The 144,179-nt window shown below is 40.7% G+C and overlaps 7 protein-coding genes across 25 annotated transcripts in view; 4 read left to right on the top strand and 3 right to left on the bottom strand.

The window, feature by feature from the left end:
* The window catches only part of cdk16 (cyclin dependent kinase 16), a 31,775-nt gene extending 20,290 nt beyond the window's left edge, over positions 1-11,485 (bottom strand). For all 3 annotated transcript variants that reach the window (XM_023835854.2, XM_023835853.2, XM_023835856.2), the window contains exon 1: positions 11,233-11,485. The gene's annotated coding sequence lies outside the window, so the exon portion shown is untranslated. The remainder of the gene's footprint in view (positions 1-11,232) is intronic.
* A 9,212-nt stretch (positions 11,486-20,697) lies between these two features.
* On the top strand, positions 20,698-30,817 carry comta (catechol-O-methyltransferase a). 2 transcript variants are annotated; one of them, XM_023835882.2, is made up of 6 exons: positions 20,698-21,103; positions 27,475-27,646; positions 28,069-28,186; positions 29,624-29,817; positions 29,913-30,044; positions 30,154-30,817. In XM_023835882.2, exons 2-6 carry the CDS (start codon positions 27,476-27,478, stop codon positions 30,331-30,333), a joined length of 795 nt encoding a protein of 264 aa, XP_023691650.1. In that variant the 5' UTR covers positions 20,698-21,103; position 27,475; the 3' UTR covers positions 30,334-30,817. The 2 variants fall into 2 exon arrangements, with proteins under 2 accessions (XP_023691650.1, XP_023691651.1); XM_023835883.2 differs by lacking the exon at positions 20,698-21,103 and adding an exon at positions 23,138-23,835.
* Positions 30,818-31,636: 819 nt separating this feature from the next.
* abt1 (activator of basal transcription 1) lies at positions 31,637-34,449 on the bottom strand. 3 transcript variants are annotated; one of them, XM_023835881.2, is made up of 5 exons: positions 34,333-34,449; positions 33,991-34,028; positions 33,540-33,850; positions 33,228-33,403; positions 31,637-32,762 (listed from the first exon to the last, which is right to left on the bottom strand). In XM_023835881.2, exons 3-5 carry the CDS (start codon positions 33,847-33,849, stop codon positions 32,382-32,384), a joined length of 867 nt encoding a protein of 288 aa, XP_023691649.2. In that variant the 5' UTR covers position 33,850; positions 33,991-34,028; positions 34,333-34,449; the 3' UTR covers positions 31,637-32,381. The 3 variants fall into 3 exon arrangements, with proteins under 3 accessions (XP_023691649.2, XP_023691647.2, XP_023691648.2); XM_023835879.2 differs by having other exon boundaries at positions 33,991-34,449; XM_023835880.2 differs by lacking the exon at positions 33,991-34,028.
* A 10,439-nt stretch (positions 34,450-44,888) lies between these two features.
* grm6a (glutamate receptor, metabotropic 6a) lies at positions 44,889-106,766 on the top strand. Of its 11 annotated transcripts, none has more exons than XM_072713048.1 (12): positions 44,889-45,315; positions 63,385-63,846; positions 79,562-79,778; positions 80,566-80,701; positions 83,036-83,190; positions 86,536-86,676; positions 87,977-88,177; positions 90,803-90,942; positions 91,030-91,653; positions 92,418-92,729; positions 100,233-100,477; positions 103,649-106,766. In XM_072713048.1, exons 2-11 carry the CDS (start codon positions 63,394-63,396, stop codon positions 100,470-100,472), a joined length of 2,619 nt encoding a protein of 872 aa, XP_072569149.1. In that variant the 5' UTR covers positions 44,889-45,315; positions 63,385-63,393; the 3' UTR covers positions 100,473-100,477; positions 103,649-106,766. The 11 variants fall into 11 exon arrangements, with proteins under 11 accessions (XP_072569149.1, XP_023691660.2, XP_023691659.2 ...); XM_023835892.2 differs by having other exon boundaries at positions 63,222-63,846; XM_023835891.2 differs by having other exon boundaries at positions 63,222-63,846; positions 100,814-106,766.
* A 5,871-nt stretch (positions 106,767-112,637) lies between these two features.
* On the top strand, positions 112,638-126,310 carry usp11 (ubiquitin specific peptidase 11). Of its 2 annotated transcripts, none has more exons than XM_072713043.1 (21): positions 112,638-112,852; positions 114,930-115,039; positions 116,172-116,302; positions 116,511-116,628; positions 116,815-116,960; positions 117,060-117,121; positions 118,324-118,423; positions 118,663-118,836; positions 118,919-119,077; positions 119,382-119,606; positions 119,717-119,800; positions 120,015-120,109; positions 120,198-120,404; positions 120,557-120,672; positions 120,952-121,395; positions 122,552-122,622; positions 122,712-122,828; positions 122,995-123,140; positions 123,675-123,790; positions 124,052-124,140; positions 124,610-126,310. In XM_072713043.1, the coding sequence occupies exons 1-21, from the start codon at positions 112,743-112,745 to the stop codon at positions 124,781-124,783; spliced, it is 2,994 nt and encodes a 997-aa protein (XP_072569144.1). In that variant the 5' UTR covers positions 112,638-112,742; the 3' UTR covers positions 124,784-126,310. The 2 variants fall into 2 exon arrangements, with proteins under 2 accessions (XP_072569144.1, XP_072569145.1); XM_072713044.1 differs by lacking the exon at positions 112,638-112,852 and adding an exon at positions 113,979-114,051.
* Positions 126,311-127,750: 1,440 nt separating this feature from the next.
* LOC111856131 (ER membrane protein complex subunit 3) lies at positions 127,751-132,372 on the bottom strand. Of its 2 annotated transcripts, XM_023835832.2 has the most exons (10): positions 131,985-132,372; positions 131,530-131,695; positions 131,391-131,448; positions 130,648-130,776; positions 130,468-130,561; positions 130,242-130,346; positions 129,865-129,946; positions 129,642-129,721; positions 129,351-129,433; positions 127,751-129,183 (listed from the first exon to the last, which is right to left on the bottom strand). In XM_023835832.2, the coding sequence occupies exons 2-10, from the start codon at positions 131,682-131,684 to the stop codon at positions 129,055-129,057; spliced, it is 915 nt and encodes a 304-aa protein (XP_023691600.2). In that variant the 5' UTR covers positions 131,685-131,695; positions 131,985-132,372; the 3' UTR covers positions 127,751-129,054. The 2 variants fall into 2 exon arrangements, with proteins under 2 accessions (XP_023691600.2, XP_023691601.2); XM_023835833.2 differs by lacking the exon at positions 130,648-130,776 and having other exon boundaries at positions 131,985-132,365.
* A 153-nt stretch (positions 132,373-132,525) lies between these two features.
* uxt (ubiquitously-expressed, prefoldin-like chaperone) lies at positions 132,526-135,397 on the top strand. 2 transcript variants are annotated; one of them, XM_023835835.2, is made up of 7 exons: positions 132,526-132,812; positions 133,146-133,258; positions 133,503-133,584; positions 133,776-133,843; positions 133,927-134,034; positions 134,720-134,783; positions 134,914-135,397. In XM_023835835.2, the coding sequence occupies exons 2-7, from the start codon at positions 133,176-133,178 to the stop codon at positions 134,974-134,976; spliced, it is 468 nt and encodes a 155-aa protein (XP_023691603.1). In that variant the 5' UTR covers positions 132,526-132,812; positions 133,146-133,175; the 3' UTR covers positions 134,977-135,397. The 2 variants fall into 2 exon arrangements, with proteins under 2 accessions (XP_023691603.1, XP_023691602.1); XM_023835834.2 differs by having other exon boundaries at positions 132,529-132,816.
* The last annotated feature ends 8,782 nt before the right edge of the window (positions 135,398-144,179 follow it).

Raw genomic sequence — 144,179 nt, 5'->3', positions numbered from 1 at the left:
AGTGCATCACGCTGCCAGCACAGCCAGAGCCACTGGACAAGACAGAGAACGAGTCTGTCTGTAAGGGAATGACACGACTTCACACTTATAAAAATAAACAAGGGAAAAAATCTAAATAAAAGTTTTTATGCTTTGTTCATTTCAATTAACATATGAGAAAACAGTTGGAAGAAGAAATACTAACACATCTATAATTAAATAAAATAGTTTTTTAAAAGTATGAAATAGCATTTCCATTTGAAAAAGCACTATTTGTAAAGAAATCCTGATCTTGATCATTATTACTCCACGGAGAAAACAAGGTCCTATTTTAATTCCAAGCTTTTCACAAGTCCAAGCCAGTAGGGACAATGGTGTCCTTAGACCTAACCAACCGACCCGGCACAGACCTCATTAGCTGCCTGTATAGTTTTACGGAGCAAATGGGATTTTTCTGGCCTAAATCTACAAAGCATCCATCTGAGAGGCATGGCTGCTCCATCTCACACTCCACTCCTACAGCAGGATGCCATCATAGGGATACAGTATCACTCTCTATTGATGTTTACAGAGATAACCCTTTATTTTAAACATATTTAATCCAGCCACCTTTCTACCACCCCTTGGGGGGCCTGGAGTCTATCCCAGGCCACACACAGCCCAAGATTGGGGTAGAACCTGGATGGGATACCAGTCACTACAGGCAATTTAGAGTCACCAGTTAGCCTTTTCAGCTTTGGACAGAGAGAAAACTGCAGTACACCTAGAAAACCAGTGGGTCCCAAGGGGAACACGCAAACTCCAGTCAGAGAGCAGAGGCAGGGATTCAGATACCCTACCCTGGAAATGTGTAACAGTACTACGCAGAGCGCCACCATGCCTCCCACCCATATATTACATCATATGTTACAACTTCACCTGATGGCCATTATTTAAACTGACCATGATTATTTTTTTGCATAAATCGTTACAATCGTCTTCTGGATGAGAGAGAACCATCATGTTTCTATCACTATATCTATATTCTGACACAAACTTCTCGCGTGGGCGGGTTTTTATTTAGGGACGCGTCCCCATTGGCTAATAAGTTTTTGACTGACAGGTCAGTGCCATGGACATTTTTAATTAACAGCAGGACTGGACATTCACTTCCCACTAACTAATTTTTACTGGATCCGACATCAAGATTAACAAAGTGTAAATGTTGATGTTGTTTGTGCTGCACTATACATTTTATTGTGCTAAATTAGAAGTGAATTTAAGCTTTGCTATATAATTAAAGAAAATTAGTTAGTGGGTAGTGAATGTCCAGTCCCGCTGTTAATTAAAAATGTCCGCCCACGAGAGAAGTTTGTGTCAAAATAGTAAGCGAAAAGCCAGGGAGCGCAAGCGAGAAAGCTGGCAGCGTAAACAAAGGAAAACATTATCAAAAGACCAATCGTGTTTGCAAGTTATAAATTTTACTTTTGAGATTTTGCTTCAGTTTTTTTCTTCTCGAAGCCTTGTTTTTGCTTGATGTCAAAAAAGTTTTGCTTGATAATATTGGCTCCATAGCAAATGCATATGTATTTTATGTACATTCATGCTGTTATGACAAAAAATTACTGCACGTAAATGCACATAAAATAAATATGTATTTGCATATACGGCGAATGCGTACTTGCGTACCAGTTATGCCCATCCTTGTATAAAAATATGCTGAAACAAAAACAAAATACATCAAACTACATATTTCATTTTAGAGTAAACCAAAGCTATATGTATACCAAAATACCATGTCATTGGACGACAGCAACTGATGGAAATATAAATTATCATTTCAGATATAGGACATTTAGGTAATTATGTTGATCCAAAAGCTGGAAATAGACGACCGGAGTGAACACTTAAAATGACAAGCAAAGAAAATGGATGGGTTTTTCACGTCAATGGAATTATTAACACCAGGCGTCGTATCATTTTTCAAAAAGCCGAATTTCTTGCTTAGCCGGATAACTTGTCAAATGTTAGGTACCCTAGTTTAAATGGATTTTTATCTTTGTTTACTTATATTCACTCCAGACTACCCTAGTTCCAATATTTTACCTGGTTTAGTTTGCTGTAAATGTAGACAATATAGGATGTGTCTTAAAATGGCTGGATGAGCAGATCGGGTATTGTTAACGTGCGAGGTAAAATCGTGCAGGTGGTATGGATCGGGAAGGGACAACATGTTCTGTTTAACTTGAGACATTTAACTTATTTGTTAATGTCATATCAGGCCTCTATAATTTTCGTTTACAAAGCTTAGAAGGCAAATGCAATTTTTATTTATATGTTCCATGAGTATTCAATATTCAGTTCTTCATGAGGTGTATATTTAATATTAAACTATGATTAGGGTCTAGGCTGATAGTGTTGAATGAACAGAAAAAGACAATTAAATCATCAATCGCAGTTATTTGTATGACAATCGTCAACTAAAATTTCATGATTGTAACAGCCCCAAGTACATTATTCAAAATGCAAAACTGAGCACTGCAACTTGGGCATTTCTAGAGAGAATGCACCAGATTTCTTTTAAATATTATCATACATTTTATGAATTATATTTTATCCAGACCTTCTTTGCCACACAAATAACTGCTATGCCTCTGGCAGATTTATATTCTATGACCTTCATTCAACATGACCTGTCAATTCTGCCATATGTTACCTTTTTTTCCTTTTCCAGGAAAAACCCACTGAGACAACAAAATCTCCTGGGAGGCTATTGGGATACAAACAGAATGTCTCAGGCACACAAGAAAAAAATTAAACAACACACCAGAACCAGACAAGTTGGATGGAAAGATGGAAACTTTTACAATAAACTTCTTGAAAATACGGTATTGCACACGTAAAAAAGAACAACAGCAGCTCATTTCAGACCAACATGGGGTTTCCACCCTAACCACACAGCAAAAGACTAAAATGTTTTTTTTTTTTTTTTTTTAATTTGAGAAGACAAATTTTTCATACATTTGAAAGGCGGCGAGGTACATGAAATACATAAAGACAGAATGAATCTCTTGAAGACCTTGATCCAGGGCTGCAGCACAAAAATAAACAGCAGTATAATCACCTTTGAGAATCAGAATCAGCTTTATTTCGCCAAATGTGCTGGGGCACACAAGGAATTTGGTTCTGGCTGCTAGAGACTCCCTAGTACACAGACAATAAATGACACTGTGTCATTTATTCTGAGACTCTGGTATTAAATGTCTTTATGTAACTGTAAAGATGACCGGTCCCAGTAGAGAACCTTGATGGACACCATTTTCCATGTTTTCAAATAGTGGGATTTTAAACCAGTAATTATCACTCTGCTTCTTACTACAGTAAAATCCATTTATAACGGACTTCAAGGGACCTGGCAAAACAGTCTGTTATATCCAAAGTCAGTTATGTCCAGAGTTACTATATGCCCAGAACACAACTACAGGACACCATTTACTCATGCCACACCCCAGCAGACACACTTGTGGTATAGATTATTATATTGTACATGTAGTAATCCAAGTTTACCTGAGCAGATCCGTGAATATTAATAATCCCGACTAAGTATCTGCACTGGATATCACCGGCACGCCACGTGCCTTGTAGGCGGAGCCTGCGTGCCCGTTATAGCCAAACAAAACTACAGCTAAAAGCAGTCCTGGGGACCAAATTGTTTGTCCGTTATAAGTGAAATTCGGTTTTATGCAAGTCTGCTATATCCGATGCTTTTTCTGCATGTTCAGAAAGCCGCACAGCCGGGACCAGCACACCTCGTCCGTTATAAACGATATTCCGTTATGAGCGAGTCCACTATGACGGGATTTTACTGTATTTATTTTGGAAATATACTGTCATCCTAGGGCACATTTCAAAATCCTTGAATAAGAGCTTAAAAAACATAAATGTGACACTCCCAGACTCTGCCTTCTAAGACGATTAATACTATCAGTTCATGACAATGATACACAATCAACATAACAAAAAAATCGGGTCAGAACTCAGATGGCTTGAATTCTTTTTATTATATTATAGATCCATCATGGGTGTAACACGAACATTTCGACACTAGGCCGTCATTGGTGTGCGTTTCCAAGAGTGCAAGCAGTAGGGCTGTAACATTACACATATTTATATTGTACTGTTAAATTTAAGTCTGGGCAATATGACAATATCAGTAATCGATAGATGGGGTTTAATGTTACACGCATTCATCATGCACCATTAAGAACATAATTGTTGGTTCAGCAAGCATAATAAAATGAATGAATACATCTATTCACACAGGCGGAACATAATATTACAAATATATGTTCAACACGGAAAACACTATGCTAATTGTGGTTATGAGTTTGTTATTGCTAATGCAAGCTACAGTCAGTCATAATTGCCAGTTTGGGAACATTTTGGTTTCCCAATAAATTTCTGTTGGAGCTGTTATACCAAACTCAGATATGTCACTGAAAACACATCCAACTCATGAGACGACATCATCCAAGTATGTGCACGTCTGAAGTAAAGCAGATACAGCCCCTGCAAGTTAGTCTCCCCATGACATTTAAGACACTTTTGTCAGGTTTTTGCCAGGACTGTGCTAAAAAGTAACTATGGCTACGGGGATGTTTATCACCACAGGTAAGTGACCATAACCGGTAGTAGGGAACAAAGGATTTAGAAGGAATTTAGTTCATTATGATGGATTTTTTTTTTACATATTATTATGATGTGCAAATATGTGTCCCTTAGGTTGTTATTCAGACACACAAACAGACACTACCTTTAGTTTACAACTGTTCGTAATTGTGTGTGAAGTTAATAATAAATTGTTTCAAAACAAGTTTTGATTTCCCTGCTGACCCAAAATTGCACCAAACCATGAACCCAAAAGTTCGTAACGAACCATGAATTTTGCATATCATTAGACCCCTAACAAGTAAACCGACCATATTATCATGACTAGTAGTATCTTAGTGGTTTTTGTCGTAGCCACAACTGCACAGGGCCTATATGGGGGCAACATTAGTCTATAAAACCTCACAGAACACAAAATGTACCAAGGTTAATGGATCAACTAACATCAAAACTATAGCATCCAACCTCAAAACATCAAACATAATACAACATACAATTATAAACTAATATTTCCATATTAACGCTCAGAGATGGATCAATTACCGTAATCATCCAGAGTATTCCTAACAAGGATTATAATCATGCAAAGGAATAGCTAGGAATCCAAATTATAAAAATACAGACAGGTAAAGACCATTGGCATTCACAGGTACTAAAAAGTTTAATTTGGAAACCCACATTGCCTCTCTATTAATTCCTCATTGATGGTTCCACACAAAAAATTGTGAGAGACAACCATTTTTTAAATGAATGCAATCCCAATGTTTCCAAGTTAAAATGAATTATGCCATTATTTCATACCTGGTGCGAAGGTCTTGAGCATTTTCAATAGTGAAAATTTGCCAATTATCATTCAGTTTTCAGACAGACCCTACCACAAATATTTAAGAAGGGAATCAAATGTACAGGTTCTCAGGTTTCAAAAATTGTATCCATCGTGATGCACGTTAGTAAAAAATGCAAGTCAGCAGCCAAGCAGCAATATTAACTGTAATCTATACTCCACTAGATGTAGTTCTGAAGGTTCTGACAGCTTTGAACAATCTTACAAATATTCATAAGCTTCTAATGTAATTTAAGCATAACCTTTATTTATAGTGATACAAAGCTTTCAGAATACTGATGACAGCAAATTTTAATCTCATTTTTATTGGATCGAATATACAGAAGCCATCCAAGGCTGGGAGACTGTAGTAGTTATGTAACACAGTTCATCTGTACAACCATACTGTCTGCTATGAAAAAAGCCAAGTCTGATCATCCCCAAGCCACTTACTGCAAAAGGCCGAAACAGATCATTTTCAAAATGCGATCGCTAGCACACAGTGAATGTTTTTTTTTCCTGAAAAATGAGAGACCCACATGACTCTAGCACACTACTGCAGCAAGCCAGGGTGCCGGTTTTTCTCAAAATGGTCAAATTTTCAACAAAACACTCACTATGCCAGCTGAAAGCATAATAACAACGCAAGGGCACAAACCTGTGGTGAAATACCCATAAAAGCCCATGTTCTTCCTTCCAGAATCTCAAAACTGCCTGACAGGCATTGAACTGCAGTGAAAGGCAACAGCTATCATGCCCATACTGCATAACGAAAAGCCCTTTCCCAACTGGTCTTAAAATCTAGCCCAGGTAACCCAGTGTGCACAGCAGACTGTTAACACCATGACTATACAATTAAAATCATGTTTTACAAACAGCATCAGGCGAGGACCTCCATAATCTTATAGTTTTCTGGTTTTATGAAGATTAGATTTTGTTAATGTACAATTATGTAATTGCGACAAGATAAGCAAAAAATGCTTTAAAAAAGTTTCAGCTTTGCTCTTTAAAATAAATCAGCATCATTTCGCAAAGTGAAACCTTTGGAAATATCGGTGCTTTTTTCTCCTCATGAAAACATTGATCTGTTTTTTTTTTTTTTTTTTATCTAAGATGGTATCATGTCACATGCTATTTTCAGTACTTGCCACAGAACATGCAATATTTTTCAGTGCTCACCACAAACAGTGGCTACAGTAGTTTCCATGTGTACTGCAGCAGTTCCAGTGCTCACTGCATAATGCTGGCTGCAGAAGCTTCAGTGTTTACTGCAGCAGTTCCAGTGCTCACTGTGTAAAGATGGCGGTGGTTGAAAACCACAAGATGCCAGAACTACAGGCTTTGGAAGGACATTTTCTACAGTTCTACAAATTTGGGCCATGCCGTGCTCTGCAGCTAAGACCTCAAGAAATGGGTCTTTGGTTTGTTCTGCAGCTTTAAACAGAAACATCTTGCTTACAGTAAATGGGTTGGTGTGTCAGCTCAGCTGCTCAGTATTTTAAGCCTGAAGCTAGACAGCAGTAGGTAAATTAAGCCTGTCAGTATTATGTACTGGTCAGCAGTCAATTCAATTGCTTTATTTAAGTTAACTATGCTACAAATCGGTTCACATTTTTCCTAACAAAAAGCAAATCAAATTAGTGCTGTTGTTCTGCGTCTCCTACCAGATTTGTATATATATTTATGTCTTGACACTTTGAATGCAGTTACCAATATTACAATTGGCCTACATTCTTTTTGTCTTTGTAGAAACTGCGCACACTAATTAAAATGAATTCCATTAGTTAAGGAGTGCATCTAAATTCTTTCCCACCTTTGCATGCGGGTTCTCTGCAGACATCCTCCCCGCAACCCAAAGAAATGCTATTCAGGTTAACCCATGGCAGTAAATTGTGTCGGTCTCCTTAGAAAGGGCTGCCATCTTCTGAGACACTTCCCACAGAGGCTCCCAAGACTGTAATCCAAACTGGATGAGTGGTTAATGAAAATGGAAGGACTAAAATGCAAAATATTGGGTATTGGCTGTCGAAATATACAAAGCCTTCTCTGAAAAAGACTTAGGGGTGGCATGGTGGTGCGGTGGTTAGCGCTGTTGCCTCACACCTCTGGGACTAGGGTTTGAGTCTCCACCCGGGTTCCATGTGTGTGGAGTTTGCATGTTCTTCCCATGTTGTCGTGGGGTTTCCTCCGGATACTCCGTTTTCCCCCCACAGTCCAAAGACATGCTGAGGCTAATTGGAGTTACTGAATTGCCCATAGGTGTGCATGTGTGAGTGAATGGTGTGTGAGTGTGCCCTGCGATGGGCTGGCCCCCTGCCCTGGGTTGTTCCCCGCCTCGTGCCCGTAGCTTCCGGGATAAGCTCCGGAACCCCCGCGACCCAGAAGGATAAGCGGTTTGGAAAATGGTTGGATGAAAAAGACTTTGTCTGGATGGCAGTGCATGTTGTTCCAAAACCTCATCATTTGGCATTAATGGTGCCTTCCTAGACGTGCAAGCTACCCAAGCCATGGGCACCAACGCACCCCCATACCACCACAGATGCTGACTTTTGAACTGTCTGCCGATAACAAGCTAGACAGTCCCTCGCCTCTTTAGCCTGGGGGATGCAGCGTCTATAATTTCCAAAAAGAATTCAAAATATTGATTTGTCAGACAATAAGGCAGTTTTCCCACTTTGCCTCAGTCCATCTTAAATGAGCTTGGGCCCAGAGAAGTCGGCGCTGTTTCTGGATCATGTTTTGATATGGTTTCTTCTTCACATGGTACAGTTTCATCCTGCATTGGTGGATGCAACAATGAACTGTGTCCACAAACAATGGTTTTCTGAAGTGTTCCTGGCCCATTGTCTGTTTTAAATGCAGTGCCAATTAACTTTAGTTGTGAGATATTCAACCAGATGTTTTAGCATTACCCAACCTTCCAGTCTACTGTTGCCCCCTTCCCCAACATTTTTGAAAGGTGTTGCTGGCATCAAATTCAAGTTGAGCATATATTTGTCATGAAACAATTAAATTTCTGTTTCAACATTTGATATGTTGTTGTTCTATTTTCAGTTAAATATGGCTTTATATGATTTGCAAATCATTGCATTCCATTTTACATATTACAGTGCCCCAACATTTTTGGTTGCAGATTGCTATTCATTTCTAAATATTTCAGTAAGTACACTGCAGAGATGGCAATCAACCACCATGCAAATTCTAAAATGCTATTTTAAAACAAATCACGAATGACCAGCATTACCTGTATTTTGTTGCCAATAAGAAAAACATAAAATAGGAACATGTCATGGTTTGCTCTCCATATGGTAGAATCCTACAAGAGGCAACTGGCAATAAGTGTGTTGAATGACTGGTGCAGAAGGAATGCAATGTGGTAGAGGAAGATCTTGTTTACATTCCTTAATTACAGGAGACCCAACCAAAACAGAGTTCATTAGCGTGCTGCATGAAAGGTGCCCTTTGGGGAAGCTGAAGCAGACTGGAACTGATACAGCCGGGAACCTTCATTCACAATGTGACAAAAATGCCAGTGTTAGAATGCTGAAGACGTGAAGAAACAAGATGCTCATTAGATGTGAGACTAAAGTCAGCACCAGCACAGGTTTGGGATAGATTGTGCTCTTCGTGTAGCAGTTCCAGTTTACTGAGACTAAGCCATACAGCTGCGTCCATTTCAGCATGTGCACAGTGGTCCACTGGGCACAGCAAGCACACTACAGAGGGGAATACATGGGCACATGCTCAGATCAGAGGGTTCTGCATCAACCTCGACATCCTAAGGGCTGTTTCAGTGCCATGAGTGAACCAAGCCTATGATTGGCTTGATGAGGTCTGTTGCCACCATACCATGACTGCAACTGTCATAGCAGGAGACATAAATAACCGAAGTGCCAGATTCAGCAAATTCAGTCATGAATAGAGGAGCCTAACACCCCGCATGAGGCATGTGCCACACATCCCTTTGTGTACGATTGTTCGTCATCGCAAGCTGCCCTGATTATGTCACAGTAACTAGCCGGCAAGCCACAGGAGTCGCTCAGGTCCAGCACCTCAGTTGGATGGTGGGGGCGGAGTAGCAGCTGGCCTTGGGATTCATGCTCTCTGCTCATACCCTTCCCATAGTCTGCTGCTCCCACTCGTGCTCTAAATCCTCTGGTCAAATGCTAGAGAGCTGCAGAATAACTTAAGCCTGGTATTCATATCCTGTCTGTCTGCCCAGGTCAATGTTTATGAACACATCTGATGAGGAAATTACCACATTTAGTCTCACAGTGTACTGAAATACACATAATTCGTTTTAAATACATTAACATTTAGACATAAATGAATCACACGTGTAAACATTTCTGCTAGCACATGAAATCTTCAGGTTTAATTTTCTAACACAGAGACTAATTAGAATGAATCTACATTAGCCTATTTGAGCATTCCAGCCTTATCGCCTCCTGTGCTGCGCCTTCAATACAACCATGAGCACCTATAACGGTACTGGATAAAAACTAAAATCTTAAAGATTTCATATCAATGTCTCAAATTAACCAAAAGCTCTGAAAGGCGGGGACAACGCTTGCACACATAAAATGAGTAACCTACATTCCACTTACTAATTAAAAGTGCACAACCGCTAAACTTCTTAATACTAATTTACGTTATAGTCCTAAATTATACAGCATACGCATGTCTATTAGAGAATACAATATTTTAAAAAAAAAGTGTACATGCACGAAACATAAAGATGTGTTGTACAAAAACAATTATGTATATACAACGGGTGTGCGTAAAACCGCCAATTTTACCCTGTGTGTAATTTGACTACAATTATTGTAATATGAAACACCAGCTTGGCCTTCAGGAGTCATTGCATGTAAATAGCTGTATCTGAATTGGCCTCAGTTGCCATACGAAATTGAATAAAACTATACACTAACGGCAGAAAACCAACGGTGTAAATATAACCAATTATATACTGACGAGCCATCCAGCACAGTAAGTTGTGGTCCAGATGTAGACAAACATGCCACACTTATAATCACACCGCCAGTGGAGGAATGAGAGACGGACCAAGTCGGCAGCAGTGTCCTCTTTCCACACTCTCCGGTAGTGCCCGTTATAAGTGTGACGTAAGATTAGCTAATTCCAACAGAACATCGGCCCGCGTTCTACCGTTAAACTCAGCGACGTCACAAACGCAGCAGTCATGACGACCATTTCCAAGGTTCACGCCAATACAGTGGAAGCGCCACGTTTACCGAACCGGCTCCTACATTTATAATAATTCCGACACTCACTTTCAGCGTGAACTACGGTGGCTGGCGAGCCTAATGTACAGTAGGTAGCAGGATAACCCTAAAAGTCAATTAAATTCAAACTGCAATTTTCCCTTGTGCAGTATATCTCACCGTCCACGGACAGCTTTTTATTTTGCGGCACTCATATTTGCAGAACTTTAGCCAGTCGGCTTCGTGTTCAAACGCGCGCTGGAATGCGATGCAGCTAATTTTTCACAATATTAATAGCCAGGATGTAGTCGACTAACTGACGTTCTTCAACAAAACCCAGACCCGACTTTTTGTCCCACTCAACGTTTGAAGAGAATGTAATGTGAGATGCAGCGATTATTTACAATTCAGCGATAGATATTTTTCGTCCCTATTATACCTTATAGGTCCAAAATGAGAAATATGTTGTAATACAGTAATACACTGATAAATCATAATCCAGTAGTTAAATTCTAGTGTTAGTCAACTACTGCCACAAGAAAAGATTGCTCGATCGCTTACCCAAAGACGTGAGATCCCCTATGCCCTTGTAATCTTAACAATAATACGCGAAAGATAATATGTTCTCCCAGTAGTCCTCAGCCATGATTCTTCTGGCTTTTACGCTGCTCAGATTCCACTACAGCTGACAGCATGTCTCAGTTGTGTTATCCTGAATTGTTATAACGTTTGAGCAGCGATTTTTCTTTCCCAAATCTGAAGGAGAGGGGGGTGCTTGAGCAGCTGCGAATAGATTCAGGAGTCACTCACTCGGTCAGATCGGAGAGGTGGAGATCATTTAATTATGCAATTGCTTCTGAAACACTGAACCAGGTCACCTCGTATTAATACTGACAAGAAAATCTTTAGAACTGTTTTGTCTAAAAAAGAAGACACGTGTTTTAAAAATCGAACCAACTTTCTATTTTTATTATTTAATTTTAAGATTCCCTGTCCCCCTCATGGGCTACCAGACTCATGCAGTAGTCTGATCCAAATTCCGTTGAAGTAACTGAGGTTGTACCATTACATTGGAGGGACAGGGGAGACTGAGAGGTCAGGCAGATACGTGAAGCTGATCTTCGCAGAGCAATTTTAAAGTGCGTTAATTTTATAGATCTTCAAAGATATTGTTTTGATATATTAAAAAATCAAAATATTATACGGGCAGTTTAAAGAAAATAAATATTATTTACTGAAGACACGTAAATTATGTTTTTGGATTGTGTGGGATTTGTTTTTAGTCTGCCTTTTGTTCTGTGTATAGTTTGAATTCTCTCCATTCGTTACTGTAGAACAGGGTTTTTCTACTTTTCCGAGGAAATTATGGATTATCTATATACCGCATTTGTGCAATGAGGGTGCTACCTTTTCCGTGTCCATTATTTGCCTTTTCAAAAGCCCGTGCTAAATTAGTGGCTGGTATGCCAACATTGCCGTTAATCTTGCCTGCCAATAAACAGTAAAATGTACTCGATATTTTCATAACCCACTTTTACAGTAAATCAGCTAAAAATGCTAAATTAACTCAGGTATCAAAAGCCAAAACATAATAAAAGCAGAAATAATAAGGGAATGACACTATGTAATTTGGCTGAACATTCTTAATACATACATTTGATGAGATATGTTTGTGTGAAATAAATTGTATTTCTGGGTAAAATTAATTTTATGGACCATGAGTCTGCAAATAAATAAATATTCTATTCTATTCTAATTGATAGCAAAATTCAGAGAAAAAATAACACACTTATGAAATGCTATGTTCTTTTGATGCACATCTTAAAATATAAAAAAATAACTAAAGCCATGCTACCATTTTAGAAATCCAGACCAGGGGAGTAATTAGAGATAAATGGATAGGGGGGACTGTGTCTTTACTGGGTGTGGGGGGGGGGGGGGCTGATGGTAATCTATTTATGAATTAAGGCAATAAATACACCTTTATTTGGGGGAGGCTAAAACATTTCAGGGGAGCAAAAGACCATATAAGTTATTGTTTTTTTTCAGCATAGGAATATTGCAGCAAACCCACCAGTTCCATGGGCTCTGTTATTGAAACCTTGGTTTGTATGATATGTAGCAATACTGAACGAAACAAACACAAGTACTGCAAATTATGCAGTTTATCCACCAAAACGCTTTACATTTACAACACAATTACTGTCTTTCTTTAACAAAATACTTGATATGGCCGATGGCACAATGGCGACTGCAAATTATATAAACAATGTAGTTTGAAAAACATATTATTGTTACAATTAATACCAGAATTTCCATTCGTTACAAATTGTGTGGCTTTGTGAGCTAAGCCTTTGTGCCTGAAACCAGAAGGTTGCTGATTTGAGCCCCAGCCTCAACAGAACAGTCACACATCAATGGACCCTAAAGCAAGGCCCTTAACCCCCCAGCTCCCTGGACACCACAGGGTGACTGCCCATTAGCTAAGACCCCCAAGGCCACTCTCACTGTGTGTCTGTGTGTTTCATGGAGAGCAAGAAGGGGCAAAGAGAATTTCCTGGGGATTAATTAAGTGTCAATATAAATGTATAGTCCATGTGTGTTGATCAGCTGGCAGAACAGACCAGAACCTGATTATCAACATCAGATCTAAACAGTGGACAAGTGTCAATAAAACAATAACTAATTAAAATTTGGTTTTGTCACAGAAGAAAATGAAATCAGATTTATGTATATTTTTATCCTGACTTGTCAATGAAATTTCTTCATAGGATCAGGTTGGCAGGGGTGGAATGGTTTCGTGTTTTTTAAATAACTCTTTAGGACTTTATATTATTTTATCTGAACAATCGTACTTAAAATCATTCTCTAATCTCAACTGTCATGTACTTCTGCATCCATCCATACATCCATCCATTTCCCAACCACTAATTCTGGGTTGAATCACAGGAACTTTGAACTGGTGCTATTCCTTGGAGCAGACCACCAAACTAAGGGACACACCTTGTGTGAGATGTCAATCCATTGCAGGGGACATATACACACACAGTGATACCCTGTGGGCAATTTCAAGACACCAAGTCACCTAACTGCATGTGTTTGTGCCACAGGAGACAACCAAAATAACCAGGACAAACTCATGTGGCACAAGGAGGACTTGCAAAGTGCACGCAGAGCGTTGGTGCGATTTCAAATGAAGGTGCGAGGCAATAGGGTTACCCTCATGCCCTTGTAATGTTTGAATATTGTGTTTTTAAATCATTTTTTTCCTTTTATTTTCTTGCTTATTCTACTGGTATGATATTACATTCTAAGTGTGACCTAAATATACCATTTGCCATTATTTTTATTATAATTTGCCTGTCAGTAAAAGCAGTCTAGTATCAATGTTGTGCTGCTTCTTTTATAAGAGTGAGCATGCACTATTGATACCAGAGGGATCCAGAGTCAAGACTAACCTGGGGCGTTCCAGAAGGTGGAGTAGCCTGCAGACCTGCCTGTATGGTTCAAGGGCACCTTGGCTGTGGTGGAGTAATTCATGCTTGGCTGCATCATGGGTTAGCTGAACAGAATGTAGGTTAGACTCGGCAACCATAAAATATGTAGGGTTTCCAGCCTTTTACACAATCAGCCAGATGTGGTGGTGAAAAACTAAGTACAACCCTAGAAAAAAAAATTGCAACATATTTGCACAGAAAAATATTAGATCTTAATTTCAACAATAGTGATAGAGATGATACAATTGAAAAAAATCAGACTTCAAATTTATATTTAGTGACGGTTTACACAATGAAAATAAAGAATAATTCAAATTTCATGTAAGAAAAAAGCACACCCCTACATTTATCACTACATTAAAATAAAAAGAAAATAGCTAAAATAAAATTCACCAAATCAAGTGCAAATGATTAGGTGTCAGGGTAAGCACCTGGTTTGTCCCAGTCTTTCCTGTCTTCCCCCGTTGTCCAAGTCTTCAGTGTTTCCTTTACTCCTTGTCAGCCACATGGCTCAACCTGTCAAGCATGTGGCTACCTGTGAACCCCTCTGTCTTGTGTTTGAATCCTGTCTTCTCTGTTTTTGTATTTTGTTCCTAGTGTTTCATTTGTATCAGTTTATTCCTGTGATTTGTATTCAGTTTTGGTTTCTTGCTTTGTGTCTTAGTTGTGTTTTACTGGTCTTTGTTATTCCCAGTGCTAGATTCTGTTTTCCTTGTGTCTTTGTCAGTTTTTAGTTACCCTGTTTAGTTCCTTGAGTTAATTATTAGTGTCACTTGTTGCCTGTTAAACTAGTCCTTGTTAATTGTTTTCACCTGTCCTGCATTATCCTTGTTAGCCTGTTGTATTTAAGTTCCGGATCCTGTTCTGTTCCTTCAGGAGTCATTAATGTTGTTGAAAGTTTTGTTATTTGTAACCTGCCCGCCCCTTGTTGCACTGACCCTTTGTAAATTAGTCTTTGTTTATCCCTTTTAGTTTTGACTCCTTCTGATCCATTTATTTTATAGTGCCACTAGTGTTTTCTGTTCTGTTAATAAACCCCTGTTTTGTCCTGAGAGCCGCAAGTGGGTAGTCCTCCATCTTGCCTGCACCATGCCTGGTCCCTGTGCCGGAACACCCTGAATCATTGACATTAGGTCATTATTCTACAGTATATTTAAGAATCATTCCTTACATAAACAACTGGTATTGCTTAATCATAACCATTGAGGTACATGGTACCATCACACCAAGATCAAAAGAGCTGCTTGAGACCCCCAGATGGAAGGTTTTTGATGCGCACGAGTCTGGGAAGGGATTTAAATCCATTTCCATGCAATATGAAATAATCCATTCCACTGTTCCTAAAATAATCTACAAATGGAGTAGGTTTCAGACAACTGGCAATCTCTCCAGGCCAGACTGTCCCAGTCCCACCAAATTCAGCCCAAGAGTAGAGTACAAAATGCATCAGGATGACTCAAAGAACCCCAGGATGTCATCAAGGGATCTACAGGCAGCACTTGCCACAGTCTATGTGAAAGAGGCTGCACAAATTTAACCCGCATGGGAGGTCTGCAAGGAAGGAGCCTCTGCTCTCAAAAAAAGCATCAAGGCAAGGTAGAAGGACTCTCTGAAAAATGTCCTCTGGACAGATGAGTCCAGATTGTGTTTGGGCACAATTCCAAATGTCATGTTTGGAGGAAAAACAGCCTTTGAAAAAAAATAATTTCATACCCACTGTGAACTTCATACCCACTGTGGGAGTGTTTCTGTTTGGGGCTGCTTTGCTGCTTCAGGGCCTGGGTGGCTCACCATCACAGAGTCTGTGAAACTGTCTGTCAAAAAACTAGCAGAATGATATTGACCCAAACATACAAGCAAATCTACAAAGGAGTAACTCAAAACAAAGTAATGGAAGGTTATGGAATGGTTAAGTCAAATTAATCCAATTGAAATGTTGGGGGGTTTTACATGTAAGAAACCCCATCCAGCATCGTGCAGTAAAGGGGAATCTGCATGAAGGGATGGAAAAAATTCCTCCAGGTTAAGGTAAAGTGTAAAAAGTGATTATTGGTTCTTAGGGACATTTTACTGCAAGAAAAATCTCATTAAGTAGGCTGGCTTTTATAGCAAAATACCCAGCCCCAATACTCTCTGAAGCCTGTGAAGTATTTCCTACAGGCTTTGAATAACAAATCCAGTGGTACTAAGGTCACAGCAAAAATATGCCTGTTTTATTGTGCAATGAATCGGTAGCCAAGAGGCTTAAATAGTACAAACATGAAGCTTGAACTTGATTTCAGAGTGTTATACTCAAAGGCAACCTTCTGTTCACCTGACACAGGTAGTCAAGTTAGTCTCATTAATAAAAGGTTATTTAAAGAAAATCTATTTTGTAAAGCTCTCAGTGTTTCACTGTTAGAAAAATTACCAATTTGTTCCTTTGAGGGTACAAATTCTTGTCACTGGGGCTGTACCCTCAAGAGTCTGGCAATTGTATCGTATTTGTAGGTAAATGTACCTCTTAAGGTACAGAAATGGTTTCTAAGGAACATTTTTGCTCCATTGAGGGTACATTGATGTTGTTTATACCTAATCTCTGGTGAATTGGCCTCAAAATGTTTTATACACCATGTGTAGAACTTCAATCCTGTCAGGTACAGGAATTTCAGCAGGTACAAACCATTACCCAAACTGCTGGAGGCATAAAGATTGTATCTGATAAGGTTGCCCCACTGCTTTTCGACATAGAGTAAACCGCTGCCTGGTATTGTCGTTATGTCAAGGCAGTTCCCTGCAGTGCAATGTGCTTTTTTCACCCAACACCAGGCTATTTATCTTGTCACCAACAGAGCACATCAGCACCGATAAGTCCTAACCAATAAGGACTGAGTACGCCTCCACAGGGTTTAAACAAATTACAGTAGGTGAATAGCCATCACAAATTATGGATAACTTGCACATAGATGGCATGCCAGAATAACAAGCTGGTTCAGGTATTTTATTCAGGTACGTATGTTTATATATTTGTATCTTGTGATGAAGAGCTAAGGTACACCAGCAACCTTATGTGGTTTATAATGCTCCGTTACACAGTGTTTGTTCAAGGGTCCTTCTACGTTAAGGGTCCATCTAATGACCTATTCAACTATTGTCTCGATGCCTCTCAGTGCCTAAAGCTAATAGTGTGTTTTATTCATTATGGTCCACTGAGAGTTAAGGGCTTTAGAAATAGCAAAGCAGAAACCTCTACACCTCAGGTTGGATGGCAGATTCATAAATTATATATAATATAATATATGTCAAGGTGTAGATTATATCATGTTATAGCAGAACCAGGACAGACATGATATGAGAAAGTAATAGAATGTACAACTAGAATTTTTTTCCCACAGTGGGAAAAAAAATGATAGGGACCATTGTAGAATGAGACTAGAGCTGCATGCTCTCAGATTGACGGTGTATGAAAAGAAAATAATGTTGGGTGATTAACTGGTATCTTTTTGCTACCTGAAGCCTTGGATGACTGAAAAATATCAGTGTTTTTAGCTGGCTGGTTTTGATTTTGAGATTAAATAATATCCTACACTGAATGTTATATCATCTGGTGTCCTTCAGAATGGGACTGAGAGAGTCTGTGAAAAACTGGATCAGATGCGATAAAAATACAATAAAATCACTACTTCAGCAGGTGGTCGAGCTCCAGCACTTTCTGGCACTCACCTTTCTGAGAAAACAGACATTGGTATGTCTAAATGGCCCTTGTATATCAGAGCACACTTTATACTCACTGTAATGTTGTATTATGGTAACAAGCACAAGGATGCTGGAAAGTAGATTGAAGCATTTATGTTCCTGTTCTTATACTAGCTGTAAAGGACAACCCTGGGTTAGGGCAGATCCTGATACAGTCTTTGTGATGGGCAAGGGGGTTACATATTCACCATTAAATGAATCTCTGCAGGTAGAACTTGCTTCCTGATTGTAGTGGTGCTGATGCTGCTGCTGATACTGCTGTTTGCACATCTGCCTTGGTGCTTATGTAGGTTGCAAGAGCAAATATTGCTGTACACACAATGCTCTTCTATTAAATCTGCCTGTGACACTGTCCAGTGAGCAACCTGAGACTTTGTCTAATTTTGACACAATGCTATATACCAAATGTGTCTATGTAAAAGAGTGAGTAAACATTATTCCATGTCTTTATTTTCTATCTCTACACTTCAATCAATTAGTAAAGCGCATATTTATAAACATGCCACTGAGTGCTTTTACGTGATTTCTGAAAATTTTCAAAAAAAGAAAGTAAATAAAATAAAATAAAATAAGAAAGCTAAAATTTATTCCTACAGCTGCTCCTTCATAAAATGCAAACTACAGGATGTACAGATAACAAATGAAGCTGTATAAAAATCACATCATGATAGAAGACAGCAAGTGTGGGAAAGTGGTGATTGTGCAATATAAGGATCAGTGAATAAACCACAGGCCAATATGGACAACTGTGTCAGTACATCGCATGATACCAACAACTGGTTCCATTGTCTAAGTGCTGCTGCAGGCCAGCTGTCTTTAAACAGTTGATGACCTGTTAGCTCAGATTGCCCTGGGTGGGAGTCTGTTGAGAATGGAGAAGAAAACAGGCATTCATAATTAGCTACATTACTTATGGAGAATTAACCACATACAATACGGAATAAGCCCAGGTGAACATTCTCAAGGCACCATAATAAAAAGATGACAGAGAGAGCACAACCTTGAGGGCGACAACAGAGAGGCAACACCAGATAATACGGTTGATCATTTTTTATGTTACGGTAATAATATTGATTAATCAGCTTTCAATCTGTTCTAAGGATAAAATCCACCTTCCATTCAACACCTTAAAGTGTCAGAGAGATTAAAGAGGTTTTTCCTCTAGACTTAAATATAGAGCATGAGTAAGATTGTTTCAAGACTGGGCAGGCAAAATGGGTAAATAAGTAGGGGTTAAGTGTGTACAGAGGGATATCATTTTAAGACTCCAGGCGGCAGCAAGTTCCTCTTATTTACATGGGAGAGAAGTATTGTGTGATGACTATGGTAATCTTGCCCCTCCCTAAAACTATAACTTTAGAACAAGATTACATGGGGCGTAAAAGGGCTCAAAGAATGTAATCAGGGAAGAGTTCTTGGTATATAGGGGAGTGTGGACACCAGTCTGTTTGCGCCATTGAACTTGGGGTAGTGAGCCACACAGATCCAGGAGGGGGTATTTAGGCTTTTTAAATTTTGCTAAGCAGAAAGCGGGAGGTGAGGGCTGGGGACATGTCACCAGGGATCCTAGGTAAAATCCCCATTGTTTCCCCACAGAACAGTCACAGGATGTTACTTGGGGAAATAAATACAAAAGGTTAATGGCCCAATTCTATTTATTATTATTTATTATATGTATAACAATTTGTCAATTGCATGTCAGCAATAGTTGTTGTTAACTAATTAATCGTAAAATCTTGTGACGCTACGCTGATGGAGATCCTGTCCCAAACAATAGGGAGTGATCTTATCAGACCATAGGACAACACTGCAAACAACTATGGATGCATGCCTTCTCCATACACTAGCAGTTACGGAATATGACTAGATGAATGAACTCTTTAAAAATTATGCTAAATACCTGTTTGGACCCTACTGTTGAAAGCTGTTCAGTTACTGTCCTGTAGCAGAAAGTACAACCAGAGGCCACTAGTGGCCGCTGTTCTCAATGTTGAGGAGACTGCTGTGGATAAATATGTGAGATGTTTCAACAAGCTTCATTTGTAACCACACCATGTGTGCCTAGACAGCCCACCATTGTTCTGGGTACTTTGTTTCACATTATAGGACCAAAATGACTCATTCCTCACAAACAGCTAATGACAGAATGAGTAGGACTTGGCATGAGTCTGCGCTGAATATATCACCATACTGTATCAGTCACTGAAATATCTGTCGCTGATTCTGAATGGCTGCCTGCTGACAGCTAAACACTCAGCGGAATCTGTAGTTCAGATGAAATATACAAGACAAACAGTATTTGCGTGTTGAAGTGTAACACATTTATTCATCACCAGGACAAGAAACATGAAAAACCTGTTTATTTACAGCACAATAAGCTTGTCCTGTAACGACAGAAGTAAACAGATACCTATGAGGTTTAAATCCACCATATAAGGTTTGTTGTGTATATGTTGGTGTGTGAATACCCCATAATAGCCATATTGTGAGCTACTGGAGTCTCTGTGAGTGAAGCATGCATCGTTTCCCTTCAGTTGGAAACACATAGGAGTGAATTCTCACCACTACACTTGCACCTATGGTGCGATCTAGTATGATAATCAACATTAACATTTTTATATTGTATACATAAAATGCATGAATTATGTATAATAAAATAATATATGACGTAATATACACATTCACTGTGTGTACTGAAACAATTAATGGGAATGTGGAAAATTCATGTGTGAGCCTGCTGCCTTCGTGAACTGTACAAACCAGTTTGTGAATGCAGGACTGGAGCTGGGGGAGGGGTAACCAGGGAGAGAGGAAAAAGGATTATTGTACAATTGGCTAAAGGAGGATTGAAAACAACCGCGATTACTGGAGCTGTCGCCCTCTCTCCTGCATTTCTCCATACACGTGCGTGCATGTGCATCAGCTGTGGTGCCACTTCCCACTGCAGTTTCAATTCTGCTGGCGATGAAAACAAATAAGGGGTGAGAGAGGAAGGTGCAGTGGCGAGATCATAACATGGAGCAAGAGACAGCTGCAGTTCCTGTGAGAGTGTGTGAATGTGCGTGAGATTAAGTGAGAAAGAAAGGAAGCATTTGGGTGAGAGGAGACGAGGAGAGAGGAGGGAGACAGAGTGAGAGTGAGCAGGAAGAAGAAGAGGAGCGTTGCCACACTGCTTGGACAGGACACACCTGCTGCAAAATGTAAGACATCTGCACCCTGCCTTTAATGTCTCTTTCTCTCATTGTGAAAAGTCTCTTTGGCACAGTGATCTGAAGGTTTTGTTTCTGTGTGTGAGACATTTCTTTCTTGTGCAGATGTGAATGTTATGAGAGGAAAGTGTGGTTGTGCACTGGCTTGGTTATTTTCCGTCACAAATCAAGCTTTTCCACCTCCTTAGATTTTATGTGGATAGTGCCTATAAAATAAAAAAGGTAAATTCCCAAAAAATCTCATTGCACCTCATCAAAGATTTTGGTACCACTTTATAATAAGGCTCCCTTTTGCCACTTGTAAATGGTAGTAACTCATTAATAACAAAGAAAACTGTGTTATAAATTGTTTAAAATTGTCTATTGATAATTTTCAAAGTGTTACAACCTAATTAATAACCATTTTTTCAACCATTCATAAACTCTTTATATGGGTAGCCTTATTGTAAAGTGGCAGCGACATTTTTTATTAAAAAGCCTTTTAAACAAATGTACTGTTTAAATCATAAATTTGAACCAATAAACATAGTAATCATACTCATGGAAATCAGTAACAGAATGAATCTGATTTCTCTACAGTAGTAGGTAATACACTGGGGGTGTTTAAGGCTCTTCCATCTGTCACTCTTTTATTGTCTCCATATTATCAGATTTGCACCACACTCTGCATATGATAGAATCTTTATTGAAAGCCTGAAAACACTGCCCAGGCACCACCAATGCTCAGAATCTGTGCTGTGAATCTCTGTCTCTTTGATTAGAGGGTGTCCTGGTCCCCATAAAGCAGGGATGGGCAACTTTAGATTTCGGTCTGGCCATAAAATTTATAAACAGCTATGATAGGGCCAGTCAGCAATATTAAAGCTGTAATGCAACATTTTTACATTGTATTTATTTTGTAATGTAATATCTTTACAACTGAGCCCCACAGCTGTCTGGCATTAGGCTGAAGAACATCCTAAGTCAGTATAAAATAAAATAACACAGATACATAGCCAAACATAGGCCTGTATTAGTAAAAGTAAATCTGATATAAACAGAGAAAACTTAAAATGCACACAAGGGACAAAGAGTAAACGCAACGTGAACTATGCACAGTAAACAAGCCGTCTAAGTAGTTTTGGGCGGTATCTAATTTTGCTGCGATATTACCGTAATATGGCCTAATAAAGGGCCCTGGAGTGTCCAAACTTTAAGACAAAATTTGATGAATAAATACCCATGTGACGACTATTCAAATATACTATACTATATGGGTTAAAAATTAGGAAAAACTATTTTAATTTTTTGCGTGATTTTCAAGTTGAGCTCACCTTTAAAATTAAAGTGCCTTCAGTAACAAAAAAAAACATTTTTTTTAATAGCCAGTGAATCATCAGTAAATCAGTAGTAGATCAATTTTCTAAGGTACCGCACTTAAAATAAAATAATCCTTTCAGCTCTTTGAAAGGAACATATCAACTTATGAATAAAATTTTTAAAAAAATCCAGAAACATTCTCAATTAAAACTGTAAGTGAATGTGGATATTGACCTTGAAACTTGAACATGCCTTTGAAAACGTACACCTATAACATTTTAAGACATCTTTAGTGGCTCAAAACATTCAGAAACTTGCACTTAGAAATAAACATTCAATCAGTAGCACCAGTTGAGAGAAAGTTCACTAATGAGTGGGGTGAACCTGAGCTCTAGAAGGCAGTACACGCGTCATGTTTAGCGATTAACATTGCTACTTCATAAGCAGGGACCTGTATCACCAAGCAGTGGCCTGTACTATGAAGCAGGGTTACTGGCTTATCAGGCTTAGGCTACTTGTCGGATTTAAGGTACCACAGTGTAAATGGACTTCATATTCATTCACTTATATTTTGCCCAGACTACCTTAAATCCGACAAGTTGCCCTGATAACTGTGATAAACTAGTAACCCCGAATCGTAGTATAGGCCACTGGTGACAGGAATTCTTGCTTAGCCGGATAACTTGTCACATTTAAGGTAGTCTGGGCTAAATGTAAGTGAACGAAGATAAAGTCCGTTTAAACTGGAGCACCTTAAATCCGACAAGTTATCCAACCTAGCATGAAATCCTACTTCGTTGTACAGGTCCCAGGCCTAGTAGTGTTCCCTTTTGACTCGATCCTTGGCTCGGATTAAAAGCCGGTGCTGGGAGGATAGAACAGTTTATTTACTCGTTGGCCTCCGGAGAATCTCCTGTATGACTCTGCATGCATAGTTTCGTAATGTCTTTTCACATTACATTCTTTCATAACTTCAACAGTCTTTTGACAGATGAGACAAACAACTATTTCGTCTTTCGGTGGAAAAAAATTATTCTCACTGTTCTTGAAAGCGGTGGCTTTTTTTCTGAGATGTTAATGATACTCACTGACGTCTAGTGGAAAAGTAACATTCGGAAACTGCGTGTGATCGTTTACTGTCCGTTGCTTTCATTAATGAACACATTAGTTCCGCCTTGCTAAACTTTTTTTTATTGGCCGGGCAAAATATGATACAGTTAAAGAGACAATTGCCGGTCGTTTAAAATCCCTGCTCGGGCCGTATTTTGGACATCCACAAACAGTAGAAAACGGAAAGAAGCACTGTAAACAGACACGGATATTCCTTAACGATAATCGGAAAGCAGTCGGATTTGAAAAGAACGTACGGGATACTCGTTTCATTCGAATATTCGGCTCATCTTTCTTGTTCTGCAATTCTTCAGGTACCTGCTTCCTGATCCTCCTAGTGTTAAGGCAGCATGGTGTGCTAGAATTGTTTTCAAAGTGTTTTATTTTGCTAATTTTGAAACATACTTTTAATATTTGCAGAACGAGCTGGCTGCTATACAATGCGTTATAAGGGTGGAGAGGCCTACTGCCTCCAGTTGCCTAACCTTGTCCTATAGAACGAATGGTCGTAGTATGTTAACTTCTGCCCTGTGACATGTTTGTAATCCAACCTTGGTCCGAAATAAGACAATGGGATTTTATTTTCATGTGGCTACCCAGCGGTCTGGAAGTTTTCAGCGTGCTTACTTGTGCGATAGGACTTACTTGTTAATGTTGAAACTCTGAGGTGGAATTAAAGCCTTGAGGGCTGAGGGGGAAATGTGGAGCCCCTTAAGACGAAGGAATGTAAACTTGGAGTACTGTGTCTCTAGACTAGTCCAGGGTACCTGTGACTGAATTCCTGTCTAGAATCTCAATTCTAGGTTACAAGAACATCCAAGCTAATGGGAGATGGTTCAGGAGCAGCAGAAGCACTGCCGTTTGCAATGCAAAACACACATTCAGCAAATATTAAACCTAATGCAAGAGTGGCATAACTAATTTTTGATGCAGTCGCCTTGTGTGGACGAGCATGGCAATGTTAAACATTACAAACATATAAGTAGGCTATTTGTGTACAGTACTGTGTTGAGTAACTTATGTTATCTGTTGCTTCTTGTGTGACAGGACTACCGACTCTCAAGCTTTCTGACTCGCACTCACGCGAGAAATCTTGCAGCGAATCTATATTATTCTATTATAAACCGGTTTATAGCTACAATTGGCTACAACGAAGGCATTAGGGTAGTTTGCAAACCCTACAGATTTTTACAAGTTAATAAAACTGTTACACACATGTAAATGCGTGCACATGTGTATATGTGTGCAGTCATCTCGAATGGAAAATCTAACTTCAACCGAAGCTGGCCTTGCTGTCATAGCCAATGTTACATTCTATGGGTTTCTTACGTTACACTTTTTTCCTGATCTGCAGTTAGTGTAGAATAGACACGGGAACTTTTTAATGTGTTGTTAAGTATTGAAAATAGCAGTGAAACGCGGAGACACTGACGCCTCGCTTCACGGAAGTATCGATGCTCTAAAGCACTAGTAGCTCCGGCGGTGCGAAGCGTGTGGAGTTGAAGGGATCCCTCAACTTTCCTTTTCGGTCTTTCATTATCAGTTGCATAACAATCCGAAATTGGTCGCATTTCCTAATTGAGGACTAAGGACCATTTAACTAATTTAATGAACATTTCCTTGTTTTTCCTGGTGTTTTCCTCCCCTTTTGTATTCATGGAGAGGATATCGGGTCTGCTTTTTCGGCATTTTTTGGCATACTCGTGGAGAGAATATCGGGTCTGCTTATGTGGACATTTTAGTGTATTAATGGAGAGTGAATAGAGTGGCGGAGCATGTGTAAGTGAGGGGGTGGAGATTACTACGCGATGCCCGTTTTGTGAATTAATACAAGCAAAAGGGGAAAAGGAGCTCTTTTATCTGAGGATTTTAAATACGCATCTCATTAATGTAGCACAAAAGGTGCAATGAAAAGAAAGAGAGGATGCCTTTCATGAATAGTCATGTGGCATGCTTCATGTCAAATGGAACAGAAGGCTTTTAGATAGCATCTAGTCAGAATTTTCGAAATAAGAGTAACTGAGCATTGCATTATATAAACTTTGCAGAAGCTAGTTGGCTGCAATGAGGTGAACAGTAACCAGAAATGGCTAGTAATGGTCTGCATTCATTAGTGGAATTAGGAAGAATTAGCATTTTTCAAAGTAGGCCTACTTTCTGCTAAGGATACTTTTCAAGGAAATAATTTATTTTTCACTAATTTTATTGCACTCTCTCACTATTTTTGCCTGTCAGCCACACTTCTTTCTTTAACCAGTCAAATATATAGGGTTTCCACTCTTCCAGGATTTTCCCAGACCACCCTGGGTTTTGGTTGTCTGTCCTGGAAACAATGAATTTCATTTTGGAAGATGATGGACTATTTCTTTATCAAACAGACCTTTGGAATATGGTCACCATGTGCAGTATTTTTGGTCAATGACTGGGTGTCCAGGATTTTATGGGACTGAGGTGGCAACCTTACAAATATGTCATATAAGTTGTCATGGATAGAGAGTAAAGAGGTTCAGAAGTTCATACCAGGTAATAATGAATTAGATCTTTATTGTCACTATTACAGAAACGGTGAAAGACTGTTTAGCAGCATAAGTTAAAGTAATAAGAGAAATAAGAACAACACACAAAAAGAAACAGCCATCCTATTACAGTATGAGTGTCTGAGCACAATGTGTACAATATGTCAGTCCGAGGTAGTGTGTGTTTAATAACCTATCCTAAGCATAGAATTGCATATAAGACAGTCATGTGGGGGTGGGAGGATGGGCACATTTGACTGCCTGTGGGTAAAAGCTTTTGTTCAGTCTCTTTGTTCTTGCTCTGATTGACCTGTAGCGTCTGCCAGAGGGGAGGGGGGAGAAAAGGTAGTGTTCAGGGTGTTAGGAGTCTTTGATGATTAGATTTGGAGGAGTCCCGTCTCATGTAAAACTAAGAGTCAATAGACAAACAGTGGAATGCAAGATAATTAAGCCATCTGGCATGCAAATAAATAATTAATGTTGGGGGAAACAGAGGAGCATTCTCATTAACCTGTTGCTTGGGTTGTTAGAGGATATGCTTGATATTTTGGAACACTTACAGTGACATTCCTGGAGAATAGCACCTGCAGACTTAAATGAATTGTACCAGTACATATAATTTTCCAATTGCTTATGAAATGTAAGGCATTTGTGTGGCTGGTGTATCTCGGGTCATTCTTTAATGTGTACAATTTTTACTGCAAGTTGTTGCTGTAGTTGATCGTTGGCTGTTTTGCAGTAATGTTGCTTTTTTAATATAAAATGAACTACTATTTCACAGTTATACTGCAATTCCCAAGTTTCAAGTGGATTTTTGTAGTGTTACTTTTTTAATATAAATATTATTTTAAAGTACTATATCCATCTCTTCCTATAATCTTTTTTGCTCACTTATTGTATTTCCTAGATGGGTAATACATATAGTTTCGGCACCAGTGCACTGCAGCAGACACTTTCTTATTAGTTCAGTAACTCAAATTATTTGATGGATCTTTTTCAACTTTTTTTTTCCCAGACAAAAACATCATATGGCCACCCTTAGGTATCCTCTTCTTGAAGGTGAACATAAATGATTTTGCCAGACACATGTGAATTATTGTCAATATGCTGGCTCCAAGGTCAGATCTAAGAGTCAGTGAATTATGTACTGTTACTGATAATGAAACATTGTAATCCAGATTCTTTAATAGTAAGTTTTGATTGTGGAAAATGTGCATTGTGTATTAGAAACACCTATGTTTTTCTTTTCTGCCCTCATGACAGCTGTCAGAAAGCTACACCCATATGTTGAATTTGAAATGGGTTACCAGCGCATTGATGCTTTCAACAGCATGTTATGTAACTGAAGTCATGTGATGTAATCAAGCCCCTCAGCGCCTCTGCTCAGGCTGCCGTTGCTAAGCACCCTGAAATAACCTGCTTCCCTCTTCTGGTCAGCATGTGGCTGTACTTCCTGTCTCTGTGTGGAGGGGGTGCAGCTATCCTGTATGTGCTGTGTGGCTGGCTTATACCAGCAGCAGTGGAAGGCAGCCCCCGGCTAACTCTGCTGTGGCACGACTTCATTCTGGAACAGATCCTCAATGCCCTAACCTGGTCCACACGACCTCAGGTGACCCCCCCAATCCATCTTCATAATGTTTTGCTCTCCATAACCCTTGGCGCTACTCTAGACATGCCCACCTTTCCTGTTTTCATTGTACAATAACTCATTTCAGTAAAGTTTTTGCTGGGCCATGAAATTTCTACATGCTGCAGTATGTGGAGTAATCTTACAATCATCTACTATTTTGCAACAAAAAATGCCAGTGAAGCTGGAGCTAAAAGCAGAACATGTATTTTTAAAAAAGTATTGTGTATAAAACATCTCTTAAAATTGTAATACATACTTTTTAAAATGTTTCATCGTTAATATTTTTTGTCACAGCTTTCATATTTTCCCAGAATTCAATATCAATTTTTCATTTTATCATCTCAGTGACCTGAAAGCAGTTGTAGTGCAATCTCACTCTCAAAACTTGATTTCTTTTCTAGCGCCTCCTGAAGGCCGTTCAGAAAAAAGCTACTCGAGGGGACCCCCAGAGTGTCATCTCTGCGATTGACAACTTTTGCCGGCATAAAGAGTGGGCCATGAATGTGGGCGATGAGAAAGGTAATCGTAGCCCCTGTGTTTTTTCTCCTTTGCACACAGGATGGCCTCTCCCTCTTTTCTCTGTGTAAATCCTCTTTTTTTCCCCATTTGCTTGGCTTCTTAAATGCCGCTCCTCCCAGTCTGCTCTAAAGCAGCCTAGTCACATCGTGTTACTCTTTTCTGGATGTGAAGCGAAGGAATCCTCCTGCCCACGAGACCAATGCGGCCTTCGCATGAGAGCACAAACCCAACCGGTTGACCAATCAGAACACTCCTGCCGATTTTACCACTGCATCTTATGTTCGGCCCTCTGTTTTATGAATTTTTAAAACCTGCTTCTCATACAAGGTTTCTTAAGTCTCATGTATAATCTATTGAGAACACATATTATAGAAATTAAAAATTGCATATTACATATAAAAATTATGGCAATTCTGGACCACTACACATATGTCATCTTGATGCTACAATCATTAATATAATAGCCTGAAGAATTGTCAAAAGACATGTCAATTTTTCTGAAGAGTATTAGAAATTTAATACCAATGTATTTACCAAGTATAACTGTATCTAATCATGTTGTTTGCAAGGGATCAGCAATTTTGAATTTGGTCATAATATAGCCTTCATCATACAACATCACACTCTGTATATTAATCGTGCTCTGTGAAATCTGACACAACAAACGAGTGCCTGTGTGTGTGATGAGTCTAGCAACAGAATTACTGATAGTGTGCTTCTGATTTCATCAGGTCTGAGAGAAACATGATCAGAGACTCAGCAGATATGATAAAATGGCTGATTACTGTAAGATTAAGATTTTCCAACATTAAATATATAAAACACATGTTCACTGTCAGATATATTTCATTTATACATTTATTAACAATGGATTTCAAACTTGGTGAGGTAAACAAAGTATAATATTTTACACTCGTTAAAATGTTCTAAGTTGGGGGTAAAAAAAAAATTAAATTCACCTCCAGCTTCACCGGGGGATACCAAGGCGCTCCCAGGCCATCTGAGTGATGTAACCTGTCCAGCGTCTCCTAGATCTGCCCCGAGATTTCCTCCCACATGTCTGAGCTCTTATCCAGTTACCCCGCGGAGGAAGCTCCTGCTTGGCACTTGTATCCGTGATATCTTTCTTTTTGTCACAATCCAAAGCTCGTGAACACAGATGACAATAGGAACGTAGCTCGACCAGTAAATCAAACCTTTGCCTTCCGGTTGAGCTCTATCTTTACCCTGACAGAATGGTACAGCGTCCACTTTACTTCCGATGCTGCACCAATCCGTCTGTGGATCTCCTGCTCCCTTCTTCACTCACTTGTGGTCAAAACCCTGAGATACTTAAACTCCTCCAGAGGAAATCTGCTCTAGTTGAGGAAAAAACACTAGCAATAAGGAGACAGTTCTTCTATAAGCTCATGTGAAGTCATTACCGTGTGTGTGCAGGTGCCATCCTGGACTGTGTGGTCAGTGAGGTGAATCCCAGCACTGCTCTGGAACTCGGAACTTACTGTGGATACTCCACCGTCCGCATCGCTCGTCTGCTGCCCCCTGAAACCCGTCTCATCACCCTAGAGTTCAACCCTGATTATGCAGTTGTGGCCCGTCAGGTCATCGCATGGGCAGGCCTTCAGGATAAGGTTAGGGGGGTGGGGAAGGAACGTGGCTCAGTCACCAAGCTGTTATGTTGCAGAGGTGAAGCCTTAATACTGACGTGTTGTTTCTGGTGTTGCAGGTGGAGCTTGTGGTGGGGGCCTCAGGAGATCTGATCCCCCAGATGAAGCAACAATTTGGGGTCAAAGAGTTTGACTTTGTTTTCCTGGATCACTGGAAGGATAGATATCTTCTTGACATCAAACTATTAGAGGTACACAAAACTACCCATGTGTAAGAAAAATCTCTAACAGCAAAAAGCAAAATATGAAGAGCGCCGTAGAATTTGCTAATCCAGGGTGTGCATACTGGTCGTTCTCCAGGAATGTGGACTGCTTAGGAGAGGCACTGTGCTGCTGGCAGACAATGTCATCTGTCCTGGGACCCCAGAGTACCTGGAGTATGTGCGTACCAACCCTCGTTATGAGAGCCGTTACTTCAAATCCCACTTGGAATACACCAAGGTAGAAGACGGCTTGGAGAAGTCCATTTTCTTGGGTTAGGAAGCAAGATACTTGACCTTGTCCTGTACTGGTGTTTGAAAGACCTTGTTAGATCTGGTGGTTCACACCATATTAGTCTTGCCTAAAGTGCAAGAACAATAAAATGATGAATAAAAACTGCACAATAATGTGAAACTGCATTAGTTTTTACTAAATGTTCATAAAAAGTGTTAGTGAAAACAGAAATGTGTTCTTGTTCATTTTTGTGATGTTTTTTGAGGCAAAAGACAAGGTTAATGCACGTTAATTTATAGTACTTGCGATGCTTTTTTCTAAAACGATTGTTAAAACCTGGCTACAATTAAATTAGTACGATATACCATACAATGCAACATGATATTTTAGGGATTTCCACTGAACCTTCAAGACTGGGGGGTTCGAAGCTCACCGTATATAAGCTATGTTTGTGGTACTTGCATGTCCCCCTATGTTTGTGAGTTGACTCCTGCAGTTCAAAAACATTAAAGTGAATTAGTTGCCCTAAGTTGCCCATACTGTAACACTGTGTGTGTTTTGCGACAGACTGGAATTCCAGTCAGGGTTGTCCCCTTCTTTGTTCCCCATGTTGCCTGGGAACTGCTCCAAGCTCCCCCCCCCCCCCCATGACCCACTACAAACAATTGTCTTGATCCCCACTTGTTCGGGCTACACTACATACCACTGAGGCCTTATTTACAGTTGGACAGTTGGTTTTAAAATGAATCTTGAGTGAACAGATCACGAGCAGTCAACCAAGAAACACTGCTGTTTACACTTGTCTATCATTGGTCTCCAAGGTGTCCAGTTGACCACTTGTGTTCAGATTTCATTACTGCTCCGCTCATAATTATTGTGAAGTTCTTGTTGGGAATGTATCAGGACACATTAGGATTCACAAGGCACATTTTAAAACAAATGCAAGCAGGGCTGTAGATTACTCACATGCTCCACAATGGATATGCACCTCATTGCTCCTCTATAGACTGCATCACATCATCCATAATTGAACATGCATTTTTGTATTTTTGGTTCAATAACACATTTTCCTTTCAAGTTAGTTCATATTTCAATTTGCCATCTGCTCAAAACAATAGTAATAACAATGGTCAGTTGTGTTTTGGGAACAAAGACAAAACCAGACATACTAAACAACTGCTGTGGCTATCAACATGGTGTCATCTTTATGTGCCGGATGAGCTCGCAATACAGGCAAAATTGTACTGTTGATTGACTCCAGATATCATTGCCCACTACTTAAATTTCTATGTCCTTTCAAAGGGTAGCATTGTATTATTAATCTGAAGGGGGACAGACCTTTAAGTAACTGGCTTATTACTGTCCACTTCCTTTTTCAATGCTTGAAGCGCAAAAATTTTATTTTTATTCCCTCAAATATATGCATCACATTTGTGCCCTATGATCTGTACCTTAGGGACCTGACAGATGCAACATTTTCTTATTTCATAGTTTATTAAAGGGTTTGGTTTAAACAAAAAACTGGCATACTAGCATAAGGATTAGCATAAAGGCCTGGGACCTTATGTCCAATAGTATGCTCCATATCAGTGCTTCTCAACCCAGTCCTCGGGGACCCCTAGACAGTTCACATTTTTGCTTCCTCCCAGACAGTCCACATTTTTGCTTCCTCCCAGCTTCCTGCCAGACAGTCCACAGGAGTAAAAACGTGGACCATCTGAGATTCCTTGATGACCAGGCTGAGAAACATCGCTGTATATACACTCAGGCATTATTATTAATCAAAATACAATGAGAGCACACTCCTTAACAGCATCCAGCCCGATGGTCAAACACATTGAGGTCCCATTTGCTGCATCCATCTTATTCTGATACCTTAATGATAGCAGTGGCCACCTTCATACGTAATTTAACCAGTCATCGTAACTCTTACAATATGCTGAAGATGAAACAGCGATATCATCTGAGTAACCTGGGGTTCACTGAACCTTTGAAAAGGTTCTTCCATCTCTGCATGACAGGAAGCATTCTGATCTGTCCTCCATCCCATAGTCTCAGTGTGACTGCCATGAGCGTCTTCAGTCTCAGCTATATCAGCTGTCAGCTGACTGGCTGTTGAAGATCCTGGCCAGCAGGGAGACGTTGGACTGGGCCTTCTCCTGGATGGTGCGGGCCTTCTCCTGTGCTTTCTGAAGGCTCTTCTTCGACATGGCGTATTTACGCAGGCGGCTCTGCTGGATCTCCTCCTCAGTGCGCCGTTGGGTGAAGTCCCAGGTCTTCTCGACCACCTCCTCCCCGCTCTTCTCCCTCTTCTTCCGCAGCCTCTCTAAGTTCTGACTCTTCTCCACATTGGCCAGGTAGAAGTTGGTCTCGCGCTTGGCCTGTGAGATTTCAGTGCGCAAGCGCTGCTGCCTCACGGTCTGCTCATAGGCCAGACGCTCGCTCAGGTGGCACCAGTAGAACTGGTGAAGGTACTGAGAGGATAAAGTGTAAACAACACACAAGTTAGAAACAAGATCAAAATAAACAAATCAAAAGGACCATTTTGCATCCTTAAAGGTGATTTTAAATTGCCATTTTATTGGTTCTTGCTAACTAACAAAAATTATTTTGGATTATCATTTTTGTAGGCTGTGCCCTTGGCTATATGGGATACAACCCTGCCCAAGACAGGCGGTTAGAATATGGATGTTTCTAGGCTCCTTTTGGGCTTTTGTATTACAACAGTAATTCCTATTTGCCCAACCTTACCATGTTTAATAGCCAATTATATTTAGTGTCAGTTGTTGAGAGAAAATCTAGCCCTCAAATGGAACTAATTTCTAAATCAATTAACTATTTTAGTTGCAGTACACTGGAATTTAAGGAAAGGCTGCATTTGTAATACTTCCTAAACACTGCAGACACATTTGAATGAGCAGGAAAAAGCAGTGATACACCTTGATGCACCACAGGTCTGACGCGAAGTGGCTCTTCTTTCGGACAGCCATGGGGGTGTTGTGCAAACTGGCCGCTACTTTCTTGGCAACACGCTTGTCTTTAAACTCCACCCAGCCCTCAGTAAAGTCATGGCCCTTAGAACCAGCTTTCTTCTTCTTCCGACGTACTGAATGGTCTAACGAATATGAGAAAAGGTCTCTGTCATAAAAATGTCCTCAAGAGGCATTTTTATAATGCTACTTCACAAACATCTATTTCACATAGATTCAAGGAACCACATTGAAAAAACTTTAAAGAAGTAATGTTCTCACCTTCTGGCTGGAGAAAGATCCGTCCAACCTCTCCGTACACCCCTAACATGTTCCGCAAATGACTTGGTTTTAGTCTGGGTGGGATGTGGCCCAAATATAAAATGCCTGGTACGATCTTCTTCTTGCTCGTAGGCTTCTTTTTCTTACTGCCATCTCCATCAACAACACATATTTCTTCAGTCTCTTTATCATCAGAGTCATCTACACCCTCCTCAGGTGTGGTCTTCGCCATCTCTTCACCTTGATCGATTACCATGCCTTCCGCCATCTCGAATTCCACACTCAGTTGACTTTCCTCTTCACTTGACATGCTATCATAGTCCAAAAAGTGCAGAACTCTTGTTTAAACACAGCCATACATACGCCGGAGCGAAACGTTTAACATACCCGTACATATAATTCACAGTAAAAGAAGTATTAAAAGATATTCAACTCAACTTCTAGTACTTACGTTCTGCAAGGGTCTATAATCCACAGAAATCCGAATATCTCCAAGTCGCAATGATGATAATAATTATTATTGCCGTCTTCATGTAAAATACTACTACATACTACAGTTTCACACGTAACTAATTACTAGCCAGTCACTGACAAATATATCAGGAAGCTAGTTAATTACAGCCGGTCTACTTTGAACACATCTGAACGAAGCAGGACAGACTTCTAGCCAGATAAACAAGTTCCTCTAATTCAAAAACATGAAAGCAACAAGCTAAAGAGCTAACTTTGACATAACTTAAACAAAATCCTAAGTTACGTAAAGATGCGGCTTTATTGAGCTGTATACTTATACCTTAATTCTGTACGTAGCTCACGAGGTAATAGGCGCAGCCATCTTGAAATAAATCTACACGTGTAGGGAAAAATGGAGCTGGAATGGCAGGCGCCCCCTAGCGTCGCCGTCAGCGAACAACTCCAAAAACAGTCCATCCAGATAATAGTGTCGCCGGCTTTATTTTCGGGAGCATATGCGACACCAAATGGAGGCTGTTTGTGCACACAGGCGTCAAAAATGTTTTACATGCCAAGTAGCCTACCTAATTTCATACTAAAATATTAAATGCATTTTATACAGCACAGCGTAGGCATATTCTCACATAAAACATCCTAATTGTTGTTTTTATTTAGACAGCCACGGTAGATAGTGTGGAAAGTAAGAAAGTGATAACTGGGATTGTTTCCAGACATGATTATATTTAGGCTGAATATTTCCTTTCCGAATCCCTCCTGTATAACGCGAATGATCGACATCATAACCATGCATAAAATCTGATGAATAAAGTATTTCAGACGGATGCCTACAGTAGCCTTAATCAGTTATTTCTAGCTCGGATAATTTATGCGTCCGTCTTAAACATTAAAACGAATGCGACATATTGCAGTAGATTTCTAAAGCGTTCATATCTGTTCGTGTACTTTCCATAGGAATCAGTGTAAATATAGTGTAGATTACAATAATGTATTATGTAAAAATATAATATAATACACATCAAAATGAATTTAAATCGTCTCCGAACACCGGTGTGTTTTTCATTGCACTCGGTTGTGCAGTTTCTGCAGTTCAACAACTCCTTGCGAATCTATACTAGAAAATGAATGTCAGGGAAATTAGATATATGCTAGGATGCTGAGGTTTGCACAGCTTAAAGCATAAAGGATCATTTTAAGAAATAATCGGAAATAGTTAATATCGATTAATATCAAACCCACATAGCCACTGCTTACTACTACAATATGCTTTCTTCAGTATAATTTTATTATCAAAACAGAATTCAATTCATTTTTTGTTTTTACACAGCGACACGGTTGCCCCATAGCCGTAAACAAGAGGATGCGGTAATACATTGTTCTTTTTTCATTATACATACATTATACCCTGTTTTTACGGCTACGGTCCATTAGATGGCGACATTAAGTTGCGTCTGCTTTGCTTATTCGTTTGCTTGCTTGAAATGCAGCACCATGGAAGCGTCTCATTTCAATAATCCGATTAAAAAGTTACTGCATTTGACAGCAATGGAACAAACTGGATATCCGTAACAGAAGAGTAATACAATTATGAGCTACGCGAATAAACTTCCAGAATGAGTATGCAGAAAAAAATACTTTTTAGTAGCCCACAGAAAAATACTAACCTAGTATATACATTGCAGAGGTGGAGATTTCAGGTATAGAGAGTACAAATCCACACCAAGATTTTGTTTCAACCAACCAGTTGAGTATCAAGAGTCACAGTCACAGAGTAGTCAGCTGGTTCGTTGAAACAAAATCTTGGTGTGGGTTTGTACTCTTTGAACCTGAAATCTCCATCCCTGATACATTGTCAGATAAAAAGGGTACAACCCTGATACTGTTTTGTACCCAAGGTACAAACAACAAAGTACCCCCAGCCTTACAAAAACGTTCTTCAGAGTCAGTTTACTTACAGTTAGGGCACAACTGGCAGACCTTGAGGGTACAACCCCAGTGACAATTAAGTAATTGTACCCTCAAAGGTTTTTTTTCTGACAGTGTTCTAAGGCAATGAAATAGAATGTTTGGTATTTTAACTGACTAACATGACCATAATATCCCTAATGAATAGTAAGATTTATTTTTTCCATAAATTAAAATATATTCATCTTGCATCAGTATTATCTTTATTAATATAGTTTTGCACATATCTGAAGAGGCCTGCACAACACATTGTTACTTAAGAATTTATGCAGGGAAAAATATCTGTTTCATTAACCAAGTCATTTGCTAGCACCTCATTGGTGAAAATGAAGACCACCTGTAACTGAATCGTATATCCATCCATCCATCCAACCACCCATCCGGCTCCTTACACAGGTTAGGGTTGCAGGACTGCATATTTATCAGAATTTGAATGTAAATGATACATTGTTATATCTGTATTATATCATCCGATCCTGGCCTTACTTGGGCGTACGATGGTGGAGTCTATTACTCTAGGGATGGGCTTGAGGACACAGAACCTCCTTTATGGTATGAATCTCAAGCAGAAACCACTCTACAGGCCCACCTGAGATGTATCTCCTGTGACAAGAAACTGGCAAAAAAAATCTAGTCTAAAATGTGGTGCCGAGCCACAGTACTGAACAACCAGAAAGTAAGACCTTCTCAAGCCTCTTTGTCTGGTGGCATGGGTGTTTTAACATGCATGGCAGTGTGTGCATGCGTGTCACATGCGTGCTGCTGCATTATTGAGTATTATGGATGGAAGTGCTCCACAGCCCTGTCAGTGGTCCATCTCTCCATTTAAATATATAAACCTAAGCCAGGGACCAGCATGTTTCATACTGGCCACAGTTACATAAAAGGATTCTGCATACCCATCCAGTGCAGCACTGTGAATTATATATATATATTTGTGTATATTTTTTATGTAGGTCAGGCATTGAGCTTTACTCTGCCAAAAATATATATATGTAAAAGGTTCAAAGATCATACAGAACCTTTTTATACCACAAGCATTAATGAAGAAAAACAAACCATAATACATGAACTAAAGAAGCAAAATTAATTTCTTTTTAGTTAATCAACGCTGGTAGGCTTTTCACAAGGAGACGTCGTAAGTGTAAATGAAATCAGCATGACAGACCGAGGTCTCTCCTTTTCCATGTGAGTCAGCTGAACTTCAGGATCACTGTGCCTCTGCCGGCTTCAGCTGTCCTGTGGATCCCCTTGAGAAGACGCAATTGCCAGTCCCCTTGGGACACTGCATGAATCCAACAGAGAAACAACCCTTTGGTTTGAAGAACCTCACTACGTGGGTGGCCATGAATAGCTCTGCTACTTTTGTCACTGCAAATACACGCTTGCCAATTCCATGGGTATAACACAGGCTTTTTAACTTGATCTGGGACTTCAATGTTTTTAAAAGAGCATTTGGGATATTTAATATGCCTCTTTAGTGTTTTGATATTACGACACCCTATGTGTATAAAGACATGACACACAGATATGTTTAAGTGCTTGATGTCCTGTGGATTTTCTTCTTTTAGTTTCCAAAAAAAAAACGACTAAATCATAAATATTTGTTAGTATTGGTCTAGAATAACCACGTTAGACGGAGATTTGCTGTGGTTCAGATCTGACATGCCTGGCAGAGTACATTTCTTGTGTGTCTGTTTGATTTGCCATGTGAATGACAGCTTAAGACATGCCTTTGACAGCGACTGTCCGTCACATCTGTACACATGGACAGCAGCTTTGGAGCCACAGAGGCACCAATGCATTGTGACAAGCGTGGAGAGAAGCAGGAAACGGGAAAGGAAGGACAAGGGGTGAATGCAGTCGGACAGTGTCACAGGACCCACGTGTGTCGCTCCAGTGTCCTTGGCCCCTATATTACCACTGAGCTTGTAAAACAACGGCCATGATAGTTTGTATCACCCCATAGTCCCAGCTATTATATTATTATATTATAATAATCATGGGCTTCATGCTCATATTTGTGTCTTCTTAAAGAAGCAGAGCTTCTCGTCAGATTCTCTGTTACTCATCTCATGGGTACTAATGAAAGGCACGTCCTGGCTCAGTGTGATTTTGCAGTTCACGTCGTTTCTCGGCCTGTGCCACAGATGAGCAGCTGGTGTTTTTTTCTTGCATTGTTGAGGATAAAGCTGATACAGTCCACTACAGATTTGGATGTGGGAAATGGGCACCTGACATGTGCAAAAACACTGCATATATTAGGAAATGTGTACAATATATACACTTATTAGATTTGGACATTGCGCTGTATAAAAAAGAATGTTAATTAAAAGGAAATCTAATTCACTTTTTCTTTACCTTTTTCACCTAGAGAACTTAAGAGTGGTAGATCGGAGAGGTTTTTTTTTTGAAGTTAGAGTTTAAATACGTGTAACGCACATTTACAGCACATTTCTGTTTTAACATCTGGCATCTAGAAAACAATAACTTTAGATGAATGAGAACCTATTTGTGACAGCAGTAAGACTCCTGATGCGTTTGTCTGCTTCACTGCTTCTCCACACTGATATGATGTGTATGTGTGTGTGCGTATGTGTGTGTGTGTATGCGTGGATCGTGTATATATTATATTGTGGGGACCAAATGTCTCCACAATGTGATAAAAATCTGTTATTTTGACATTGTGGGGGCCACCTTTTCGATCCCCACAAGGTGAAACTAAATTTTATAAAAATCTGTGACTCCAATCAAAAAACGTTATGGTTAAGGTTAGGATTAAGGTTAGGTTAGGGGTTAAGGTTGTCATTGTTGGGATTAGGGTTTATCCATAGAAATTAATGGATGGTCCCCACAAAGATACTGATGCATAACCTTTGAGTATGTGTGTTTGTGTTTATGTGTGTGTTTAAGCAATCATATCTCATCTTTCACTCTATCCTAACCGTTAGCGTCAGTCAGTCAAAGCTTCCGTTGTGAGGCCTGCCATACCCTGAAGTGGAATGCCCTGCGCACCCGACCGCTCAGGCTCACAGCTACAGGGGGCTGAGGGCTTCCGCTGTGACCACTAACACACCGCAGCGTGACTCTGCTAAGGCAGACGGAGCCAGCTACTTGCGGCTTGGTGACAGCTCCTGTTAGAATCACAGGCGCCCTCAGCCCACCTCCGCTGAGGCTTTTCATGAGCATCGTAGTGTCTCTACGGAGACGACACGAGAAGAGACCTTAATATCGGCCACTTTGTCGGGAGGGGCTGTGGGAGCAGGTCCTCCCTGATGTGCGTGGAGCTCAGCTGGGCGCCCCCAGGCATTTATTTACCACTTTTAAGCATCTATTATAAATCAGGGAGATGTGCATTAGCAGCAGGGGGTGGGCGCTTTACCTGAGATTAATGTACCGTGGCTGGCGCAATGTGCTCCTCATCACGGCGTGTGAGTTCCGCCGAAGCTCCAGAATGCCCATGGCAAACGGGGCAGAGTGCGTAAGTAATCAAGGCAAACACTGACACGCGGAGAGCTAAGCGCCAGGAGGATAATATCAATAGCCTCTGACACAGAGCTGAACCATGAGCAACATACTCAAATCAGCTTGTTCCCTTGCTGCACCCAGGAGAAGAGCTGTTATAAATATTGCAGGGGGTATGATTCTTTTTACTCTCCTGACCTGCTTCTGTTCTCTCACTGTAGTATTTTCCTCTGCTTTACTCACAGAGGTAAATGCTGACTTTGACATTGTAGACCTTCATGATCTTTTAGTTTCCCTGGTTAATGGCTTGTCATTCAGATTTTTATCACTTCGGGTTAGGTGTTCTCCATAGCCTGTTCTTGGGCCCATTATATTTGACCCTATATATCACAGGTGTCAGACTCCAGTCCCTGCACATTTTTGGGTTTCCCCTTGTTTAACACACCTGATTCAACTTCTTGTGTTAATTACCACATAGCTGTTGAGCTGAATCATTTGTGGTGGAACAGGGAAAGAACTAAGCTACACAGGGCTGCGGGCCTCCAGGACTGCAGTTTGACACCCCAGCTATATATCAATTCAATTCAATTCAATTTTATTTATATAGCGCATTATCACAACATTACATTGTCTCAATGCGCTTTACATTTCTGCCTCGTAAGGACCCCCCATTGAGTAAGCCAAAGGCAACGGTGGCAAGGAAAAACTCCCTAAGAGGAAGAAACCTTGGGAGGAACCAGACCCAAAGGGGGAGCCCATCCTCCAGGGGCCGGCAGATGAGTCAAACAAACAAGATGAAATGACTAAGCTGATGACTAGTTTTCATCACTATCCAATGAAAAACGTGTATGACAATTGTGAATTTTTACTATAGCTGGAGTAGTCCTATTCTTCTCTGTCTACTGATAGTGTTTTACATATAATTGACTGATGCAAAGATGCTTTTTGAAGTCAACTATTTAACTAGTATTTGTGTTTATACTAGTTAAGATTTGTATTCATGATAGCTTTTGTATGAATGACTTTGTACTGCTACTTTTAACAACTTAAAGCTGATAGCTAAAGAGCTAGCTAACTAAAATCATTGTTAATCGTGAACATAAAGTGAAATCGTTTTGTATCTTGCTGACATTGACATACAGTATTTGCCTTGCTGACAACAATCCACGTCCATTTAAAACATTAAACCATTCACTGTCGACTATGAAAAGATATTTGCAGTGTCTCATAACATTATGTCAGGTTTGTTTTGTAAAGTAGTTTCTAAGAAAATGTGTTTTTCTTATTTCTGAAATAATGAATTTTTTCAGGTATGTGTTTTTCATTGGACAGAGTCAATATGCTGTCCCTTGGGGATGGTAATTGCAAACCTATAATATGGATTATCATTTTTACACTGACAATGCAAATTCCAATATATATGTGAAACCCAGTAGGACTTTCTAAACTCTCTAAATTTTACTTTAAAATTTCAACTCCCTAAACCCCTTTAAAGGGCATTAGGCACTGTGGGACACAAAATGTCCCCCTGCTGAAATTATTTTAGCAAGTCCAAAGTTACTCATGCATACTTTGTCAGGTTTTAAGCTGAAACTGAATGGCTTGATTGAAGAGGAAAAAAAAAGATCAATGTAACAACTGACAGGAACTTGACTCTAGAATCTAGAAATATATCTATAGTGGCTTTCTTTCTGTATTTTCCTTCAATTGTAATACATAGTCAAGGTCAAATACGTGCCATCTGATACACAAAAGCCAGTGTAGGCATTATTTACCAAATAATAAAATAATAAAAAAAAAAATATATATTTTTTTTTATTTACCTCTGTCTGCTGTTTGGCTGCACAAATGCGCCCTCAGAGCAGTTATAGGCATCTTAGGGCATCTTACTACAATCAGCATGAACATTTTATCACTGAGCTTGATTCCCTGCTTTGGCCGCCTGCCAAATTTACAGTAGGATATAAAATATTGTTTCTCATATGTCTTGAAATGACTCCTATAAGTTACTGCATGGGACAGTGATTGTCATACAGTACAAAAAATGCAGCAGAACTCTGTTTATGGAGAGGAAATCCCAGCCAGTCATTCCTGAATCAAATGAAAATGGTAGGTTTACCCAATCACATTTTTGAAGGAGAATAAAATGTGCATTTAAAATGACAATATTGGGATGTTTTTTTTCCAAATCATGGCATGTGGGTTTTTTCTCCTTCATTGCCTGTTATAAATTTTATTATAAATCACCATGAAATGTTTGTACTATTCTGTGGTGGGTCAACAATGACAACTAATCATCTTCACTTAAATACAGCACTTTCTAGGTTGCCTTAAACCCCCCTATATATGATACATTATAATATTTTTCTGGTGTCATAGCCAAGATTAACAAAACAATCAATCTACGGTGTGGGTATGTGCAGCAGAGGTAAAACCCTTTACTAGTTTACTCAAACGTTCCAAAATGTCCATCTGTCAAGCACAAGGACCTACATCCCATCTCTGGCTTCCCCACGGCCCAGCAAGACCAGGTGTAGAGTCAGACCTGGGAGGTGATGTACCTCTGGCACCCAATCATAGAGAGATCATGGCTTCAGATGTTGCTGGTAAAGCATTGAGAGTGTGGGAGAGTAACCGGCTTATTCCACACTTCCCACAATCCCGTGGGGCACATGGAGAAAATGCCCAGGCATGCACTGTGCCCCACCTAAGTGTCCTGTTCTGAATTTAGTCAGGACTGTGATGACCAAGGTGGCACTGGGGATCTCTCTGGTTGGCCAGTCACACAATCCTCTAACTAATCACGTGACCAAATGAGGACAGACAGGGTGCTTCTGAGTGGGCATCTAAAAATGAATCCAGAAGAAAATATAAATGTTTAATCCAATTAAGACCAATAAGGGAAGATTGACAAATGTCATTTATATTGATCATTTTATTGCTGCTCTCATTTTTATTGGAGAGTTTAACAAATCAAATATCCACTTTTCACCACTGAGACTGAGCAGTAAAAGTTTCTCTATAATCAACAGTGATTAAATAGTATAATAAGTATAATGAAAAATGTATTGTCAAAAAGAACATTTATTTGAATGTAAATAATGCAGTTTGTGGACCTATCGTGCAAAACGGTGCCATAATGTATCCTAGAAAAAAAAATACACAGAAATGTTCCTTGCATTGGGGGGGGGGGCAGTCCTTAAAAGGGTAGTCATTCACATTTTCACATTAAATGTTTGTTTGGCAAATAATCTGAAAATATTATAGATTACAAAGCTTATATTGTTCATTTATGTTTTGTAATATGTCATGCAATTTGAAAATCAGGATATTTGAAACATGAATCAAATCAGTCTTTAAATTTTATTTTTAGAAGTTGTGATAAGTTGTCGATGATAAAGACAACGCCGCTGCCTAATCTGATTGGGTGGTTCCACTGGTGATACCTCCAGTTTTTGTATTTGCAGACTGATGTCATGTGTCTTCTCTGCCTTAGTTCAAAGACATACAGGTACGTTAACTGGCATCTCTAACACACATCCCTTTCGCTGTGTGTGGGTATAATACGCACTACCATGGCCCCTCATTCAGGGCATTCCCACCTCAGCCATGACCTGGAAGAGTGGTTGGAAGCCGGAGAGATTATCTGACTGTTTTAGGTCATAATAATATATTTTAATGGTTCCATCTTTTTAAAATAGATTGGTTAAAGGCAGGTTATTGTTAATGTTGCTAAAAGCCAGTAAAAGTTATATTTCTGTGTAAAGTTTACCTTGGAGAGTCGGCTATCGTGACTTGCCGACTTAATCAAGCGGCGCATTGGACTCCTGTTATCATTAAAACCGGTCCCTGGAGCTCATGAATGTTTCATAGAATGACGCTTAGCTAACTTTCTCTGCTGCTTTAAAAGCACAGCCAGCGTTACTTACACATGGTGTCACCAGGGCTAATGCATATCAAGCACCATCAGTGTGTCTCACACACGCTTGTGTGTTCATTTTATACAGCTCACTTTTGTCCTTTCATACAAGTGCTTAAAACCAGTAAAAACAGATTTTTTTACAAACCCATCACAGGGCACACTCACATCATTCGCACCTACAGGCAAATTGGTATCTCCTATTAACCTCAGCATGTTTTTGGACTGTGGGGGGAAACCGGGGAACCCAAAGGAAATCTCACAGTGACTTGGGGAGAACATGAAGACTCCACACACTTGGAACCCAGGCGGAGACTCGAACCCAAATGTGTGAGACAGTGCTAACCACTTGGTGACCCTCAGATACTGTGAAGGGGGACACTCTTGCAAAAGGAGCATGTGCTCAGGCTCTCTCAGGCAACCCATCTCCCTGCCTTGCGAACACTGTTTACTTGTAAGTCTTTTTTTTCTTTTCTTGATTGTGCGGTACAGTACTGTTTGTGGTATATCTGTGTATTAGCAGCCTGTCCAGAGCGCCCCCTGCCTTCCTGGGAAAGGCTCCAAGCTGACGTTGATGCATTTAGAAGACAGACAGACGAATGGTAGTCCTTCGTCCTTTGCTTAGTGTTGTATAACATGCTAGTATACAGCATTAGCCACACTGGGAAAATTCACATTCTTGCTCGGATTCAGCTGCACCACCAAGCCTGAGATGTGGATAGAATCACATTAGATCAGCTGCTTTAGCCCCGGACCTACGGGTCTGTGCCTGTGTATTATGTCACCTCTTCACAAACCCTACTGCTGACACAACAACTGGGGTGGTTTTGTGAAAAGAAAAATCATTCTTAGGGTTGCTGTGACAAATATATCAAATAGAGACTGGTCAGCATTATGGAACTGACTAATCTCAGAACAGGGGCTGCAGGATGGTTCTGTTCACCATTAGAAAAAGTCCAGATCAATTTCCAAAATGGAGAATGAAAGAATTTAGTTAAAAATACCTCGGATAACATTTTATTACCTTTAATACTCCCAATGTTATGTTACAAACAGCCGCTAATACATTGTTCCCATAAAAGCAAGTTTTGAAAGAGCTTATCTTTAGCCACAGATCAGTATGACAGTACAAATATAGACTTTTAAATGTGTTTATTTCATGCATATTGCCTGAAGCAATATGCATGAAATAATGAATGTCACTCCTGTGCCCAGGTGTATGGGATGTCAGCCCAACATTGAGCAGATACACACTTACACAGGAACACACCTTAAATGTCATGTCTTTGGCCTATGGGAACAAACCAACACAAACACAGAGCTGGTATAAACAGGATAAGCTAATTAGCAAACTGTTCCATTTCATATTCTCACATCTTTCATCAGTAAAAGGAGGTGGATTATGAAGCTCAGAGGGTATTTTAGTACCATGTTTCTATGTGTGTTATGTGCATATAAACCTGTAAATATACCACAGACATTTATAAGCCCAGACCTCTACCCATTAGTCAGCCAGAGTTAGAGACGAATGAGAGAGCGTGTATGTGGGGGGTAAAGGGGGATCTAGAGAAGAGGCTTTTAAAGGATTTGACAATGATTTGTAGCATCACAGTACTGAGCAATGTTGTGCTTTTCATTTGACTTTAAATATGAGTACAGGAGAGTCTAAAAAACTGGGTTTTCGCTACATGTAGAACTTGAACCCAAACGAAAAATGTTTGCAAGAGGCATGTACAGTAAAATTCAAGATTCTTCAGTGCACCTTTAGAGGGGAGCGTGCGCGCGATGTCTCGGATGGAAGACGCTTTCCTGGCTCTTTCAAAACCATTCGGCAGTTTCTAGTGTTATATATTACGTGTCAGTCGATTTGCAGTAGTATTTAATCTGCCTTCCGGGATTTGACGTCTAAATTGAGTGTAAGAACAAATTTACGAAACGTCAAGATGCGGTTTTCAGGTAAGATATCGGAATAATAATTTCGCATTTTTTCCTGTTAAAGTAACTGTCCCCCTTTTCCGCAAATTTAAATGTCTGGTAATTCTTCTAATCGTTTTATAATCAAGGTAAGAAAAATGATGGAAACTGTCCTCGCGTCTCATTAACTGGAACCCGATCGTTCGCTGCGTAGTTGAATACTTTGCCAGTAAAGCAGCGTTTTCGTTTCATTTGAAATTAACGGACATATGACCTACGTATGGTACGTGTATGATCACCTGCATATTAAAATATATGATGAAGTATTCTTTAAAACTGATAAGAATAATTTTAAGTTGCTTACTTAGTTTACAATTCGGTGGTTGATCGCAGATTTGAATAACTGGGAGCTAAACCCTGCTTCTTAGCAGCCTGTCTATCTACGCGTGTGGTTCTTCAGGTGTTAATATGTCATTTTTTTGTAACTTCTGAACTTGCTCACATTGCCAAATCTGCGTCATTTTCGTTGTTTACTTTGCAAATCTGTCAGGGATTTGATTAAAAACCACTTTTATCATTCATATCAACAAGTCAGTTGCTTAATGTTCTATGGTTGAAGAACAATAGCAACTTCGGGCACAGACTTCTATGAGCTCATATGCAAAGATCTAAAAAGTGCAAATGTTTCATTGAACTCTTTGGAGTTATTTGTCATGAAGCGTTTTTCATTAAGGACCCTCTAGATTGTTAATTACAGTAGCATGGGCTCCAGTGCCTGTATTTATCATCATGCCGATTTAATCTCGCTCCTCCAAGTAAACTGTCGCTTCTTCTCACGCTGCATTGCCGTACAGAGATCGATGAATCTGTGCTGTTAATGCAGACATTTTTCTCTTATATCGCGCAAGCTTCAGTAAAGCCCGTTTATTCCACGCTGTTCTGTAATCTCTGGCTATGTTAAGTGCTGAAATTCATGGGATCAGGGAACATACATTTTCTGCATATCTCAAGCTGGGAATGTAATAGAAAAATATTCTTGTTCAAGTTTTGATTCATATGGAAGTATTTATTTAACTGCATTCTTACACTGTTTTTAATTGCTGTTGGTCTACCATTATTAGGATGTCTACGGAGTTAAGTGCTTATTTTTTCTTCTTAAAAGGGGTTTAAACAGTTGGAGAACTTGGAAAAATTCAGCCCTATTACTTCAACACGATGATACCTAAAGCCCTTGCAGGGCAGTGCAAGTAATTACCCCTTATGACTGGAGCAGGGTTCTCCAAGTCCAGTCCAGGAGGACCAGAATTTGCAGACTTCCCTGCTCAACACACCTACTTAACCTCGTAATTAGCTGATTAAGACGTGTTTGAGCAGGGAAATCTGCAAACCGTGTTGGATTTTGGGCCAGCAGGACCAGAACTGGGGAACATGGGTCGAAGTGTTAATAACTAAAGATTATTTAATAACATTTAAAGATTATTACTAGATGTTAGCTGTCTAGCACCTGACAAAGAGTCCTAGTTTCTCTTACATTTCAGATTAGCCTTAATATGATGGATTATATCAAAGGTTTTGTCCCGTGTGATGTGTGGGAAATGCATGCAAATGAAATCAGTTCTCATTGCTTTGAATTCACTTCATTGCAATACAAACATCATGTAAACTATAAAAAACAATTCTTCAAGTAACAAGGCATTATGGTAATGAACCAGGCATTAGAACAGGGCTCTCCAACTCCGGTCCTGGAGAGCTACTATCCAGTAAGTTTTCTATCCTACCTGACTTCTAATGAGCCACACCTGGCCTGGTATTTACCTGAGAACAGGTGTGGCTCATCAGAAGCCAGGTTGGAGACCCCTGCATTAGAACCTAAAGCTCGGCAAGTTAATACAGGTTGGAAATGGTGTGCTACCACTGAGCAGGTGCTGGACGAAATCAGTTAAATGTTCAGCCACATAACTGGTTAAAACCGGGGAACAGTGGCAGTCATTTAGTGATTAAGGTCTTGAAACCCATAGATTGCTGTTCAAGACCCAGAAGGATCCCTGCCCTTCTATACTCAAGGGAGAATATTTAAATCACTACAATAAAAATATCACTCCATAAAAATGGGTAGAAATTATAAATTGCTTTGGATAAAAATGTCCACATGTAATGTAAATATTAGCATGGCAGCCCCTGAGTGCAGGACCTTCAGGATACAAATAAAACAACCATCCTGCATTTAAGGTACTTTCTGTCCTGCTCTCATGCAATCCACTATCAGCTGGCTTTGAAAAAGAGACCCATCCAAAAAGCACCATCTACATTTAAACATTTTCAATAAATGTTAGTCTTTAGTTTTTTTACATTTACACCCCTTCCACAGTCAAAAGAAACATAATTTAGAGCAGAGGTCCCCAGCTATTTTTCCCAGCAGGTATCAGCAACATAAAGCCAAGGTCCAGTGCGTCCGAAACAATTTGCCAACTTGGGTGAGGGGAGTCACTTGTGTGGCCCAGATTCAGTTGTATTTCGGTCCGGATGTAGCCAGTTGGTAACCACTGATTAAAAGCAGTCCAAATCTTCAAATTGCCCTTAGCATGTGTGTGTATGTGTATGTGTGCGTGTGGTCCTGGGTGATGGTGGTGCAGGAGATAGTGCTACCATTTGGCAACCAGAGGGTTGTGGGTTTGAGCCCTGGCTCCTCCTGACCCTATCGAAGTGTCCTTGAGCAAGACACTGAACCCCAAATTGTTCCCGGTGAGCAGATTGGTGCCTTGCGTAGCAGCCTCTGCCATTGGTGTGTGAATGAGAGTGTGAATATGAGGCAAAAAATGTGAAGTGCTTTGAGTGCTCGTAGGAGTAGAAAATGCGCTATATAAATGCAATCCATTACATTGTGGGGACCAAATGTCCCCACAATGTCATGAATGCCCATTTTTGACCTTATGGGAAAACTCAATTTTCTAAAAATCCATGACTGCAATCAAAAAACTATGACAAATGGCAAAAGTCTAACATTTTATTAGGTTTCCTATGGTTATAGTTAGAGTTGATTAGAGGCTAAGGATGTCATACAGTAGTTAGCATTAGCATTTTTCCCATAAGAACATAAATTTACAAATGAGAGGAGGCCATTCGACCCATCAAGCTCGTTTGGGAAAAACTTAACTAATAGCTCAAAGTTGTTAAAATCTTATCTAGCTCCGATTTAAAGGAATCCAAGGTTTTAGCTTGCACTGCACTGACAGGAAGAGTACTCCATACTTTCAGGTCTTTCTCAATTTCAGTTTAAAATGTTTTTCAACTAATTACCACCTATGCATGGGTGTCGCCACCATTAACGTCCCCCTCACATTTCATAATTATTCGTTTAGGACCCCCCCACATTTAACATAAAATATTAGTTCACCCAGCGCTGTTTCTATTGCTTCGCCTCATGGAAAAAGTTGGTGAAACTGAACACAATACAAAATACTGCACATGTGTTTCTCTCTAACTTAAGAAACAGGTTCACAGCAGAAAAAGAAGCATTGATCCTAGCATCTCCCTCAGACCCACAGAAGAAACTCAATTTGATAACTGTAAGTTAGTTACAAGTGACTAGAACAGCCTTTTCCCTGACCTCACTCCTCCCCCGAAACATCCACACCCTCCTGCGTTTCACAATCACATTTTGGTGTTGATATTCCTGTTTATGTTTTTCATAGCTGAAAATCATTTTTAGACCTTGACTGTGTTCGACCGTCTTCCTGATGTTGATTCATAGGGAATTTTTGGGAAATAAACCATTTCAGGGTAGCTTCACGGAAGACACTGTCAGAGTTATGACTCCAGATACATGGCTACAGGGGGAATTGCACCTCTCCCTGCTTACTTAGTGCGATTCTGGCCCGTGCCTTGTGGAACCTTAAAAGTCCATGGGGGTGAGGCATTGCCTCTGTCATTGTGCCGGTGCGGATGGGCCTTGGGTGGTTGCTGTAGCTGGATGATGCGGGTTGCTGGCCTATTTGCCTGAGTGCACTGGTTAGCACAGCTTTAATCTGGGACGGTTCACCTTTACAGACAAGAGCTTTTTTTAGGTCTGGGCCTTGGCTGAATAATCAGGTAGAGTGTGTCACTCACACAAAATGTGGTCTTAAGTCGATACCAAATGTCTGCATTACTGCAAGCAGTGTATGTGCAGCGTGACTCATCCTAACTGCTTTTAATAGTCCAGAATGGCCGGATACCAGGTCTACATGCATCACTTTAATTACTGCACATGTATAATCCTTTGTATTTTCTATTCTGTTTAGTATAGTTACCAAGCAAACAAAAAGCAAGACTGAAGCACTATTTCATTTTAAAAGGTGCTTTTAAAATAACTAAATATTTAATATAAAACTCATCACCCACTTTGGGGAAAAAATCCACACATTTTTTTCATAAAATGGCTTTTCCCTATAATCAAGATTAGGGCTGCTCTGTGTTTCTTCTGTCCCACGGGTACTTTTTGGGTAATTATAAAATTTTTTGGTTTGTTTGTCAGAGCTAACTGTCACATATAATTTCATCAAGGACAAACTAGTCATAACATAGCACAGCACAGTAAGACATCAATATTATGGAGGTACGCTCAAAATGTGGCACATTTAAGGGTTTCTTTACAGTGAGAGAAAAGCCTCCTTGCTGCCAGTCGGGTCATTCCCCAACATCTGGAGAAGAGAAACTTAAGACACAACATGAGAAATGGAAGCAGTACTTGCCAACTTGGCACCGTAATGCTCTAGTAAGCAAGACCATGTTGCCTGAACTCGTTCCCGAAGTTAAGCCGCATCCAGTGCACTGCCAGTGGAGCGAACCGGTTCGTGGAAGTGAGGGAGGGAAAAGACAACCTACTCAAGAGTCGCCCAGAGGAATAATGAAGGGAAGGGATGACAAAAAGAAATTCGGACATGAGACAGCTGTGGGCCATAGCATCATGAAATGACCAAAGACAAGCGCCATTGGCCAAAGCCTTCCAGAGCATTTCCATCACAGCAGGTGCTCTACTGCATGTATTTTTTCCCCCAGAAAGATACAAATACAAGGTGCAGGTTTCTGAAACACTGACTGAGCACCGATGCGGCTGCTGTTCTTCAAAAGACAGCTTAACTTTTGGGGGTTTAAGTACAGACTGACTATCAAAACTGCAAAATAGCAAACCTTTGTATGTGTTATAATCTGTTTTTTTGCAGCTAAGCTTCACCCATGGCAGGTGATTTATATGCCATAGAGTGTCATTCGCTGGCCTATTAGACCCTGCCTTTGCAGCAGTGCTCCAGCTAGATTTTCTTGTGGTTAATCTTATGCTGCAGTTAACAATATGCAGAGCACAAGCCAGCCCAGATTTGCCAACCAAACAAAGGAGCTAAAAATCCATCAGTTTTGTATGATTGATGTTGAATCCCAAAATGAATGACTGATAGTAGGTTTTCCAGCCGTGACCTGAGTTAGAAATTAAATATTAGAACTGAAAATGCACATAATGCTAATTTGATTTTATTGCTACTGTGCATTTATTAAATAGAGGCAGAATAACAGGGAATGTCACAAGAGCAGGGTCAGGGATGATCTACAATGCGGCTTGGAAACAGAAGGGATTTGACTGAGACTGAACTGAAATGACCCTAGAAACAAAAGGGACCACAAGAGGTCAAGACACAAAGTAGGAGGGTGAAACAAGTAACAAGGACTTACACTGACACCAGGAAGGGCTGGGGGAAGCACAATAAGCACCACAAACATCATCTTCATATCAGGGTAGCTTGTGGTGAAACAAACACAATGACTGACAAAAGCATAGAGCAAAGACAAGCACATATGTAAACTGATAATGAACTGGGTACAAGGGGGGAAAACCAAGAACAAAAGCGAACATGAACAATACAGAAATATAAACACAAACACAACATTGGGGAAACTGATATCTAAAATAACCAACAGAGACTAGCCACAAATCCACAATGGGAGGGAACGTTTTGCCCAGGGGCCCACACAACCCATAATCCGTCCCTGATTAGGTCTAGAACCCGAGGGTAAATACCATGCACAGTGGACAAAGAAATGTTCTTGATCCATTTAATGAATTTCCAAAGTGTGGTTTGTCTGTTTAATGTGTTTGGGGGAAAAAAAAATCCCACGCATATACTGTATTTGTGCATGATCTATGTTTCATGATTGTCAGTCTATTATAAATCTAAACATATGTTGATATGTTATTTTTAATTTAATATTCCTGTTTAAAGTTTTACTGTGTATGCATAAAAAATCACACAAAAAAATGCAAATATCATTTTTATTGATATCAGCAGGTGTCTACGATAACTTGTAGTGCTAAGACATTCATTGATGACTTTTAAAATCTGAAGCATTCTGGACATTAGTTATAATATTCTTGATGGTATAATGATTTGGAAACATCTACCGCATTATCTGTTGAGTTAGTCATTCTGTATACATTATATTTGCATCAGGATAAAAATAGTAATAGTAATTTTGTTCTTTTACTCTCCTGTGCATACGGGGTCCTATGGGTGGCAAGGCCTGAGAATGGTGAATTGTTCTGTGCAATTCAGGGTTGGGGCCTTCTGGAATTCATTCATCAATTCCAATCGAAATTAGGGAATGGAACTTAAGTTGGGATTGGAAAAAAACTATGGGGAACAGAATTGGAATTTAATTTGAATTTCAGGGAGATTTTAATTCCAACTTCAGTTCCATTTCCTGAGTTGGAGTAGAACTGCTGAATTAATTCTGGATTTGCCCTAACCCTGGTGCAATCATGAACCGGAAGGGGGCTGAGAGCGGTGGGGCCTGAGAAGGGTGGCTGCAGACGTGTACTCCTCATGGGATCCCACTCCAGATCCCCTGGCAGGGCATCCTCTGGGCGTAGCTTAACCGAATTTGCTGGTGAGGCAGCTGGTGGGAAGGGTGCCGGCAAGGAAGCTGGCAAGACAGGCACTGGCCAGGCGGCAGTGGAAACAGGTGCTGGAAACACAACAAGGGACACGGGCACTGAAGGCGCAATTGGGACAACAAGTGCTGAAAACTGCAAGGAAAACAGCATTGGCAGCGAAGCAAGTGCAGATCAGAGCAACCAGGGTGTCAGATGTTAGCAGAGCATTTGGGGAATCAGACACTAACATGGCAGTTGATGAGTCAGGTGGTGCAGCCTCCTCTGGGGAGTCAGCAGCTTCTGGGCCTTCTACTAGATGCAAAGCTTCATCTAAGCTAGGAACCTGGGACTCTGGCAAGATGACCTTTTTCTTGGCATGAGCTGGTTCCTGCAGGGACTCAGGTAATTGCTTGGCACTATGTGGTGCAGGATGTACCTAAGCTACAGATTCCAGACTCTGGGGATCACATTTCCAGCATGATGCCATCAGGGTCCCTGGTATAGGACTGTGAGGGACCACTCCATAGGGCAGGAGGATGCATTCCTTTTGACCTGGATCTGTGGGGAATGATGTCCTCCAAATTTCAGGAGGCTGTCAAGGCACATTGGGAATAATACCATGGTATTGGGATTGAAACCAGTACCTCCAGCTTCTCAGCCCATCACTCTGGCCAGTACACCACTGGAACAGGGATAAACATGAAGAGATTGTTGGGCTCACCCAGCTATCTAGCGACTGGTCGCAATCACTCAGTGGGTTGATGACAGAATTGTCCATGAATCATCGGGGATTAAGGATGTGAGGCTCGAACCCGGGGAGGAGTCTTGAAGTAGTGTAGCGCAAGAGGCTCCTTAGCAAAGCCTCGGAATTGTTTAGGTTGGACAGTCATTCTGTCACACAAACAGTAAGGGACGATTTACAGTGTAGCTTGGAAACAGAATGGATTTTATTGAAACTTTATCTCAACTGCGTGCTTAGCCTATTTAATCATGCCCTGGGAGCAAGGGAACATACTAGGAACACAGAAGGACGTTAAACTTACAAAACACAGCAAAAAAGATGGGATGGCCAGGGACACCTTCTGGCCAAATGGGAAGATGACAGACAAGGCAGGGATGGATCCTGACAGGAATCAGGAACTTCAGTTCAAATCAACTTCAATCATATCATTTACATAACATTAACAAAATGGAAGGCTTTGTCATTCACATTATGTGTACTACACCTATTCAATACTATGTTTTATTGCTTGCAGTGGGAAACTCAGAATCTTGTCACCCCTGTTGGTCCATCCATCTATCCATCCATCCATTTTTTGTAACTGCTTGTCCTTTTCGTGCTTGGGGGGGTCTGGAGCCTATCCCAGAAATTGTGGGGGAAAGGCAGGGAAATCCCCAGGATGGGGTGCCAATCCCTCACAGGGCACACTCACACATCATTTGCCCACCTGTGCATACCAATGGGCAATTTGGCAACTCCAATTAACCTAAGCATGTTTTAGGACTGGGGGGGGGGCACTGGAGTACCTGGTGGAAACCCCACAATGACACGGGGAGAACATGCAAACTGCACACACATGGAGCCATGGTGGAGACTCAAACCCTGGTTCCAGAGAGGTAAGGCAACAGTGCTAACCACTGCACCCCCATGCTGCCTCCCACCCCTGTTGGTCCATGATACCCAATACAGGTGACTCCTGAGACTGGGAACACTACCTTGTCTGGCTGAGTGAGGGACCCTCTACTTTGTTAGTCCAAGAAACAGATTCATTCAGGATAATTTGATCTTGTGGAAAATCAAATAGGACTGATTACACTGTCTAAACAAACAAATATGAATTCAAAGAGGGCTGTAAGTATTAAAAAAATGTTGTTATAATGTTAATATTCTATTATATTTTTATATTTTTTTATTATTCATATTATTTTGTAGGTCTGTGGTCCAGGGGACTCATGTATGGAGTTGCATGAAACTATTTTGTGTGTGATATGGAAATCAATATTTAGACATAGAAGAATATGGCAGTCATGGAAATACAGTGGAACCTCGGTTCTTCAACGTCTCACATCTCGTACAGTATGGTTTTCGGACCATATTGTTCGGTAAAAAATTGTCTCGGCTGTCGAACGTATTTTCGGTTCTCGACCAAATGACTCTTTCGCGCTAAAGCACGCGTCTTTACGCATAAACAAATGAGAGAACGCGTGCATACAGTATAAAAGCCAGTCTACCGCTAACGCTCGCGTAGTGAACATTTCCGCTTGTGCTGTGAATATTCTCGTGTTCTTTGCTTTTGTTGCTCTTATTTTGCTTTTAAATAAGCCACTATGGGTCATCCAAAGGTTAGTGATAGCAGCAAACCAAAAAGTAAAGTTGTGAGAACCACGATAGAGCAAGGAAATAATTGTATGCCGTAAGCTCTCCACAGTACAGGTAAAGTGCAGTTCAATTTTCATTTATTTAATAAATTTATGGGTTTTAAAGTTTTTCTTTATGGTTTTAGCATTATGTATGTATACATACAGGTTTAAATAGGCAATCATTTGGGGGATTAATCCAATTTAAATAGGCAATCATTTGGGGGGTTTAATCCAATTTAAATTATTTCTTACGGGAAAAATTGATTCGGGTTTCAACCAAATTAGTTCTCCCAGAGCTTTCTGGAACGGATTAAGTTCGAGGTTCCACTATAGTTTAGGAAATATTTAAGAACTTCAATACACGGTGCTGCACTTGTAAAATCTCACTAGTTATTTTTGTTCTGAGTTTTGCATGCTATAGCAATGTTGCTGAGGCTCCAACAGCAGTCTGCCTTTGGGAAATTTTGAGGATATTTCTCATAGAATAATAAAATGAAACGTCCAGTCAAATTTCTCTTGGACGTCATACACTGTGTTGAATTATGTTAAGCTTTTTCAGCCTGGCAAATTAATTGTGATGTCTTCCACACTCTCTTAGCATGCAACAAATGTCAGTTCCGCACACAGCTGTCAGCCAGAATTATGACTCTTAGTCTCTATTCCTAGAAAACGACTATATGACATGATCTTGCCACCCACCTGTCTGTGAAGAGGTCCCCCTTGTGGCACATCAGTGGAATTACCTGTATTGCCATTTGACTTGGTTTTCAATGTGCCATGATATCTACAGGCTACCAAGTCTTTCAACAAGCCATTAATAATCTAAAAATGATTCTCCTGGTTAAATGCTTGCATTTTACACAAAGATGCTGAAACACAGTGCTGTACACATCACTGAATATAGCCATTACTCTTCCCAGTGAGTTTGTTTAATTTTGGGCTCTTGCCTCCAGAACAAGTAGTTGTGTATTTGAAGGAGCCTTTTTGTCCACCACCGTTGTGCTGTACCATTTTTTCTTTGCATTTGTGACCTTCCTGTTAGTTTTAATGAGTCTATCCATTCTCGCCTGATCTCTCATTAACCAGGTGTTTTCACCCACACTGACTGGATATTTTTCCTTTATTGTACCATTCTCGGTAAACTGTACACACTGTGTGAAAGTTCCGGGACAGTGGCTGTTTCTAAGATGCTGAAACCGTCACATCTGGCAAAAGCAATCAAACCACATTAAAAATTACTTGGACCACATTTGGTGGCCTTCTAAGGTTTAGCCAAACAGTAACTGAACCCCTTGCCCCTGTCCGATTGCTGTATGCAGGCTGTTTGAATTAACAAGCAGGTGGACCTAGTCAAGTGGGCACAGAATGCATATATGCTTCTTGTTATAGTTAATTTGTTTATAGGGTTTGGTGATTACAGTATATTTAAGTCTATAGCCACATACAGCTCCTTCTAAATTAGCAAACTTGGCTACTTCTGAATGTCTTCCCTTGGTTATATGTGTGCTATAAATGAAAATCTTGGCAGCTGTTAACTTGATTGGGTTTTTTGTGTCGTTTTACTCTCTACTCCAGATCATGCTAGTTCATTTGTGCCACAAGGAATTACATGCAGTCGTACATGATAATAATAATAATAATAATAATAATAATAATAACTGATACTTTTATTGATCTTTGTCTTTACACCTCCATCAACTTGCTCTTTGTAGAGTAAGCTGTCTGTGAAGGGCAGCCTCCTGTTGGGGCGTCTAGGGAGCTGGGGGTTAAGGGCCTTGCTCAAGGACCTACAGAGACGCTGTGGCTGAACCGGTGACCTTCTGATTACAGGCACACAGGCTTAGCCCACTGAGTCACACACTGCCCCCATAGCTATCACTTTACAAGAGAACCCAAAGTAAAAGTTTGGGACAATTACTTGTAGGTTCCTCAGTGTAAAACATTCATTAAATAAAATAATTGAGCAGTAGGAAAGAGTCCTTATTTTACACAGTGGCTGCACTTTTGTTCTTTCCATTATTTTGTTTTCGCCAGAAGGGCTTTAATGCTTTTTTAATGCTAGATTTTGATTAAATCCAGTTAGACTCTGCCTCATGGCAAATCAGGTAATGAGCGGTGTGGATTTTCGGCCAGTTTGAGTGGTTCAGGTATGGCATGGCTCCCGTGCCGCTTTGGGTATGGCGGGTGTATTAATCTCGAATGGTGTGGGGCATTTTGCTGTGTGGCATTTTCCGGCGCTCATGCCAAAATGGTGCCATGTAACAAACACATGCAGCAAGTGCAAGAACTTAACCCATTGCAAGTGTGAGCACTGAAGAACTTAAAGCCGAAGATTCCCTGAGTCAACAAAAAACAACAAGCCAGAGCAGCCAGCTAGCTTTCTGAGGGAGTTTAGTTTGATAAGGACACCACACATTCAACTACAAAAGCGCTCAATAAATAAATAATGGACCATGTAATTATTAACATGACTAAACCAATTGAACTGCAACAGTGGGATTCAAAGGCAAAAGATTTAAAAATAAAATGCTTAACATGCATATGCCCAGAGAGAGTATACATGTCATTGGGAGAGCACATTTTCTCATTGAGATGCTAATCTGCGTAAAATGGCCATTTATTCGCTGCCATCTTATGTCAGCCTCCCCTTGCTCAGCCACTTATAGTGATATAGCAGACAGCACAGAACTCTGGTGTGGCATTAGCTAGGTCCACGGTGCATATGTGTGTGCTGACAAATAACTAGAATGGACTAGTCAGCTGGGTAACGTGCTGATAAGTCAGAACTGCGCAACAGTAAATGAATATCTGTGAATCCGGAGAGTGGTGGGGTACTATGACCTGTCAGCGGAAAGCTCTAAATTTGACTTTGGGTTATGTTTACAAATTTGTGTGACCAATCGCACCCAATTCCTGTGTGTTGTCTTGGCGTGTGGGAGAGTGATCTGTCCAAATTGATTGCTTGAAGTAGTTGAATTCATTTAATATATGTAAGACTTAAAGTAGGCTATTGCTTAGTTGCATGGATATGTATGCATTTCATTTTAAAGCAAACAACAAATTTCTTATTTAACATTCATAACACAATATATTGTGCCGGAGCATGCTGGGAAAATGTAAATAGCCCCTTGGATGTTAGTCTGTCCTGCATCTGGCCCTGCAAGCAGTCCTCCAACTTGCAGGGAGAGTTTTGGTGGTGGGATTGGCACTACAGCCACCGCAAAAACTTCACACACCTCCGACAAAGCAGACAGGACTCTTTTCTGCTCTCCACGGGAATAGCTCTGCTGCAGCCGCCCACAGGAAGGCTGCACGCATCTTGAAGGAGATAGAGGAAAGCCCTTGGGAGCCTCATCCTTGGAAGAGTTGAAGCCGGAAGAGAGCCAGTGGGGTCAGGCCTGTTAGGGTTCGAACTGGTGTGGTGCTGAGGTGTTGACCGCTGCACGGCAGCACTCGGGTCCTAATCTGAGGCGGCCCACCTGGGTAGTCATGTAAGACATCTTGTGTCTCAGGCATGAAGACTGTTTTCCTCTTCTGTCGGAGGGACTTTGTACTTTTTTTTGAGCAGCTGTTTAAAGTTGATCTCTGGGTCTGTAGTTCTTGAGGCTGATCCTCTGAATAGCTGTGAACCATGTAATCTCACTGAGGTTGCACAAATGGTGAATAATTTTGGGGTAAGGAGAGCCCTAGGGATCTGTAGTATCTAGGGTGAACTTCTCTAGGCTGGTGGTAACGCTGTCCTGCTGGCATCGCAAGCAATCTTTGCTTCCATCTATGAGACGGGTGTCATCCCAGCTGACTGGAAAATGGGACTTCTTGTCTGTATCTGGAAAGGGAAGGGTGATGGCCTGGATTAGTCCTTGCTAGGGTTATCCTCAACAGGGTCCATGATCACTTGCTCACTTACCAGTGACCAGAGCAGTCTGGTTTTAGACCTAAGAATAATAATAATAATAATAATAATAATAATACATTTTATTTATAAGGCGCCTTTAAAGTCACCCAAGGATCCCGAAGTCTTACCGCATCCTGGCACTGAGGATTCTCATTAAGCACATACGTGAATATTGGCAGGGTTTCTTTGCAGCATTTGTTGATTTTCATGAAGCGTTCGACTGCTGATCGAGCTGCCCTGTGGGACATCCTGAGAAGTTGCTGGACATCATAGCTGGCCTGTAAACTGGTACTGTGAGTACTCTGAAGAGTTGAGGCAGAACCTCTGCATTCATCCCAGTTGATTTTGGGGTTCATCAGGGGTGTGTTCTTGCTCCTACTCTGTTCAGTGCTTGCATGGACTGGGTGCTGAGCAGGGTTGTGTTTATTGGTGATGAAAGAGTCACTGATCTTGACTTTGCCGATGATGCTGTGATCTTTGCAGAGTCAAAGAGGGCTCTAATCAAGGCTCTCAAGAGACTGAGCGAGGAGTCTGAGTGTCTGGGCTTATGAGTGTCCTGGATAAAAACCAAGATCCAGGCCTTTAACGGCCTGTCTGTCTGCGGGGTGAATGTCGACCTCGTCGAGAGGTTCACTTACCTTAGCAGCGACATTAATTTCTCTGTTGACTCTTCTTATGAAGTCAGTAGACAGACTGGGAGAGCATGGAGGGTCATGAGGTCGCTGGAAGGGGTGTGTGGCGTTCCCGATATCTTTGCAAGAGGACGAAGGTCCAAGTCTTTAGAGTCCTGGTGCTCCCTGTTTTGCTGTATGTCTGCAAGAGTTGGACGCTATTCAGTGACCTGAGACAAAGACTGTGTTTCTTTGGAGAATCCTTGGGTACCGCTGGTTTGACTTTGTGTCAAATGAGCGGTTGCTCAGGGAGTCTCAAATGAGGCACATTACCTACATCATGAGGGAGCGTCAGTTATGGCACTACGGCCATGTGGTGCATTTCCTTGAGGGTGATCCGGCTCGCAAAATCCTCATTGCGGAGGACCCATGTGGCTGGACTGGTGGCCAAGGGGATGCCCACGTAACAACTGGCTGCAGCAGATAGACAGCCATTTTTGGAGGTTGGGACTTGACCATGTGTCAACCTGGGGAGCACCAACCGGGATCCTGAGGTGTTCCGTCATGTGGTAGGTGCGGCAACGTGCTATACCAGTGCATGCTTCCCGACCTGACCTGACCCTTGTTTGTGTTATTGTTAATACTTGTTGTGTTTTCAGTTGTTGTTTGTGCCCTTGCTTGTGTCTTGCGTGAACTGTTCCATCCTAGCGTCTTTTCAGCCATTGCATAAATTACCCACCGTGTGGTGTGCCTTACCTTCCGGAGTCAGACCTCCCTGTGTTTCCCCGTTATGTGTTTAGTGCTTGTGTTAGTCCTGTGTTAGTCCTTATAAAATTCAATAAAATGGCATCCATTCTCTTTTAAGTCTTCTTTGTCTTTCACTGCCACCTCAATGCCTCAGTTTGCCAGACATTACAATACACTTTAATTATCTTTTGGGAGTATTTGCTGGCTGGCCGGATTTGGAAAGGTGACAGCGACTTAGCATCTCTAGTAGTTACTGTCTCAGCACTAGTGTACAAACAAGGTTAAGAATTTTTTTTTTTAAATTTGATCACTAAATCACATAAGCATGGATTTAATTGGCATAATGTTGTAATCTTCTGAAGTTTTAGTATACTGTGATTGTCATTCATTAGAAATTAGAATTGTTGCAGCAAGTTATTGGGGATATTCTGCAGGACAGTAGCTGGGATAATTTGTTATGCTGTGTCTGATAGGGAAGCAGAATTGTGAACGGGACTGCAAGGCTACTAAACACCATTTGTCATTAGGGTTGGCTCTCTTACAGGGCACTCAACACGGGACACCCCAGAGACAGTCTCTGAAGGTCACCCATCACCTTCAAAGTGCTTATCTGTAATCAGGATGTGCGTTCTGTTTGAACTGGCAAGTACAAATTTCTGAGTTCATAGCCAGAAATTTCATCTGGAATGCCTGAAGTTGGAGTTCTGAATCAAAAAGTAAGAGGATCCTCTACAACTCCATCCTCAGAATTCCAAGATGGCTGTGCCCTTCATCCACAGAAATTATAGCCTGAGATTGACATAACTGGTATGCAAATACGCATTCACCTTTAAAAGTGATACGTGCGGCAATCGATTGTTGTAACACCATGAATGCGTATTTATTTTATGCGCATTTGCGCTGATATGACAAGAAGTTATTGTGCATTTTAACCTCTATACCGCAAATGAAGTACGAATTAGCATATAAAGGTTAAAATGCACGATTATTTCTTGTCATATCAGCAGAAATGCACATAAAATATGTACACATTCACGCTGTTACAACAATTGATTGCCTTACGTATCGCTTTTAAGGGTACCAGGTATTTCAATCCCTCATTATAGCTGTAGTTATATATTGTTTCTTAGCACTTATGACTTATTTGTGTCTCATTAAATTGATCATGCATACACATGCATATAGTAGGCCTTCTCATTCATCTATCAGCATATTTATTTAGTAGTTTTACCTGTATTGTCCTTTCACACTGTGCTCTGTGTGCTGATTTGGAAGTTGAAATTCCCGCTTGATCAATATTATGATTATTGTCTTTGTTTACAGTGCACAGCTCTTACACCTGTTCGTTCATTGAGTAAACTGAAGCTTGTAAATTTTATCGATGCCCTGCCTTTGTGTTTCCAGACTGGAAAATGTTTTAGCAGATAGGAAAAAGGGGTCCTTTCATTTAGTGAAAGCCAAGCAGGCAACATGGTATGAGTGTAGTGATCATGGTAGTAACTGTTTCTATAATAGTCATTTTTCCATGATAATTGGCATGCAGCAATAAATGCAGTGTTCACTCTGTAAATGGTGCACAGGCTCACTTTCTCAAAGCAGACAGACAAAGCCATCCAGTGTCCATCATATAGAAGTGGGTCATTCCGCTGCCTGTGCAGTGAATTGTATTTAAACCCTTGTGGATTTTAGTGTGGTTGTGTGGTGTCAGCTGTTTGCAAAATGAAGAGAGAGCCAGCTATATAATCCCCAAGGCACAAACTGAAAAAAGGCACCGAAGGGGGAAAGGTAACATCCTGTATGGTTTCAATACTGCCACGATTTCATTAATGCATTTAATCTGAGCTCGCAGCAGAAGGAGAATAAAAGAGAAAATAATTTAGTCAAGAATACTGGTGTGGCCTGTAAAGTAGCTCAGTCACACAGGCAAACGCTGTTTTAGCTCTTATGAGTTGCTATTAGCAGTGACATATTACTTTTTTGAACAATTGTTTCTTAATTACCCAAACATTATTATTTTGCAGTCATGAATTTCTTAATTGCTCTCCTAACTCCTATTTCTTCCAAATCAGAAAGATATATTTTCCTCACAGGCATGTAAAAATAAATAAATAAATGCAATTGCAAAATGCAGCAAACAGGTGAAAAGTCATCTTTTTATTTAAGTGGAGGGCATTCTCCTTCAGGGCTTTCTAAGCAGTATGAAAAATGCGCAAGATGAGCATCGCAGCTCCCTGCGATGCGCGTCTCGGGATATTGCTGAGTGCAATACTCAAAGGCTCAGAATTTGCATCATTTTGCAGTTTTCCTGAGCCTGACACACTCCACTGGCTCTCTCTAAGGTGTCATGAAACCCTGCTAAGCCTTGCATAATACTTGTGTGTCTGCCACAGCTTGGCACCACTGCCTCGCCCCTTGTAATGGGAAGGGGGCAAGGTACCCCTCTCACATCATCACCCTGACAGTTCATCCTAGACTGACATCAGTCTCAGTGAAGGATATGATATTAATTGGAAGCTTGCACTCACCATTTCCCAGAACTACACAAAGTACATTGCTTAAATGCGTCCAGTCACAGAATGCATAGACACGCAGAGTCCATAACAAAATACACCTGCTCTCATTAAGCTTTCATCCCTGGAAATGGAGCCTCAGGCTTAGCCAGACATAGAAGTAACATAATCTGAGCTGAGTCTGTAGATATTTGCATCCAGAATGATTTGCAGCTAATCTCATCTGCTACGTATGAATCCTTCGGGTGTAGTGTTTAAAAAAAGGTTCCTAAGAAACTGTCAGGGTGTAATTCCCACTTGCCGCTGTCTGTAGAGTATACAAACACATGCACTCCAACCAAGAGCAAGTTTGGGTTGAGTATTGGTAGGGTGGAGGTCTCCACCCATTTAAGGTGGTTATTTTGGCTTGTTTTGATTATTGGGGGGGGGGGTGCAATCCCCCATCCCCCCAAAATTCTACCCATGACACCATCACACTGTTTGCACAGACAAAACAGGATAGGGCTGAAAATATGAGACAGATTGTATTCCAAAGTGTATAGTCACAGGACTGTGACTTCACTGCTCCTTTTCATCACTGACTGATCTAAAAAGTGCTTTCAATTATAGCTGTCCTAAAACTGATATGTAATATTATTGCAGAAGTCTAAGTGCTTGTAACTGTAGCATCCATTTGTACTTATTTGTACATCAGGAGGGGGAAAAAAATCTACTCTCAGCCTCACATTCCTCTTTTTCCGTGCTAATTTTACGCAAATTTAAAGCATATTAAAGTCATCTGGGATATCAAACACGTGACACTACTTGAGTTTGCTCCCTTTCCTAGAAATTAAATCCTCTTGTCGTGACTTGAAAAGCCCCCGAGCAAAGAAAATGGTGATTAGCTCCTCTGTAATACTTTCAATTTCTCTTTTCCCATACAGGTGCTTTGGGTAGAAGGTGAAGTCTTTAGCCGTTAGATAAAAGTTTTTGAGTTTGTTGGTGATGACCATGACACGATACTCACCAAAGTCGCTGCTACATCATTACTGTGGAATAATTTGGGCATTTCAATGGACCAGCTGTCATTCCATTGCTTTGCCCCAGCTTCTGTGGATGTTGTGGATGGGACTGAGCCCAGGGCTATGGGCACACCAAGGTACCCAGCCCCACTCTATCAAGATAGAGGGTGACATCACGCTGGGAGGGCTGTTCCCAGTCCATGCCAGAGGGCCTGCAGGAGTTCCATGTGGAGAGATAAAGAAGGAGAAAGGAATTCACCGGATGGAGGCCATGCTCTATGCCGTGGATCAGATCAACAGTGACCCGGATCTACTCCCCAACATCACCCTGGGCGCACGTATCCTTGATACCTGCTCAAGGGACACTTATGCTCTAGAACAGTCTCTCACCTTTGTTCAAGCGCTTATTCAGAAGGACACCTCTGACATACGCTGCTCCAATGGTGAGCCACCCATCATCCGAAAGCCAGAGCGCGTGGTGGGTGTCATCGGGGCATCTGCCAGCTCCGTGTCCATCATGGTGGCCAACGTCTTGCGGCTCTTTGAGGTGAGAATCCTCGGTGTATGCCATTCCTTGGATAGCGTTACCCAACTGTTCCGTCTACACGAAGCCTTTGTGTTCACTTTTGCACCTTTTTCCACAATTGTGCGAAAATGCTTCTTAAAAAAGTTCTGTAGACATGCCAACAGCTGTCTGTACCTCAAAAGCCTTATAGTTTTAGGGATCTGTTTTCTTTAGGGCTGTTGCACTCGTTAACTAATGGTACAGCTGAAACATACTCAGTATATGATTGTGGGGAGCATGAAAGACACTCAGAGCCTAAGGAACTCTCTGTGTTCTCTCTATGTCAGTGTTTCCCAATCTGTCCAATGGTCCATGTTTTTGCTCCCTGCCAGAAAGTCCTGCCGGGAGCTGGGAGGGAGCAAAAACGTGGACTGTCTGTGGATCCCCGAGGACTGGATTGGAAAACGTTGCTCTATGTCAAATGAGACACAGCAAACAAAGGCCCTGTTTTACCATAAGTTCCTTGTACCAGGAGCAGGTGGTTGTCCAGTGATTGGTGCTGCTTGTATTGGCAGCTGGGCATAGAGGTGATAAGTGCTTTAAATGAAGACAGAGGGGTTAATGAATCTCCTTGCGTGGGATTGACTTACATAGCAGCAGAACACATAAATGGGATGCAAAATGTAAAAATGAAATCTGAGCTTGTCCTCCCATTGGGTTGATCATCACTCCTGGAATGGTCCATTTCCCCCTGTCCTGAGAATAATGATTTCCAGAGACTGATTCATCAGGTCAGTTTCCAGTCTGCTGAATGGAATTAGGAGAATTAAGCTTTACAGGAGTTTTTCAAGACCACTTCAATGGGCCTTTCTGTGAAGTAAGGTTTCGTGTGATCCCTTTACAAGCTGAATACACATGCTATATATACATCACACCAGTTCAGAAAACAGCTGCACAATACAGATAAGGTAGAGTGTAGCACATGTAGTTGAATATGTTGATTTTTAGGGTTAGAATGGCGTCATGGCCCTGTTATGCCATCCTTTGTTACAGTCATTTCACTGAAAATAAAAGCTGGAAGGGGGATGGAGATGAAATATTTGCACTGGTGGAACAGACCGCTGTAAGGACCACATGCCTCAAGAAAGTGAAACATCCTCATTTGGAGTTTGGGATACATGCATTACAAAGAGAACTGCAAATGTTCATTGATCACCTCAGGATGATGGTCTTCATTGTGATGTGCACTGTGCGTGTTTTCTGAAGGAAAAGCTCTTGCTATGTTACTAATTGCCAGATTGCATCTTACTAGTGGGCAGTTCTTATTGGAGGTTTTCTCTCTTTTTGATGGTGTCTTTTTGATGCCTCTATGAGGCACGGCTGTCTGATTCACTGAAATGTTTTTCTTTCATATTCGACTGAACTTGCATTCTCCCAATCCAGTGTTTGTGAAAACAATTAGCTCGAGAAATTTCTGTCATAAAACATATGCATCCTTGATTCCTTGTACATTTCTAAGTAATACAGAAATCCTGAGCTTTCTTCGAGGGTAAACACCATATCATTGCATATTTTAAGCGGGTATACGGAAATCCTGAGCTTTCTTAGGGGGTATACGGTGTATTATTGCATGTTTTAAGCGGATATACGGAAATCCTGAGCTTTCTTAGGGGGTATACGGTGTATTATTGCATGTTTAAAGCGGGTATACAGAAATCCTGAGCTTTCTTAGGGGGGCATACAGTGTATTATTGCACATTTTAAGCAGGTATAGAGAAATCCTGAGCTTTATTAGGGGGTATATGGTGTATTATTGCAAGTTTTAAGCGGGTATACGGAAATCCTGAGCTTTCTTAGGGGGTATACAGCATATACTGCAAGTTAGAAATTCATCATTATTAGTAACTGGTGATGTAATTAAATTTTGTTCAAATATCTTTACCCACAGTACAATCAAAGCAATTCCCTCCCCTTATAGCTACTTCATTACCCAACCTATACATCATTAACAATTAGCATACAGGCTGTAATGAGAACTGGAAACTCATATCTTCAGCTTACTAAGAGAACACTTTCCTCTTCATTAGCATACAATTTTTTTTAACTTAAGCAGTTGATTTTGATAAACAAGACACTTTATTTTCATTTCCTGTGGTTTGATCATGCTAAGAAACTCATTATTTTTCTTTCAATCTATCTACTTTCACATATATTATTACATTTCGAATGATATTAAGTGGTTTCAAAATGAAAAATAAAACTTGGTTGAAAATAGCTGTAGTTGATGTTTTTTAATTAATTAGATCTGAATATTTCTCTAACTTCTGAGAGAAGGTCAAAAGAGATTAATGACATGACAGAAGAAGATAATTTGGAATTCAATCAATCAATCAAAGTATTATTTGACATACAGTTATACTCAGTACTGTGTGCAGTGAAATGCTTGGTTGCCTAACTCAAAGACTGTGGCCATTACACCTACAGGAACTTGTATTACATCCCATTCTAAATCCATAGGTATCAGTATGGAGTTGGTCCCCCCTTTGCAGCTAAAACAGCTGCAACTCTTCTGGGAAGGCTTTCCACAAGATTTTGCAGTGTGTCTGTGGGAATTTTTGCCCATTCATCCAGAAGTTTGTGAGCATGTGTGATGTTGTACGTGAAGACCTGGCTCACAATCTCTGCTCTTGTTCATCCCAAAGGTGTTCGATAGGGTTGAGGTTAGGGCTCTGTGCGAGCCAGTAAAGGTCTTCCACAACAAACTCACCCAACCATGTCTTTATTGACCTTGCTCTGTGCACTGGGGCGCAGTCATGCTTGAACAGAAAAGGGTCTTCCCCAAACTGTTCCCACAAAATTGGAAGCATAGAATTGTGCAAAATGTCTTGTTGTGCTGAGGCATTAAGAGATCCTTTCACTGGAACTAAGGGGCCTAGACAACCCCTGAAAAACAACCCCATACCATTATCCCTCCTCCAGCAAACTTTACAGTTGGCACAATAGAGCCATGGCCAAAAGTTATTAGAATGCCTCAGTTTTTATGATGTCAATTTGCATATACTCCAGAATGTTAAGAGTGATCAGATGAATTGCAATTCTTTGCCATGAAAATGAACTTAATCCCAAAAAACTGATTTCCACTGCATTTCAGCCCTGCCACAAAATAACCCACTAACATCATTTCAGTGATTAGGTGAGAGTGTTGACGAGGACAAGGCTGGAGATTGGCAGAGATTGTTAGAATGGCAGGCTGGATGCTTTTAAAAGGAGGGTGGTTCTTGAAATCATTGTTCTTCCTCTGTTAACCATGGTTACCTGCAAGGAAACATGTGCAGTCACCATTGCTTTGCACAAAAAAGGGCTTCACAGACAAGGATATTGCTGCTAGCAAAACTGAACCTAAATCAATCATTTATTGGATCATCAAGAACTTCAAGGAGAGAGGTTCAATTGTAGTGAAGAAGGCTTCAGGGCGCCCAAGAAAGTCCAGCAAGTGCCAGGACTGTCTCCTAAAGTTGATTCAGCTGCGAGATCGGGGCACCACCAGTGCAGGGCTTGCTCAGGAATGACAGTAGGTAGATGTGAGTGCATCTGCACGTCCAGTGAGGCGAAGACTTTTGGAGGATGGCCTGGTGCTAAGAAGGGCAACAAAGAAGCTACTTCTCTCCAAAAAAACATCAGGGACAGACTGATATTCTGCAAAAGGTACAGGGATTGGACTGTTGAAGACTGTAGTGAAGTCATTTTCTCTGATGAATCCCCTTTCCGATTGCTTGGGGCATCCGAAAAAAAGATTTTCTGGAGAAGAAAAGGTGAGCGCTACCAGTCCTGTGTCATGCCAACAGTAAAGCATCCTGAGACCATTCATGTGTGGGTTTGCTTCTCAGCCAAGGGAGTGGGCTCACTCACAATTCTGCCTAAGAACACAGCCATGAATAAAGAATGGTACAAAACATCCTCTGATAGCAACTTCTCCCAACCATCCAAGAACAGTTTGGTGATGAACAATCCCTTTTCCAGCATGATGGAGCACCGTGCCATAAGGCAATAGTGATAACTAAGTGGCTCAGGGAACAAAACATCAACATTTTGGGTCCATGGCCAGGAAACTCCCCAGACCTTAATCCCATTGAGAACTTGTGGTCAGTCCTCAAGGGGTGGGTGGACAAACAAAAGCCCACAAATTCTGACAAACTCCAAGCATTGATTATGCAAGAATGGGCTGCCATCAGTCAGGATGTGGCCCAAAAGTTGATTAACAGCATGCCAGGGCGAATTGCAGAGGTCTTGAAAAAGAAGGACCAACATTGCAAATATTGTCTCTTTGCATAAACTTAATGTAACTGTCAATAAAAGCCTTTGGCACTTATGAAATATTTGTAATTATACTTCAGTATAGCAGTATACCAGTATAACATCTGACAAAAAGATTTACAAACACTGAAGCAGCAAACTTTGTGAAAACCAATACTTGTGTCATTCTCAAAACCCTTAGCCACAACTATAGAGTCAGGCAGGTAATGTTCTCTTTGTATCCACCAATCTCAGACTCGTCCATCAGACTGCCAGACAGGGAAGTGTGATTTGTCGCTCCATGGAATATGTTTCCACTGCTCCAAAGTCCAGTGGCGTTGTGCTTCACACCACTCCATTTGATGCTTGCCATTGCATTTGGTGATGTGAGGCTCGCATGAAGCTGCTCAGCTATGGAAGCTCCCGACGCACAGTTTTTGTGCTGGGGTTAATGCCAGAGGAGGTTTGGAACTCTGCAGGTATTGAGTCAACAGAGTACTGGCGACTTTTACACACTCTGCGCCTCAACACTTGGCAACCCCACTCTGTTACTGTTCCTAAACGTTTCCACTTTGCAATAATGCCACTTACAACTGACCATGAAATATCTAGCAGGGAAGGAATTTTACAAACTGAACTATTGCAAAGGTGGCCTCCTATGGCAGTACCACGCTTGAATTTGTTGAGCTCATCTGAATGACCCATTCTTTCACAAACAACATGACTGCATTGCTAGATGCTTGATTTTATTCACCTGTGACAGTGGGTCTGAATAAAACACCTGAATTCAGTGATTAAGTGGTGTGTCTTAAAAGTTTTGTCCATATAGTGTATGTGCCATTCCACTTGCAATTAAATGTTCCTTTGCAATTTAAGCACGAGATCCCGCCCCTTGTGCCCTTGCAGAATTGGTGAATAAACCGGTTCTCTTCTACTCAATCTGCTGTTGATGTCGCTGCATTAGGCTGAAAAGTTTTAAGCACCTGTGCAATTTAATGTGATGAAAGCCGTATCTAAGTTAATGTTTTTTTTTCAGAATTATTCAAGCACTACTGATGAACATGCTGATGAAGTTTTAATTTCTCACTCGACCGTGTATAGATATGTGCATCAGCATATTGATATCATTTGTTTGGTTAGCAGCCATGTTACAGGCTAAGCTACATAGCAAGCTAATGTTTCTCGTTTTTGTAGCATTTTCTGTTGCTGCATAACCGTGACTTTCAAGGTCTTGAATGTTCGTTGTTTGTCAGGTACTTATACATATGTAAGCTGTACATGTGTATGTTGTGTAGATTGTTGGAACATTGGTGTCTTCATTTAGGGTCTGAATTGCTTTGAGAAAAAAAGCTCTTCCTCAGCCTTTCAATGGTGGCTTTCAGGGAGCGGTTGGGTTTCACCGAGCAACATTCAGACTCTTACAGGATCCACAATAACATCCAGCAGACTGCTTATCCAGTACAAGGTTGCGGAGCCATTTAGTAACAAATTTATACATGTGGATGCTAATAGGCTTGCAGCCAGTCTTTAGCAATGTCAAAAGCACATTGTTTTAGTGTTCAACATGTGATCCATTAAATGTTGGTCTGTGTGAGAAAGAAGTTGACTCAGACCCTGACATTTAGTTCATTGTTTTAATTGAAATACTCCCATCAACCAAAAGTCAATTTCATAAATGACACATAAAAATAAATTATAAAACCCCACCATGTGGTTTAACAGTTAAAGTCATTTGAATTCTATGAAAAATTTAGGATTATTGTAAAAATACCAAAACCATTACTTGATTCGAGGAATGTAATAGTATGAAAATTTAAATGTGAAAATACAGTGCGTCCCCATTTCATGAATTATTCCATGCAGGCAGTCAAGCATCTTTATCTCAGTAGCTGACACAGTGGGAGCACTGGGAGGGTGTACCTGTGTAAAATAAGGACGCAACACAAGTACATTTCAGTAGTACAGAGTTACTTATGTTAATGGTGAAGTTCCACAGGAAGATGTATGTCAGACTAAAATTGATCAGCCAGCATAAAAGTTAGGGTGTTTCTTTGTTCAGATTCAGAACTATGATTTCATTCATCTTTAAATATGGATGGATAAAATAATTACAGATTTAAACGCAGCTTCTTTTTATTGTCTCACTCTTTCAAATGTCATTTTGTTTCTGATGGTAAGTCTTTCACATGCAGACCTCTCAGATAAATCAGTGTATTTTAGTTATGAATAACAGAGGATAGAGGACAGGCAAGTAAAATGAGGACTAATTTACTTCTTTGCATTAGTACACTAGTTGATGATTGAATGATCAAATTTCAAATAATGATCACATAAATTCTGTAATTCTTACTTATTTGAAAGTCCAAACTACACATGTTGATTTTTGTTAGAAGGTTTTTATATTAGAATGATTTAGGTTTTTGTTGTTATTTTTCCACCATATATTTAAAATTGCGAAAAAAGAATAAATCTGTAAATTACATGACTACATGAGGCACAATATGTGTTGGCTATGTGTTCAGTCTATTCTATGGAGCCCACTCATTGTAATGTGTGAAACACCGTGGGCGATTTCAATTCTTAAAAAAGACCTGTGGAAACATTGTCATTCTTCCTTGTGCAAAGGGATCATTTTACATTAGTCCATATCCACCAGGCTAAGGTCAATCAGACAGAATAATGAACGATAACCCAGAACTGTATGTGAGAAACACAAATTCCTCATCACAGCTAGTGGAATTAATGACTTGAGGACAGGCATTTTGGGTCAAACCAATTGAAGCAAAACTAAACAAACAGCAACTGGAAACAAAATGATCGCGAGAGATCAAAACAAGAGTATTTGACATGGGAAGGACACAAGCTGACATCAATGATCAGACTAGCAATGACGAGACAAATAGGTACTTAAATACGCAGACTAACGCAGGGCAACAAGCATCAGGTGTGGCCACGTGGGGGAGGGTCAGCCAGACGTGGTGGGCAGGACGTGATAGTCATACTCCAGAATGACAAACCAGAATTGCTCAGAATGCATCTCCAGAAAGAGACACCAGATTTCACAACAGAGGCAGATGCGCAGGGTTTAAATGTCTGAATAGATATAAGCGAAAACAATCATCCAGTCAGCATTCCCGCAATGGTGAGTGTTGGTGACTGTAAGCAAGGAGATTGGAAAGTGAGGGCATGACAATACTAATATTTTTGCAACGTTTTCTGGGGCAGGTAAGCCAAGGAACTATAACTGGTGTATAAATATGAACTAAAACTAAACTATCTATGCAATCATTTTAACGAGAGCTTATTCAATTAGGAGTACAGAGGCTCATAGCCAGTGTCTAGAAAGCAGAGTGTGTAAAGGAGGCAGCAGCCTGTATGGTTTGCACTCACTCATACAAATATTCATTCACACAGTAGTGCACTGGAAGAGTAATTCAGCATTATTATGTCACGATGTATCTGGTTGCTCCCAGGGGAGCAGTGTGGCCTTCATGGCCCTGGATTCTGACGGTTGTGTTCCAGTTATATGATTAATGGCCATATACAAATTGAGAACATGCAAACATTTAACAAACAAGGAGTTACTGGAACACAGCCAGACCAACATTTCTGTGAAAGCTGTTTAAAATATCTTCCTTCCTCCAGCCACTCCTTACTTCAGCATCTGGCTGAAAAACATGATTTTGCTTCTATTGAACAACATTGGTCTACATTGGTCTACACACCTGGATTATTCCTGCAAGGACAGTCAGTGTTTGTAGTCCAACAATGGTCTATTTTATAATGCCAAAATCTTTAGGTGAAAACACACTGCTTTTTAATTGTATTTTTAACAGTTCAGTTAGCCTGGACACCGTATCTTATGGGTGGGTGGCCATTTCTGAATTTATAAATATGCATGCTTGCTTGTATGACAGCTAGTGCATCTCAACAACAAACACAGTTGTTGTCATAAAACTATCTGACATCGACATAGATATTTTTAAAGAGAAGCATAGTGTTTCTCCAAAGGCAAAAAAACAGAAATAAAACTGCCAAAAAATACTTTAGCATTTTGCATTTTTTCTATGTTTTATTGAATTAGCTGTTGATGCATCTTATAATATTATCTAAACTAGCTGTCTGTAACAATAACTGACTAATAGAAAATAGAAAAAGTAAACAGTGCAGATCAGCATCTAAGATTTCTCATAATTTCCCACCAACTGCATCTTGTATTACACAATAAAGCCTTAATACCTTCCAAAAACCTGACAGCAGTTTTAGTGTGAATGTGGAATTCTAATGCTAATGGAAATAACCATCTTTTAGTTGTTTGTAAAATACAGTTGCTTTGTAGTGCCCAAAATACTTGTTATCCAGTTTTTCTGAATTGCTCTGGCACATTTCTGGACGCATTCCGTCCTTTTTTCAGAACAAAAAGCACAAAACCATGTTTTTCAAATGTCATTCACAAAACCTGTGACTCATTTTGCAAAACTGTTTTATCTCTGCTCAAAACCAGGCACTGCTTTTAGATCACACACAAAGCCAGTTGCTACATAAACACTACTGAGCATTCATTACACATTACAGCAAAAAAATTGTCATAACTATTCCTAGCATATAGATAAAGATGTTTAATGAGGATGTGGTCTTTTGCTAGTTGAATTGCAGTATTGGAAATCAACTGCATGTCAAGACTATAGAAATTTTCATTGTTCAGCAAAAAAGTTTATATACAACTATACATAAATGAATATGTAATGTTTTCAGTATCCATCCATCCATACATTCATCTATCAGCGCTACTAAAAAAGTTACTGTAAAAGACGAATTTAAAAAAATCTAAATGAAAGGCATGTTACAGTAAAATGCTGTACAACTGCCAAGTCAATGAAGAATATTCATTCTGCCTCATCATTAAGTCAGGCAAGATGACTTTGTCTACATCACATCCATGCTAGACAATGGTGGAAGAATCCTCTGTTGTCACGCATCCATGCCTTGACATCGACTTACCAACATCACTTGCACTCTCATCCGGCATGTATTCTCTGTTCTAGTCACTCATTGGCTTCTTCACATGTACTTTGAGTCGCTGTGTTTAAATGACTATTGCCTGTTGGTTGTGTTTAACTTTTGTAGCCTGTGTTTTTCCATTTTCCAAGTTCATCATTGCGCAAAATGTGTTTTTGTGAATGAGAATGTATTTAGAGTTTTACAACAATCAGTCAGTCAGATCTGCAAATTGTGCCTAACTAGGTGAACATTGTTTGAGGTTTTGCCAAATGAGTGAGTGATTGATTAAATACATGAGTTTTGGAAGTTTTGTTCCAAGAATAGAGTTTAGTGTTTAGTAATTCAGAAAAACTGTAATTCGCTGTTTTCATGTGTAACATTGGCAGTACCTTGTCATGCTTGGTGACATTTTGGTAAATAGTAATTAACTATTTTTTTTATTGGTAATTAGCAATTAGAAGGAAGTATGCATTTTCAATCAGACTGTTAAAAGTTATGTATAATTATTAAGGTTTGTTATATGTATTATCATGTGTAAGGTCATGTGTATGGTCATAACTATGACAGTATAATGATTGTATATAATGCAAACCATTATTAATTAATTGCAATGTCACTGATTTCTTAGGTATAGGTATTTCTAAATTTATCATCTAGTAAATACACGCATTGTGTAACTCATTTGACTAAGCCTAAGGATATTTACGGTTAGGGTTAGTGCACTTAAGTATAATTCTCTTGGCTTTTTATCTATATTTCCTCTAAGAATGTGAAATGATGCATGTTTTTTTATATATTTATCATTGGTCACTGTGAAGATGTCATTTACTCCACCAGTCACTGCTTTATTCTAACCACCATCAACACATTTATCGATATCCTGCTACACATGGGGCCACCTGTGCACAGATATGACTTTAATTTACCAGAGAGGTGGGCAGCTGCATGCATACTGTATGCCCTGTCATCCCTCTGCAATTATTCTGATTGTATTCAGCTCACAGGGTGAAACCATACACAAAGCTGCACTGTCGATTCCACCAGTGCTGCAGGATGCGTCGTTGTCCCTGCCATTGCAAAAATCACAGACAGTATGCAACGGAGCCCTGGCTGCAGCAGAGAGCCTGTGTTGTGGAATGCATTTTATCATTTTTTCATGAAGACCTTATTGGTTCAAGGAACAGCTTCAGGTGCTCAATTTTTAACCTTCAATACTGAGACTTGTATGCACTAACATTCTTTGTAATGCCTGGGCCTTATGGTCAGAGCATTTGCAGTTAAATACAATTTATATACACTGCTCAAAAAAATTAAAGGAACACTCTTTAATCAGAGTATAGCATCGAGTCAGTTTAACTTCTGGGATATTGATCTAGTCCGTTAAGTAGCAATGGGGGTTGTTAATCAATTTCAGTTGCTTTGGTGTTAAAGAAGTTAACAACAGGTGCACTAGAGGGGCAACAATGAGACGACCCCCAAAACAGGAGTGGTTTAACAGGTGGAGGCCATTGACATTTTTCTCTCCTCATCTTTTCTGACAGTTTTTTTCACTAATTTTGCATTTGGCTACAGTCAGTGTCACTACTGGTAGCATGAGATGATACCTGGACCCTACAGAGGTTGCACAGGTAGTCCAACTCCTCCAGGATGGTGCATCAATATGTGCCATTGCCAGAAGGTTTACTGTGTCTCCCAGCACAGTCTCAAGGCCATGGAGGACATTCCAGGAGATAGGCAGTTACTCTAGGAGAGATGGACAGGGCCGTAGAAGGTCCTTAAGCCATAAGTAGGACCAGTATCTGCTTCTTTGTGCAAGGAGGAACAGGAAGAGCACTGCCAGAGCCCTACAGAATGACCTCCAGCAGGTCACTGGTGTGCATGTCTCTGAGCAAACAATCAGAAACAGACTTCATGAGGGTGGCCTGAGGGCCCGACGTCCTCTAGTGGGCCCTGTGTTCACTGCCCAGGACCGTGGAGCTCGATGGGCATTTGCCATAGAATACCAGAATTGGCAGGTCCACCACTGGAGCCCTGTGCTTTTCACAGATGAGAGCAGGTTCACTCTGAGCACATGTGACAGAAGTGAAAGGGTCTGGAGAACCTGCGGAGAACATTATGCTGCCTGTGACATTGTTCAGCAAGACCATTTTGGTGGTGGGTCAGTGATGGTCTGGGGTGGCATATCCATGGAGGGATACACAGACCTCTACAGGCTAGACAACGACACCTTGACTGCCATTAGGTATCATGATGAAATCCTTGGACCAATTGTCAGACACTACACTGGTGCAGTGAGTCCTGGGTTCCTCCTGGTGCACGACAATGCCCGGCCTCATTTGGCGAGAGTATGCAGGCAGTTCCTGGAGGATAAAGGAATGGATACCGTTGACTGGCCCCCATGCTCGCCTGACCTAAATCCAATGGAACACCTCTGGGACATTATGTTTCGGTCCATCTGACGCCACCAGGTTGCACCTCAGACTGTCCAGGAGCTCAGTGATGCCCTGGTTCAGATCTGGGAGGAGATCCCCAAGGACACCATCCGTCGTCTCATTAGGAGGATGCCCCGACATTATCAGGCATGCCTACAAGCACGTGGGGGCCATACAAACTACTGAGTACGATTTTGAGTTGCTGCAATGGAATTTCGGCAAAATGGACCAGCCTACCGCATCATTTTTTCACTTTGATTTTTGGGTTGTCTTTGAATTCAGCCCTCTGTAGGTTTATCATTTTCATTTCCATCAAACCATGTGGCATCCTTTAGTTCCTAACACATTACCCAGTCCATATCAGTATAGATATACAGCATGATTATTTCCCCCATTGAGATCTGATGTGTTTTCCAAGCGTTCCTTTAATTTTTTTGAACAGTGTAATTATTTCCAATAACAGGAAATGAAGTGTTCTCTTTGAAGAATGACTGTGCCTTTTTTCAGACAAATGCGAGCCTTCTGTTCCCTCCCTGTGCTCAAATGATGCATCAGATTATAATTTTCAAGTGGGATCTTTTCAGGTGTCTGAGCACAGTTAGAAATATGAGTATTTGAAGACAAATCTTATTCTAAATCTGACTTATGGAGAAAATATGGGTTAATTGTGGGCTTTCTTATATGCATAAGTGATAGATGATTTTTTTCACAACTACAAGTTATACATTGTGTCTTAATGACACTTTCTGCACAATGAAGTATTTAAATGAGTTTCATGATCAAAAAACACATGAGTTGTTGGCAAGAGTATTAGCTAAGGGATTTACATTTACATTTATTTATTTCACAGACGCTTTTTTCCAAAGCAACATGCAAGTGAGGCAGATAACACATAATAAGCAAATCAGAATATGACATACTGTGAGACCAAAATGATGGCTCACGCTTTTCAGTGATCGCTTTTTAGAAAGATATCTTGGCCAGAAATGATGCAGTGCATACCCCTGCATTACAGGGCCGTATCCATGGCCTACAGCAAGATGTGCAGGGACTTTGTCATTGGAAAGGACATTTTAAGGTTTCACATATAAAGACTTACCTATCAATCAGCCTGTTTAATGGCTCGCTCAGCGTTTATCAGATCATTTTTAAATGGTGGCCTTGTATTTATACAAGAATGATGGAATCTGTCCACCATCCGGTTTTGTTAGCCTAGCTATTTGCTGTCCAGTAAGCTAAATGGAGTATTATGGAAAGTGATTAAAGCCTGTTTGATGTATGGAACTATGGAACTCGTTTAAGCAAAGTTTTGGAAATTGTACCGAAAGTGTGCAGGCTATTAGCTACAGGGACCACATTATGCTTCAGTAGCACAGCAAGTAAGGGTACTGAGGATGCTTCAGCAACCCCTCCTGTCTGTTTCGGCAAGGAAAACGAAACATTATGTTAATTATCTCACAATGGCTCAGAGGCGATTTCATGATTATTTCTCCAAAAAGACTACTGTTCTTAGCTGTTAACAGCTGCTGATGACATAAAACAACTTCCGTAAAGTCTACCGTTCGTTTCAACTTTTCAAAATGTTTTCCCGTCCTAACTACAGCTGGCAGGAACAACCTTTGGCCACTTTTCTCTTTAGAATAAGTTATAGATAGTAAGTATTGTACTTCATTTGTAATATATCTACTGTACAAACAGAGCAACTAGGATGTAGAAATAATCCATTAGGGTGTTTGAAAATTGCATATTTCACTGTACAAATGAATGCTAGTGTTTTTCATGTGAAGCTTCACTCGATGCGTTTATAGCCTTGAACTGCATCGCTGTGCTTATTGGTCCAACTCGAAAAACAGAGGGAGGGGAACAATAGTGAGATCTTTGAAGTTATGGGTGTAAAGTGAGGCTGTGGCTGTGAGCAGGAGAGCCCTTTGGCCACAGGTTTTAGGTGTATTGTGTTTATTGTATTGTCTGCTGATCTCGATCTCCCTCCCTCTGCAGTTAACGTTGTTTAACTAAAACCTCGTTAATCCACCCAGATAATCCGTCGCATGGTTCTTCCCCCTCATTCCTCCCTCACAACCTGGCAGTTCTGTGCCTAGATACCGTTTCTCTAACAATCAATCCAACCCCCCCTTATATGCACCACTTTCAAAGACCAGACAAGCAGACAGAGATAAAACAGCCGTGAGCACAAGCTCATTTCACTAAGCTGCCTCATTAAAAGAGCAGTAGATGGGTAAAATAATCATCTCCTTTATTTTTCAAACTAATGCTCATATCACCATATTTCATTTTATGTGTTTTTCACTGCAATTTGATATTCAACTGATTTTTTTCCAACTGGGTTCTCATCTTTTATTTGGATAATATTTAGTTACAACTAATAATAACAATATAAATAATTTAACATTTTCCATCCATCCATCCATCCATCCATCCATCCATCCATTCATCCATCCATGTGTCCATGTGTCTGACACTGGAAAGCTTCATCACCACTGCCCCCCAGCATGTAGTGCAGCATGTAGAGCATCCAAGGGAAAGTGAAACTGGTCCCCTCAGCCGCCTATGTTGTCTAATGAGTTGAACAGCGCTGCATGCCAGTTATGTAAAGTATCTTATGCAGTTGTTAGTCTTAACTTTGAAAGTGCCAACTCACTTTAGATAGGGATTTTGTTAAAATTATATACGATCATGTATGTCTCATTTGTTGATAAATGTGCTTGACTGTAGGCCATTGTCTTTTACTTGTTTCATTGAACCATTTGGTAACTGCTATGTGAAAGGTATATGAGATAATGATACGTGAATAACACCCAAATAGGCCTAAATGTGTAGGTGATCTACTCAGTTCATTGTGCTATTATGCTCTCTATAAATGCTTTTTTATTTTAGAACTTTGCCTCTGTCTTCTGCAGTTTCTGGAGTCACTGCTGTAGACCTCTGCCGAACAATACCTTTCTAGTTCTGTAACTGTTGAAAGAAATGCTATTGTCCCTCAGCACGTAGACACCACCAGTCAGGCATTGTCCAGGAACACATAGACAGTACTGATTCACTGCGCTTGCTTGAGCTGACACTTAATCATTTGGGAATGTCATTCAGCTGTTAATTCCATTTTTAAACCCTGTCTTTAAAAATAAGTGTCTTACTTGAAATGCAGACTCTATGACTCAGTGATGCGAGAAAAGTTTCTCTTGAAAACTGTAATAGAAACAGTGGTAATAGAAATAGAAGTAAAGTGAGATTGGTTCAAGAAGCTGATGATGCTGGTGGGATTATCATGGTAGTGGTATTATTGGTATTACTGTATGGTATTATTATGAGAATGGGGGACAAATGACTGCAGTCTGTGAGTCCAGCCACAAACCACTACACAGGCTCAATGAGCAGAGCAACACTGTATACAGGGTAGTCAAGGAAAGGATTAAAATTGATATAATTTAGAGTTCAAACTGAGATCCTGGAATGGTTTTAAAAAGCATATTTTCGAGGACTATTTCAGGAAATCGTCGGTTTTTGGAAAATATGGTCAGGGGTACAATAGTGGCTCCTTTACGCTACAGTATACATGTACAGTGCTCACAGAAAGTCTTAGGATGTTTACTTAATTCAGTAGAAATATTGCGATTTTTTTGGCTTTATAATAAAACCATTACTGTATTGATTTGTTTACATATTTTTTATACTTATATACACACATATTATATATATAACGCCCAGTCATACTTTAAAAAAAAAAAAACATTGTATACCGTGAAACCGATATAGCTTTGAAAAATACCGTGATATAAATTTTTGATCATACTGGCCAGGTATATTAGAGCTGGCCGATATGACCAAAAATAAATAAACAAATATCTATATATTTATATACACACACACACATTTTTATAGAATTAAGCAAGTGCCCCAAGACTTTCTCTGAGCTCTGTATGCTGCTGAGATGTTACCTGATATATATTTTTGCAGGCAGCAAGCGACTGGTCCTCCCACCAGATGTAAAAGAATGTTCTTATACTTTGCTTCAGATCCCACAGGTCAGTTATGCCTCCACAGCCCCAGAGCTGAGCGACAACAACCGCTACGACTTCTTCTCGAGGGTAGTTCCACCCGATTCATACCAGGCTCAGGCTATGGTGGACATTGTCAAGGCGATGGGCTGGAATTATGTGTCGACACTCGCTTCTGAAGGAAACTATGGAGAAAGTGGAGTTGATGCCTTCATCCAAATCTCCCGGGAGACAGGTACTGTCAACAAACAACTGCAATGCAGAATATAACATGGTCAAACATAAACCCTTCAGTCAGACAATTTACACATGATTTATTAAGCAGGCTCAGTGGATGCATTAAAGAATGCTATTGAAATGTCAGACTGAGAAACAGTGTTGAATTTGAATCTGTCCATTTGTGTATATATGCCTAACCAGTACGGATTAACAGTTTTTTACAATACTGCAAGCTGGAAGGATGTTCATAAAGGATATGTTATTTGTGGAGTTAATTCTTTCTCTAAAGTAAGGAACAAACAGAGTTTGAAACAAAACAGTTGAGGTTTTTGAGGGATAAAAACAGGAAAAAAAACTGAACACCTTGAATGTACTGTAATGAAGTGCCCTATTTATTCAAAAAAAAAAATTTTTCAGAACAAGTTACTATTTTGTACTGCAAAACCCCTGGAGTGCATCATAACTTGAGAAAATATTACAGTAATATGAAGTGATGTGACTGGTGTGTCGATTTGTTACACTTTTATTGGTTTTTGTCTGATTTCCTTATGAATTTGAGTGGGAATGAAGGTACTGAATCGCAGACAACGGAACCAGATTTCTGTTTCGAATCAGTTTGTTACACCCATAAAATCAGCACTGAAAAACACACTGTAAAAACACTCTGAAGACTTGGGCAAACAGGAGCTGACGCTGACACCACCTACAGTATTTACCGATTGTGTATTTTGGAATCGTGTGTGATATCGGAGTTCCTTCTGCCATGGGGGTTACAGTGTTGTGTCTTGTCCCTCCCACCTCAGGAGGCCTGTGTATAGCACAGTCTATGAAGATTCCCCGCGAGCCCAAATTTGGCGAGTTTGACAAGATCATTAAGCGATTAATGGAGACCTCCAACGCGCGTGGGGTCATCATCTTCGCCAATGAGGATGACATAAAGTAAGCTTTTCTTTTCCATTAAAATAGAATTTCAGCCAAAAACATTACAGGTAAATCATCAACAATTTAATCTTCATTCAAGGAAAGTTGAAAATTGCCCTGAAAATCCATGCTTTTCTGTGTAGTTCTCCAAATTTACTTTTAAGACATTCTTATTCTGATAATTTTTCATAAGACAAAGGGGTAACACTTTTTAATACTGTTCCACAGTTAACAGGTAAATATGCAGGAAGTAAGCAGCAACAAAGGAGTAGTGCTTCATTAACACCTAAATTAGTACTATTCACTACTAAGGAGTAATGCTTAATTACTCAATAGGTAATAGTGAACTGATTATTATAGTAGTTCACTAGTACACCATTAGGAACTATTGAGTATTGCAGGTCTCATTGGGAATTATCTACTAACTATGGATTATTTCTAATAACTACTAGTTGCTGCTTACTTCCTGCATATTTACCTGTTAACTGCAGAACAGTATTATAAAGTGTTGCAGACAAAGGCAAGGGTGTATAATTGGATGTAGATGGCAGTGTCATGTCTCTACCAATATTGTGGGAGTATCTTGTATGTCAGTGGGGGGGCGGAGGGGGGTTTGGGGCTGATTTGGTTTTGCTACCAGTATAGAAACCAAAGCTATGCCTTTAGACAAAGGTCTCCCAGTCATTTCTTGTTTCTTCCCTTAAATCAAATGAAAAAGCAGAGCATGATCTGGGACTTACTTCAATTACTGAAGCTGTCTAACACCAGACATGAAACACAGGCCTGGCAATAAAACGAACACATAAATGAATAAAATAAATATTAGTGTGCATTAGTGCCATAATAATCAGGAACAGCACCTGAAATTATGTTGGTTTTCCAGTAGCAGAGAAAACGGAGATCTATGCTAGACCAGGGGTGTCAAACTCCAGTCCTGGGGGGCCAGAGCCCTGTGTATCTTAGTTCTTTCCCTGTTCCCCCAAAAATGATTCAGCTTGAGAGCTGTGTGGCCTTGGCCATATTGGATCTTGTTAGTAACTGTAGTGCATCAGGGCCAGCAAAATGAGCGGAATCAGGTGTGTTAAATGAGGGGAAACTCAAAAATGTGCAGGACTCCGGCCCTCCAGGACTGGAGTTTGACACCCCTGCAGTAGACAATACAGAAGTTATTGCATAGAAAGCAGGAAAATCAGAAAGAGGATTTTCTTATCCCTACATTTCATACGAATGGTTGGTGTAACTGGCAATAAGCCATATGAAAGTAGCGCAGCTGGCAGAGCGCAAAGATAAGTACTAAGAGCATACAGAGCAGAGCCAGCCCGCAGGATTCAAATGACGAGAGAGTCTGCGGGGGGTGGGTTTGCAACTGCAGTTGCCAGTGGGAGCTGGTAAGATGAAACTGCCCTTCAAAAAGATCACTATTAATACCCATATAATTACAGGTATTAATAGATGTATTGACAAAGACTGGTCAGCTTTCAGGACATTTCAAGTAGATTCTGGTAAATTAGTCATTTGAGGGGAGCCTGGAGTTGTGCATTGTGTGACCCGTACTTCCTGGATACAACTGCTTCACGAGGCTAGTTGGTAAAAAAATGTTTTTTTCTCTTTAAAGTTAAGGTAATAATTGAATTCATAGTTCTGGTAGATGTTTCCAAACATGTGGAACTAAGGTAGTCATCCAGGCCACTGCCATAACACGTGTAGCTAAGTTTAACCATTTACGTAAGCATTCCTCTTCTCAGTACTGCTGTGTCTAACAAAAGCCTGTGACTGCCACTGCAGCTATGCAGTGCTGAATTAAAAGCCTTGCTTTCTGTGTATTGAACCATATCAATAGGCCTCATATTTCAGCCTGTCCTGTTTGGCTTTTAAATACTGTAGATTAAAATGGAATCTGTATCAGTTTTAAGCCACCTTTAGAAAATTCTGCTCTCCCATTGCAAAGCACTGTTGTTTTACCATATTACTTTTCATTATAAAATGCATGTTTTAGACAAAGAGTAATATTAATAATGCAAATGTCACTAAAATGTGAGCCTGGGAGGTATGTCCAGTGTGGTAAGGTGTGTACTGTGGCTTTTCCAGCACCTGTGGATTTCTTAAAATGCCTCTTTTGAATCTGGAGCACTTTAATTGCAGTTCATATTTGGGCTGATCTGGACAATACATTTTGTTATTTTTAGATTTGGTAGAAATTTCATAAGTGCCTTCTGTAGAGCAGGAATTTATATGGAAATTAAGAGAAGAGCATCCAGGTGTTGGCAGGTGTTAAATCCTAAGTTTTTAGGCTGTTCTCATCTATTTTATGTGATAAATGTAGTTCTTTTTTTTAACCATGTTCCTCTGTAGACGAGTGCTGGAGGCGGCAAAGAAGGCAAATCTGACAGGGCACTTCCAGTTTGTGGGGTCTGATAGCTGGGGAGCCAAGAGTTCCCCTATATTAGACCAGGAGGAGGTGGCTGAGGGCGCTGTCACTATTCTGCCCAAAAGAGCCTCCATCGACGGTACGTCCAAAACAAACAGCGCATTCTCATTTACAGGTGTCTCTTCTAATTGTGGAAGAATGCATCTAAGTTAATATCGCATGACAGATTTATTTGATATTTACTATTGCTTGCATTTCAAGGGGCCATATTTTACTTTTCTGGTTTTTCCCTTTCATATACAGTAGTGTGTTCATAGCTTTATGTGCATATAAATGGTCTGTAAAGGCCCAAAGTGCACATCAAAGGGAGTAACTCTTACCACAGAAACCACTCTTCTCTAATCTGCCTGAATCACCTTGTTGGAATTCTAGCCCTTACTTCTGTGACATGATGAGTTCTCCTTGAAACACAATGCTTATTGGCTGCCTACCTGCAAGGATCTACCTGCACACTGCAAGACAGGGGCAGAACATGTTGGACAAGCCGACCAATCGGACAAGCTAACCAATCAGAGCACCCGAGGCTCATTGTGGGCGGGCCGTTAAAAGCTCTAACTGAGCATTTCAGACAGTTATAGACATGAGTTATAGAGTGAATTAGGATATATAGTATGAGAAAAATTATGTGTTTTTAGAATTTAGAAACATAAATATGTTCTAGTACACCCGAAAAATAAAAATATGAACTGTGAAAATGAGCATAATAAGGCCCCTTTAAGCAAATAGTCATCCATCCATCCATCCATTATCTACCGCTTATCCGAGGTTGGGTCGCGGGGGCAGCAGTCTAAGGAGGGAGACCCAGAGTTCCCTCTCTCCGGCCACTTCATCCAGCTCCTCTGGGGAAATCCCGAGGCCTTCCCAGGCCAGTCGAGAGACATAGTCCCTCCAACGTGTCCTGGGTCTTCCTCGGGGCCTCCTCCCAGTGGGACATGCCCAGAACACCTTACCAGGGAGGCATCCAGGAGGCATCCTAAGCAGATGCCCAAGCCACCTCATCTGACTCCTCTCAATGTGAAGGAGCAGCGGCTATACTCTGAGTCCCTCCCGAATGACCGAGCTCCTCAATCTATCTCTAAGGGAGAGCGCAGCCACCCTGCAGAGGAAACTGATTTCGTCCATCTGTACTCACGTTCTCGTTCTTTCACTACCCATAGCTCATGACCATAGGTGAGGGTAGGAACGTAGATCGACTGGTAAATTGAGAGCTTTGCCTTTTGGTTTAACTCCTTCTTCCCCATGACAGAGTGATGCAGCACCCTCATCACTGCTGACGCCGAACCGATCCGCCTGTCGATCTCCTGCTCCATCCTTCCCTCACTTGTGAACAAGACCCCGAGATACTTAAACCCCCGGTGAACCTTACAACCTCGTGAACCAGCTCAGGCACCTTCCCCGCCAGAGATGTGACATTCCATGTCCCTAGAGCTAGCTTCTGCAGCCGAGGATCAGACCGCCAAGGTCCCCGCCTTTGGCCACTGCCCAACTCACACTGCACCCGACCCCATTGGCCCCTCCTACAGGTGGTGAGCCCACTGGAAGGGGGACCCACGTGCCTTGTTCGGGCTGTGCCCGACCAGGCCCCATGGGTGTAGGCCTGGCCACCAGGTGCTCGCTATATCGAGCCCCACCCCCAGGCCTGGCTCCAGGAGGGAGCCCCGGTGACCCGCGTCCGGGCAAGGGAAATCGTGGATCCATGTTATTACTCATCATAAGGGGTCTTGTGAGCCGCACTTCGTCTGGTTCCTCACCCAGGACCTGTTTGCCTTGGGTGACCCTACCAGGAGCATAAAGCCCCAGGCAACTTAGCTCCTGGGATCATTGGAACACGCAAACCCCTCCACCATGATAAGGTTTCGGCTCCAGGAGAGAGAAATAATTTATATAATAATTTTATATATCTGTGCATGAGAAATATTTACAGTAGAAATGTTTGCTGATCAACATATCAGAGATTGAGAAAGTTCTTTTAAAAATACATTTGCTTTTATATCATCTTAAAGAAAAGTAGTTTCTGTAATGTGTTGGTTGGAGAGAGGAGGGCAGGAGAAGAGACGCAGGGAGCCAGTGGGAAGCTGCCCCCCTCTGTTTTGTTTTGTGCTTTTGCTTAATGAAGCCTTTTTGTTCATTTGTGCCCTGCTGGCCTTCCCTGAAGGCCTCTCCCAGCCTATAGGCTGTCGGGTCGCTAATATTGTTTGGACGACTGTGTCAGAAGTGCCGAAATCCTAAACCAATACTAGAGGTGGTTTAGAAGGGTAGAGAGAAGCCTGGACTTCCTGGCTAAATGACAATAATATCCCAGATGTTCTAAAAGGATTTCATCCACTTTAATTTAAGGTGTTCTTACACGTTAACTTGTAAATCAAATTGTCTAAAATGAGCACTAAACCAATTACCTTACAATAAATTGACTGTCTTTATTTTTTAGTTGTTGTCCATTTATCCATAAAGAGTAAGGAGAAGGCTGTGGTGTTACTAATTTGTTTGTCAGTGCTTTGATTTATTACATTCGGGTTGATGAATATTACTTAAAATTTGCCTGCTGTCGTCATGATGCTGCATTTGATGCCTCTGCTGTTATTAGTGAATCATAACTGACTCCCGTTGGCTAATCCCCCCCCCCCCAGGTTTGGATGCCATCCTTACACTACTGTTTGACCTTGGCCTGGTCCTGAGGTGACAGCTGTACGCATATGGGCAGAGAGATGTGTTAGCTAACACAACTCTGAGAACAACACTGGAGACACTGAGCTGAGCTGATTTAATTAGTTGTTTACTTGTGTATTTACTTTCCAAATCAAAATGTTATGACCAGACCGCACTCTTTCATGCAATTCAGTTAGCTTAATTGCAGAGCACTTACTGGTTTCACAGCGAAGGGAAACGTATAACATACTGGTCAAATAAATGTAATATTTGGGTGATTTATTGTGGGCAGCTTCTTCTGTTCATTGTAGTTAAAGTCAGCGTTGAGAGGAGAACAAAATAATTTATGATTTACCATGTTGCCTTCTCTTTCTCTGGATAAAAGTATAGATTTTTATGGCTGCAGTGGTTCATTCCCGTCAGTGCCATCATCAATGGCTTTGCATATTTCAAACCACACTCTCCCATCCTTTTTTCAGCTGCTAGGCAGCGTTCTTGGGAAGCGCCAAAACATGAGGTTGTAGTGCAAGCCCATTGCAAAGCACAATTAAATACATTCCAATTGTATAATTCTATGGCACAATCACAATATAATGGTTGTGTTTTTATAATCAAGCTCATGCCAGTCCAGAAATTTGTATGACTGGATGATTTTCATTATATTATCGTGATATGCACCAATAAAACAATGTATCCATCATAGCGTGGCACAAATCTGAAGGCATCATCCAATCCTATCAGCCATAAGCAATAATGCCTCTGTTTGTCTCTGGCACAGGATTTGATCAGTATTTCACATCAAGATCCCTGGAGAACAACCGCCGAAACATTTGGTTTGCAGAATTCTGGGAAGACGACTTCAGGTGCAAGCTGACGCGGCCGGGCATCAAACTGGACAGTGATAAGAAAAAATGCACAGGTAAGTTGGTACAAGCCCTGTGTCGACGCTCAATCTTGATGTGGCACAAACTGATAAGGACCTTTACAGGTGCCTTCTGAAACTGCCTGTAAAATGAATGTATAATCAGTTTGGGATTTCAAAATAATACCTCCTCAGGTGTGATGGCACTCTGTGGAGTTACTGCCACAGTTCCCGCTGCATTATTCTCTTTAAGAGATTTCTGCTTTTCTCTGTTAAAGTCTTTTGTCAAGCGGAAATATACAGTACAGCTGTGAGTGAGGTGAACTAAAATATGAAATCAATTATAATGGAAGTAACAGCAAGACATAATGGAAATCTGAAACCTAATAATGAACAGAAGGTGTATTCTTGCAGAATATTAAGTTGTTATTTCTGTGCTTTTATCTAAAACAACGTACCAGTATATTGAGCGGCACACCTGGATGCTTTTAACAGATTCGTTTAGTTTGACCTCCCCATGTGCCTGACAACAGCATATCTCCCAAGAAAACACTAAAACCCTCAAGCTGCAAGACCTTGACAGCTGTGCAGTAACAAAATGCACTGTGTCCTATTTTTTAGAATGTATAATAATGATCTGCTAAGTATTAGGATAATTAATAAGTAAATTTCTCATCTTTCACACATGTTGGATAGTATCAAACAAAGCCTTAATTATCAAACACAAAAAGTGAAAGAACCAGCCAAGCCAGACAATAATTGTCTTATGAGGAGAGGTTAGCTGAGCTGAATCTGTTCAGCCTCACACAAAGGAGACTAAGGGGGGACATGATCCAAGTCTATAAGATTCTAACAGGTCTGGATGCTGTTCAACCAAATGGCTATTTCAATTTTAGTTTAAATACTACAACTCGTGGCCATAGGTGGAAATTAGCGGGAGAATATTTTAAACTGAATTTGAGAAAACACTTCTTTACACAGCGTGTAGTTAGAGTATGGAATAGTCTTCCTGCTAGTATAGTACATGCTAAAACCCTGGGTTCCTTTAAATCAGAGCTAGATAAGATTTTAACAACTCTGAGCTATTAGTTAAGTTCTCCCCAAACGAGCTTAATGGGCCGAATGGCCTCTCATTTGTAAATTTCTTATGTTCTTATGTAATTTGCTTTATTAGAAGATATAGAATATCGTTGAAAGACTTTTATGGGCGCAGTGCTGCATTACTGTAAGCCGTAACGTTTGTAATATATGAGCTTGCTTTTCCAATAGGTCACGGATATCAATAGATGTCGATAGTGAGACAGGTCATGAAGGAATGTAGCTGCCTTCCTGACCTCTGTGCCGTCCTGTCCGGCAGGGGAGGAGAGGATCAGCCGCGACTCTCACTATGAGCAGGAGGGGAAGGTGCAGTTCGTCATCGACGCCGTCTACGCCATGGCGCACGCCCTGCATAACATGCATGTGGACCTCTGCCCCGGCCACACGGGCGTCTGTGACAAGATGGACCCGGTGGAGGGACGCCTGCTGCTCAAATATATTCGCTCAGTTAACTTTAATGGTGAGTATGGCATAAGCGGGGCCAGTGTGGCGCACGGGCATATTTTGGGGCACATGGGTGGCCAGGCCCTGTTCTCAGCTTCAGAAAGCTGCACACTTCTTTCCCATGTTATTTTATCCACCCATTATATCCAACATGGTTCTCATTTTATGCTCCGAAAGTCCCATGCTCATCGTCATGGAGGTAATTAGACAGTAACAGTGCTGGATGAAGCCTGTGCCCCCTCCCCCCCTACCTCAGCAAACCCCACTACCCAGTTTAACTCATGTCAGCATACATATCAGTGGACCAGACGGGGGGCAACGGTAAGAGTTGCCACCTAGAGGGTGCGGTTGGGGGTGTCAGCAGAAATGGTTGCTGACCAGGCGGTGATGGTAAAAGTTGTCAGTCGCTTGGGGGGGGGGGGAGATGGGGGGAGGAATGGGTGGGGGGCACTGGTACCCCAGTACTGCCCTAGGCATCTGCCTTTGCCAGGATCCTCTTCTACTCAAAGGAAAAAAGCAACACCTGTCAGTAGCACGTAAAAACACATTTATTGTCTGTTCCGTTACTGAGCCAAGCTATACAGTGAAGTAGACAGAATGACAGGTGCAGGAGGAAAAGCATTCATTATTTATTATGACATCACTGAATAATGAACATCTCCCCATGGTTTTGGTGTCTTCGGTGTCTCAGTAGCTGTTCATGCCTCTTGCTTTGTTTTAGAGATCAGCAGCAGGAAGTTTGTGTTACTTGGAGAATGATCCTCTCCCTATATGTATTGCGTAAATGAGAGGAGATGCTAAAAAAACCTTTTGAATAAGGAATCGGCTAAAAACAGCAATGGAAACATTGCGGCTGTAGCCTCTGGGCTGTAGGCTCCAGACATCTGCGATCCTGAATTGGATAAGCGAGTATAGAAAATGGATGGATGGATGGACAATAATGCAAAGGCGTTGTGGAGTTAATAATTGAGAAGACTTTGTTTTTATTATAATAGTGAATAACATCTGGGCAGTGGGAGACAGTGGGGGGTGGTGAGTGGCTCAATGATCTAAGTCTCTATGTCTGTGATCAGAAGGTTGCCAGTTCGCACCCCAGTCTTGGCAGAGCAGCCACATGTCCATGGGCCCTTGAACAAGTGCCAGAAAAATGTGTGTGTGTCTTGAATTCAAGCTGATAGAAAAGTACAGTTGTCCTAGCAATCAGACACAGATTCGGTCACAGTTACCTTTCAGTAAAGGATGTCCCATAACAATGGCCTCATGTTTTGATCTTCTGTCTTTACGAGGTTTCCTTTGTGCTGCTTTACTGTTAAGTGTGATTCTCCGTGAAGCTGGAAGTTCTTACTGATGCTTACTGAAGCAGGTGGCATCTCATCTTCTCTGGCCTTCCATTTCTCCCCTTGGACCTTGGGTGCAGGTTCTGCACTAGGTTCAGTTGTTAGTGTCACACCTTGCCGGACATTCGCTCTGGGTTTACTCGGGGGCTCTGGGTGACCTCAGGTGACCATCATGATCGTCCCTCCCTGTTCCAGATTTCAGAGCTGAGCAGGGCAGCCAGGCAAAGGTGGAGGGAGTGGCACCGTCTCTAGCTGTGGGGAGGTGTTTTTAAAGACTCCCCGGCACGCCAGCTCATGAAGAGCCTGCCTCTGTAATCCGCCGTGACCGCCCGGGGCCACCTCTCCGCTGAGGGCCGCTTCTCTGGGGCTGCCTTTGTGCAGAAAGCCGTTTCCTGCGCCGACGCATTAGCGGCTGAGCGGCTTTCCGGAGGGGGTCTGCCTCTCTGCGGCACTGCTTCGGTGGCGCGGGAACCCGCTGTGAAGCGGGCGCCTCAAGGGACCGGATTAACATGTGACATGACTCATGGATGTAGGCTCCTAACGTCCTTTGCACGTGGATACGTAAAATATGGGAACTTTAATGTGCCGCAGGGCAGCCTTTTTGCAGCTCCAGAGGTCTTGTTCATGATCAGCAGGCAGGGGGTAAACATTATATTCATCTATCCTTATTGCTTATCCATGTAGGGGTGCAGTGAGCCTGGAGTGTATCCCAGAATGCACAGGGCTTAAGGCAGGGATACTCCCTAGGCTGGTGGCATGCCAGTCATCACAGGGCTCATACACAATCACACACTATTAGGTTAGACTAGCTTTATTGGTCCCAGAGGGAAATAGTTGTGCGTACAGCAGCAAGGTATGTAGAGCACAGACGAACATGCCTTTAACGTGCAAACAAGTGAATGTAGGGCAAACTATGCGCAGTGTAGAAACATCAGTTTCTGATGATGAGGCATCCAGAGGAATTGGACATGGGGAGTATATGCAGACTTCAGACACACAAAGCTGCGGCCGGCTATTCTTTTCACGGCTCTGGAGATTTCGGGTCAGGGTGCTGCACCCCCCTTGTTAACAGTACAGGTCACAAGGATTTCAATCACCGTGACTTTAGTCATTGATCAAACCCTGTGCTCTTGCCTGATTTAATTGTGGAATGTATCGTAATATTGCTCTGGGTTTGAATGCTGGGTTTGGCTTTTTTGTAAAACCTTGAAACAGATGAATGTGGTGTATGAATCATGGTGAACAGGCGCCTTGGATGTGCTGGCAGGTGGCATCATTAAGGGTCAGACTGTGTCCTTGTGCAGGCAGTGCGGGAACCGGCGTCCTTTTCAACGAGAACGGAGATGCCCCTGGGCGCTACGACATCTTCCAGTATCAGCTGTCCAACACCACCAACCCAGGTTACAAGGTCATTGGCCAGTGGACCAACAACCTGCGACTCAACGTAAATGAAGCTCTTTAAGTTCTCCAGAGAGCCGTTTTGTGGTGGGAGTTCCCTGATATCGATGGTGTTCTCCATCTCCTGTCTCAGGTGGAGGAGATGCAGTGGTCGGGTGGGGACCAGCAGATTCCAGATTCTGTGTGCAGCTTCCCCTGCAAGCCAGGCGAGAGGAAGAAGATGGTGAAGGGCGTGCCATGCTGTTGGCACTGCGAGCTGTGCGACGGCTACCAGTACCAGCTGGATGAGTTCACGTGCGAGGGCTGCCCCTTCAACATGCGGCCCACACAGAACCGCACCAGCTGCCGGCCCACGCCCATCATCAAGCTAGAGTGGCACTCACCCTGGGCCATCATCCCTGTCTTTCTGGCCATCCTGGGCATCTTAGCCACCTCCTTCGTGGTGGTCACCTTCATCCGCTTTAACGACACGCCCATCGTGCGCGCGTCTGGCCGCGAGCTCAGCTACGTGCTGCTGACGGGCATCTTCCTCATCTACTTCATCACTTTCCTGATGATTGCCGAGCCAGACACAGCAGTGTGCGCCTTCCGGCGCCTTCTACTCGGCCTCGGCACATGCATCAGCTATTCCGCCATGCTCACCAAGACCAACCGCATCTACCGCATCTTTGAGCAGGGCAAGAAGTCCGTCACTCCGCCCAAGTTCATCAGCCCCAGCTCCCAACTTGTCATCACCTTTGTCCTCATTTCTGTGCAAGTGAGTTCCTGTGCCGTTCTACCCGTGACAGAATCTGGATACTTGTCTTCTAAACCCTGTTAATCTGTTTTTATTGATATTGATCAGCGGCTATAATCTCCTTTAAACTTCAGATTATACCATTTGATCCAGTGGGACCAGGTAAGTAAATCCCGCAGGTCTAGGAATGTCCTAAAAACTCTTTGGTACATTACTCTATGAGGCTCATTTTTATCATCCCTCTTCCTACTCTTTAGCACATCTGGAACGCAACAGCACAAAAGCCAAGCGCTGACACAATGTCAACATAATTAAGTTAAAGGGGACAATATTCCAGGCAATCAGCGGCACTCTCAGCCCAAACTGAGGCTGGAGGGAGATGGGGGAGGGGGTGGAGGAGAACGAAATGAGCTCGCAGACCCTGCTGCGCGCACCATGATGGCAGCAGCTGCTCGCTCTTGCCTGCCATCGTCTGTCTGCCTCCCCTCGCAGACTGCAAGCAAGAAGCAGAACTTTCCCCCACAAAGTTGTGACATTAAATAATGGTCATGGCAAATGGCAGCATGTCGCTGGCCTTGCAGGACGTCTGCTTCTGTAGTGCTGTTGAACGTCTGTGTCGTCACGACGTGTCTTAGCAACATGGGCCGGCCTCTCAGTCCGCTCTGGGGTATTGCAGGAAAATGAGATGTGTTGCTAGGCGTTGAAAGGGGAAACCTGCAGAGCAAATGGACGACCTCGTCTGCATGAAAATCCAAGCCATGCCAGCTGGGTCCATGTTTCCACAGGTGGTGGGGGTGTTCATCTGGTTGGCCGTGGTCCCCCCGCACACCATCATCGACTACGAAGAGCTACGGCCACCCAACCCGGAGCTGGCGCGGGGCATCCTGAAGTGTGACATGTCGGACCTGTCCCTCATCTCCTGCCTCAGCTACAGCATCATACTGATGGTGACGTGCACCGTCTACGCCGTGAAGAGCAGGGGCGTGCCCGAGACCTTCAACGAGGCCAAGCCCATCGGCTTCACCATGTACACCACCTGCATCGTCTGGCTGGCCTTCGTGCCCATCTTCTTCGGCACGGCGCAGTCCACGGAGAAGGTGTGTACTGCCTGTCTGCTACGGTTATGTGCCGTTAACTTGCTAACACTCCGTGTTTTATTGATGAAAGGGAATCAGGTTCACTGTGTCTGTCAGGCTAGCAGTAAACAGCATTGATTTTATTTTGTTTGATGCAGGCCTATTGTTTTGATATCACTCCAGATTTTAGTGGGGGGGGGGGGGTGGTGGCCTTTGACAACAAGCCTCCACAACACCTGCCAGTGTTTTTGAACAATAATGACAAACAGACACAGAATTTCCATCCATCTTCTGTAGCCACTTATCCAGTACAGATTTCTGGAGACCTTGGAACTCCTCACAGGGGATAGGAAAACACCATGAAAGGGATGTCAGTCCACACACAGGTGCTCCCACACACACTATGGGCAATTTAGAGACACCAGATTACCTGATATGTTTCTGAAGGTGATGCAAACTCCACATGCGCACAAAGGGGGCTGGATTCAAACCCATGACGGGCCTTGAGCCAAAGCACCATCACTAGGTAGACACTTAGAATGAGTAGATGTGGTTTTGACTTTAACACATACATTAGAAAGCATAGCAGTAGAGTATTTTGAAGAATGTAAGGAAGTCTGACAGCAGAATGCCATAAGCTTCCAGATAGCCAGAAGACCTAACCTGAGACCGATGTCAGAGAGGCCCTAGTGCAGTTTTACATGTTCATTTGCAAATACCCAAGTATGGCACGGCACTTTGAGGCTTTTCTCGTTTCTGAAAAAGCAGTGGAAATGCAGGAATTCAAAGACAAATGACTTTTCATCTCAAATACTTGTGTTCGGAGAGTGAAGGCAGAAGTAGGAGACAGCCTGCCCGCCGCTTGATAACAGGAAGTTACATGGCGGGAAGACTTCGGAGGCCTTCTTTGATGTGGAAATGAGCAGGGATGAAGCAGGAGAGCGGCGCCGTTTTATCTGGCGGAGACACACCGCGACACAGAGACAACAGGCTCTCCTCGCCGGCTACAGCCGAACGTGGGCGGAGGCGGGTGGAGGAGACGGGGAAGAGAGGCGTCAGTCGCCTCGGGCGAGCCTGCGGTGCGGCGGGAAGTGATCGACACTTGGCCACGTACCAGTCAGGGCCGTTAGCGCACGGGCCTGCAATCGCCGCCCACTTTTACCACAACCATTTCTAAACCTTTACAGGTCCTGTGCTCTCATGCCCCGAATATTGAGACGTCATCTTCCCCTGTGTCACCCTGCTAAATTCCGTTTGGGAGTCCAATCGACCCTTTCCCCATGGCGGTTTTGACATATCGTGGGGTTGGCATAAGAAGTGAAAAGGGAAATTTTGTGGGAGTCTTGAGAAAGCCGCGGGCGACACACGAAGGCCAGCAATCGACAGAAAAAGTTTAGTAACTCATAAATGCGTAAAATATACATGCAGTATTGGTTTGGAGGATGCTAAGTGTGTTTATGGCAGTCTATCTCGCAGGGATGTCAGTATCTCGCATTTCTTGCATCTTTTTGTGCAGTTTTAGTGACCTAAACTGTACTACAACACGAAACGCTTTGCTGACCAAAGGGACTAACGATCCCAGGGGGCCTGTGCCCCTAACCCCCGTGATGTGGAAGAATTACATTTTTGCTTTACTTAATAGCGGCATTAATGGTTATCCGGTTTGCGATGACAAAAGCAAGAGCTGAATCTTTGGATAGTAATAACCGCCAGATGATTGGTCGTTATGAGGACAAATCCCAAGTGTGTGAGGCCTTCTGTTGTTGGTATTATGTCTCTTTTAAATAATAAATCTGTTACATAATCACAGTTTGATTTATGAGCAGTATGTACTGTGTGCATAGATGCAGCAAATAAGTCAATAAAGGTACTACACTCCATTAGTCTTAGTGTGTTTAAATGGATCATTTTTAACATATTAAATAGCCACCAATAGGTGTTGAATACTGTGTTTTTGTTGTTTTTCACTTACGTACTGTCCGTTGCATGTTTTTAGACACTGGGTGGCTTTTCTACTGGGATCCTGAAGATGAGAGTTGGCATCTTTTCTTTTGAATTTTCACTTGACTTCTCGTAAATAATAGGAAATAAGGGGAGTTCAGAAGCAGACAGAGCACATGGTAGCCTATGACCTGACGTGACATTGCTCTCCACAAATTAATAGTCCCTGCGAGTGACTAAGTCTGCTTTTTTCTGAGTATGATATGACACAGTGTAAGCTGGATGGGACTCAGTATGACAGGGCACTGTAACGCTGAGTCACATATAAATACTTAATGAACCGTGAACTAATACAAATAGACATCAACCGGAAGGCAAGGAGGGCATGTACATCTAGTAACATTCATTGTGAAGCACTTCTAGACATTACTTAGTAAGACATGGTAAAAGACTATTTAGCCTTTGGCTAACAATGTTTCTTATAAATTGCCCCTGTGCTAAATAAGAGAATATTGGAAAAAAAACAAAACAAAAAAATTGAATAGCAAAAAGGCAACAAAGGAGCTGGAAGTAATCAGCGCTCTGAGGGCTGTTTTCTTGGATTCTTTTCAGATATTTCAGCAGTGAAGGTACAAAGAGAGGAAGGAGATTCGTCACCAGACTGTAGGACGCATATCATGCTCATGGGTTTTTCATGGCCAGTAATGTAACCTTCAAAGGGATAGTTAGTCTGAGGAATAATGAGGCAGTCCTCCTGTGCTGAGAGACCTGTTATTCCTGCATGGACTTACGGCATCCAGTCGCCATGTACAGCACAGGAGCCTCTGCTCTCAGTACCGGTGATGGGACTGTCTGAACCAATAATCTTCTTTTGGGAAAAAAAATTCCTTTGGGACACTTCAAGAGACTAGTAATCATGTGTTCAGCGCACTGTTGCAAAGCACATAATCAATAATGATTCCCAACTAGGAGTGAAGCCACATGGTCAATTTGGCTGAATGGAGCTGCAGATACTGAGATATTTAGCCGCTAAGTGCTATTGACTTTCTCTAAACAAGACAGGCGATTCCAACTGAGGGCGCCTTTCTGGTTTAATTATGATCCTGCTGCTGTGCTTGGAGGTTTTATTCTGGTTGCTGGCAAACCATACTCGTTAGCGTCTAATTAAATGCCTAGGGTGCAATAACTGAAGCGTTCCTCTTTTTTGACTGGGAAAGATTGACCCAAGATGTAAAATAAATCCAGGGAACATTAATCAGCTTGTCGTTGGCTTTTATCGCTTAAAAAAACACATTTCGACTTTGATGAAATTAACCACAACCCATTTGTAAATAATTTGGGAGCAGGCTACAGCTTTTAGGTGTTTGCCAATGAAATGGGCCCACCTTTCAGTGAAAACTGGCACTGCTTTCTCTCTGAATCACTGTGACTGTAGCCTTTGTGTGTCTCCTCCTGTGTAACTATGCCTGCACTCTGTAGAAGTTAGAGTGTAAAAGTATGTAGGTATTTGTTCTGCTAGTTGGTAGCTTGTACCTCAGCAAGCCTCTGAAAGAAAGAGCCATTGAGTTTGTCTCCTGCTCTCTCTCGTGGTTCACAGATTGGAATCTGTGGGATTGACACACCTAATGATTCTCAGTGCATTTGTTGACTCACCGGATTAGAGAAAGAACTCTAAAAGATCAGCATTTAGTCATAGATCTTAAACAGGAGCTCATTTAGATTTGTCCCAATTGCCCATTTGTCACAGTCCAGTCTGACCTGTGTTCAGTACTGTGTTCGGCTTTGCAGTGACAGACATTCTAATGAATGGCTTCAGTATATCAATCATTCCTACTGACAGCACCTCAGGAATGCATGAATTGTCCAATGTGATGATGGCAAATGTGTTAAAAATATGCAGCTGCCCATAGGGGAAATCTCTTGCTTCTGATCAAATATCTGTAATGGATTTCAGTTTTACTTATAACTGAATATTATCTGTAATCAGTCTCCTGTGGAAGTTAAATTAAATGTGGTCCAATAGCTCAGAGAGTGGATTTTGAAAACGAAATCAGTTAGATTCATCGAAGCAGTTTTGACCAATCATTTTAGTAGCATTTTATTATTTATAATTTATTAAGTCCAAGGCAGAGCAATGGGTGTAATGTGGTTGAAATTTGATTTTTGTCTAATTCTTATCATTTCGGCTTCCCTTTATCTGGCCTTTATAATTTGCTAGTGGTACAGAGATATATTTAAATAATAACAATAGGTGAATGAACATCGGGACACTGCTTGTAATTACAATTACAATCAGTTTACAGATTCAATTACTGCTAATTCATCACATTAACATTTTCCAGTACATCCATCCTTGAATCTTCCAACTGCTTATCCAGGCTGGGGTTAGCTGGGTGCTTGCAGTCTACTTTAAAAATGCATGTAAATATCAATAAACCGCTTGATGTGTATTGACAGGGATACTTAGGTATTAGTGCAATATTTGTTCATGGATACTGAAGGTTAGAAAAGAACATTAAATTATGGATTTTAGTCATGATTCATTTAAATTTTCTTCTCTGAGGTAAAATGACAACAAGTAAATCTGATGTGCTACATGTTCTGAATAGCTACAGGCTGCAGAAGGTGAATAGGGCCCAGTTTAATGGCTACTGCAGAGCAATAATCAGTAACAAAGCAGTGTTTGATTACACTGCAAAAACGGTTAATCTGAAATTAAATAAAGAGATTGCTGGATTGTAGGCTAGTAAATGCAAGGAAAGCTATTTGTGCTTAATGTCCAGGGTCTTCTAAGAAAAAAGGTAATAAGGATTTCTAATTGAAATACTATAAATATTAACAATTACTAATAGAATGAATGTCCAATGCAGTCCTGAATGTGCTAAAAGAAAGCAAATTTTTAAGAATGATCAAATACGTTCAAAGTATGTTTATGCATACTTATTGTAGAGCAAGCTAGCTGGACATTGTTTGAAAACATCAAAACATCTGAAGACAGACTTTAGGAAAAAAGACTGCAAATTTGTACTTAAGTCTTTTATTCAGAATGTTCCTATAAGAGAAATATAGCATTCATTAATGACCACAAGGAAGATATTATGTAAGTCGTTCTTACCTTACTTTAAGAACTTTAGTCTCAGTTCTTAAAAGTGATAACTTTCCTTTTAATGGCTATTAACCAAAGTCATATTTACAATGACACAATAATGGAATTCAGACTTCCAAATGTATGCGCAGTGATCAGTTATAAAATTAAAGTTTAAACTTCAATTTTACAGGACAGCATATCATTAGCCTTGATTTTAAAAGAATAATGTTTTACATATTTGGAAAACATTTAGAAATAGTTAAAAGAGGTATGTTGAAAATGTAATCCTCTGGTAAAATATATATACAGTATATATATTGGGACTCCTGCCTTGACACACACATGAACTTTAATGACGTCTCATTCTTAATACATAGGCTTTAATATAGAGTTGGCCAATCCTTTGCAGCTATATAACAGCTTCAACTCTTCTGATAAGACTGTCCACAAGGTTTAAGAGTATGTTTATGGGAATTTTTGACCATTCTTCCAGGAGAGTATTTGTGAGGTCAGGCACTGATGTTGGAAGAGAAGGCCTGGCTCGCAGTCTCCACTCTAATTCATCCCAAAGGTGTTCTATGGGGTTGAGGTCAGGGCTCTGTGCAGGCCAGTCAAGTTCCTCCACACCAGACTCGCTCATCCATGTCCTTATGGACCTTGCTTTGCACACTGGTGTGTAGTCATGTTGGAACAGGAAGGGGCCATCCCTTTCACTGGAACTAAGGGGCCAAGCCCAACCCCTGAAAAACAACCCCACACCATAATCCCCCCTCCACCAAACTTTACACTTGGCACAACACAGTCTGGCAAGTACCGTTCTCCTGGCAACTGCCAAGAGAAGCATGATTTGTCACTCTAGAGAACACGTCTCCACTGCTCTAGAGTCCAGTGGCAGTGTGCTTTACACCACTGCATCCGACACTTTGCATTGCACTTGATGTAAGGCTTGGATGCAACTGTTCAGCCATGGAAATCCATTCCATGAAGTTCTCTACACATTGTTCTTGAGCTAATCTGAAGGCCACACAAAGCTTGGAGGTCTGTAGCTATTGACTCTGCAGACAGTTGGCGACTTGTGCACACTGTGCGCCTCAGCATGCGTTGTCTCCCCCCCCCTCCGTGATTTTTTGTGGCTGAGTTGCTGCTGTTCCCAAATGCTTCCACTTCATTATAATTTCACTAACAGTTGACCGTGGAATATTTAGTAGCAAGGAAATTTCACAAATGGACTTATTGCACAGGTGGCATCCTATCACGGTAACAAGCTTGAATACACTGAGCTCCTGAGAGTGACCCATTCATACACAAATGTTTGTGGAATCAGTCTGCATTCCTATGTGCTTTATTTTATACACCTGTGGCTATGGAAGTGATTGGAAGTCACTGATTCAAAGGGGTGTCCCAATACCAATGTGTGTGTGTGTGTGTATATATATATATATATATATATACTGTATATACATAATATATATATATATGTAGGTATTGTTTATAAGATTATTTTGCAATGAGGTTTTTGCAGATTCATTATTCATTTTTATTTATTCACAAGGCATTTTGTTATACTTGCTCTTGTTTACCCCCTACAAAGGATCCCCAGAAAATCTTGTCTTCTGTATGGATTTGCCATGTCTCTGCTTATCTCATGCAGAAGTATGTGAGTGTCATTCCTGAATAATCATGTATTATTATGCAGGTTTCTAGGAAGTACAGTATTTGAACCGCATAACCTGAAAACTCATTCCTATTAACATTTTTACACAAGGATTATATTTGGGTCCCATGGCTGTGTGTGGTGTTTGTGTTCTCCTAGTGTTGTGCGGGTTTCCTCTGGCTTTTCCGGTTGCCTCTCACAGTGATCTGGTGTCTCTAAATTGCCCATTGTGGGTGATGATGCCTGTGAGTGTCTGCATGACTGGCGTCCCATCCTGGCTGTAGCCCTGCCTTGTGTTCTGTGCTGCCTGGAATAGCCTCCAGGCCACCCTGCACTGGATATGTGGTTATGAAAGATGGATGGATGAATTGATGGATGGATGAAAAATTTATCTTGCATCATTCTGAACACCTCTGCAGGCCCTACCAGAGAGATGGATGACTTCTTCTTGGAGAGTTACAAATGGATGGCTGGATTATATTTCTGTTAATGAGCAACTATGTAAAAATGGCAGTTTTACAGAAACCTATTATCTCCTGAAGATTTTAGATTTTGCAAAACCAGAATGACATGCAGTCTGGTGGAATACTAGTGAAAGATCATATTAATTATACTAAATACATTAATACAAAACAATGACTATAAAAGTTTTAAAATGAAAATGGATGGAGTCTGTTACTTAGTGAAGAATACTTTTGGTTTATTTAATTTTTTAAGTAGCTTTACTTTATGTCAAACCATAATTACACCACATTATGACTGTGTGTGGAATCTCAGCACATGCACAGTGCAGAGGCGTGCCGGATGAGATCGTGACCAGCTCTCTCCTGTCATGGCACAGATGTGCATCCAGACGACGACGCTGACAGTCTCCATGAGCCTGAGCGCCTCCGTGTCCCTGGGCATGCTGTACATGCCCAAGGTGTACGTCATCATCTTCCACCCAGAGCAGAACGTGCAGAAACGCAAGCGCAGCTTCAAGGCCGTGGCGCAGGCAGCCACAATGTCCACGCGGCTCTCGCAGAAGTCCAGCGACAAACAGAACGGGGAGACCAAAATGGAGCCGGACAGATCACAGTAGGCCATGTAAGTGTTTGCATGTTTTTCATTCTGTTTCACAATTTTCTTTAAAAAATAAGGCTTTAATCTTCATGTACCATATTGCGTCTGTAAAATGTGAAAGCATTTTTGATACATAGAATATCAGTGCTGCAGATGCACACATCTCCCTGTCATAGCGTTGAATACCCTCAATGTAATTAAAACCAGGCCCCAATCCTTTTGCTTAAAAAAACGGTTTATTGTGTTCTTTGGAAATATGTGTATATGAAGACAGGGCAGATTTATCTTGTTCATTTAATTAGCATATTTTACTTCCATCTTTTGTCTTTTCAACTATTTAATGTTTTTCCCATCTTCCAGTGTCCCTGTTCTGCTTCCATCACCTGCTGTTGGTCTCTTTGTATCAACCTTCCCTTTTTCACTTGCTTGCTTTGTCATCGGCCCACTGAAAGTCCCCATATGAAAGGCCCACCCACCTGTTCAGTGCTCACCCTATTTCTTCTGGCAGCAGACAAATTCCAGGCAGCTTATCTCCACACTGCCTTACAATTGGGTCTTTGGAACCAATGGCATAGGAGAGAGTTTGATATTGGGGGGACACAATGAATGAAGGTATATGTCCTCTCCCACCTCCCTCAGCTCCTACGCCCTATTTGATACAAAACATTGTTAAGCTACCTAGAATCTCTAAATAATGATGATTACTGATATGATTATCACCTCTAAACAGACACTATGACTTGCAAGAAACTAAGATAAATGTAAATTATGACAGACAGAAAATTACTAGAAGGTAGTGTAAAAGTACTGATTCAGCAAGTAATACTTAAATTTTTACTTTCTTTAATGAATAAAATATAATTTAAATTCAAATGCATCTTTATTAAAATATTTATTGAAATCTTTATTTCTTTTGTGTAATGAATAAATTTATCAGTAACATTTTAGTTTAAGGTTTGCTCTTTCAGCTACTAATCATTTGATTATACTGTATATTAGTAAATAAAGATTCCCTTACAATCAATTTTTAAAAATATATTACACAGATATCTTACTCTTGTTTAATAAAGTATTTACTAAATATCTTGTAAATGCTCAATTATGACTCATTTCTGGGTATGCATACTGGCCCGTTGTTTTATATTTGTATGTGATTTGCAAACTGTTTTGTAAATAACAGGAGTAATATATGATTGTGTTACATTTATTCATAATCTTTTGTCTGAAATGACTTGACGTTTTGAGAAGGGCTATAATAAACAAAAATGCACTTCCTAGTATTTGAACCTACGACTTTTGTGTTATCAGCACAATGCTTTATTTAATGCTACAGGATGTATTTAGGAATGAGTTTTATCTATTAAAAAGTTATCAGATGATTTGTAGCAGTTTATCAGTCATTAACTCTTGAAGGTAAAATGAAACTCTGTTTGTAAGGTATGGTCAACAAACTCTTGTAATTAAATTGTTACATCATGTCAAATTTTGCCCTCTACAGCATATTTAGCTAATATTCTGATGAAGAGGGTGGATGGGGCCAGGGGGTGGCGCTGTTGCCTCCCAGTCCATGTGTGGTGTTTTCATGTCCTCCCTCTGCTGTGCATGCTTCCTCTGGGTCCCATTCCTTCCAGCAGTTCTGTTGCTTGGGCCCAGTGGCTTGGCATCCCATCTGGGGAGTATATCCGCCTTGAGCCGTACGCTGCCTGGGATATGCTCCAGGCAACTCTGTCCAGGAAAGGCAATTGGAGGTGGATGAATGAATAATCTTGATGAAATGTATTTCAGTTTTTTCCATGAAGTTCCAGAGGACTTCCCATTCAATGTGTACTGCATACGGCGAATCCTTTGTGAATGAGCTCATCTGTTTCAGTGGATCCCATTGTCATAGTTTCCTTGAAATGCTTTTGTGTTCAGCCCATTCTGTCACCTTTATTCTCAAACGCGTCTTTCACCTTTTTTCTCTCATTCGGTGTTGAGTATTACAGCCTAATTAGATGCTGGTTGACCTTCACATTGAAGGTTGTCCTTGAAAAAAAGAAACACATAATTGTTGTTTCAGTCAGAGGGACGCTTTTTCCTTGCATTTGTAGATTTGTTTAACATTGATTCCTATTTTCTGCGGAAATATATAGCACTACATTTTAGAGAGTAACCATGAAAAAACAAAGGAGACTTTATCAGAGGAAGCTGTAATACTAATTACATGTAAACGGACCATCCACTATGAAATTACATAACCTAAAAACATTCAATCTCATCTAATGATGTGTGTTGCCTCCTTCTTATTGAATGATTTAGCGATTTGTCTGTGTAACATCTATACCCACCAGATGATCAAATCCATCAGCGTATTTAACTAATGCACTGGTGATACCACACATTTATTTTGACTGTCCAATGCAGGAGGTTATATTGGGACAAAATTAAATAACATTAATACTACCAGGTTTAATTCACTGTTGTTTGGTCTGCATCAATTTCTTAAGGGAGCACTACAGAAAATGATTTATATGCGCATGATATTAGTCAAAATGAATAGCAAGACATAAAACTTGAGAAAATATTCTGTCCTGTACAGCGAGGTTAGATTGTCCTTCATGCACAACTGAATACAGTACAGATTTACTAAACCAGTGTAATTATAATACTGTTCTAAAATAACTGGATTACTGATTTCATTCAATTGTTTTGAATGAATTCACTTGTAACCCATTAATATTGGACCCTAAAGGCTCTTGTCATTGATGTATTGTCTTTTTCGTCTACAGCTGGTACAACTTATTTCACAAAAATCTGTGTTCACTTGCATTTCAGTAAGTTATTTGAACATGGTTCATTACAGCAGGGTGCAATGATCCCATAAAAGGCACATTGTAACTGTGTCATGCCTTATGAGGGATGAAAGTATTTCAGAGTTAATACGCTGCTTTCAAAGCTTTGTGTTGTGACTTACATCATTTCCAGTCTGATTACCTCACAAACCAAAGTACCAAAGTTTTTTTTATTACACATTTAATAAAAATATTAATTCAGAGGTTTTACTTGTATTTAGCATGTATAGTACATATCAACACTTGTTTTTATTGCACTTGTATTAAAAAGGTACTCTTCCCTTTAGGCGTTGTCAGAAACTGTGTGGAACACTGTGAAATATCATTTCAAAATAATTATTTTTAATTCTCTTTTTAATTGTAGATAATGTGCCACAACAACAGATCCAGGAAATGGTTTCTCTCTGGAGACATCATGGAACAGTAATTACTGAGCAGAAAAAAATTCCCATGAAATAACAATAATTGATACAATTACTGGGATTTTAATAATCACATTTGACTTGACACAAAAATAATAATTAAAAAACCTGGAATACTGAAATGGAAAGTTATGGTTCGTAACTGTATTTGGCTGGTAAGGTATGTATTTTGACAGTATTGCAGGTAAAATGCGGTTCAAAGCCAGACAAAGTCAACCTATCAGTCTCTAAAAAATGTACTGACAAATAGTTGTGCTTACTCCCTTTTGATGTTCAGTTTTTCTTAGTTGGTTAGTATGTGCAGCTGATTTGTCAGCCATGTATAAGAAAGTTTTCCCTTAGCGAGGCTAATGGGTAAGTGCTCCAAACAACAATGTAGCTTAGCATCGGGACTGCCGTTTGTGTACTTGGTTGGCTGTCATCTGAGCATGGACTGTGTGTTTGTTTGTCTGTGTGTCTGTAACTGTTTTTATATATAAGAAGGCATGGCAATTTGTATGTGCTCATGTAATGTGTTGAATTTACAAAAAACTGTAAGATTGGAGAGCTGGGTGATACAGATCAACCAACAAGTAACTCAATATTAAATCTCAAAAAAGGGGTGTAACATTTACTAATGGATGTAGGTATTGTTTAATGTTCTTAATGTTTTTGATTAAAATGTAACTATTAATACTGAATTTGACTTTAGGTGAAAACATTTTTAATGGTGTGCGTAAACTATTTTTTATATCAAGACTATGAATAGAGGACTGTGTGACCCCTACAATGCAGGGATGTTTCCAGAGAAGGAGTCCATGGGTCCACCACATTTCAGATGTCTGAATGAACGTCATTAAGGAGTGAAAGGTAGCTAAGGAGCTACTGAGAGTGGAGCTGAAGGTGTTGTACCTGAAGGAGGCTTTACAGAAGTCTGACGGCCCATAGAAACCCCCAGCACAAACAGCATTAGCTACAGCACTAATGATGAAGCAACAGCAAATATGTATGTGCCCAGGAATGTGGGCAGTAATAAGCATCTTTATGCTTATTCCCTATGAAAATTGGAATATATGTCTTCACTGTGTCTACAACTGCAACTTTACCTTATTTTTATTTGTTATATGAGATTTTTTTTGTGTGACACGGAAAAGAAAAATGTGCACTTTGACACCAGGAGCACAAGCTTTCATTGTTGTAGCAACACGTCTTTCAGTTTGCTGCCCCTGTACAGGTGATCTGCATGTTGTCGAAAGAGAAGAGATATCAATACCTATATGTGAACAATAGAATAGGTAAATTCTAATAAATGTGTTTTTAAAGAATTTGTGAAAGAATCTGCAGGATGGGAAGACAATTCTGATATATGTATGGTGCAAACTCATGGGAAACAGACTAAATAATAAACATAGCTAGACTCTATTACGTGATGCTTTACATTAACTGCATCTTCATAAAGCATTTGTTATGCATTCATAGAACATCTAATGCACCTTCATAACGCTTTAATTATATACTCATAATGATTCAACATTCATGATTCTTTATTTGACACATACACAGTGATACAAGTACAAGGTGTGGTGAAATGTACCTTGATTCAGTCCTGAGGCTGTGCAATAAGGTTTCGCAAATTAAAGATAAATATAAAAAGTGTAAGACTAAGGGTAATGAAAATATATGCAAAAAATATATATCTGAATAACAATTACAGGCAATTTCTGTACAATGTGCAACATTACAATTATAGGCCGTATATGCACAATGTGCAAAATAATAGAATAGATTATGGATATTTTTGTTGTAAAGTGCAGTGTGCTAGCTGCTATTGATGAAAATGGACCTTCTGTGGTGGCATGTCCTGATTTAGGAGTCTTACAGCCTGAGGGTAGAAGCTCTTCCTGAGCCTCTCTGATTTTTCCATAATAGTCCTGAAGCATTTGCCTGACCTCAGTAGATCAAACAGGCAGTTACTGGGGTGAGATGGGTCTTTGACAGTCCTGGGTGCTCTGGTACAGCATCATTCATAAGTAGCAAGTGTAAGTGTAAGAGTAAGTATACCTTAACATCCTAATCTATTGTAACAGGCTTAATTCATATTAGTATCAAACATTATATGATAATAGCAAATATTATATTTGGATAATCAGAATGATTGTTATTAATGTATATTAAAGCTGGTAAAGTTTGTTTTGTGGTATATTTAAAGATTTTAAGGTATATTTACATGCTACTTAATGCATAAATAATAAATAAATGCATTATGAAGGTGCACAAAATGTATCAATGTATAATGTATAATGAAGGTGCTCTGAATGTTCTACAAATACATTATAAAGGCATTATGAATGTGCAGTTAATGTAAAGGGTTACCCTTTATTCGGACCATTGGAGTCTGTACTTTGTCTTCATTTACATTGACTATAAGTCCAATCAATGTGCCAGTTTGACTACCATGTAAATAGGTGCATCCCTTCCTCCTCGTTCTCTCCATTGTGTGGCTCTAACGAATTACTTGTTACACACCTGTTACTTGTTTAATCTCGCCTCTTGTTGCAGCCCTTGTGTGGATCACCCCAGCTGCCTCTCGTCTGCTCCCTCGTCAGTGTATATAATGCCTCTCTGTTTCAAGCTCCCCTGTCCAGTCATTGATGTAGCTGCCTGCATGTGTTCCCTCGTCTGCCCTGTGCTCTATGCTCTTGCCTGATCCTTCATACCCTGTTTTGACCCCCCGTGGTCTGTTTCCTTTTGCCCTGCCTGTTATTTCATTTAATAAAGCCCCCCTTTGGTTTTTCCCATGCCTGCCTTTACCTCTGTACTTGCCCGTGACATGACAATAGGAGAGGATACTTTGGGGAGAGGTCTTTATGGTGAAATGCGTTCCAATGCTGAAAACGCCACAGAACCATCTTCAAGGGGTGAACAAAACTGTGACATAAAAGTGAAAGTTTAAACAAGAAATTAAAACAAGAACTGGGATAAAAAAAAAACATTAATCTTGTGTGATTAATCAATTACAAATGTGTGTACTGTCAAATTCTGCAATAATGTGTAATAAATGGTTTCCATTTAGAAAAAATATAGGTATATTGTATAGCTCGTAATGTGTATATTCACGCACACAAGCAGAAAAACAAAACAATAGACATGGATAGGATAATAAGCTAAGTGTGTCCTCTATCTACAATGATACACAGGAATGTAACTAAGGATTAATTAAACTGCTCTCCAGTTTATAGCCTGAAACTAACATGGAAGCATTTTATTATTTAGTCTTTTTTTCGTATTGTTAATATCTGATTTGTGGCCAAAAGGTTGAAGAGGTGTGGGGGGGGGGGGGGTTCAGGGTGTAGTGTCTAAACACAGTGAGATTAAACCAATTTACAGAGAGTGGGATCTTCAGGGTCAGGCCAACTAAATAAAAACAGGTAACTTCCAAGCGTCTAATGCATTCTGATGATGACATAAATGGCGTGGTGACCTTTGTAGTGTATTTGGTATGTGCAATGAGTATTGTCTTCTTTTTTAAAACACAAAACTCAGGATTTCTGTTGTGTATGTGAATGAAAAAAATGTTCTTTGATTTCTGCTTTGACATTTTGTATGATCTTTCTTTCCCATCGAAATGGAGGGCCCTTCCCTGATGGGCAGCAAGATCTGGGCAACACTGGGTATTCAGACTGCCTGACATGCATGTTAGAATAAATGATTTAATAATAAAACTGAACTGAGCATGGCTGACTCCTTCCGTCTCCACGATTTACAGTTTTATTTCAAAGGCCCTGTTGCTGTGATATTGCCTTCTTAACGCTGCTATATGAAAATAATTTTTGTTACAGTTCTGCTTATTTAATCATCGCTAACATTGAACACATTGTTCATGTTTCAGTGAAGGTCAATTAAATGTACACTGCTTAGCACTCTACAATCATTCACAGTGAGTAAGGTAATATAAACTGTAATTCACAGTTACATGCCAGGTAACCTATTTATAAGAAAACTGCAGTTGCACAAGTGTTCCGTTTACAACTTCTGTAATTATACATAATAAAAGGGGATGTTTTGTCAAAAGGCCTAAATTAAAAAGAACAGTGTCTCTGTATTCATTTAAGTAGTTTCAAACCCATAGATCATTAAGTTCATTTCTATAGATTCATTATTTTCTGAACGGCAAGCGGGGCCATCGGAGGGGCAGATTCAGAGGAGGCAGCACTTTATAGGGGCCCCAAAGTCTAAGTTCGGGGGCCCGGTGGGCAAAATCTACTGTGACCATCTCACACCCTTCAGGGGACCCAGAATTTCTAGATACACCCCTGGCTATAAGCATCTACAAGTATCTCTCGGCCTGGTCATGGTCATGAAGGAAACGTTTCCATAAAACTATTGTTTGAAGAAAACAGTTAAGATAAACATAAATATTTATTAGATTAGATTAGATTAGAAGCTTTATTTGTCATTGCATAAAATACGTAGTATTAAACACAACGAAATTTAGAGTTGCCACTCTTAGTCAGTGTTTTAAAACCAATATAGTTAAGAATTAACAAATCTGCCCCAAGGCAGCCTACCCACACTCACTCATACACTCCCCCCAAACCTATTCACTCCTCTCACCCAAAACATTAGTCCCCACCTTCCAACCAAAACAAGACACTCCCCTGCACAAAGGTATAACATCATAGTAAACGTAACAGCATCAGACTATCAAATGCCTGTTGTTAAAGTGCGATGGTGATGAGGATAAAGTGATCAAATACAATTTCCAGAGACATAGTTAATCATTGCAGACGGTGGAAGGAGGGGGGGGGGGGATTGGGGTGGTGGGTGACCAATGTCTGCAGAGGGATATTGTTTTTGTTAAGTGAACGTATGGCCCAGGGAAAAAAACTGTTGGAAAGTCTTGTAGTGCGGGCGTTTAGTGACCTGAACCGCCTGCCGGAGGGAAGCGGGTTGAACAGGTGGTGGGCTGGGTGGGCAGAGTCTTTGAGAATGGACCTGGACCTGGAGAGGCAGCGGGATTCGGCGAGCTTTTCCAGGGAGGGCAAAGGGTGGCCTATGATCTTTTGGGCTGTGTAAATGACCCTCTGCATGGCCTTCCTGTCTGCTGCTGTACATCCCGCATACCATACTGTGATGCTGAAGGTGAGTATGCTTTCGATGACTGTCCGGTAGAAGGACACCAGCAGCTTCTGTTCTAGATGGTTTTTCCTGAGAATTCTCAGGAAGTGCATACGCTGCTGGGCCTTCTTAGTTATTGCTTTAGTGTTGGTGGACCAAGTGAGATCTTCGGTGATGTGTACCCCTAGGAATTTAACTGACGGCACCTGCTCAATGCATTCCCCGTTAAGATTCAGTGGAGCATGGGCAGTGCGTTTGCGTCTGAAGTCTATGATGATTTCCTTGGTTTTACAATTCTATTAATAAAAGAAATACATAATTAGTATTTCAAGTCTCTTTCCAGATGTAGCCTCTAAAATGGTGAGTAGTGCATTAAATCGACATTAGAACCGATACATTCGGCAGCTCGTTGCTGAATAACAATTGATTGCAGTTGTCCACTAGGAGGTGTAATGAGTACTTGAATATTGCAAATAGTTTTTTTTGGGTGACGTGTAAGACAAATGCTGGTTGCTTTATTATGGTGAAAAAAGATTATAAATACTGAAGTACCACTAGCTTGTTGTAATAATTATTATTAATTTTGCCTTCCCAAATGGAAATGTATTAAATAAAAATTAAAATATCAGGATTAAGTTTGTTTTAAATAAAAGGGAAACTAATTTTGAAATAGTTTTTAGTATACAGATGAGAGATTTTAAAAACATGCATTTTGTTATTGCTTAAAGTAAATTGCCTTAAGGTGGCCCTCCAGAATTTTAACTATACAATATGCCCATATTTTGTGAATTAAAGAAACCATATTTGTGTAGACTCACCACTATCGCATTATTGCAAATGTCAGGAAAATATGTAATGTATGTATTATCAGATACACACACTATAATACATAAATATCTATTACCAGAAACACACACTATAATACATATGCATTACCAGATACACACACACTAATACATAATACATAAGTATGTATTATCAAATACACACACTATAATACATACTGTATGTATTATCAGATACACACAATGAAATACATAAGTATGTATTATCAGATACATACTCTATAATACCTAAGTATGTATTATCAGATAAGTAAAAAAGGTAAATAAGTAAAATCATACATTATTCATATGTTCACTGATCACTTCTGTGTTGATCTCAATCAAGGCCCTGCTCTCTCCAATGATACTATTATCAGATAACTTTGGGTGAGATCTGTGGTACATCAGCCTTGGAAACATTCACAGTAAACCAATGTGCAGAAACTGAGCAGCATCAATGTCTTCAGCTTGTTCATGAATTAACAGAGAATTAACACGGAGACCAGTGCTGACAGTCTGTCACTTTCTGAAACCCTGGCCGAGGATGAAAGGGCCTGGTTGGCCCTTGGTGGACTACAGATTCAGGGCCACATCCTGCCACAGGGACCACCTTCAGTACAGAGATAACACAACAGTTACAGGGGAAACCAGACAAACTGCTTGTTGCCCTGTGCACTTAGGGCTTGATGCAGACGGATGATCCATAATCATCTACTGAGCCAATTGAAGGAGAACTGGGATCAGTGTCACACTGGAAGTCTCAGTCATTCACATACACAGCATTCCAGCAGTGATAAATATTTCACTGCTTAGGCTACAAAGCCTTCGAAATAATGGCAGGTATAGATAAAGTATACATTTTTCAAAACAAGACAGGTAATAAAAAAATAATTTAAATTTTCCTACGCTTTAGAAATGTAGTCAACATTTTATATGTATTTTAAAAAATGAAATATAGTGACTTTATTTGCTCAAATATGAATACACAGACTTCTTTGTGCATCTTGCTGTCTTTTGAGACATACACACACATATAGTACCCTTTATGTTATTTAAACATCATTTTCTTTGAATGCCTAAGACTTTTGCACATTGTTGTATATACAGTTGACAGCATAGGGTCATGGGTCAGCCATGTACTCAGCATCCGGGGAGCATTTTGCAAGGGGGGGGGCTGGTTATGGCTCTGCTTAAAGGCTGAATGGACATGCGAATGCTGACAGAGGTACGTCACCATGATGAGAACCCCCTGGACTATGTCAGTTTTCAGAGTCCCCCTTACTTACTGGGGAGAGACAGGAGGCAACGGTTAATGTTGTTGACAGGGGGGAGTGGGTTTAGAATTGAGTAATGAAATAAAATATTTTTCAGGAGCAATATTTTTATACTTGGTTTAAATGGGAGCTGAAGAGGGGAATATGATTTCATTATGAGGTGGAAAGACGTAGTTGCATTATCTGAAATGTGCCCGTCTCACATGTGACGACAGTGCCCTCTGGTGGTGATTAGCTGAACCGCAACCTACAGGAGAAACTGCTTGGAGCCGCATTTGTTTTATCCCCCTCTTCCTTTTAGAGCAGGGGTCTCCAACTCCGGTCCTGGAGAGCTACTATCCAGTAGGTTTTCTGTCCCACTTGGCTTCTGATGAGCCACACCTGTTCCTGGTATTTACCTGAGAACAGGCATGGCTCATCAGAAGCAGGGTATGATGGAAAACTTGGAGACCCTTGTTTCATATTTAATTAGTTCCGAAATACGCAATTTCAAGTTTCAAGTTTAAAATTATACACATGTATATGTATAATTAAAACTAACAGAATAGCCACATTATTTACTCTGTAAGTATAATCCTAATAAATCAATTTCGAGCTCTGTTGTGCTTTACAATACATGAATCTAAGCGGGAACATACATCCTTATAAATACAGCAACAGTTATATATTCATGCCTTATATTTCCAGGTGGGGTTGCGTGGTTTATGGATTTAAATCCTGTGCTTGACCAGTGCCTTATGCTTCCCAAGATAAGCTCCAAGTTCAACCCAACCCTGCATTCTTTGCGCATGTAAAAAGTAAACAAAAGTATACAAATTCAACACTTGCCCCATTACAAAGGCTTTCTTTTTAGGGTGGCTTTTCTCATATAGTTCTGTATGCAGAAGTCTGAATACACCTGGCAGAAAACAAATCTGAACTGTTCCGTATTCTTCACATCCTGGTTTCTCAGACCTCCCTGTTCTACACAATAACTTGTTCATAAGTGGGTGTGTCCCGGAGCAGGTTTTCCGGTTCTTCCCTTAAGGCCCAGTGTGTATTACTGTATTTATGTCACTTCGGCATTACGGAATAACTATCACGCAATTAAGAAGATCACTTGTGTGTGTTTCGCCATATTGCGCTATTGCCCCACACTTCCAAAGTTTTTGCAGGCTTTCCCTGTGTCGTACAAGATTCCTTCTCTAGTACGAGGCTACATCGTGCTGCTAAACTGCCAGTAATAAAGTGTAAAGAACATTTTCTCTCATTTAATTTGTTTCCAGGCTAACTATTTCCGGCAACCTGTGCTATTAAGAAGGAACAGCTATCGTATGTTCTACCAAAAAAGATGCACAGTACGTCAGTGTTGTAAACACAAAATACATCTTTCCCTTGTCATTATCAACTTCTTTCACATTTCTCTGTATACATAAATTACACTGTAACATACTGCCACCTACTCCATTGGAATTCAAGAGAATTTGGCTTTATAGTTTATACAGTAAACATAAAATGCGTAATGGACGTAAAAAGATCACAAACTGTGGAAATGACCCAGACAGAAACCTGTTCGTCTCCAGTACTCCGAAAGCTCTACATTACTTGAACATTTTACATAACGTAACGTAACGTTTTTCCACGAATAACTTTAAAACATGTGTACCATTTCACTGGAAATGCCCCAAAGGCCTTACGAAGTGACGCAGCCCCTCACAGCTGCCCCCACCCCCTTCCCCCGGACCGGAAGTAGTCATCGTCCAATCGCTTCCTGCTTCCTGTGTTCACTCCAGTTTTCCGGTTTTCTTTACGGTGGATGAGTGGAGTGCTTTCCTTTCACATTCTGACATTTATGCGGTATTATGGCTGGGTCTGCCGACGGCGCCGCAGCAGAACCGCCTGGTTTAGAAACCCAACGGAGGGAAGTGGAGGGCCTGGTCCAGAACCACCATCTCCGCGCCGGGGACAGCTGGTAAGACTGACTTGCCGCCCTCTGGCTGACACCCACCGATCAACGACAATAACATAGCTGTCGGGCTAGCTGGCCATTCACCTAGCCGAGTAAACCTTGACTATTCACCCGGTCCCACCAGCGGTCCTGCCGGTCGTAGAAGTACCCCACCAGGGATACAGGTCTGCACTTCCAGCCTCGATTCCTAACTCGACCGGTTCGTTTGTCCTTCCCGATGAGTCCCTTCGCTCGGGTGCCTTTATTTACTGCGGTTTTGAGAGATTGTTGTCATGTCATGATCACACTGAGGCTGCATTGAAAGAATACGCAGAATTCCTGTTGTCTGACTCCTGCGCCGTTGGAGAGGTTACAGGCATGCTTTCGTCGGGACTATATGGGACGCGCCGCCCACAGACTGTCAGGCAGCCGGTAACCCTGTGCATGGCCGCTTTCTTAGCGCAGAAGAAACCAGGGGTTTTCACCCTCGGGATCCGTAGAGCAGTAACAGGGTGCGCAGCCACCTGTATTATTGTCGGTATCCAGTTTACTCAACGCGACAGATATTGAAGGGGGACCCTTGTGTCTGAGCCAGAAATTTTGCAATCCCCCCCCCCGGTTCTTATATCGTCGTTGTTATGCCATCCTTAATTCTGGTATGTTTTCATTTGTGGTCCCTAGTTGAAAATGGTTGAAAAACCGTAATTTTAAACCGACGCTCTCTGCATGGATCGCAAGTCCGTTGGCGAGTTAACTAATAACTTCAAAGCAGGTCGCTACTGTTCGCAGCTTGGGTAGCTATCGTTTTTCAGACGTCTTAATTCTGTGTTAAATACACACAACCTGGATGACTGAGTGCATATATACATATGGCCAGATTTGCCCAAGTCTTTAAAATTTAACCCTTGTATTAATTTTTACTTTCAGTTTCAACTTGGATCTGTTTTTCTAGCCATTAACTTTTACGTCAGCTCCTGACTTTCGGTAACCCCAGTGCATTATAGCCTCTGTATAGTTGCACTGCCAGCAATCTTGCCGGGAGAACATAAGTGAACTGGCATATTTAAGGTTGTGAAATGTTTTTACACGGACTTGCGCCCGAAGCTTTGAAGCTTTTTGCTTTTTAGGGTTCATTTCGTTTCAGGGTATCACTTCTTTCCAAAACTTTTTGATGAACGCTTTGGGCAAAAGCTGAGAAACGTAGCGCAGTGTACGCTGAAAAGGTAAATAAGTCATGGTACCCTTCCTAAGGAATCTGTACTTCTAAATGAAAGTTTTTATTCACCAAGTCCACATTTCTTTGCGCCATAGAATACTTGCTTCTTGTGGTCTTTTTTCGGTCTTTTTTTTGTATACGTCCGTTTTCTGGATATTTGCCATGACATATTTTAACATTTGGTGCACGAATTTAGCGAATTACATCTGTATTAATTGTATAAGAGTGTTTTAACAGGTTCAGGTATTCTTAGGTACCTCTTTTATTGTGGATAAATAAATGTATTATATTAATATACTCACTAGGGTAGTGTGTGGTTCTGTGGATTCGGACTCTGACCCCGTGTTTGAAAGGTTTCTGGTTCCTAGTCATAAGAGTCCATGTTGAATGGAGTACTTAATGACTTAGTGACTCCTCTCCCTGCAAAAGTTTTCTTAAGAATCTACACAGAAGTTATAGATTCTTATGGACCATCAAGGATTCGGCCTGGTTTCCAGAAGGTTCTGCTTAGTTATGGTACAACATGATTCTTGTTCTCTGGCTTTGGTACATGATCCTGGATGTGTCACCACTTCAGAGTGAGAAGATTCTCAGGTCTCAGGAGCAAAAGACTCATCAAAAGGACCAGCAGTCTGAGATCTGACAGAAGGAGCTTAGGAATGTCAGGATGAAGATGTGTGTGATGAGGGTGGAGAGCTGGTATCTAATGAAGAGTTTAGAAGAACTGGGGTTTGGGGCAGAAGTGGAATGGAGAGTCCCAGATGGGACAGTTCTTTAAAGGAATGTGTGACATCAGCAACTTTGTCACAGGAATGAAAGACAATGGGGGCAGATGAAAGGTAAGAGGAACAAGCAATCTGAAAATCTGTCTCGATTGTATTTCAGGTACCTGCTGGACAAACGATGGTATGAGCTGTGGAAGGAGTATGTTGAAACAGGGGACCAAAACTCCTCCTCCTTTCCTGGGCAGATAGACAACACAGAACTCTTCGAGGGTGAGTTCAACTGAGCTGCGTGTTTTCTCATGAGAGGCAGGTGGGGAAAAGGCTCACGTTCAAAGGAAGCACAGCCAAGCAATTAATCAGAGAAACTGCAAAAGTATTATGAGTTTTTGTAATAAATAGTCAGAAGATCAGTAAAAAAGGAAGGCTTATTCAAAAAGAGTTTCTTAATTTTGGATGAATGGTTGATAGTGGATTTGCTTTGTTCTATCAGTCAAACTGGTCAAATATAGTTACACTAAATTTCTCATTTGATCTTAGGTCTCAGTATTTTAGTGTTCAGTGAACCTGAAAAATTCCAGTGTGGCCTTTCAAGGAATCATATAAGTATTAAATACTCTACCAGTGTGTGTTGGGAAATAGCAAGAAAGACTACCACCTTTGGCTCTGTATGTGTGGAGTTTACATGATCTCCCATGTTCCCGTTAGTTTCCATTGGGTACTGCAGTCCAAAAATTGTGGTTAGGTAAGCTGGGAGCTGTAAATCGTCTATGACATGTAGTTGTGAGTGGGAATGTGTGTATAAGATTCTAACGGGTCTGAATGCTGTTCAGCCAAATGACTATTTCAATATTAGTCTAAATACTAGAACTCGTGGCCATAAGTGGAAATTAGCGGGAGAACATTTTAAAACAAATTTGAGGAAGCACTTCTTTACACAGCGTGTAGTTAGAGTATGGAATAGTCTTCCTGCTAGTGTAGTGGAAGCTAAAACCCTGGGTTCCTTTAAATCAGAGCTAGATAAGATTTTAACAACTCTGAGCTATTAGTTAAGTTCTCCCCAAACGAGCTTGATGGGCCGAATGGCCTCCTCTCGTTTGTAAATTTCTTATGTTCTTATGTTCTTAGTGTGATGGACTGGCATCCATTTCAGGGTCTCCCCTGCATCATGCCTTCTTCTTCATGGGCTTAGTCTCCAAACTCAATACTGGAGAAGTGGTTATGTAAAATAAATGGGTAAATGTCTTGGGATGTGTGCTATCTTTGCTCTTATTTATCAAAGATATGAATAAATGGTTCTGGCTATTGCATATCAACAACCGCATCATGATGTTCAGTAATTTTTGACAACTTATGCTTTAATATGAAGGATGATAACAGGCTGTTACAATCCTTCTTGATACAGATCTGGAGTCCTACCATTTGAGGGATGGGCTTGTGGAGAATGAGGATTTTGTGTTGATCCCAGCAGAGGCTTGGCATAAGCTTCTGAGTTGGTATGGCAGGGCAGCTGATCAGCCCCCCCTTGAACGCAAGGTAGGTTCCTGTTGCCACCATTCGTCCTTGTCAGATCTCACGTAAAGCAAGGGAAGGATTCAGCTGAATGGAGGTAGATGTGTCTTAGGTTGTATATTGCCTAGATCTTGTATAAGTTTAGCTTGTAAACATCTGAATTCATGAAAAGTCAGTAAGTGCATCATATGCACAGTGGGATGTAAATCCAACCTTTTTTTTAATGTGTCAGGTGGTGGACTTGCCCAGCACCGTCAAAGTGGAGGTGTACCCGGTGGAGATCTTCTTGTGTCTTCATAGTGATATGGAGAACGTTCTCACTGAGAAATTCAGCCGCGCAGACTCTATATGTAAGCCTTCTTTGTTCCAGAGTTCCTGACTGTCAAAATTGACATCTTTTTAATACATTCTGTGACACGTGCTGTAGAAGACAATGTAGCATCCTGATGAGTATCTTTGTGTTTGTATTCTTTTTTTGTTCTGGCATTTCTGTCGAATGTGGTTCCATGGTGTTTCCCCTCCCGGTCCTTTAACAGTTGCGATTCAGAAGACCATGCGGAGGCTGTTTGAGGTACCAGAGACTGCGGAGACCAGGCTGTGGATGAAAAGCTCTGACACAACCTGTGAGAGGCTGCGCAATGTTCACATCAGCGTGCTTGAGTCCTGTCTCAGCTCTGGCATGGTACGTCCCTCCTTCCTCTCTCTGTGCAAACCAGAGCTCTGTCGCATGTTGGCCTTGCCTCCTCCTCCTCCTTCCTGAAGGTCTCCTGTTGTGTTGCAGACAGTGATCATGGAGATGAGGAACACTGATGGTACCTGGCCCAGCTCCAGACCTCAAATTATGTGAGTGATGTACTGTGTGTTTGGCTGGTTTGCAAGCCACAGCAAGGATCTTCAGTTTGAATATCTATTATAATAATGCATTTGCTTCTCAATGCTTCTGAATTATGGCCTCGTGAAGTTAATTAGATCTTACCAGTGAAAAGCTTGAATAGAGTTTTTAAAATCAAACGGTACAATTGAAATGTGTCATAGCCCTGAAGTCTGGTTCAGCAAAAATAAAAATTATACTGTCAATAAGTGTTAAAGATTATTAGGGGACTTAATGTGTTGCTTTAAGGCCTCCTTTTGGAACTTTTATGGGCGTTCAGAAGCGTGTCAGCTCACCATTAGTCACTACAGATAAATTTTTATGTACTCCGTCACACATCAATAGCTCATGGCTACCTATTAGGCTTCTAATGATATCTTAAAACAAGGCTGTTAATGATTAACCATGTGGCTATTAACGAAAACCCTGTGATGTATTGCTGTGTCACAATATGAAGAAGTCAGGTGTAAGATCTGAACATAGCGTAAGTAAAGAACCAGGTGAAAAATGCTTATTAACTCCCTGCTGGATACACACGCCTTTTCGAGGTGTGTGTGTAGAATATGGACACCCATAGGTTGGAACAAATAATACAAACTTATCAATAGCAAGGGTCTCATAAGGAGTAGGGCCACCCTTTGACCTTCAGACCCCTTGAATAGCTTCAGTCCTATCCCTTCAGTAGCTTACAGTTCTTTGAGGCATGAGGGAAGTAAAAATGTAGGTTGGGCTCTAGAACTACCCATAAATGGAACTGATGCATTAAATAATTTTTTTTTTGACTGGAGGGTCAATAGACTGATCACTTATAGTTGACACATGCTGCTAATGTTTATTCACCCTAATACGGCTCACCTTTGTTGGGGTGCTTGAATCGTGTAGCTTGTCCACCTATGGTTGTGTGTATAATCAATATGTGTTTGTGTGTAATAAAGAAATATATGGTACATACATAGATCCTATCCATGTTGCCTAAGACACCAGGATAAGCTTTTGCAAGATGGATGGATGCATAGATATACTTAGACTAAATAGCTATTCTTTTTTTCTTTGTATTTTCTACTGAGCTGAAATGCAGTGTGACAGTAGCTATAGTCTCACAGTGATAGTTGAGTAATTTGAAGCACAGTTACTGTGCTAATTGTGGATGTGTTACCTTGTACCGTGTCTCCAGGAGGAACTCTATGGACGAGCAGGACTCGTACCACGGCCAGCCAGGAGTGTGTGGCCTCACTAACTTGGGAAACACATGCTTCATGAATTCTGCCCTTCAGGTAGGTTGCTGCTGCTTCTGCTACTGGCGTTTGTTTTTATGTTCTTGTTTATTTAGTGGATTTTCATGCCTGGCAGCTTTGCTGCGTGACAGGCTAAGTTAGATTTCACCCAACTTATTTTAAGCAAGCTAGTGAATGTGATGGCTTTTCAGCATTAGGGCAGCTGTCTGGACGGTTGGTGTTCTTAGCAGTGCACCTCCACCCCCCCCCCCCCCCCCCCCCAATCTTCTCCTTTCCAGTGTCTCAGCAACACCCCTCCCCTGACGGAGTACTTCTTATGCAATGGCTACCTGGAGGAGCTGAACTTCACCAACCCGCTGGGTATGAAAGGCGAGATCGCCGAGGCTTATGCTGACGTCATCAAGCAGATGTGGTCCGGCCGCCATTACTCTGTGGTGCCTCGTATCTTCAAGGTAGGCCGCTATAGAGGCCCCAAGGTACGCTGCTCTCTTTCAGTAGAGGCTCTGATCCTCTAATATGGCTGTTCATGTGCAGACCAAGGTGGGCCACTTTGCCTCCCAGTTTCTGGGCTATCAGCAGCACGATTCCCAGGAGCTGCTCTCCTTCCTGCTTGATGGCTTGCACGAGGACCTCAACCGTGTCAAGAACAAGGAGTATATAGAGTTACGGGATGCTGATGGTAGACCTGACCAGGTTTGTGAAGAGTCGTCTATGCACACTTAAGTACGTAAACTGGGATTCATATATTGTAAGATGACTGGGTCAAGTTTAATCTTTTGTGTCTGCTATTTGTTGTCGTAATCACTGTGAAGATGCATGTGTAGACCTGCTGTGGGTTGATACAGTATTATAACAACCTCTTCTTTGTGTATGTTGTGTTTGCTCTCTATACTTAGATATTTTGTATTTTTGTAAAGTTATGAGTTGTCCCTAAATTTAAGAGTAGGGGACAGTGTTACTCTGTTGGATTCTGACCGCCTAGCATGTCATGTGACAGGCTGTGGCTGAGGAGGCTTGGCGTAACCACCGGCGACGGAACGACTCCGTGATTGTGGACATTTTTCATGGATTGTTCAAGTCCACCCTTGTCTGCCCCGAATGCCACAAAGTGTCTGTCACCTTTGACCCCTTCTGTTACCTGAGTGTGCCCTTGCCTGTCAGCAAGGAGAGAGTGATGGAAGTATTTTTTGTCTCTCTTGACCCAGCAGCCAAACCCAAGCAGGTAAACCACCCCCCTGGCTGAAATTATCCTGCCAAATCTCCATACTTACTCCAGGAATGAACTGAAATTGTTTTTATTTGACATGTATTTTTCTCCTCCTCCTCAACTAGTATCGCTTGGTTGTACCCAAAGCAGGCAAAGTGTCAGATCTATGTTTGGCTCTGTCCCAACTGACCAATGTGCCAGCCAGTCAGGTAAGTTGAAGCTACGGGTCTCTTAAACCCTGTTAATTCAAGCATTTTTGCATGGCTGTCATCAAGAGCAACCATAAAGTAAATCAGAGGGTGTTTTTTTGTGTGCTCCTTGAACAATCCTACTTATGAATAGCGTGACAACTAATTATTGAGATTCTGTTGTGCGTGAATGTTTGCCCTGGGCTAGCTGACCTTGGTTTTCATTACTGCTCAGATGATCGTGGCTGATGTGTTCAACCATCGCTTCTATAAGATCTACCAGGCTGATGAGTCCCTTAGCTGTATCCTGGATCGGGACGACATCTTTGTGTGAGTGTGAATCACGACTGGGTGTCGTGAAAGGGCTGCCGTGGCCCTCCAGACACGTAGTAAATGCCCTTGTGTTCCCTTGCGGCAGCTATGAGCTGAGCAGGGGCTCCGTCGAGGAGGATGGAGACGAGGTGGTGCTGGCACTCTACCTGCGAGAGCGCTCGCACTACCGCGACTACGGCTCAGGCAGCAGCAACTACGGCACATCGCTGTTCGGCCATCCGCTGCTGATCTCCACGCCGCGCAGCCTATGCTCTCAGGAGGCCCTCTACCTCTACTTCCTTCAGCGTTTGGCGTGAGTGGAGTTTATGCGTTCACTTATATTCTGGCCTGTACTGATCCCTCTTTTTAATTCAGTTTCGATTGACACACTGGTTCAGTTACTGACAAAGATAGGTAGAGCTCCTTGTTCCCTGGAGATAGTTGAAGTGTCTCACTCTCTCTCAGACGCTACGTTCGTCAGCCGGACCCATCGGAAGAGGTGGATGAAGAGGAGGAGGCAGATGATGACGATGATGAGGAAGAAGAGCTGTATAAGACTCAGACCAACGGAGTGAGCGATGGTAATATTACCCCCATTACTCTGAATACATAGTTATCCTGAGGAACCTTTGTGAAGTGCATTGCGAGTCAGATCAGTCTCTCCTCTCCTCTCTCCTCTCCTGTCTTCTCTTTAGTCTTCTCTTCTTTCTTCTCTTTCTGTTCTCTTCTCTACTCACTTTTCTTTGTGGAGGAACAGATTTATTTTTTGCTGTCAGCTCCCAATGGAGTCGGTCTTTGGAGCATTTTGTTAAAAATTAGTCACTTATGGATGTCACTCTTCCTTCTGTCTCCGGATGTAGATGACGACGAAGAAGAGAGTGACAAGCCAGGGCCCTCCAAGAGAGAGGGGGACGGCCAAGCCGATGGCTCAGAGTCTGAGGTCAACCATGCGAACAACATTACGGGAGAGGAGGACACTGCTGTGGCCAACAGCAGAAGGAAAAAGGGTTGTGCTGCGGAGGATGGAGAGTCAGCTGGAGCCACCGTCTCAGAGGAGTTACCAGATGCTTCTGGCAGCCCGCAGGCTGCCAGGCAGCAGCCCTCTGAGGAGGATGAGGATGGCGAAGAGGAAGTAGATAAGGATGAAGCCACACCCCCCAGCCCTCAGTCCAGTGAGCGCCAACCGAAGAGAAAGTGCTGTCCCACTAAACGCAGCAAGTCGCTGTTCTCCATCCAGGCGGTGAACTCCAACGGCACCACAGAGAGGGGCCTGGGTGACGGCGGAAACACCTTCTCTTTCAGCTGTGAGTGCCGGGCTCGGATCCCCTCCGCACACCACCACCATCCAAAAAAGATTATTCTATATAGTCAGTGTAGAAATGTATTTATTTTCAAACAGAAGTATCAAAATAAATTGATTGAAATTTTGCGCAGCATCATGAGTACATCTCTTGTCCTTTACAACCAAGAAGGAAAGTCTATTAAAAATATGTGCTTACTGTTTTTTTTTTTTTTTCTTTTCCATTGGTCTAACAAATTTAACGGATGCAATTTTAAGCTTGTGACTTTAAAATTAACACTAATGCGATAGCTTTTACAGCTGTACATGCAATCTTTTTTACTAGCCAATGGGCTAATGTTGAGCTTTTTTTTTGTATTCAGCCTTCATCTTAATTACCCCCTCAGGCCAATGAACGAGCTTTATTTCCAGCCTTGACCTCAGCACGAGTGATCTTGCCATCGTCCTTCTAGGTTGCCCCTAAACTCTGGACTCATGCACTCCTTAAGCTCATGCTTACTTTAGCCCGTTGTACTTTTTAATACAAACAAAATTTCCAGCTGTATAAATGGGTAAACTGAAAGTAAACCTGTGGCTCAGAGCCCAAGTCCTGAAGCCCCCATATATGCTGTATGGCAAGATATGTATGTAGGGTTATAGATTAATAGGCCTTGTTGGCTACTGTAAAGTATTCACCTGCATATGAGTGTTTTTTGAGAGATAGTATTACTACCCTAATATTGCTAGCAAGTTTTACAGCTTTCAGTAAGTCTATTAAAAAGTAAAAATTGATGTACAAAAGGCAACTGCAGATTTATCCATTCCCCAGGTAGAATAACACATTGATTAAATAGGTTTTTTGTTAAAATCTAGAAACAGTTGTAATTAATGTGACCTAAATATTTATTGCAGCATTATTAGTTTTATAAATAAAGCTTTGTCAAGTGATATTTGTGAATTTTAGTCTTTTGTATATTGTCAGAAATTGTGTTGGTGTTTTCTTTTTATATTTATTTTTTTTAATTCAAGGTTAGCAGCAAACCTGACTTAATTCTGCAAAACTTATTTTGTCCCCCTTTCTTCACCATCTTATTGAAATTTTCTGCATGGGTGGTTTTTCTAAGAATGCGTCCCTGAGCATGTGACCAGGTCTCAGCGAATGCTCTGCTGTCTGTCTGCAGCTCAGCCCTACGTCGCCATTGACTGGGACCCCGACATGAAGAAGAAGCACTACAATGAGAACGAGGCTGAGGTATGGGAGGGGCTGAGGCTTGCTCTGCTTTGGTGTGCGTGATGACGGCCTGTGCGTGTCGCTGCTATTGTGTCATGTTGCACCCGCAGAAGTACATGAAGGACAGGAGCATGGAGATCCCTCACCAACAAGCCAGGGTGGATCTGCAGCAGTGCATCGAACTCTTCACCACCGTGGAGACACTGGAGGAAGAGAATCCCTGGTACCTCTGGTTTCTAAACTCTCCTCAGTGTCGGAGAGAAAAAAATTCAAACTTAAATAAGGGCCTTTTCATAAAACTATCTATCTCTGAAGGCCCTAACCAAATAGAATTTGACCCTGCAAGGCTTTAGGTATGAACACATAGTAAAAACAAGAGTGTGTTGTAGGTACTGCCCATTATGCAAGAAGCATCAGCTGGCAACAAAGAAATTGGACCTGTGGTCCCTCCCAGAAGTCCTCATCATCCACCTGAAGCGCTTCTCTTACACCAAGTATTCCCGTGAGAAGCTGGATACAATAGTGGATTTCCCCCTAAGGTATATAGTCCGCCTGTCACTGCTCCCCTATGGTATGCCGCATGCACTCCGCCTGTCACTGCTCCCCTAAGGTATGCCGCATGCACTCCGCCTGTCACTGCTCCCCTAAGGTATGCCGCATGCACTCCGCCTGTCACTGCTCCCCTAAGGTATGCCGCATGCACTCCGCCTGTCACTGCTCCGCTAAGGTATGCCGCATGCACTCCGCCTGTCACTGCTCCGCTAAGGTATGCCGCATGCACTCCGCCTGTCACTGCTCACCTAAGGTATGCCGCATGCACTCCGCCTGTCACTGCTCCCCTAAGGTATGCCGCATGCACTCCGCCTGTCACTGCTCACCTAAGGTATGCCGCATGCACTCCGCCTGTCACTGCTCCCCTAAGGTATGCCGCATGCTGGTCTGAAAGTGTCTTCATGACTGTAGAGCTCGAGTTTTTTCTGGTGTTCCTTTTCCAAAGGTGATGTATTGTTTGTATTTTAAATACACTATTCACAGCCAAGCATTCTGATATAAGCATTCTTTCTTTGTTGTAGGGATCTGGATTTTTCGCAGTTTCTGCTGAGGAAGACAGATTCTGACAGGGAACCTCCAAGCCGATATGATTTGATGGCTGTTTCTAATCACTATGGCGGACTCAGAGATGGACATTGTAAGTTCATACTGTTGCTCAGCATAATCTGCATCGGAGTATATTTTTCAGCAACAGTAAAGCAGTGAGCTCAGTTCTTATCAATACAGCTGTGTGGCTATTATAAGTAGCTGTATGATTTTGGAAATGAAAAAATGCATCAAAACCAGGCTCTGGTTCAAGCAGACACAATCACAGGCTGTGTCAGAAGATAGCCCTCCATGCATTCCAGATCTTCTGCTGGAGGGTTCTGTAGCAATCCTTATTTTCTGTCATCTGTAGATACCAGTTATGCGCGGAACAAGGACAATGGCCAATGGTATTACTTCGATGACAGCAAGGTGACCTATGCAAGGGAGGAACAAATTGTGGTAAGCTGACCACTTAGATGGGTTAAATGAGTTCAGGCATATGGAGAGAATAAAATCTAGAAATTCTCTGTGCAGTTTGGGAGTGCTCCGTTGTGTCCCTGCGGGTGACCTAGCAGTTAACGAAGATGTGCCGTTAGAGGTGGGGAAGGGGGAGGCAGGCGTTTGAGGTGTGGGGAGAGTAGCGGGGAATCAATAGTATTGCATCTGCATAGTATCAGCCCTAGCAATCGGCAAAAGGAGGACCTAAAGGGGCCAATTCTGGAACATGGGCTGCAGCAAGACAATCCGGTGTATGATCTCCATGGAATGACCAATGGCTCTGTAATGATTTGGATTCTTGGACCATATTGGACTACATTTGAGGCGGGGCTTTTGTATGATGGTTGTCATTATATGATTGAGCTGGTGACTTGTAACTGCAAACCCCCCTTTCCTGTACCCCCCCCCCCCCCCCCCCCCGCACCCTAAGACCAATGCTGCCTACCTCTTGTTCTACCAACGACAAGACAAGATCCGCCAGCCCATCCTGCCTGCTCCCTCGGATAGCTGCTCCTCATCTCCGCCGGTTCCCAGTACCACCACCCCCCCCTTCCGTGACAAAGTGGACGGCGCCAGTTCCTCTGTCAATATGGAGACAGACTAAAGCAGTGTTCTCCATCCTTAATTCGTTTTTTCTTGTGTGTAGGAGGGGCAGCTATTCTTGTTTGTTTTTGTTTCTTATTGCTTTGTATGTGTCCTATTCAAAGAAGAAAAACTTGAACCTACTGCCTCCTCTTGGCATTAGAGGTGGGTCAGAATTCTCAGGCTGGTGCACAAGTAAGAGGTACTGGAGAGCGATGCCCCGCTGGCTCTTGGGTCTGATAATTGGATGACTGCGAACTGTTGGAGCTGAAATACCATTTGTGGATTCATCCTAGGTGGTTTCCTTACCCATATTAACCAGGTTTAGGCCAGGGAAAAACATCTAAAACCAATGAACCAGGTTTTCATGGGTAAAACAGTATGACTATTATAAGTAGCTGTCTGGCTTTAGACTCAAATAAAAATACCAGATGCAGAAGAATCATACTCTAGTTGAAGCAGATTCCAGACATGTTGTTAGAAGATACTGAATCCATGTGCTCCTTTCTGGAGGTTTGGGACAGTTTGGTTTGTAGTGATCAGTGATTCTTTCCAGTAGCCAGTGGTAAGTAGCTATGCACTCAGTGTAGTTCTTGTCTGAGAGGAGGAACTCTGAATGTGTCGTGTGTTGTCTAGCTACAAGCATCCTGCTGCATTGCTGTCCATGTATTTTGCTGGTGACTTATAGTTTTACTGAAAGATTTTGTTTGATAATCGAAACAGTTTTACATTTTAGCTTTCTTTAATAAACGTATTCTAGTAGATGGGCCGTTTTAATGTACAGATATTCAAGGCGATATCATGACAGAAAAGCATCCTGTGAAACTGCTAAAAGACAGTGGGCGTCCTGCATTCAGCTTGGGTTGCATTTCACCCTTTTCCACTTCATATCAGGGACTGCATGAACGGGAATATAATGTAGAAGCTGCAATATCATCACTATGGACTTTAGAAACAAGTCAGACACCATAGTGTTACAACAGTCACATTTAAAGTGGATGGTGAGATATTGGCTTGGTATCAGTTATGTGATGATCAGTTATTTATTTTTCTTAATGAATTATGTTCATAGCAGGAGTTTCTTGTCTTTCATAGGCAGCACATGCTTGTTTCTGGGAAATGGCATTTGAGTGCTTTTAGGAAAACCTTCCATTACTTATGATGATCAGCTTTTTCCTTTGATATGATGACGGGAAAGGATCTTTGTTATGGAATATTACAAGAAACATATTTTTCAAATCCATAAAGAGTTTGTATTTTTATTGTTAAGGAAAGTAATTAGAATTTAGATGCAAAGATCTTTCTTAATAATTAGTCTTAGTACTGAGAAATTTATCGGAGATGTGCTTTCTGAATACATTCTTGACTGATTTTTCAAAGGCAATTGTACAGTATTTTTATATTCTAATTACTCTTGTTTTATCATTGGTCATCTGGCATAGATGAGCAGGGGGTGGGTATTTTTTCCATTTTATCTCCTTGTTAATAATAGATGGAATATTTTATTGTATATCTACCTTTTGATATCAATAAATGAAATGTTAGGTTTTACACTGTCCGTACTACCATGGCTCACAGCCTGTGGATCCCACCTGTAAAGTCCTTGTCTTTTCCATGCTGAGAGTGGATGTGCGTGTGGTCTGGCGTTGCGCTTGCCTCCACAGAGCCATCAGGGGCGGGTGACACACAGCCCACGCTCACCTCACCAGCAGCAACGAGAAGAGTTTCTTTGGCATGCACATGTTCCTGAGAACGGACTGGTCCTCTCATTCACATCATAATGTGTTGTCATATTCCCCTACAGAAGAGTTTGAATATTTTTTCCCTGTATTTTTAGTCTGGTTACATTTTTCCATAAACCTGTTAACCAAAAAGCAGATGTTCCTATTTTCCATTTCCATGTAGCCCTCATAACCATAATGATTCAGCATTTTGTCATGTCTGCATAAAAATGCATCACCTGCTACAGTTCATTAAAAACACCTGGGGGGGGGGGCAGATGTGTGTCCTGCGCACAGAGCTATCCCAGAGATTACATTAGTCTCCCAGAGATGTTGGTCATTACAGAATGACACTGTACTTGTTGTGTTTAGGGTATCTTCCACGGCGGCTGTGCCCAGTGTCCGTCTCTGTCATGGGGTGCTCCAGTGCTATCTCTGCTTTTCAAGTGAGATTTTTATCCACTCAATTCTTTAACTATCTCCTAGCAATAAATCTCATTGTGGTTTGGTTTCAGTGGAACCATGTGATATGTTAAAATTTGGGATAGAAACTGTCAGGCTTGTTTCTGGATTAACTAGATCGAGAAAAGCTGCAGTCTGTTCCATTGATATGTGGCACATTTATGACAATATTAACTTAATCTTGAATGCCAGTTGTGACAGAGACTGATGTTAGCTGTTTGTTGTGGGTCCAAACGAAATGTCAGCGCTGCTCTGACCTTTAACTTTCATTGTTTCTATATTGCTTGTTTCATCTGACTCCCATTCGTGTTACATGTTTGCACGTATGGCCACTGATGTCAGCACATGTGGGGAAGGGCTTTTATAACGTGTAAAGCTTTTATACAGGCAGTAAATTCGATCAGGTGTTCGTTTTCAAAGTTGGGCATTCTGCACCCATGTCTTCCTTTATGCATACAACAGATGATTTATGCTGCTCATAGTGGTTACTGAACATGGATTTGACTTTTAAATGAAACAATTGTGAAAACAAAAGCTTACTTATCCTTGACTCATAAATGCACCTATACAGCCATTTCCATTGTGTTCTTCAGGGATCGGACAATTGGCATGAATTTGGATAATGTATATCACAATAAAATGGTTTAAACGTTACTGTACCTTAATGAGAATAGGCTGTATGTACGTGATTTACAGTGATGAATTATACACGGTGATATGACAGAATGAGGTGAGACTAGTGTTAAATTTCTTGCTCCAAATTGAAACCACCCAGGTTCAGATCCTGTGACACTTTTACTTAGAAATGTGATTAAAGACTTTATTATTATACAAAACACATGATCAGATCTATAACAAAAACATGCAGCAGGTATTTTTTCCCATTTAATATTCAAACCATTCAATGGTGATGTTTCCCCTTATGAAAAACCATGATTAATATTTTGTAAGTTAATCATCATGTGCCAATAACTTGACATTTTGTACTACTTATACCTGTATATGCTCATAGATCTGTATGTATATATAGACATATTGGATCAAGAATTTGCTGTGTGTTATTTTGCAGTTAAATTTACTGTATAGAATTTTTTGCATGCTGTAAAAGAGTGTAAATAAAAGGCTATTTAAAAAATTTAGTTTATTTACGTTGTTAAATATTCAGCTATGAAATGTAATCGCATAAGATTGCTCAACTGATTCTTTCACTTATGTCAACAAAATATTCTTACCAAATAAAAAAAAAAAATCCTCATTGCATCCACATTCTCGCTACTTAAATTCAACCTCTGTTGACTGGGCTTTATAATACCCCTGTCAACAGGTCAGCAACCAGCTGCCTGCTTTATCAAGTTTTAAGCTGCAAGGCATTTTTTCCCCTCAAGGGCACAACTACATTACCATAGGTCAATTTCATTTTGTAAATGGTTTCTACTCAAGTCTTATCAGTATTTTTCAACAAATTTATTGCACTCTTACAGATTCTTTGACAAGCAATATCAAATATCTTTCATAGCATAAAGGAATATGCAGTTGTCCAATTTTAGTTTACACATATTCCTGTATGGCTCTTCAGTTACTTGCATCTCTTGAATCCAGTATGTTTGCTACAAACAGGCATTGAACCACACACTTCCACTAAATGCCTTAAATACATTTAGGTCACTTTCTTAGTTATCAGTAGTGTAACACAAACTTGATTCAGTCCTTAAGGACTGTAACTAGCCTTCAAGCAAAAGCACTTTACATTCCTGCTGACAGGACATGTATTGAGGGTACTCGCGTCAAATATCCTGTTTTTTACTGATGTATTTTTAACAACACTTGTGATAGAGAATTAGTCAAATACGCAACAGCTCAAAACACTCTCCCTACTGTGGTTTAATGTTAACGGGAACTATAATTTCCGGTATAATCACCTACAAACCCTATACATTAAAACCCTAATTTGAAAACATGGTCTAATCTACTTCTTGGGGAAAGGCATGCAATACATTTTTAAGTTTTACTTAATGGAAAATTTGCATTGTAATGACCTTTTTCATGTGGCTCATCAAAATTTCATTGACGAGGAAACCTAATTCCTGCAACCTTCTTTAAAAATACATAGTCAAAACATAGTGGTTTTTAGTTCACGACTGAACATGCCACCAAAATTCAAGTCCCGACATATGAGCTCCTCCTCCACACTCTCCAGGGCCCAGTGGTGATTAACAATCTCCAGTGCCTCCCATTCACTCTGAAACCAAAGATGTACACCCATCTCCTCAGACATTAAGGATGTACAAAAATATACATTACTTAAGTACTTGTGTGTGTCTATATTTCAAGCTAAAGACAAAGTAAGTTTTCATAGGAAACAGTCCACTCTTTAAAATTAGATCCTTCTATGCTGCAAAAACGTACCTTAAAGGCCTTGTTGGGATCAGGAGGTACAGGCATTGCAGCTCCAGTCATGTGGTCCTGCATGATGGACGACTGATCGGCTGCTAGATGGGATGGCCATATCATGTCTTATAAAAATCCTCTGAGAACTGGACACCCATTACACACATGTATAATGCTTAAATACAGCATTACTATACAGATGTCCTGTCCTCAATTCCAAGAGCTAAATTAAGCACTGATCTGAATTGCAATTATTATTTAATTAACCAAAGTCTGACCACAGGAGTATGTCATTATGACCTGACTTACCATTGTTATGCCCTAAGAGGAGGTTGTACATGCTGCGGAGGCCAAAAACATTGAGGAAATACCAAGAAGCCGAACTCACCCTGTGACAGCAAAGAAAAAAAATACTTTGTAACAGAAACTATATTTTAGAGTGTCACAGGAACTACATCCAAATATTACCTTGATGCAATATGTGCAAGATATGGAAATGTCAGGTATTTACAAGAACTGCCAAATACTGTACCAGGAAGCATCAAGAGACAGAAGTTCTATTCCACGCTGAAGCATGGGTTTGAATCTCAAAGTCAATGGGAAAGGAACCTTAGCTGGGGGGAAATATTACATTCACGTGCTTAGTAGACGTGCTTATTAGAGGCAACTTAAATTTTTTACATACAGATATATGCAGAGCTGGGTATTTCACTGGAATAATTCAGGTCAAGTACCTAGCTGAAGGGTACAAGAGCAGAACCCAAGTGAGACCCTAAATGAACGAGCTTCAGGTTAAGTCACTATCCTCAACCAATGTGTAAGCCAAAATCTGAGGCCAATGCTACTATTACTGTAAACAAATAGCATTTACAATAACTTGCTACAAACAAAATTAAATCTGTAGCTTACTGGTAACAAAGCCAGAAAATGCCCAGTTAATCCATCCACCAATCAAAATCATAGGTAGCACGTTAGTGAGATTTCCTTTCATCATGTCTGTCACCATACTGGTATCTAAGGGGGAGAAAGGTAGTATAGTACACATTCACGTAATAAAAAAATAGATAAAATAATAGAACAAGTACTCAGATAAACTCATCTTTCTTTATAAATAGTGTTTCTTCAAGCCACGTACCAGTCATTGGGTTTTTTGGAATTACCTTCCGCTTAACTTTTTTGAAGAACCCACTTTCTGCATTGTTAAAGTAGTGTTTCCGCATAGCAAAAGCCTGAAATGAAGACATTTAGACATTTGAATATGGCAATGTGTAGGTACACTGCCGTTCAAAAGTTTGGGGTCACATTTGGTGCATACTTTGGAGCTGTGTTTGGGTTGTTGTCCTGTTGTAGGATGAAATTGGCTCCAATTAAGCACCATCCACAGGGTATGGCATGGCGTTGCAGAATGGAGTGACAGCCTTCCTTCTTCAAGATCCCTTTTACTCTGTAAAAATCTCCCACTTTACCATCACCAAAGCAGCCCCAGACCATCACATTGCCTCCACCATGCTTGACAGATGTCATCAAGCACTCCTCTAATGTCTTTTCATTTGATCTGTGTCTCACAAACGTTCTTCGTGATCTGAACACCTCTAATTTATATTCATCTATCCATAGCACTTTTTCCCCACACTGTCCAGTGTGTTTATTTGCCCATCTCAGTTTTTTCTTTTTATTGGCTACTCTGAGATACAGCTTTTCTTTCCAATTATTAAATCTAGAAGGCCAGCATCCTGAAGTTGCCTCTTCACTGTTGACACTGAGGCTGGTCTTTTGCTGGTACTATTTAATGAAGCTGCCAGTTGAAGACCTATGAGGTGTCTGTTTCTCAAACTGCGCACAGGACTAATTGTTGCTGATAATGGGCTAGGATAGTCATTTACAACATTAATAATGTCTGCACAATATTTCCTATCAATCTGTCAAAAAAAACTTGCTTTTTTCAAAAGCAATGGACGAAAAAACTTGCTTTCAAAAGCAAGGAAATTTCCAAGTGGCCTCAAACTTTTGAACGGTAGTGTATATCAAAGATTTTAAAATGATCAGCGAACAAGATACCTGTTTAGGAAGATATTTTCCATTCTCTCGCAAAATGCGGCTCCGCAGTAGGACTTGGCTGCGAACAGAACCATGTCGCTCAATTAACTAATTAAAATTAATAAAACCTTTATGTAGCAACACTAATGACAGCACTTACCTGTCAGACACCTGTTCCAGTTCCACCTTCTTGTCACTGTGCAACAGCTGAGTAACGTAGTGGCGAATAACTCCGACAAGGAACGTTATAAATACTATAGGCAAGACGACCCAAATTCGGATACTGGAGTCTAGAAACAATTCTGGTCCAGCCATGTTTCCTCACACTTTAAAAGACATACACAGTGCCAGATGAATTAGTGTAGCTCTCAGCCCATATCGGTTGCCAGTACTGAAATAGCTTTCACTGGCTACACTTTAAGGAACGGTTTTCAGCATTGCCGGACCAAGCATGTCTACTTTTCAACCACGGAGAATTTCAAATACTAGTCTATAACACTGAAGCGTTTTAATATCGAAACTTGATTTCCGTAGTTTTCACCGACCTATTTAGTAAAATAATTAGCAAAACTAAATCAGTCTGACAAATCACAATAACAATGACAGCATCCTTACCTTAGCAATAAATTCTGACGTCAACTTAGCCTTTGAACTACGGGTTTGAAATTGCTTTTTTAAATAACGACGAACTGGTTATACTGCTTCCTTTTGCCTAACATTTTGTTGTGTTTATCGCTTATAAAAAAATCTTACATGGAAAACTTTGCAGGATATATCAGCAGGTGCATTAAATGGCTACCTAGTGACGCTCAATACTCCTCTGTGGCTTCTGGACAAACACCGTGACCCTAATTTAACAAAACTAGCCAAGTAAGAGTGTACAAAATACACCGGAATTAATTCTACATTCACTTAACTAACTGTTTCAAGTCTCTCACGTGTAATGCCCATAATAGGAAACCGTGAAATATGTTCTATTTAAACCCAAAGCTTGCGCGTTACTCATTGGTGAAAGCTAGTCACATGGGATTTTTTACGCGTAATATTAGACTCGCAGGAGGACCTTAATCAGACGTAAGAACCGTCTTAAAGTACGTGTTTCAATTGGTGCCAGCGGAGCCATTGGTCTTTTTTTTTTTTTTTTTTTTTTTTTTTTTTTTGAGCTCAGAGTTCTAGCCAATCAAGAAGTAATACATACGAAAATATAAAGGTCGACGTTCATAGTAACCAATGAGATGGCGAGTTTCATGCAGTTTGGCAGTGTACAGTCACGGTTGTAGTTAGGTCTTTTTGCTTGAACCACAACGATGTTGTTACATTAATCGTTATTGATATTTTTTATGAAGTAGCTTTTTTTTCAGTCTTCCACATAAATCAAGATGCAGAAGAAGTTTATTTTAGGTTGATCGCTTGTTTTTGCATTCTGATCACTGAACGATCACTGTAGGTATGTTAGAAAGGGACGTTTGTAGTTAAATGTTTAGGTTATGTTGCGTTTAGTTACAATTTAGTAACTATGAGTTTTGAGCTATTTTAGAAGCAAAATAAATATTCGCGATACTTGGATTTACCGTTGAAATGTGGACTCCTTCCTCTGACATTTTGTTTTTTATTATTTTAGCTACCTCCGAATGTGTTATCACTAACTAGTCTTGGGCAGCCACGCTACCTACATAGGCAAACGATTTATCGACATTGCATAACTAGGTTATAATAAATAACCAATTTGGCGACTACTGTTAATGAGTAATTCGTAGTAAATTTGTGTCCTTTCAGATTTGGCGCACGTGTAAGGGGAAAAACGCCATGACTCCAGGCAAAGCGAACATCGATGAGAAGGTCTTGCAGTACGAAACTTTTATCAATGAAGTCCTGAAGAGGGATTTGCAGTAAGTTTCTATGTTAACGTTTACACGTTTGTTAAAATAACAAAACTATATAAATTTTCATTACACATTTAAAAGCAAACGTTTTTCTTGAGGTATAGTCGTCTGTTGTAAACCTTAAAGAAATATGTAACTGAAAGCTGGATCCATTTGGTAGTTTTAGATATACTTTTAACGTACTAATTTTAAATTCAAAGGTGAGATCCCTAAAGCAGTGTTGATTGGTTTGCAATATGATATTTAACAGGAAGGTGTTGGAGCAGAGAGATGATGTATATGAGAAGATAGCTCAGTATCTTCAGTTAAAGAATACCATTGAGAGTCTACAGGTATGGTGTCTTGATAGATATGCTCTTTCAAGAACTTGAGATTTTTGTATTTTTATACCATGTTTTTATTTTTACCTTTTTATACTAAATTTGATTTATACTTATTTTATAAAAACAAATGAAGCAATAAAATATTATGTTTCTGCAGTTGACTTTCTTCAGACTTCATAAAGGTTTTATTTGCTTTTTAGGAAGCTGGTAGCAAAGAACTCAAGACTGAGGTGGACCTGGGATGTAATTTCTACGTCCAGGCTCATGTGTAAGTCGTGCTTTGACTGAAGTTTCTCTCATTCCACATTTTTCATTGGCACCCTAACAGAATGTTTAATCGCTTTTCTTCAGTCCGGACTCATCCATGATATTTGTGGCTGTTGGCTATGGATTTTTTGTCGAGTTTACGTTACCAGAAGCTCTGAAGTTCATTGAGAAGAAGACAAATCAACTTACAAAGTAAGTCTCAATGGATGGTTTTAGTGGTGAAATTTAGTTTTTCTGTGTTTGTAATGAGTTTTTAATATTACTATTTTTGCTTTAGAATTTAAAATATGCTTTAATGGATATTTCAGTACTTTACTTATATACCCCTTGTTTCATAAACTAAATATGAAGCTGTTCGATACTTTGATAATGGATTTTGTTTTTACAAATTATGATTTTAGTATTAAGTTTCACTTATAGTTCAAAATTTTGTCAGCACTGGGAGCACTGCTGAGCTTGGATGTAACTCATAATTTTAATTTTATACCCATGCTGTGTGATTTTAACACAGGTTTAGTAATTTGCTGATTTGTCTTTTGTTAAATTTCTCATGATCTTATTTAAAAATGGTGACCCTTTGGCCTTTCTTAGGAACAGAAACTCCCATTCATTTTACATGTAGACAGCATTTGTCATAGTTCCTGAATAAGTAAAACGAAACAAAGTAGATAAATCTCATGGCAGATCTTGCTACTTCACCTTTTAATGAAGACTCTTGCAGTGCACCTACAAGACTGTAGTATGAGTAGTTCAAGGGGTCATTTAGGCATTAAGAGCATCAGCATCAGATGACCTCTAAATACATGTAAACATAATTACTGTATTGCAAAACATTTTGATGCAGTTGTATATATTTTGTGTGCTTTTTAAAAAAAAGATATACAGAGGCTCTAACCAAGGACTCTGCAAAAATCAAAGCAAACATTCGCCTGGTTTTGGAGGTAATTAAGTTTTGATACATTTTTAAAGTAACGCGATGTTTTGTTTTTTAAGTCAATTACATGAGCTTGACCCCAGAGAGAAATTCTTGAACATGAAGTGGTAAGCACATACTTTCTTTCCCTTTAATAGGGCTTAAGGGAACTTCAGGGTCTCAAAGATCTTCCTGAAGACAAGAGGAGAGAAGTGTTCTAGTTTTGCTTGTGCCTAGCTGTGTTCTGATAATAGCTTCTTTGCTACACATTAATTTTTTTATGGCCAAATGTAAATAAATAAATTACCTACAGTGTGTGCTCTTTTGGTTTTAATTTTGCAAGAAATAAGGTGTGTTTTCTAAATGCATAACTGATTTTATACTGAACCATTCTGCATTATGGATACTTTAATAAGAATTGAATTTTCTGTATCAGCCCTTGATTTCCAGACACATCGCATTAGCAAAATGGTGGCCTTAGTATACAGAGAAGGTAACTGGTAAATGTTAATGCTATTAACCTGGTCCTTATGCATCGGTTAGACATCAGGAACACTGCATCCCCTGTTATAAATGTTAATTGTCACTGTGTTAAACAATGTGGATGTGCAACTTTGACATTAAACTGGTTGATGTCAATAATCTTGCCAAAATGCGTGTACTTGTATGAGGAAAAACATATACTTTCTGGGCACCTGTATAGCCAAAATGGCTTCAAGCAGAAAGCTGAAAAGCTGGTATGGACTGAAAAACCACAGGCTGGTGATGGAAAATGGGGTGGGGCTTTACATTCTGTGTATAATTTGAATGTGTTTGCTCTTTCACGTATCTTGCTTCTAGGATTACTGTTCATATATTTGTAAAAATGCATTACGTAGTTTATTAGATGTGACTCGAGGGTTTTTTCTGTGCTGATAATGGAAATTTGTTTACAGAGGATTATGGTTGTGGGTCTAGAATCTGAAGAATTGGAATATCAATGTATTTGGCCAGTAGTTAAGTTCCAAATATAAATCTTTGCCTGTAACACCCTACGTTCCACATACCGTCAATCTGTCTAATGTAGTTGTGGTCAGTACTATTTAAATAAAGAGTAGATTTAATTCTACACAAGAAATCTAAAGGTTGCAGTATACTTCTAATTTTTAAATTCTATGTTTTGCCAAATTTATGGTCAAAGAACGCATCTTTCTAAAAATAAACACATTTTCCCTTCTTCCTCTCAACTGCTTATGCACTACCTGGTAGTGCTGGGACCTGGAGCTTATTCCAGGCAGCATATAGGCCACAATGCAGGGGAATCCCTTGAGTGGGTTGCTCGTGTGTCACAGGGCTCACACACTGTGGACAATTCAGAGATTCCAGAAAACTCCAATAAATGCCACAAAGCAGTTCACCTGCAAAGAGTTTGGAAAATGTCACATATAAAACATCTAACCGAAAGTTCCATGGTCTGTTGAGACTTAAGTGAAACTTTTTAGCCTGAACATTAAGTGCTGTGTGTGGGGAAAAATACTGTAAAATATGCAATCTTGATAAAACCATGCCATTCTAAAATGAGATGACAGCTTTATGGTCTGGGGATGCTTCACAATAGCAGGCACTGCCTGTTTTTGCAGGATTTATGGGTAAGTAAATACCTATGCTTTAAAAAATTCATATGGTTGTGAACCTGACGTCCAAACTAATTTAACATAGACTGGACAATTTTTCAAACATGGATGGGCAAATATCGCGCTACCTGCAACTTACTTATTCAGAAAGACAGCTGTAAGAAAATAGAGCCCCTAAAATAGAAAAAAATATATAATTTTGGAGGATTTAGACCTTAGTCATGTTTACATGTGCACCAATGTATCAGTTTGACTCCCCTGAAACTTAATATAATCCACAGAGGAGTCTCTTTGGCGTCAAACTGTAAGTCACTATACTGTATTTCTTTCTGTTTAACTGACAATAGATTGCTAATACTGTTTATATCTTGAACTTCTGGACTGCTTCATTTAACAGCTACATATTTTTCGTGGTCTAACATCAACCACAATATCATATGCTTTCAAAGATTGTAGTGCCACTGAGGCCACAGACAGATTTATTACACCCACACAAAATTGGCTTCTCTCCCACAACTATTTTTTCTGTACCCAAAATGAGCACCGGCATTAGGGTCCTTAGAACAACAAAATCTGGTAATGAGTATTCATGCTCTGCGATGGGCTGGCCCCCCATTCTGGGTTGTTCCCCGCCTGGTGCCTGTAACTTCCGGGATAGGCTCTGGACCCCCCGCGACCCAGAAGGATAAGAGGTTTGGAAAATGGATGGATGGATGGATGGAGTATTCATGCTGTTTACCCAAGATTTCATATAAAAGCATAAATTTCATTTTGCGATCATGGTGAATCATTTGAGATCAGTCTTGACTTATACACTTCAGCTTCTTCCAGACAAGATAATTATTGTGGAATAATTACATACTGGATTATGTGCCACCCCGCCTGCTCTCAACCTGGCAAACACCCCTTGAGTTTGCTTTACTAACGACCCCATTTATACATTCAGAAAACTTCACACTAAAACACATCAGTATACATCAAGAACTGAGAATTACCTTTGGCTTATTCTGTAAGGTTATTTAGTTCTGTTCGATTTAGTTTTTGCAAGAAATTCCACGTCCAAAAAGTACTGGATTTTATTACCAAACCAATTAATTTCTTCAATGTTTTCATATTAACACTTCCATTTTACTGAAAGGATGACAGGAACTGTAATTTGATCAACCAAAAGGCCAAGGAACCCATCCAGGTAGCACAAGATTGGGGAACACCCTGGATGGGGTCCAGTCTGTCACACAGCCCACATACTCACACACTATAGTCAATTTAGAGGTTGCTAGTTAACCTAACGGTATATCTTTGAACTGGAGCAAGAAATCAAAGTACCCAAAGATAAGCCTTACAACACAGGGATAACGTACAAACTCCACTAACAGAGAGCAGGGAAGGGATTCAAACTCCAAATCCTGGGGATCTGAAGTGAAAGTGCTACCTGCTGAGTCACCATGCTAGCTGACTAAATGAACTTTATAACTGAAATATTTTCAAAGCAATAATAATAATATAGCATCACTTGAGTTTGCTCACAGAATCAAAACAAAATTTAGCTGTATTGTTGATTCTTTGTGTGCATGTGTGTGTGTGAGAGAGAGACCACCCCACAATATAACAGGATTCCACACACACTCTGTGCTATGCTTAAGATTTCCAAGAGTTTAGATAATGGATGGAACAATCCTAATGATAAGAAATTTAGACCTTGAGACATGACCTTACAAAGAACAAACATTAATGCATGATGTTTAGCTGTAAGTGACAAAAGATATATTCTTCCATGTTAAGTCTGAAGGGAAACTCCATGCAAAAATATACTTTTATTTTTTTTCCATGGAAATCAGAAATTCAAAGCAAATTGTTACAAGAAAACACCCAGACACCCAGAAACAAAATATGAAAATAATTTTCTCAAATAACTTATAAGCTTATTACTAACACACTAAATAGGAATTGCACTTGGAGCATTATTTCAAAATAAATTATTAAATTTCAGCTTGGGGCTGTAAGTTAAATGCGACTCAAAGGGCAGCGTAACTGCTTCTTGCCTTAATGAGTTTGGGGTTTAAATCCTACCTGCACTTGGTGTGGGGTTTAGATGTTCTCATAGGATTGTCCAAGTTTCTTTTCATAGTTCTTCTCTCAGAAATATGCAGGTGGGCTACTTGGGGTCTCTAATTTTCCCATAGTTTACGTACTTTAAGTTCAATTCAATTTAGTTTATTTGTATTAGCATCTTTCACAACAGAGTTCTTTACATGAGCGTGTCATGATACAACATCATTAAGAAAGAATAATACAAAAGCAGGGAAAAGGAGAGACAAAGAAATGAAAGAAACAAAGCCAGATGACAATGGAGGAGAGGAAACAAAAACTCCCAAGTAAGGAGAAAAAAACCTCTGGGGGGTCCAAGGTCAACTGGCTGCCGCCCCCCCCCCCCCCTCTGGGCATGTTAACGTTACTGAAAGACAAAGAGTGGGCTTGCTTGCTAAAAGCAAGGTGTAGACTGCGATCAAGTTCAAAGCCAAAGTACATCAATGAGTCAGTTCTCCAGGCCAGCCTGTGTAGGGTGGCAGATTGAAGGCTGCACCCACGATGCTACAGTTTGCAAGTCACATCCATGATGTCACCTTTCCATGGGACTGAACCAGGACTCCAGCTCAGATGGTGCCCACCCTGGGCACAATCTGGAGATGTGGGAAGGCAGAGAAGATGGGTGGTCAGAACATGTATAGACACATTAATGGAAAAGCATAGTACATAAAAATTACATGTACAGCAGCACCAGCAGCCATATTTACAGTGTGTTACGTGTTAAGCTGCAGGTGAGCTAAACTGAAGTAATATGTCTTCAGTAGAGATTTAAAAACTGAGACCATAGGCAGAATGCTTTACTGACAACTGTCACTTTATTTATATGTGGAACGACAAGGAAATCTGCGTTCTGTGATCTTTTTTGTGTTCTGTTAGGTAGGCCGATGCTAGACTTTTAAGTGCCTTATATGTAAGTAGGAGAACTTTAGTCAGCTCTAAATCTAACAGGAAGCCAATGCAGGGAGCTAAGAACAGGGGTTATGTGTTCAAACTCCCTGCTCCTGGTGACAATTCGAGCTGCTGCATTTTGAATACGCTGCAAGGTGTTTAATGTGCGGTGTGTGCTCCCAGATAACAGAGCATTACAGTAGTCTAACCTATTGTATACAAAGGCATGTATCAATTTCTCAGTGCCTTGAATAGTAAGGAATCGTCGTAGCTTGGCAATGTTACGTAACTGTAGGAAGCGCACCTTTGAAACTGTATCCACATGCAATTCGATGAGAGGCTTGTATCTAACATGAGGCCTAGGTTACGGGCTGAGCTGCTGAGGGAAAAGTTTAGCTCCTTGGACTGGAGTGCGGAGATTATAGCATTCCTTATCTGTAGACTTACCTCTGTTTTCTGAGCATTAATGATAAAAGGTTTTCGGTCATCCAGGTCTTTACTTTGTTAAAGCAATTACTTGCTTTGTTAAAGCAAGTGACAATACATGCGGTGTCATTGGGTGTAATTGATATGTATATTTGGGTGTTATCAGCATAGTAGTGATAATTGACGTTATGTTTTCTCATTATGTTACCTAATAGCAGCATTTAGAGAGAAAATAAAAAAGGAACGAGAACAGATCCATGTGGTGATCCATATTTGACTGGTGACATAGGTGTTAGAATACAGTTACTTGACACTTGAAGATATTGATATTGTTTAGTCAAATAGGATTTAAACCACTTCAACAACATTATATGCAACCTAACATTAAATTCAACTCTATATAATAGAGTAAAATGGTCAACAGAGTCAAAGGCTGCACTGAGGTCCAAAAGCATTAGCATAGTTGCATTGTCAGTATCAGTTGCCATTGTAATGTCATTTATGACTTTTACTTAAGGCCGTTTCAGTGCAGAAGCCCAACTGGAATCTATCCAGTATGTTGTGCTTCTCCAGGTATGACTGAAGATGAGCAGCGACTTTCTTCTCCAGAATTTTGGATAAAAATGGTACGTTAGAGAAAGGTTTGAAATTCCTGAGCTCCTGTGGATCGAAACTTGGTTTCTTCAGTAGTGGTTTGATCACTGGTACTTTAAATTGGTCAGGCACATCGCCTGTGGACAGGGACACGTACATTATGGCAGTTATAGGTTTTGCCAGAACTCCTAAGGATTCTTTAAAAAGTTGAGTCGGCATTGGGTCCAGTGGACAAGTGGTCAGTTTGGTTTTAGTTATTAACTCCTGTTCATTGATTAATTAAAAAACATTAAGGATGTGGCATGCTGTGTTTGCATCGGAGGCAATTGTGAGCCATTTGAACGTGATTGAAGTCTAATGTTTGTAATTTTTCATTACAGAAGTCCTTAAAATGTTGACTACCAATATTAATTAGTAGCAGAGGTTCAGCCTCATTTGTTAGATTAGCTGTAGTCTTAAAAAGGTAGTGAGGGTTATTTCTGTTGGAATCAATAATGTTTCAGTAATAGGTTGAACGTGCCCTATAGAGAGCTGGCTTTTATTGCTGCAGGCTGTCAGACCATGCGACCTTGAACACCCCTAAACCCGTCAATCTCCATAGAGAATATCTGTTGGTTTTGACAACTTTATTTTTCAAAGGCACTGTTTCATCCAAAACCTGACTAACCACTGTATTGAAGTCATGTGTGACTTTGCTGACATCTAGACATGAAGTTCACATTACTTACTGTATTAATAAATTGTATGGAATTTCTACCATTTAGGTGACGCATCATAATAATCTTCTCTGCCATAGTCAAGGGGGTGGCTGAATCATGAGGGTGATTAGAAGATGGTCAGAAAAGGACCTATTCATAGACAGACAGATACATGATGAACATAAACTCTGTGAGTGAGAATCAAGTCTAGTACATGGTTGTGCACATGTGTTGGTCCCATTATATGCTGGTAATTTTCAGGAGGGATAGGAAACTTTAGCTGAAGGCATCAGTCTCTATGTCCATGTGTATATTGAAATCTCCAAGTATTATAATATTGTCTAAGTTGATGACTAAGTCAGTAAGATGTTCCCCATATTCAGTGAGAAACAAAGTGCATGGTCCAGGTGGTCTGTATACTATAAGAATATAGATGGGTGGGTCAAACACCATTTCAATTAGCACTGCTTCAAATCTTCATCTATAATTTTGAGTTCAATTTTTAACAGTGAGTTAAAAATAGCTGCTAGGCCTTCATGCCCAGAGCCACGTGGTCTCTGTACGAAACTAAACTCATCAGGTGAGGCTTCAACAAGAAGAATAGTGTCTGTAGATCTGAGTCAGGTTTCTGATAATAAGCAGAGTACTGCACTAGTGTCAAACACCATGTCACTGATTTCTTTCCAAAAGAGTGAACGTTCAGTAATGAGAAATTTATAGTGGGTTTAAGTTGTGGCTCACTTAATCCTATCAGTGGGATTAATATTAAATTATCCACACAGGAGTGGAACGTTTAGGTCTAAGTCTTGGTCTAATAATAGTTACTATATTCTTTTTAAGCTCATTCAACTCTGTTTCTAAACAGTTGCTAGATTTAGGGGAGGCCAAACATGATCTAAAGGTGGGAGAATAAACAACCTTCGATTTCAGATTGCAAAGCTGAGTCAGGCAGGTAAACTATTTGCCATGTTTTGGGATAGCATAAACGATCCCTTCCAATCGGGATGGAGAACGTCCCATTTAAGTGCCCTGTGATGCATTGCCATCCCCTCCGGATATGCAGCTGCCTTGAGCATTAATCAGTATGAAGTAGGCTCCAGGATCCACCCACAATGGTGACTATAAGGATGGAAATACATGGCTGTAAATGTAACCCCATGAGGAATCCTAAAGAAACACACTACTTAACCTTACTGTAGTAATCTGTAGCGTAAACCAGAGCATTGTTTTTCTACATTCCATATTCCATCCATCTTCCAACTCCTTTTGGTCAAGTTTCTGGGAGCATTCTGCATAAGAAGGTTTTCTAGACTAGCCTGGGCATATACCAAAAACCAATTTGTCTTAGTTCATGACATAACATGAAGTTTTCATGTCTTTGAATCATTGACATACACATGAAAACAGTGACATCTGAGAATAATCCGGACATTAAATATTAAAATACAGTACAATAACATCCGTACTGCAAAGAAACATTGTAGATACACATGTACATATATAATATCTCCATTGCATTTGTTTGTTCACATACCTTGATCATCTAGTAGCAACATTTGCACTTTAGATTCAAATGTCAAGAGAATATCAGATGTTGTCACTGTTGACTTCATACTGAGTCATATTGAGATCATGATGGCTGTTGTTACCCTAATATATGACATACAGCTTTGTACTTTTATCAAAAAAAAACAACAGAATTTTAGCTTAGAGGATCACATGTTTTACTTTAATTTAATGAATGCAAAACAATAAAGCAAATAAAAATCTACAGCAAGAGAGCCCCTCTTTTAAATTAGATGTTTATAATAATAATAATAATGCCACTTTATTAATCCCAGTGGGGAGTTTCTCTTTCTGCCTATACCCCATCTTGCTCTCCATGAGACACGTGTGATTGTAAGCTTGGCAGTGAAGGGCACCCACCTGCAGCGGAGCCCACGTAGCTGTGGGTTAAGGGCCTTACTCTGCAGGGTGGCTGTGCTCAAACCGGCGCCCTTCCAACCACAGGCACGGAGACTTTGCTCACTGAGCCGCACGCTGCTAAATCCCTGCAGTTGTCTCAAGGTTATACAGGTTACCTAGCAATATTATCCATATTTATGTTAATATTCTTAATAATGCATGAAATTGTAACATATAAAACTTTGTATTTTTAAGTTTCACCCTAGCTATATATCATTAGCCTTTCGTGATGGAGTCACAGTCACACTAGTAGCAGTTACTATGGAAACTAGGAGTTGCATTGTGGCAGTAATGTAAGACCTGCCTCCCAAAATAGATTTCTTTTTATTTTTGGTATAAATGGGCTTAAATTCACTAAGATGGACACATTAACTGTCACGTGCACCGCACAACCTCACATTCACTGCACACACTTTAACGAAACATTCTTATAGTTTCTAGTGAAAATTAAGACGTGGATTGGCTGAAAAAAACCTTGAAAACATCATAATACTTAAGGTTGTCGGCACAGCAACCTAAATAACCCGTTGTGTTTAATGTAAGATTAATATTTAAGATTACACTTAATTTTCAATGTTTTCCGCATCGCTGGCGTTATAGGGCTACATGGGATAAAGTACAAAATTTAATTTTCCTCGTATTAAAGCCCGTGCTTTAAAAGGCATCTCTCTCACACTGATAATTTCACCAATAAAATGTCCAGTGTGTTCAAGTTCAGTCCTATATTAGTTATATCTATGTTCCTCATGACTACGCATGTATTTATTATAACCAATACATGACAAGTAGCGCAAACTGGGATAGTGGTGTACTTCACGCTGCTAGCAACCGACAACCACTAGGTGATTTTCATACACCTGTCAATCAACCTGTCGTGAGCAACTTTTAACCTGGAAATTGGGCATCATCTCTCCCTGTACCTCAAAATAATAAACACATATTGACAACAGGTTTATAATGTTTTTGCTAAAGTGAAAAAGTTCGTGGGCGTATTTAATACATTACACTAATATTTTTGCACATTTAACTTTTGCCAAAAGTTCGCCTCAACACGTAAGAATATTAAATGTTAAGTTATGTACTAACCACATATGTTAAATTTCGGTATATTCTAAACCCATACACTGATCAGCGATCAAATTATTAATCTGA

Source organism: Paramormyrops kingsleyae, chromosome 6, assembly GCF_048594095.1.
Source record: "Paramormyrops kingsleyae isolate MSU_618 chromosome 6, PKINGS_0.4, whole genome shotgun sequence".
Lineage (NCBI taxonomy): Eukaryota > Metazoa > Chordata > Actinopteri > Osteoglossiformes > Mormyridae > Paramormyrops > Paramormyrops kingsleyae.
The sequence above is the reverse complement of the archived record's forward strand: the minus strand, read 5'-3'. Positions and strand labels throughout refer to the sequence as shown.

Bases quoted from the DNA above. Each gene is read 5' to 3' on its own strand.
- comta (XM_023835882.2), top strand. From the start codon at position 27,476: ATGTGGCTGTACTTCCTGTCTCTGTGTGGAGGGGGTGCAGCTATCCTG. The intron at 27,647-28,068 runs GTGACCCCCCCA...TTTCTTTTCTAG, and splicing joins CCTGGTCCACACGACCTCAG to CGCCTCCTGAAGGCCGTTCA. The intron at 30,045-30,153 runs GTACACAAAACT...GTCGTTCTCCAG, and splicing joins TTGACATCAAACTATTAGAG to GAATGTGGACTGCTTAGGAG.
- abt1 (XM_023835879.2), bottom strand. From the start codon at position 33,849: ATGTCAAGTGAAGAGGAAAGTCAACTGAGTGTGGAATTCGAGATGGCG. The intron at 33,404-33,539 runs GTGAGAACATTA...CATATTCGTTAG, and splicing joins GATCTTTCTCCAGCCAGAAG to ACCATTCAGTACGTCGGAAG. The intron at 32,763-33,227 runs GTGTATCACTGC...TTATCCTCTCAG, and splicing joins CAGACCTGTGGTGCATCAAG to TACCTTCACCAGTTCTACTG.
- grm6a (XM_023835892.2), top strand. From the start codon at position 63,283: ATGACCATGACACGATACTCACCAAAGTCGCTGCTACATCATTACTGT. The intron at 88,178-90,802 runs GTGAGTATGGCA...GTCCTTGTGCAG, and splicing joins TCGCTCAGTTAACTTTAATG to GCAGTGCGGGAACCGGCGTC. The intron at 91,654-92,417 runs GTGAGTTCCTGT...ATGTTTCCACAG, and splicing joins TTGTCCTCATTTCTGTGCAA to GTGGTGGGGGTGTTCATCTG.
- usp11 (XM_072713043.1), top strand. From the start codon at position 112,743: ATGGCTGGGTCTGCCGACGGCGCCGCAGCAGAACCGCCTGGTTTAGAA. The intron at 116,303-116,510 runs GTAGGTTCCTGT...TTAATGTGTCAG, and splicing joins AGCCCCCCCTTGAACGCAAG to GTGGTGGACTTGCCCAGCAC. The intron at 117,122-118,323 runs GTGAGTGATGTA...CCGTGTCTCCAG, and splicing joins AGCTCCAGACCTCAAATTAT to GAGGAACTCTATGGACGAGC.
- LOC111856131 (XM_023835832.2), bottom strand. From the start codon at position 131,684: ATGGCTGGACCAGAATTGTTTCTAGACTCCAGTATCCGAATTTGGGTC. The intron at 130,347-130,467 runs GTACGTGGCTTG...TCTCCCCCTTAG, and splicing joins TCCAAAAAACCCAATGACTG to ATACCAGTATGGTGACAGAC. The intron at 129,184-129,350 runs GTACGTTTTTGC...CTTTGGTTTCAG, and splicing joins ATCCCAACAAGGCCTTTAAG to AGTGAATGGGAGGCACTGGA.
- uxt (XM_023835835.2), top strand. From the start codon at position 133,176: ATGACTCCAGGCAAAGCGAACATCGATGAGAAGGTCTTGCAGTACGAA. The intron at 133,585-133,775 runs GTATGGTGTCTT...TTTGCTTTTTAG, and splicing joins ATACCATTGAGAGTCTACAG to GAAGCTGGTAGCAAAGAACT. The intron at 134,784-134,913 runs GTAATTAAGTTT...TCCCTTTAATAG, and splicing joins ACATTCGCCTGGTTTTGGAG to GGCTTAAGGGAACTTCAGGG.